The sequence below is a fragment of the Hirundo rustica genome, chromosome 11, assembly GCF_015227805.2.
Source record: "Hirundo rustica isolate bHirRus1 chromosome 11, bHirRus1.pri.v3, whole genome shotgun sequence".
Taxonomy (NCBI): domain Eukaryota; kingdom Metazoa; phylum Chordata; class Aves; order Passeriformes; family Hirundinidae; genus Hirundo; species Hirundo rustica.
Genome location: NC_053460.1, coordinates 20896144 through 21005134, shown reverse-complemented (window position 1 = coordinate 21005134; position 108991 = coordinate 20896144). Strand labels below are relative to the sequence as shown.

Below are 108991 nucleotides of genomic sequence, written 5' to 3'. Positions count from 1 at the left end.
CAGCCTGGGATAGGCCTGCGTGACATCCGCACCCCGACAGCCGCGCAGCGGGTGCTGTCCTGTGAACCAGAACAATGCCCGTGTCCCTGTGTGCCAGAGCCCTGCCTGTGTCCCTATGTGCCAGACCAATGCCCGTGTCCCTATGTGCCAGAGCCCTGCCCCTGTCCCTGTGTGCCAGACCAATGCCCGTGTCCCTATGTGCCAGAGCCCTGCCCCTGTCCCTGTGTGCCAGAACAATGCCCGTGTCCCTGTGTGCCAGAGCTCTGCCTGTGTCCCAGGGTGCCAGAGCCCTCCCCGTGTCCCTGTGTGCCACAGCCCTGCCTGTGTCCCTGTGTGCCAGACCAATGCCCATGTCCCTGTGTGCCACAGCCCTGCCTGTGTCCCTGTGTGCCAGGGCCCTGCCCATGTCCCAGGGTGCCAGAGCCCTGCCCGTGTCCCTGTGTGCCAGGGCCCTGCCTGTGTCCCAGGGTGCCAGACCAATGCCCATGTCCCTGTGTGCCAGAGCCCTGCCCGTGTCCCTATGTGCCAGAGCTCTGCCTGTGTCCCTGTGTGCCACAGCCCTGCCCGTGTCCCTGTGTGCCAGGGCCCTGCCCGTGTCCCCGTGTGCCTCAGCCCTGCCCGTGCCCCTGTGTGCCAGACCAATGCCCATGTCCCTGTGTGCCAGACCAATGCCCGTGTCCCTATGTGCCAGGGCCCTGCCCGTGTCCCCGTGTGCCTCAGCCCTGCCTGTGTCCCTGTCTGCCAGACCAATGCCCGTGTCCCTGTGTGCCAGAGCCCTGCCCCTGTCCCTGTGTGCCACAGCCCTGCCCGTGCCCCTGTGTGCCAGACCAATGCCCATGTCCCTGTGTGCCAGACCAATGCCCGTGTCCCTATGTGCCAGAGCCCTGCCCATGTCCCTGTGTGCCAGACCAATGCCCGTGTCCCTATGTACCAGAGCCCTGCCCGTGTCCCTATGTGCCAGAGCCCTGCCCGTGTCCCTGTGTGCCAGACCAATGCCCGTGTCCCTATGTACCAGAGCCCTGCCCGTGCCCCTGTGTGCCAGGGCCCTGCCTGTGTCCCTGTGTGCCAGACCAATGCCCGTGTCCCTGTGTGCCACAGCCCTGCCTGTGTCCCTGTGTGCCACAGCCCTGCCCATGTCCCTATGTGCCAGAGCCCTGCCCCTGTCCCTGTGTGCCAGGGCCCTGCCTGTGTCCCTGTGTGCCAGACCAATGCCCGTGTCCCTGTGTGCCACAGCCCTGCCCATGTCCCTATGTGCCAGAGCCCTGCCCCTGTCCCTGTGTGCCAGAGCCCTGCCACTGTCCCTGTGTGCCAGAGCCCTGCCCGTGCCTCTGTGTGCCAGGGCCCTGCCGCTGTCCCTGTGTGCCAGACCAATGCCCATGTCCCTCTTGCCTTCATCCCTGCCTGCCACCCATCTGGCTGAGCTCTGGGCAGGCCAGGGCAGGCCGAGCAGCAGCTGTGCCATCCTTGGGGGCAAAAGCTTTTCTGAGCATAAAGCAGGATGTTGTTTAAACATGGGTGTATAAAGGAGTTTGTCAAATTCCAGAGATTGCATTCTGCAGCTTAGGGGAGCAAATCCCAGTGAAATCGTGGTTTAAGTAACTAAGCCCCTTTATGGAACTGGGCCCAAATCAGAGTCACAGAGCATGAACTTGACTCAAAGCACTAAAATCGCAGCCCAAGTCTTAAGCTGCAGAATCAGCATCTTGCCCTTGCTGCAAAACAAAAAGCATTCACAATTGATCTTTAACAAAAGTCCTTCCATACCTTACTCTTGCTTGTTTCTAAGGTTTGCTTTTTCAGCCTTAAAATAACTGTTTAATAGACCAAAACACTTTTCTTCAGCAAAATGAATCCTAATCAATTGATATATTCTCAGGTTTTTTTACTTTTTTGGAGGTCACTCTCAGCCTTGCCAGTCATAGGTTTGGACAATTTCACCAAGACAAAGCTGCTTCTTTCATGCCACCCAAATCTACCTGACCATTTTTCACTGCATTTGGTTCCCTGCATGCCTCCATGTAAGGCAGAAAAATAAAATGGCAAAAATTAACTTTGGAGTTGATTCCATTGAGGAGAACACAAGTGCCTAATAAGTCTTTCAGAAGATGTACTATGCACATTGCCATGTCACCTTTACGTATTTTCCTTCCTGTCCACGACCTTTAAGATAAAACCCTGAATAATCACAGACTCCTGTTCAGTCAGAAACAGTAACCCAGTTGTAACCTGCATTGTAAAGTTCTTTGGCTTAATAAATATTTCCTATTAGTCACAGGGAGAGAGCAAACACCCTTTTTAATAATGTTAATCTTACTGACAGCATATGATATTCAGCCATGAAACACTCCTGACTCACCTGTCAGATTTTTCTCAAATCAGGGGAAGCAGGGTTCGTTAAAGTGTTCTTACCACATCCCTATCAAATCCAGGGATCTCACACAAACATTTTCCCAAGCTTCTCTGCTGTTATTAGCAGTAAGGCATTGTAATCAGGGCACCCTCACCTCTTTCTAGAGATCAGCCAAACACCTGCCATGGTTATGCACTAACTCACTTCTCCTGCAGGTCCTCCCAGCTACCCTGTTGTTTTTAAAATTATGATAATGTCTCAATTTTGCACCAACCTTTCCACCTTTATTATTTCAACACTGGCAATTCCCATCCTTCCTTTCACTGTAAAATTTGGATGGTGTCTGAGCTGTTACTCTCTTCATGTTCACGATTTCACCATCAGGTTACAAGACCTGCTGAAAGTCTTTTGACAACTCTTAAATCCCCATTCATTACTATACTTCTCTTTTCTGGCCACTTCACTTTTCCACTTTCTTTCCAAACTACAGAGCCACAATAGCTTCTTACTGCTCTGATCACAAGAATTGATATTACTGAAGTAGTTCTTTCCCTTTTCACACTAAATATGAATCCCATGGCCTTGTGCAGCATCGCTGCTCAACTGTATCTCAGGCCAAGTCTGAATTTCAATTCATTCATTTTTGACTGAGACACAGGTCTTAATTCTGTTTCCCCTTCCCTGTCTTATTTTATCATAGTCCTTGCACTATTTGAATTATCTCAAAATCCTCTATATCTTGAATCTCAAAGATCTTCAAGTTTATCTGACCCAATCCCAAAGTAAGCAGGATTTTGTTAACTTTATATCCCAAGTCTACAGGCATTCTTATGCTTAATTTTATCTGTACAAGCATTTATAGGTTCAGGTAATCAATAAGGTAATTTATAATCTATTGATTCTAGTTCACAGGAGGGACAAACTGCGACATCACAGCCTGGCTACCAATTCTGCCTTCTAGGACACTTATTTGGTTACCCATGTACCTGCTGCTCACATAATGGATATTCCGTTGTCTTTCTTTTTAACATTTTATTCCGAGATTTTGAGATATTCTTTCTCATTTCATTAACCTTAAATGGTATCAATTGTCTGCCATTCATGTTTTCTTTCCTTAGACTGCCTCCTTTGGTTCCAGCAGTTTTCTACTTCCTCTCTTTTTTCCCTAGAATGCAGAGGGTTCTAGAGTTCAAAGTATTCCTGCAGCAGACTCTGCACATTTTATGACATATGAGGAAGATAACCAGGCCAAGGTCCCAATTCTAATTCTGAAAGGGCACAGGACAAGATTTGTAGCAGTTCCAGGAGCTGCTTGTCTCTCCATAAGCTGTGCAACAGCTGAGCACCACAGGGACAGCGAGGCCTTGTCCCCAGTGAAAGCACCAGTTGATTTCATTGTGGAGGTACAGGGAGGGTTTGGACTGGGTGTTCAGCAGTTGAACCAGCTGTTCCTTTGACAGCTGAGAGCTGTCATACCGATTTCCTTCAGGATTAATTTTAAAGCAGCTCCAATGTAGATGGAAGGGATACTATAAAGTCAAGGCAAGCCCTTATGTCACGGAAGGCAGAGAGTGTGAGCACCGTGGTGCTTCAGCTCCTGCAGGATAACCCACTGAAACAGATTCCCATTCCAGAAAAAGCCAAAGGCTACCACAGTGAGGGATGACACCCTCTGGGGCCGAGAAAGGGCATTTCAGTAAAGGATATTCTGTAATTGATGGGGATCAGTTTTGAGGCTGATAGGGTACAATGGTGGATTTACCATTCCACAAATGCCACCCTCTATTAACAACAGCTGCACAATGACCTACCTATAAAAAAGACAAGTGAAAATTCCATTTTGGAAGACAGCTGCCTAGAAATTAATATTTCCGTATTAATGTGGAGACCCTAAATACTATTGCCTCAGGGACTTATGCCAGAAAGGTTAAGTAGCATGTTTAATAGATAATCTCCACGATTAATTTATCAGAAAGAATGAAGTGGCTAATTTCCCCTAATTGAAATTTTCTGGCATGATAAAGAATTTTCATATATAATTCCACTTCCATTTAAATCCATTGTACTAACTTATTATAAGAAAGCAAACAAAACCACAGTCTTGAATCCTGCTTTTTTCTTCGAGTAATGAAACAAAATATTTGTATGGCCACATAGAAAGTAGTAGAATGGATTCTCCTGAGGACTGACAATAAAAAAAGGGATCAAATATTCAAACCTGGCTGAGAGCACTTTGGAGGGATTGGAGCAGCTGTGGGGCAAAAGCACAGAGCAGCCTGAGGTCAGGGGGCTGTATCACTGCACTAACTCAGAAATACTTGAGCTGCTGGTCTATACCTACAATTTTAAGTATTTCGGATAAAGGAAGTGTCCTGTGTTTTCAAGGATGGGATGTCTTGCAAGGAGAGGTATTCCTTTTTTTCAGATTGTGATGTTCAGGTACTAACTCCTCTTCAGATATGGCACACAGGGGGCAAACTTTATGCTAAGCACAGACAGGAATAAATTGCTCTGAATTTAACTTTATTAGGTAAATCAGTTAGACGACGTGAGGGGGAAAAGAAAAGGGTACCTGGCACATGCAACATGTGGAGGGAACTTGTAAGGGGAAAAGTCATACAGGTCTTATACAGAACAGAGACCAGCAGTTACCTGTTTCCTTTGGACCACGAGGTGATTTTGTGTGGAAAATGTCACGTACTGTAAGATCAATGTCTCCATTATATCCGTGTTGTCATTTTTGTTCCTGGGCTTGTCTTTGCAGAACACTTTTTAAGTCTTCCTTGGTGGTCAGGAGAGCAATCACTGGTGGTGCTTACTTTGGTTAAGGCTCTCACTGCATTCTATCTGTGTTGTATTACTTGTCTGTTGGAATTAATTTCTGTATGGAATAATTGTCTGGTTCTAGTAACTGTGTGGTTCATATAGTCCTCATAAAGACTTTTGATGCATTAGATTAAGGAAAATTTTGGCACGTCCAGGTTTAGGAAACATGGATTTTGGTGGATCTTGTGCATATTTCAGGGCCTCCAGGACTTTGAATTTGCTGTACAGATGCTTGGCACTCCTGACACTCGCTGCAGAGCAGTTCCATTTGGCAGGGCTGAGAAAGTGAACCTCTGCACGGTTCTCTGACAGGTTCCTGGTGAGTCACTGGAAATGGGACTCCACACGCCCAATCCCAGGTCTTGCACCACATTTTTTGTACTTAAAAGTACAACTGTAGATTTGTGATAGGTAAGAGTGTCTTGGCTAGAAAGCAGAACTGCGTTTTTAATACGCTTTTTATCTGTCACAGGTTTTAAAACTCGTGCAGGGAAGTTCTGCAGATTACACTCTCTACTTTCTGCTTCGAAGGGGCGGGGGATTCTTAAATATTCCTGTTACAGCCCTGCCGGGTGCCCGCAGACTTTGCCCCGGGAAGCGCTCCCGGTGCGGAGAGGGTGTGAGCAGTGCGGAACCCCGGGCCCGCTGTCCCGCACAGCCGTGCCCGGCACTGCGGGCAATTCCTGCCGGGAAACGCCGCCCGGGAGCGGCCGACGGCAATCACCTCCAGCGAGGCGGGGGAGCTCGGGAGCGCCGGGAGCGGGACTGGGGAGCGCGGGGCGCGGGGGTGCGGAGCGTAGGGGGCAGGAATGTCGAGAGCGGAATGCGGACTGCGGGACTGTGGAGGTGCAGTGTAGAGTGAGGGGTGCAGAATGAGGGATGCGGGATGCGGTGTGCGGGATGCGGAGTGTGGTGTGCGGGATGCGGAGTGCGAGGTGCGGAGTGCGGTGTACAAGATGCGGTGCGCGGATGCGCTGTGCGGGATGCGGTGTGCCGGATGCAGAGTGCGGGTTGCGGAGTGCGGGATGCGGAGTGCGGTGTGCAGGATGCGGAGTGCGGGATGCGGAGCGTGGTGTGCGGGATGCGGAGTGCGATGTGTGGTGTGCGGGATGGGGTGCGTGGATGCGGTGTGCGGGATGCGGAGTGTAGGATGCAGTGTGCAGGATGCGGAGTGCGGGATGCGGTGTGCAGGATGCGGAGTGCGGGATGCGGTGCGCTGGATGCGGTGCGCTGGATGCGGTGTGCGGGATGCGGAGTGCAGGATGCGGTGCGCTGGATGCGGTGTGCTGGATGCGGAGTGCGGGATGCGGAGTGCGGGATGCGGTGCGCTGGATGCGGTGTGCGGGATGCGGAGTGCGGGATGCGGTGCGCTGGATGCGGTGTGCAGGATGCGGAGTGCGGGATGCGGTGTGCGGGATGCGGTGTGCGGGATGCGGTGCGCTGGATGCGGTGTGCAGGATGCGGAGTGCGGGATGCAGTGCGCGGGATGCGGTGCGCGGATGCGGAGCCGCTGCGCTGCTGTGCGGAGCGGGACCGAGAGATGGCGGTACCGCACCGAGAATTCGCCACCGGCGTGCGGAGGCCGCCAGCTCCTTCCCTGCCCGGGAGCTGCCGAAGGGTCCTGAAAAGGAATTCTGAACTTCCCTGCTGTCGCTGTTTCTACACGCGGAGGTGCTTTGGGATGCCACCAGGGCGGTCCGCGTCGTCACCCACAGCGGGTAACGGGAGAGTCGGTGGTTTCACCGGGGCTTCTCTTAACAATAAACATTTTTGAAAGACGTCACCCTTAAAATACTAGAGATTTGTCCGAAGCATGAAATTATTTTTAATATATATAACACTCAGTTTCCAAAGTGTAAACTACATACTTTTTAGTAAGGCATTGTGCTGGTTTCAGCTGGGGTAGGGTTAATTTTATTCACAGTAAGGGGCTGTGTTTTCAATTTGTGCTGAACACAGAGTGGAAATGTTTTTGGTTTTGTTATTGCTGAGGTAATACAGAGCCAAGACTTTTTCTACTTTTTGTCCTGCCATGCTGGTAAGAAGCTGGGGTGCCTGGGAGGTTGGAGGTTACACAGCCAGGACAGCTGACCCCACCTGACCACAGGGGTGTCAGACACCTTATGGTATCAGTACGGGAAGGGGGGAAGAAGGAGGAAGGGGGCACGTTTGGGGTGATGGTGTTTGTCTTCTCAAGCCACCCTTCCAGGGGATGTGGCCCTGCTCTCCTGGAGGTGCTGAACACCTGCCTGCCCAGGGGAATTAATTCCTTGTTTTGCTTTGCTTGTGTGCACTGCTTTTGCTTTCCCTATTAAAATGTCTTCATCTCAACACAGGAGTTTTCTCACTTTTCCCCTCCCCATTCTGTGCCCGATCCCACTGGTGGGAGGAGAACGAGCCCTGCGAGGGGCTTGGGGGCTGCTGAGGCATCTGTCTTGGTTTGAAAAGACAGGTGTCTGCTATGGAGAGGCAGGCCTCTCTAGGAAATGAGGAATTCAAATCCTTCCCTCCATGTTATTATAATTTGGAAGATTAAAAAAACACTTTTCAGTCAGAGCTATGGGGAAAAGGAATAACAGTCCTTTACTAGTAAATATAACAGGACAGACATAAACCAACAGCAATTATAACAATAGTAGAACAGAACCAAGAACCCCGAGGGCAAACGGTGGAAGCTCCGGCGCTGATGGCTGGAAGCCGGGCGCAGTGGACTGTCCTCCGCAGGCATGGGGTGTCCTGGCAGGCAGAGGTGGCAGTGCCGGAGAAGCCGCAGCGGCGGGACCCGGGCTCACCCAAAATCCAGCAGGACAGCGAAGAAAACTCCGAATCCCTGGATACTCCAACAGATGGTAGAATTCCCAGGACCAGACTCCTCCGTTAACCGTGGACTCCAGGCAGCCAGCAGTCGCCCGATCCGTGCTCCCCGGAAAACAGAGAGCAACGAGCCCCCCCACCCTCAGCTCTCCCCGGAGCTTTCTCCCTCCCCCAAAACTAAGTGATCAACTTCCTTTGTCCAGGTTAAGCATTCTCTAACTATCAGTATTTAGTCTCCTAGCAACTTGTGGGGGGGGGGGGGGGGGGGTGGAATTCTACAGGAAACTTAACCCTCAACATTATCTTATCATAGAACCATGGAATCAGAGACTGTGCTGAGTTGGGAGAGACCCATCAGAACCATCCAGTCCAACTCCTGGCCCTGCACAGACACCCCAACAATCCCATCCTGCGCATCCCTGGCAGCACAGTCCAAACACTCCTGGAGCTCTGGCAGCCTCGGGGCTGAGCCCATTCCCTGGGGAGCCTGGGCAGTGCCCAGCATCCTCTCAGGGAAGAACTTTTTCCTGAGATGCAGCCTAAACCTCCCCCGGCCCAGCTCCAGCCGTTCCCTGGGCTCCTGTCCCTGGTCAGGAGAGTGAAGAGATCAGAGCTGCCCCTTTGTGATGATGTTGAAGAGCTCAGTGAGGTCTGACCTCAGTCTCCTCTCCTCCAGGCTGAACACACCTCATTGAGAGCTTCCCCTCCAGACCCTTCCCCATCCTCGTGGCCTCCTCTGGGCACTCTCCAATGGCTTCGTGTCTTTTTTATGCTGCGGTGCCCCAAACTGCCCCCAGCACTCGAGGTGAGGCCGCCCCAGCCCGGAGCAGAGCAGAACAATCCCTTCCTGGGCTGGCAGCGCTGGGCCCGGTGCCCCAGGACAGGGATGTCCCTCCTGGCCGCCAGGGCACTGCTGGCTCAGCTCCAAGTGGCCACTGAGCAGGACCCCCGGGCCCCTTCCTGCAGCTGCTCTCCAGCCTCTCCTTCCCCAGCCCATGCACACAGCCAGGGGTGCCCTGGGCCAGGGGCAGAGCCCAGCACCTGCTGCGTTAAACTTCACGTGCCTGGGGATGGTCCATCTCTCACTGGGCTGGGTCTCTCTGCAGGGCCTCTGCCCTCAAAGGAGCCACAGCTCCTAATTCAGAGTCAGCAGCAAACCTCCTCAGTGCTCCTTTGAGCCCTGGCCCAAATCCCTCATGAAGGTGTTGGAAGCACAGGGCTGAGGATGGAGCCCTGCAGAGCCCCACTGGTGCCAGGCCCCAGTCTGATGTCACCCCGGTCACTGTCACCCTTTGTGCTGACCCTGAGCCAGCTGCTCACCCGTCCCACGATGTGTTTATCCGGCTGAACGCCGGGTGTTTTGTCCGGAAGGATCCTGGGAGGGACGGTATCAAAACCTTGCTGAAGTCCAAGAGGATTCCGTCAGCTCCCTCCCTTGCTCAGCCGGGGCGGTGACCCTGCTGCAGGAGATCGGGGGCACGAGCAGGACTTTCCCTCCTGAAGCCCTGCTGGCTGTGGCTGATGGCTGTGTGGTCCTGGAGACCCTCAACACCTCCCAGAATAATCTTCTCCGTGATTTTACCAGGCACCAAAGGGACACTGACATGCCTATGTCAGACTAGGGTCCTTCTTAGCCTACTTGAAAACTGGGACAAACTTCACCAGCTGCCAGTCAGCTGGGACCTCTTCAGATTCCCAAGACTGTTCAAAAATCTTTCTCCTTTAAAGAAATAATTACGTGGGCCAAATCCCCTATAATACAGGCAGGCTATGAACATAAATTCTACTATTGTGGGAAAAATATCCAGTTTTGTGTAACAGAGGCATTTTCTATCCGTTTCTCTTTATTACAGATAGCTTTCATCTCTGGAAAAGGGAGCCAGAGTTGAAGTGAGCTTTAAACCACCATGTTTTAAATACTTGCTATTCGAAAAAAGGTAGTGGCTACTAAAGTTTAAAACACAGGCAGAAAACAGGCTAACTTTCAGAGAGACACAAAATTGTCAAACTAGAGCTTTTTAATGTTGGAATTATACTAGCAATTGCACTAAATAAAATAATGGTTCTCTGTGATTTAGTATATTTATCACTGATCTGGAAAAAAAAAATTTGACAAGAGAGCGGCAAAATCAGTAGATTACAGGTTATTTATGTGAGGGTTAGAGAGGCCTAGAAAGAATTTCAGAAGACTCAGTTGGGCAGCATCCCCTGGGCAGGCTGATGGCACACAAAACTCAAATTTGATAAGTACAAAGTGTTGAGCTATGGAAGAAAAGAGGAGTTACTTGTATGATTCATTCTTAGAAAGGGTCCCAACTCAGAGAGTAGACAGAGGTCCTGTTCAGCTGTGGAAAAACAAGCAAAAAAATGTTGGTGTGCATAAAAATGATAATTAAGAAGTTGAAAAATGTTAGCTAAATCAGTATTTTCATATGGAAGGAAGTGTAATGACATGAGTTGCAAAGTTCTCAAAAAAGGATACCTCGGGGTTAGGTGAAATTAATAAAAGGATGAGAAAAATGACCCTGTGCAAGGGAAAAGGTGAACTGAAAGATGTTTGGTTTTTACTCTACAAATGAATAAGGCATGAAAGGCCTTAAAAAAAAAAATTGCAGTGTATTACAGAAAAGGTAGATCTTGAACCTCAGTTCTTGCTTTCTTGTAACAGGAAACAAGGGAAAATATGTTGTGAAATGCAAAAATAACAATAGTAATATAAACGTGGAATTATATTACAAAACGTAATTCTTAAGAAAATCATTTAAACCAAGAGTTCACAAGATTCAAAAGAGTGGCTAAATTGTTAGCAGTGGGACTGGAAAGCAATGATTTCTTTGACTAAAATCTTGTGGGAAGTATATGGAAATGTCATGCTTCATGTTTTTACCATACAAATAGATTTAAGACTGAGATCTAATGCATACAGCAGATTTTTCATTACCTGTGGGTCTTCTCATCTTCCCCCAAATCATCTGCTGGTGGCTTCCATTGGAAACAAATCATGAGGCTCTGTGTGCACAAGGTGAACTATTCTGTACCCACACTGCACAACTTCTCTGTGGTGAGTTGTATTTTGCAGTCATCATATTCTTTCTTTATACTGAACCAAAAAGAGATTGCAGCAAGCCTGAGATGCAATTCAGTGGATCAAACAGTGGCTTCCTAATTCCCACATTATTTACCCTAAGTTACAAGAGCAGGAAGCTTCCTGGAAAAAAAAATTAAAGTGATGCAAACCTTTACAGTTCTGTAGAACAGCCAAAAGTGACTCTGTTCTTTCCTAGAGTATGTAACTTCTTCAAAGCCTTATGAACACTGCCTAGCTCCTTAACTATTAAATCTGGCCTCCCAAATACCCAACACAAAGCTTCAGGCTGCAGAAACATCCTGCTTTGGGTACTGCTGAAGTTGTTCAGTCTCTCCCAAAACTGTTGTTGTTCCTTTTGGGCTAACCTGATTGAAGATCCATGGAGTTCACTACTGCATGATCTCTGTACACAGAGGAGAACCCCAACCTCATTCTTTCTGAAAAACATAATAATTCTATGCTTTGGTTATCAGCCCACAAAATGAATGTAATAGTAACATTCATAGGAATGATAGTGAGTTAATTAAGATTTCTCAAAGTCCTAGAACCTCAGATTAATAGTGCTCTGGAGTATAAAGACATAATATTATTTCATTGAACATTTGTCATTTAAAAAGCTCTACGCCTAAAGCTTTAATCAAGCTCTGTAAGACGAGAGCAATTTCCTTTTTGCCACATTTAGGTCTCGTCTCTGCTAAGATGCATGTGTAGTTAAACCCTGTATTTCCTTGGAGAGGAGCTCAGGTACCACTGTTCATATGACCACGGAAGCCAAACCCAGCACTCAAATCCTACACTTGAGAAAGTTGGAAGAGTTATTTTAGGAGATGCTTTTCCTGAGTTTACAAGTTATGTCAATAAATCCCTTCTATCAGCACAGAAAAAAATCTCTTAAGTTAACTATTTTGCTAAGGCTATCAAGTAATAGAGTTTCTAAAATGTCTTTTTTTTTTTTCTAACAAAGACTGCTATTTTTTCTTATATGAAACAATTACGGGCTTCCAGATATAAATCTGGTTTGGTAGCCCAGGAATACCTTCATTTTGGGTACAATTCCTCTTTACGCAATGCATTTTCACCATTGTGTAGGAAATGAATTTATAATTTACCATTATATCAGAAAGTAAGGGTATCCTTTTGAACAATAAGCACACAACCTCGAATTTTCGGTAACACCGCTACAGCAGGAGGAGTTTTTAATGGTGGTCAAGAGCACTTCTTGGGGTAGCCAAAATCCCTTCAGATATGTGTATATGGCTGGAGGCTGAAATTTCAGGGTCAATCAGCAGCTGTGGCACAGACCTTAGTGGAGGAACCCGGCTGCAGACCCCGATGGCCGGTGTCACCGAGCCAGACTGCTCCATGCTTTCCCTTTTCCCCAAACCCCTGGCAAAATGAGCCCCCGTTGTTACCCAGGTGGCATCGCCGCGCAGAGGGCACGGTGCCAGGGCAGTGCCCAGGCTGGCAGCGTGCTGGGAATGCCCTTCCCAAGGCTTTGTGAGAGCCCAGCCCGTGCCAGGGCAGCTCCTGGCAGCTCCGGGCACCGTGCGCTGGCCCTGCGTGCTGTAACCCGTGCTGACAGGTGAACTCCTTCTGAGTGTTTTAGACACGACACTGAAACTTCATCTCCTCCAACACAGTGTTGCCTCCCCTTTACAAGCAATGAAGCTGAAATGAGATTTTTTTACGCTTATTTCAAGTGTTTGGAAGAAAAGCAATGGCGACTCTTCTGATTTTTGTATCACATTTTGTTTACAGTTTCAATTTACTAGTCATCAGCCTGGTGCATTTAATATTAAAAGATACTATTGCTGACTTCAATATGAAAACGAAGATAAATTCAGGAAGTACAAGCAATAATTCTGCCCCTGATGCCACAGCCAGGGAGCTTATTCAGTCCTAACTGTTGACACAAGAATGAGACAAGCCAGCATAAGGACTTGTCCGAAAAGAAAGCAAGCAGACCCTTTTTTCACGTAGAAGGATAGCAAAGTTTTTAAAATGCATGTACTTTTAGCCTACATTCACAGTAAAAGCACAAGTTCACCTTGCCCAAGCCTGGTTTGCAGGTCTGTGATCCAGCTGTCCTGGTCTTGTTCTCATAAGGTGACTCCATCAGCAGGGGAAATGGCGTTCTGCTCAAAACAATGGGGAATTCATTCTGTTGTTAAGTGAATTACGTCAGTTCCTATAACTATTACTTTTTTCAAAAAGTAATAGTTATAGGAACTGACGTATATTTCAAAAAAATATTATTTGCTGCATTCACATTAATTAAATATTAATCATTATAATTTTGCATAGTTATATACATATTACATTGTACTGATTTTGCATATATACTATACAATAGAGTGTAAAGGCCTTATAACATGCTATTGAGATTAAATGCTACATCTTTCCAGAGTAGAGGTATTTTTCACAATGGAAATGCTTTAATACAGACACATGAGTTACTTTGGTTTCTAGAAAAATACTTTTTTGCAGTCATTAGGGCCCGATCTGCCCAGTTAAATATAACACAAAGATGGCTGCACACTTAAAAAGCAGCACAACTAAACTCTAGGAATATATTCCTTATTCTACACTCACTTCTCTACACATCTCTCACTGCTGCAGTGAATAGAATACACATCTGAGCATGAAGAATTCACAGCACCAAACAGGAGGTGACTTTAACTGTTTTGGTCACGTGCATATTAATTCAAAGCTCTGGCAAATTCCCCATGTGTGATATTTCAATTGCAAGTCGAGTCCCTGAAGGGAAGCACAGACAGCTTTAAAGCACTACTCACTGCAGTTCTTGGCAGCTGACCCACTAAAGCTGAGCTCTGAGGCTTGGGCTTTGCATCACTCCCATTTCTGCAAGTGGTTTCCTTCCTCCTCTCTTGGTGGGGCTCCTGCTGGGAATGTGACCCACATCACTGGAGTAGACAGGGATGTGCCGGCCTGCATCTGCTACAAAGCAGACTAAAAATACCCCCAACTGGACAGTGTCATTTGGTGCACAGCAGCACAAAGCTTGGGAATGAAAACCGGGCTGTCAGCAAAGATAAATGATGGTTCAGCTGCATGCCAAACAAATCTCAGGGTCTTAGAAAACCCAGAAACAACCATCTGATATTCTGTTGCAAACTTAATCTCTCAAGATTTATTATCATTGCAATTTAATGAATTTGCATCAGTGAAAGCGTAACAAGAATGTCTCACCCAAGTTTACTATTAATATTTTAAGAAGTGAGCCCATCTTGCAGCTTGTTTCAGTTCAAGGATGTTCTCTGGAAATGCAGATTTTGTTCTAGAATATGCTACCCTCAGGTTGACTTTTTTTCTTCGGCATATCAGATGAGCTTGATTCTGTTGCCAGTCTCTCTCTTTAAAATCCCAGTTCTATAGATTGAATCTTTTCAAAAAGATCTACATGTTACTGCTGTCCTTTCTACAGATTCTGTTTGAACTATCTGCCTGTTTGATTTTGCTTGTCTGTATTATAAGGCACTTGAATTTAAAAGGTATGGTCATACAGGGGGCAAGAATTACTACGCTGCAAATAACTGCAGGTTCTTAAATTACAGATACAACTTCACACCTCATCGTTCATGATACCATCCAATTTTTAACGGGACAAACTCTCCAGATCTTTGCATTTTTGAGGTCTACAAATTCCTATTGAATTGTATTTTGAGGATATTTACAAATATTATTATTAATAAATAAATTGCTGACCTTAGTGCAACCTCCCACCTTCATTTTATATAAAATGGGAGTGTGATTAGATACAGAATGGAATCGTATTAACTGCAGGTCCTGGGCCTTCAAGGAGATCTGTGTGCAAATGGATCTCACTGTAAGACCAGTACCATGATTTTTAAAATCATTAAGAAAAAACATGACTGAAGCTAAAGGGCTTCTGCTAGTGCTACTATAGTTATGGCTGAAAATCCCCAGATTACATGTATACCATTGTACAGCCGGAGAAAAGAGCTTTACAAGGATTTTTGTTCATATGTTTTCAGAAAAAATTATTGCAGACTCTTGAAAACATAGGGTGTAAAACCACTACAGGTTGAACTTCATTCTTATTATGTTCGGTGCTGGTTTGCCAGTTCTGCATGCACAGAAACCATGAGAGAGTTCCAAAGTCTTGTGAGTTTTTCTCAGGAAACCACCATTCCTAGAATTATAAGAGGAAGCAAAACATGAAGTTGCCTGGAACTTGCAATCAGAAAGGCCTAAATTAGCAACTGAAGACTGTCAGTGGGTTTTTAAACCAGATGAGGAGAAAACCACAACTCCCGTTGGGGACACATATCTAATACCCAAATCCAACTTTTCTGTCCCTGGGATCACCCTCCATACACAGGCAAGAGTTCACTAGTTTAACACAGGGGTCAAGCTCATGTTTGTGGGCAACTATTCCAGGAAATAGCCAATCATGTTAACCCAACAATTCTGCAGATTAATTATTCTCTAGAAACTATATTGAGCAGATTGGGGGATACATGTGCATGTTCTACATTTTAATTTAAGAACACTATAGGAGTTTTTCACTGCTTTTGTGACTACTTATCGATTAGGTTCTTTATTTCCTATACGACTATGCAATCTCTTCTTATTTTTCTTTTATGCTGAACCAAATGTTTGTCAACTACATCACCATGGCTGAAATATTTTCCCATTAGAAAGGAAGAAGAGATTACCCCATATCTTATTCCATATCACCCTCTCACCTTCCAGCCCCTGGAATTACAACGGTCCTTGAGATGTGAATACAGTGTGTGGGTGCTCAATGCCACTATCAAAGCTTAACTTTGCAAGAATTATATCATATAATTTCCTTACTTTTGGAATTCCAAAAGGAAAACTAACATGTGCAAAACTCAACAACAGAAAACAACTGATGTATAGAATTTGTATGGCCTATGATCACTTTGTCTTATCTCCCTTATCTTTTAGTAACTGGTGGCTTGATGGGTGAGTAAAATGATCTGAAATAAACACATTTGACTTGGAGTATCTTGACTCATTTCTGTGAAATGAAAAAAAGATGCATCTATAGGTACTGTTTATCTCGTCTTCGAATTATTTAGCAGTGCACACACAAAGGAAGATCCTCCTCCCCTCGGCTGTCAGTTGCTACCACAGAGCTGTTGTCGCATGGTCGCCCGTGCTCACAGACGTGACACCTCACACAAGAGCTGCATAATTCATGTGTGCAGTTCTGGTGGGACTGATGGCTTACTTCCTGCCTCTCACACCAGGCACAACTGTGATCTGATAGTCTGATACAGACTTAGGAGCTTATTCTGCCTCCTTTTACAATACTGCAATTGATTAGATGTCATGCAAAAGAGCTGGGAAACAGAATTATCAATTTCAACAAAGCTACACATAATTGATATTGAGAGATGAATCGTGACCTTTGGAGCCCAACAACAACAGAGAGGTTTGTATGTGGCTCTTGGAACAAGGAGGGCACAGAAATTGAGACAGGGGATGCAGAGAGCACCATAAAGCAGTCACTCAGACATCAAGGGCATCTCTCTGCCTGATGCAGCTGAAGGATCTCAGTTTTGTGAGATGCCAAAAAAATAACTTCTGGTAGCCCTTAATTATCAACTGTGGAATTTCTGGGCTGTGAAAAAGACAATAGCAGAATGAACCATAACCCCTGTGAGATCTGCTTCTGCATCCCTGGCATGTGTCCAGCAGTGCAGGATACCTGCACCTATTAGCACAGCCAGTTGGGTACCATTTCTGCTGAGAAAGCTTAAAGAGCAAGCAAATAAACAAAAAAATTACTGGGTACCGTATCATTGACTTTAGTCTAGTGATGAGGGGAGCAAGTTGCTCAAACCTGGTATCAGATGTGCAGGGGAGAGCCTGGCCCCGCAGGAGGCCGACGACACAAACCACTACACTCTTGGCAGCGGCTGCTCAGAAAGTTTGAAGGCATTGGAAGCTGACTAAACACATCGGGAACCTGAAACCAGCCACTGAGGTCACCTATGCTGCTTTTCCTGTTGGAGCCAGAGGAAAATGGTCCTCAGCCAAATCAAGCTCTGAGGCCTGCACCCTCCTGTGGAAAACAGACCAGCCTGGGTTGCCAAGTTTTAGCAGATAAGTCCCACTCTTCTCTGTCAACATCCTGAATATCCTCTCAAGCACAGGACAGACAGGTGGCCAAAGCTTCGTCACGGCCAGACAAGCTCATGGGCATCTCCCATTTCCTGATGTCACCAGGAGACCTGGCCTGGGGCGCACAGGACAGCCCAAAGAGGCTCTGCATGGCGGGCGCACCGGGGTGCTTAGGGAGCGGAGCGCTGTCGGTCTCACAGGCTGCTCCTGTGAGGGGATTCCTGCCCTCCGGTAAGGAGGTTACTTACATCCCAATCTCAGGCCTGGATGGATCTATGATCCACAGCGAAACACTGAGCGTTTCAGTAATTAATGAAGAATCTGCTACCCTTTTCTCTGTGTTATCAAGTAATTCAGCAAAGTTTCACCCGTGAAATATTAACTTATATGTTTCCCTGTTATCTTTCTGTTCAAGCTACTTTCATAATTCCATGTTCTCAGTTACAAAATTACGCCTTATTTGGCAGTATTCCACAATAAAAATCTGTATAGGCAAAAGGTAATAACAGTACCACTAAGGCAGCTGAAATTTAGTTGCCTTTGTTACAGTGCCCTGACAAAAACTAAATCAACGCAATAGCATTTGGGCCCCTATCCAGTCCCTCTGCAACAATCCCATGTTGCAGGAATTACCACATGGAAGTGATTTAAAACTACCATTTAGGATTCTTTCTAGACCACTTTAAATATTTATATGTATTTATAAACATGTATTATTTTTGTGTATTTATATTAACATAAGTTAGATAAAATTTACCATTCATATGGTAAAATGTTTAGTATAGACTGTTAAAATAACAATTTTATATCCAATATAAGACACTTACTAAAATAGTCAAATTTAGTTATCTGAAACACACGCAACACTTTAATGGAATCAGTTGAACAAGGTCAAACAAACACAACATCATTTGGTAGGTAGCCTCTAATTTCTAACATTTAGTAGAATGGACACTATTTATACCTGTTTATAAATGTTATAAATATAAATATAGAATTAATTCTAAATTTTGTTTCACTTCTTCATAAATAGTATTTAGACTCTATAGTATTAAAGTCCTTAATACCTATTAATAAGTGGGGTCAGTTACATGGATTTACATTTTACTTTTTGTCAAATCTTACCATGCTATATATTTTAATGCCAAATTAGGTAGAAAAAAAATCAGTCTAGTTCTGCTTCCCACATTTGCAGCATATCTGTTTTAAAATGATATTCTAAGTTCTAGTATGAATGAATGTCAACAGCCCTTTTGTCTCACAGATATTCTCTCAACCCTTCTGTGTTTGCAGCATACTTTGAATGGTACTGAGGCAACTGCTAATGCCTTATTAATAATGAATGCATGTTCATTTGTTACTTATTAGAGTGATTTCTTTTAAATATAAAGATTTCTCCAGTATCAAGATGGCCATGCAAACTATTTTACCACAGCTGGCTGAGAAGTACATTCTTGTGGTTTTGCAAGCTGATTCCTTTTTGTGAGTTTTCAAAAAAAACCAAGCAAAATGAGATCCCAGACATCTGAATCACCAGACAATCAAAAAGAATTATGCATATGTTTAAGTATTTGACTTCCTAAAGCAAAAATATAGCATGCCAGTGACCCTTTGTGTGTGCAAAGGGAGCAGCTCATTCCAGGCTGCAACAGGCAAAGGATTTACATCAGAACCTTTTCTTTCATTTAAGCCCAACTGGAAGTCAATTTTTTAAGCAGAACAACAATTTTAAACAAAACACATCTTCTTCTTCTCTGGACTAGGGACACTGACCTTATAAATATCTGAAATTCTTCCACTGCCTGTAAACAAAAATGGACTGCAGGCAGACATGATCATATGTTACTCTGTCAAAACACTCTTACTCCTTGGCTACTTTTTGGAAAAGTTGTTTGCTATCAATCAAGTGACAAGTTCTGCTTATAATAATGGTGCTGACATCAGACCTGTAGAAGAGAAGATTAGTATGGAGAGTCTAAATATATAAACCAGAAGGTCATGGGACACATCCAGTGTCAGTTGAAGTCAGTGGCCTCCGTCCAGTTTGATCAAAACTGGACTACTCCATGCAGGTTTATAAGATCCATGCAGGTTTTTAAGAGGTTTATATATTTTGCACATTTATTTATTTTCCCTACAACCAGTATGGCTCGCAGCCTAGCATTTTTTAAGGTGACTTGGATCTTTGATTTGTCTGACAAGAAAAAGGTGTTTGTCTCTATTTTTATTTTTAGGTGGCCATTTATAGCCAGCTGTGTTTAGTCTTTCCAGAGTGGGACTGGCACTGAGGAGGAACCAGGCAGAAACTGCTCCAGAGGGCACCGGGGCTCTGCCCACGCCTGCTTTTGCCACTTGGTGCTGTTTACAGAGCCTCGGGGCAAGAGGCCAGCTCGTGTGCTAAGCCTCAGGTTGGGCACAATGGTGGGCATAAAGCACAGGTCAGCAGCTTTCCTGGCGGGCAGCAAAGAACTAATTTCATTTGTCTGAAATGGGATTTTCGTTGTCCAGGGCTGCAGGACAAAAGGACTGCTCTCACCCTGACAGCTGGAATGGATGATTTGTGAAATGTATTTTTAGAAGCCCGATTTGCCCACATGTATGGCTGCATTGTGAAACATCCAGGCAGCAGGAGTGGGTCAGGCTGTGGCCACGAGGGCTGTGACACATCATACAGATTGTACAACACAGCCCCAGCCAGAGCTGCGAGCTCACTGCTGCTCAGCTCCACCTGCACACACAGCCCAAACACCAGGGCAACACTGCTGCTGTTCATCCTGCACCTCAGCACGCTCTCACTGCAGCATCCACAGTAATTACTAACCACAAAGGGAAAATCACTGCTGATACAATAGGACATTAGCGGTCAAGTCTGTTTTCCAAAATCACCGTGGTTTTCCCCACATTTCCTTTTCCTAAACGTATCTCCATCTGGTTAACAGAAACAACCTCTTGTGAGTTAGGTTTTTCCTTTAACACCCTCTTTAAGGATTATATTACTAACGTTCATCCCCCTAATCTTATCCCACACCTTGCTGATAGGCATATCCTTATGAACATCTGCACATGGCTATTGTGCCAGGGCTGCTTTTTCCCCAAGATAATGATTCCTTCCTCCTACAGCCCACGACATTGAGTCGCACTCATAATACATTTCAAAGCTGCTTTCCTCCTCTTTTAAACAACATTGTTACATTTTTTTGTTTAAACTGCGCACCGATTTCCTTCCCTTCCTATTCAAGGGAGGTCTTGGAAAGCACTTTTCGCATATATGTAACATCAATGGAGAAAACATCAACATAACTGAATAAATCTATTCTATGCTGATCTACATAGGACTTTACTAAATAGTTAAGCATACTGCCATCTTTCAAAACAGAATCCACAAAGTCAAAAAAATAGACTACTCAGTATAAATATTGCATTGTAAGACCTCAGAAAAATAATTTTAATGTACAATGTCATAATAGATACCCGCACCACATATTTTCTAGCCCTTGAGAGTTTCCTCTTTATTCTGCATTGGTTATTATACACTCTGTTGAGTTGCATGTTTTCATGCCTTGTTTATATCAGGAAGTGTGAACTTCCCATTTATTTCACAGTCTGTCTAAATTCCTGCCATCTGCTAAGACATATTAACTTTAAGGCTACGATTCTTACAAGTTCTTTGTACCTTTATTCTCTCAATCTATAAAATTAATTTCCTGTAAATTTCAAATGAAATTTCTGATTATTAGAAATAGCCGTGCACTAGAAGTTGTTATACAGCCCTGTAAAAACAAACAAACAAACAAAACCCCTCTAACAATATGTAAACAAATCCAGGGGGTCAAAATAAAAAAATGTGACTATTGTGCGTAACTCCGCTGTTAGTGTTGACAGAACCAATTTCTGCACACTCCACTGAATACAATTAAATCAGCAGGATGACAAAATAGGAGCATATTTGCATACCTCCAGATAGCGTGAAAGAACACGTTGGTGTATTGAACTGTAAGACTCAGTCTGTAGAACAGATTTCTGCTGTGAATACAGCGCACTTTAGTCAACATAGCTCGCCTAGTTTTGGGATGTCCTGGTAAAACCGCATGTGGGTAAAACAGGGTAGGGCTAAAAGAGTTGTGCTGGTGGCCGTCAGCTCCTGCAGCAGCCCTTGCCAGCTGCTGCCAGGACAGGAGGGGCTGTGTCCTGGAAGCAGCACCACGCTCCTCAGATGGCCAGGCACTGCAGGGGCCTGGAGAGCAGAACAGGCAACAAGAGCTCAGCAGAGCCCAGGCTGGTTCAGGGCCAGGCCTGGGAGGACAGCAGCACACCCAAGTGAGAGCGCAGAGTTTGCCTCGGCAGCTCCTGGGGTTTGTGTCCTGCAGCCCGGCGCTGCTCAGACTGACACAGCCGCAGCACCGCACCAACGCTCGAGCTGCACGAGAGCTGCTGCTCATGGGCCACCCTGCTCCCCACCGCCAGGATAGCACCCCTAAAAATACATGGCTCTTTGTGTATGTTAATACCTCCCTCTTCATTCCTGGGCAAAACCCGAAAACAAAACAACACTAAATCAAAAAAACAGGAGGCGTTTGCGGGGTTTTTTTAGATTACTTTTAGGTCTTGCCTCAATAGCTGTCCTGGAAGGAAGGAAAATTCATCCCAGTATTTTTTTTCCCCCTTTCCCTTTCTCTTCAGCGTCTTTTGACTTCCTTTACACTCCATGTATTTGGTTCAGTTTTTCCATTTCATAGCTATACCTTCCTCCAAACAAAACCTTGTTGAAACCTCATCAGCCTTTTTATCTTTTTTTTAAATCAATGTTTCACCAACCATTTAGTTAAAAGCAGCAAAAAAAAGGTAAAAAATTACCATCTCCAGCCCTCTATTGTACTCCTCCACTACAAAGAATACCCCACACCTCTCTCTCTCTTGAAGGAGCCAACGATATGACAGCCTTCTGTTCCCTTGTGTCTTTCCAAGTATTTCCCAGGTATCTCTTAATTTGAGGACTAAATTTACTAGGAAGAGACATGCTTAGTAGACATGCAAGAATCAGAAGAGTTCAGAGGGAAGGCACTGATGAGAAGCCCGGTCTGCCAGCAACCATCTGTTCTGGAGAAGGAAACAAAGCCACAGATTGCTCCTAGGCAGCTCCCCGCAGACGCTACTTGTGGACTATTTCTAGCTTGTGGCTAGAAGGTGTCCAATAAATTGACAATTTCACTTCTTCCCACAGAGTTTTCTGATTAGCAGCACTGAAATTACTGTTATTTTCACTTAATGAGTATCATATCCAAGTGTGTGGGTTTGGGGTTTTTTTGGGGGGGGAATTAGAGCCAGATGATTGGATGCTGAGCTCTGTAGGCAAAATTTTTGCTTACATGTATTTCAACAACTTTTAACTACTCTCATACAACTACACATTACCTTATTTTCTAACTTTACTAGACATTTCTGTACATTATTAAGTGCTTGTTCCATTTAGAAAGTAAGATTCTAAATAAGTCACAGAAATAAAAAGCAATCACTTTTTACTAAGGAAGACAGGATTAACAGAGACTCTTTCTGAGGAAATAGGATTTGAAAGTATATAATTTTGTAAAGCAAACTTTTCTGTAAAAACCGGCATTAAGCCTGAGAAATAATACGAAACCCGTTTAAACTCATATCCTAGACCAGGCCTGAAGAATTTCTAGACCATTTCTGAAGAATTTCTAAAGCCGGTAGCATCGTGATAAATATGTCAAAGGGATCAGTTTGAGATGATGTTTGTGCGTTTTACTTAATTCCCAAATAAATGCATTGAACGCCAGTGTTGAATCCCGCGGTTTGTTCAGCGAGTGACTTTGGACAGAAAAGGAATACAGAACTTTGCAGGTGCCGCCGGCGATCTCCATCTCGAACAGCTCTCCTGAATCGGGACATGCATCTGACCCCAAAACAACGGAGTGAGAACCCTCGCAATTTAAAATATTCACTGATTAATTCACCCCCTTCTCCCTTTTTGTGCCGCCAGGCCTCCCCTCAGGCTCTCTGCCGGCACCCGGGGCCGGTCCGGGCGCTCCGTTCCCCCTGCTGCGGCCGCTCCGTGCCCCCGGTCCCGCCCTGTCCCCCCCGGTCCCTCCGGGTCCCCCCCGCTCCCCGGCTCCGCGGCCCGCGGCGGCGCCGCCCGCCGCTCCCACCGCCCCTTCCCGCTGTCACTCGCGGCTCCGCCCGCCCCTCGCCGGCCCCTCCCCGGCCCCGGCGGAGCCGCCGCCGTTTCCGGAGCGCTCGGCGCGGGGCCCGCGGCTGTCGCGGGCAGGTGAGTGAGCGCCGCGCCGACCCCGCCGAGCCCCGCGGCCCGGCCCGGCCCGGCCCCGTCCGCGCCCCGCGGGCCCGGCCGTGCGGGCGCCGGGCTGGCAGCGCCCGCGGCACCGGGGGGACGCGGCGCGGAGGGCGGCGGCGCCCGGGGCAGCCCCCGGGCCGTTCGGGAGGCGCCGGCGGCGGCCGGGGCCGGCGGGGGGAGCCGGGGCCGGGGGGAGGCGAGGCGGCGGCGGCCGGGACCGCGGCCGCGGTTGCCCCGGCGGGGCAAGGCCGGGCCGGCCGCGGCGGCGGGGGCAGCCCGGGGCGGTGTCGGGGGCAGCCCGGGGCGGTGTCGCGGCCGCGGCCGCCCCCCCCCCCCGTGACCCGTGTGCGGGCAGCCCGGGCAGCGCGGCGGGGCCGGGACTGCGCCTGCGGGAATTCCTGCGCACCTTCCTGCTCCGCGGTGACCCGGGGCGCCCGCCCGGCCCGGCCCCGCCGGCCCCCGGCGCTGGGGCGGCCCCGCCGCGCGGCCTCTCCCGGGCGGCGCCGGCCGGAGCTCCCCGGGCAGCGCGGCAACGGCGCCGCCCAAAGCCCGGCCGGGCTCGGGGCCCCCGGGCCCCCCCCCGCGCCCCCCGGGCCGGGGCCTGCGGGCAGCAGCGTCCCCGGCCGCTGCGGGGACTGCGTGCGGATTGTTCACCTGATGCGAGCTGCGAGTGCCGCTTGTTGTTGCCGTGCCTTACGTTGTGTGCATATGGTAGCTGCCAGCAGAAGAGGGTAAGGCGTTTTGGGCTGTAGCTTGAAACTTTACTAATGTTCCCTTGCTTTTCCCTGCTTGAGGGGTTTTATTCGTTTGAGTGGAGAGGAAAAGGTAGAGGTATGTATTTGTCGGGTGAATGTCGGCTTAGGGGAACTTGAAAGCAGTCAGAAGGTCTTATTTGTTTGTTTTACGTGAGATTATAAAGCCTGTTACAGGTATGAATTGGCCGTTACTATTGTCATTACTGTTTTTATAGAGGCACAGATGTCTGGGTGTTGTGAAGAGCGGCCGTACCTCGGTGCAATAAAGTTGGTGTTACAGAGTGGCTCATCCGCTGGCTTCGGGGGCACCCGCAGCTGGCACAAGGCTGAGGCTTGGCTCCGAAAATGGCCCTGCATCTGTAACGGCCGGCGCGGCTGTTGGACAATCTCAGATCTACAGCTTGTGCATTTGGAGGCTATTGTTGCTGGATATTTGTTTCCTCAGCCCGGTGCTGTCGGCAGAGAGGTAGTGGTGCTCTTGAGGAACTGTTTTTGTTTTCTGTGGGCGCAGGGGGCTGAAGCTCCCCCTCCCTCACCTCTCTGAGGTATGTGTTGTGTGGCTCCTGGCCACATGAAGGTTTTGGTATGCAGCTCATGCGATCAGCAGTGTTGGCCCATTTTGGTATGTGCACAGGTGCTGTTTGTGGATCATGGGTACCAATGTGATTTTGCACTTGCCTCGAGTCTTCAACCAGGCAATGTTTCTATAGAAGATAAAGCTGGACCCTTCTGTAAAGAATGGCAAGTTTTCTGAGGTCAAGACTTGTAGAAGGCTTTTCTTTCTTCCTGTATTTTCTGTTCTTTCCTTCCCAGCAGAACTTTCTAAGTATTTAAGTTATGGTTGTGGTGGAGGTGTGTTTCAGGTCAGTGTACGTGTTCCTGGTGCTTGGGGGAAGCAGGCGGGAAGCAGCTCAGAGCCTCTGCTTTCCATGCATCTTGTGGTGCTGCTTCCTCAGTCGGTGTAAGGCAGGAATGCTTCTGCTGGCCTTTCTCATTCTGCATCAGGAGTTACTCAGGGTGGTTAAGAAACTAGAAATGTATATGGGGACTATTTTTATAGGTGAAAGTCTGTTCTGAGACTGAAATTTGGCTAACAGGTAAATAATCCCTCATCAAATGTAATAAGGGAAATATATGCTACTGATATTTAAAAGTGAAGTCCAGGTTTCTTCTGCTCCTTGGGCATCAGCTTGGATTTGGTCACTGGCATCTTATTTTTCTGAGGGTTTGCTGTCTCCAGCTTGAGATCTTTATTCCCCTCTTCTTCCCACTACTTATTATTTTTCAACATTCCTTCTCCCCCAGCATACAAATGACGAGCGGTTTTTCTTTGCAGCAAAACAATTGGATTTTTCTGTCCTAAGTGAGCTTTTCTTAAAACCTGACACTGACAGTCACTTTTAAGTGCTGCCACTTGCCTTAATCAAAACAGGGTTATGTCAAGAGAAATTGTCCTGCTGCTTTTGTTTATGTGGTGGTACTGTAATAGGAAAAGACTTGTTCTTGGTACAATGAATGCTGGTACACCAGAAATCCTGCTAATGATAGTAGTGATTAATGGGTGCTGCTCAAAATAGCTATCACTGCTGATATGACTAACTGCTGTATGAAAGGAGCTCCTTTATTCCCAGTGATCTCAAGGTGTTTCTAGAGCTAGAGAAGTGTCTGATGGGTGCAGACAGATAACTGCACAGAACTTTCTGCAGTGGGGCGACTCTCAGGAGCTTGCTGCTGTGCTGCAGAACCAGTCAAGGCTGAGAATGAGTATTTTCTTGTGATTGTAGGTAGATAGAATATTATTACTGGAATTGGGTGTTAGCCAGTGCCCCGCCCTACGTGTTACAAACAATACCAGGGTATTGTTAGTAGCTACAGAAAGGGTTTATGTCATACATGAAAGATGGCATTTCCAGCACCGTGGGTAACCTCATCGCAGGGCCTTGTGCTGGGGCTGGCTCCGAGGGCAACTGGCGCTGCTGCGCTTGACAAAAATCTGTGTTGCAGTTGCTCTGCTCCTCCTGGAGCTCGGTGATGTGTCTGGATGACCTTCCCGGGCCTTTGGGCAGCCAGTGGTAGGGACGTGCTGCAGGCAGTCCCATGCTCCTGGCCCATGGTGCGTTCCACATTCTGTTTGCATTTTGTGTGTGCTTAAATGGGGAAACTTAATGGGGACTGTGGATCTAAACCATAGAAGGTCCTGTGTCTCGATACCTGTAAAATCTGAAATTCTGGTCTGTAGGATGAAAAAATATTTTGAAAATTAAGGAGAATATGTTAAAGATGGGTTCCAAACTCACTGAGAAGAAGCCTGAAGTTGTGTTTGTAGCACCTTTGGCTTTGTGTTTTTTCTCTTCTGCTGTTTATGTACCTCAAGACTAAGTTGTTTAGACATTTGTCCTTTCAGCCGTCAAAGAAGCCCTTGAGGTGTGTGTGGGGGATAGGACACATTCCATTCACAAATTCTGCTTTGCCGGTTAATTGCCAATTTGGTCTGATAGGATTCCAGTCTTGTAGTGTTCTGTGGATAAACTGGTTTAGTCCAGTCCTTGAATTTTGTCAAAACAGTGATTAAAACAAGGAGAAAAAAAAAAAAAGATTTTTAAAATGAAACTTCAGAATTATAATTTTGGTGGTAAAGAGGTGTGTTTCACTTTGAAGAGCTCTTATGTGATAAGACAAATTGTTTTGAGAACTGTGGTCTTGGAATATCAATCTTATCTTACCCTGATGTAGTTAATGAAGTAGTGTGTTGGTTACTTAAGATAAATTTTGGGGATTGATCTGTGTGATTCTGTTAAGGTCACAAGCTTTGCATGAGGCAAACCAACTTCCAGGGATTCGGGCTGGAGTGCTTTGGAGTAAGAGGAAAAGGAGTGAGTGTGTGTGAGAAAAAGCAGACTAGAAGGTTTAGAAATGCTGGTTAAGCTTTGAAGAATGACAGAAAAGGGCTGGAAAGGGGAGTGCAAAGGGCTCCAGGTATGGCTGGGGGACTCCTGGGATGTCTCTGAGTGTCTGGGTGGATCTGAGGTGGGAGTAGCTGAGGCTTTGTGAGGCTTTCAGGCATCTTTGAGAGGCTATGCAGCACGCCAGGCATTTTCCCAGCTGTGATACTGCATTCCATCGATGGCAAATTGGCTTCAGTCTGGTGATAACATACGGCAGCTTATCCAACTCAAGTTGGAAGTGTGATATTCTAGGACTTGGCTTTGAAGAACTATTTTCACTAAGGAAATAAATATTCTTCCTTCTAAGGAAAGCCTGCATAGGAGAACACGATAGCATTGGTAGATAGAATTTTTGCTGTATTAGCTGAAAAGCAAACCAAAAACTTAAAAAAAAAATTGCTGTAGAGTAACTGCCCATGTTCTACTGTCAGGGTCACATCAGACAAAATAATGCCTTAGGAAACATCTTTACAATACCTCCCTAAACTGTGACCAGTTCCTGCTTACATTTTGAGTTACATTTTCTCCCTGAAATATCTGATGAGTATTTTCTGGTTTAGGCTAGCTACATTTTCATTGCTCCTTCTTTGTGCTCTTTTGTTGCTGGCTGGCTTTCCTAACAGTTTTTTGCTTTTTCAAGTGGTTGGGGGTTTGGGGTCAACAGGACTCTGTTTTGGTTTATCGAGTCATACAGTGGGGTACTTGTCAGGCATTAACATTTTCTGATAAGCATTTCTGTACAACAGCATTGCAAAAGACAGATTCTTTGGAAAATTTCAACAGGAAAATTCTTTTACCATGCTGTCAGTCACTCGTCATGTTGAGATATTCTATTTTTATTCTTTCCTGATATTACCTATGTGCTGGTTAGAATGCTGTAAGGGAACATGTCACCTGGCTGTTTAATAACGGTATTTTAGGTGTGACTCTTGTTTAGTTGTGCACTCAAAGTTGACATTTAAATGGTACTGTCCAATTATAGAAAATTCCTCGGACTCTGTGTTGTGTACTCGGCAGTCTGGGAACAGAAGAAATCTTCTCAACCTAAACAGCTTCTGAATGTAAGAGAAAGTTTGTTTCCCTTGATAGAAATAATAATATTGAACTTTGGTTTTTTAATGCTTTAACACATTTTCAGAACTCTAAAGCAATGTATAGAGTGAGTTGTGGAGGAGAGGGTAGGAGAAGAGCAGGAAGAAGGGACCGTGGTAGAACTTTTTTCCGTTTCTCTCCATGCATCTCTAGTGTGATTCATTCATATAAGGGTTGTCTACCAATGAAATTTATCTCCAATCCTGTCAGTAACTGAGTGTTTTTAGTTTCCCAAGTGGATTATCGGACTGTCATAAATGTTTGTGAGTTTCTGGGTGGTTTTGTGAAGTCCTCTGGATTTCTTGGGGTAAAATTAGATCCTTTGAAGTGTGTCCACATGATTTGTCTCATACCAGGATATTCAGGGCAATGTTCCTAGGTATTTTTTAATGAAAGTTGAACTTCCTGCTCTTCTGTACATATTACAGAAGTTGGCTGTGTACCTGGGAACACTTTGAGTCTAAGCACAAGAACTTCCCTGGAGAAAGATAAAGCACCTGAATGTCTGTAGCTCATATTCCAGGAAAATCTGGAGATCTTTTCCTAAGACTCTCAGTACAAGGTCATATTTTTAAAAGTTCCTTAAAAATATTTGAAGCTGGCAATCTCATCCTGAAGAAGCCAGATACTCTTTTTATATGATCGTGTAACAAAAATGCTGAAAAGCAGAAAGAGCTGTAGTGCCTGGGAAGGACACACAGAGAAACGCTCCTCTTCTTGAAGGACTCCTCTCGTGTCTGCATCCTCACAGGTGCAGTAAAAGACTGGGGAATCCCAGGGGAAGGATCACAGTGGTAAATGTAGTTCTGTGCCAGACTCCAGAAGATTTGAGGAACGTAACCTCTTTCTGGTGAGTATTTCAAAATGTTTCTCAGAGTGCTATTTGCAAGTCTTGCACCAGATGGTATTGTATTATGTGGAAGGAGGAAGAATACAAGGAGAAAGAGGGTACATAAAAATGCTATTTTTCCAGTTCTGTATGTTCTCCTTTGGGGGAACTTCAGTGTAGGATGAATTTGTCATTTGCAAACGCTCAGAAGAAACCATGTTTGTGTGCAGGTAAAATGGATGCAGGCATTCATCATTTGTTAGAGTGTTTTGTAAAAGATGGAAAGATCCTGAGGAGAGAAGATACTTGGTGGGAGGGGAGAGTCACAATACTGCTTGTGTTGAGTGGTTTGCACTTCTTGGTCCAAGCTGGAGTTAAGGCCAGGCAGTGCAAAGTGGTGTTAACTAAAGCTGCAAGGACATTGTTACAGAATCCTGCTTCATTGGTGCATGTTTCTGGGCTGCAGAATAAACTTTATTTAGCCTCTTACCAAAGACATAGTTAGGTATTTGTGGTTTTTTGGCAGCTTGCAAATATGTAAATAATAAGGTGATAAGATCAATCCTTTTTGCTATATGAGATGAGTACTTGCACGCAAGTGATGCAATCAAAAACTTTAATATGATGATGAAAATTAGGTCTGCTAAATATGCACGTATTCTTTAGGAAAAACTAAAACCTTTAATTTATTAAATAAACAAAATAGAATGAAGAAACTTGGTAATGATGAGAATTTTGTTTTACTGAGTTCAGTTGTGAGTGGTGCAGATGAAATCAAGACTGCTGTTGTTGGCAGGAGAGCAGAGGTGTGAGTGGGTACTTGGACATTCTTTACATTCAGAGAGCAAACTGGGCGTGCTTTCGTAACTCATAGTGCAGTACAAATAAATTGTCCTTCCACCAGTGTCAATAGATGCACATCTTTTGATACAAACAAGATTAAGGCTTTGGTAGTGTTAGACTTGTTTTGGCTGTTTTGGAAGAGAAGCTGATGAAGTTTATGTGTAGAAGAGCTGGGTCGGTCAGCCAAAAATAAAGTTTCCTAAAAGAATGCAAGTGTATGTGAAGTTCTAATTCTGTGGCTTATTTTTTGTTTCATGCTGATGAAAATTGTATGGAGTCCTGGAAAGAAATGCCAGTTATTAGAACCAAACCCTGAAAAACAGAGCATGTTGTAGCAACATTCTGCTTTTGGGAATATCCTTGGTTTTGTATTAAAATGTTGAAAAAGTCCTTCCTCAGAAGAGTCTATCTGTCTGTCTTGTATTGCTTTCAGAAGGAGAAGGAAAACATTTTTTTGAGCAATCGTATCAGAGCTCATAATAAACTTCTTTGTGTAAACATTGCAATAATTTCCAGGGCAACAGATTGTGATGTAGAATTCAGCACTTTGACCTCATTCCAGGCTCAAAGAGGAGGAAACACTGTAAACTTTTAGGCAGGTATTACAGAATAACTTTGATAACTAGCGAATTTTATATAAAATTTGGCCGTGAATTTAACACAGGCTAGTTCACACCTTTCTCTTGGCAATTATATTCTACAGATCCAGGTTATCAACCCTAATTTAAATGTTAAATTTAGGTTTGGCAGTCTCTGGTCAAGTGCACTTAGAGCTTTTTCCTTGTGGGAAAGCGGTTCATCTGACCTGCGCTATTTTGAAGCAAATCTGTTGCTTGGTTTAGTGGTTAGAAAAGTTCCTTGACTGGTGAAGTGAATCCGTTGCTCTGCAGATGTTTCTGGATATGAAATCTGTTGAAAACCACTAATGATACATTTTTTTGTTTTTGTATAGGAATGTTACATTTCTGCGGTGATGAATTGGTACGATAGATTAAATCTGTAGTCGGCACACAAGATTTAGGGAAATGTTTTTTGGGTAAAGTGCAATTTCTGCCTTTGAAGATGCAGCAGGAAAAGAGCTTGTTAGGGGTTTTTTTTCCAATCTTAGTTTCTGGAACGGTTAGGTTGTAGGAGGTTTGACTGGGATTGTCTGATACAGTCAGACAAATGAATAACAGACCATGGTTGGCTCTGTGCTTCTGCTGAAAATGGGGTAGAAGATGAGAGAGCTGTTCTGAGTGTGCCCTCCTTTTCCATGTTCCAGTGCTCATCAGGTCACTGTCAGATCGCAGGGACTCGGTCAGGGGCCAGGTGGTTGCTGTGCGTTTGGGCACATTTCTGAGGGGTCTTCTGCTCAAGTCACCTTCTGAGGACACGTCTGTAGGTTGGCATGTTACTGTTCCTCTGGCCTTACCCTCTTATTCATTATTCCTTTGCACTTCAGGGGATTATTGATGGAAATGTCTGTCTAGACTGCTTTCTCTTGTGTTTCAGCATCTTCTGCTGTGTTTCACTTGAAAGGCCTTCATGGCCCTTAACTGTGCAGTGTGAGAGATGAGGAAATCTACTGCTGGTTTTATATGAATGACAACATTTCACTTAATGTCGTAGTTTGTTCTTTTTCCTAAGAAATTCACTTTTTAATGGGCTTTTTTTTTCAGCTTTACATTGCAGCCAGTGGGTGCTTTTCTCTGATGTAATGTGTTGTTACTGGTTTTTTAAGTCGTGTTCTGAAACAGGAGAAAACGACGTATTTCAGTCAGTTGCTTTCTGCTAAAAAGTTGTATCTGTGTTTTGTTCTGAAATTGTTGTAGGACAGATGAGGCAGCTTCTTTCCAAACATTCTTATGGTTTCAGGAAGGCAATATATTACGTCTTCCTTGCATATGCTATTTGATATATTCTGATCTGGAGCATGAGTTCTCCTCTCTACTGCATCGATTGTATTTTGCTGCACACAAAATGAAAGACCTAGAAAAACAAGGGTAAGAATAGTTTATGAAATTTTCTACACTACATAATAATGCTCCTTTTTCTTGTAACTTAAAGCTTTGTAAATGATCCAGTCTTCATAATCAGGAGCGTTCCTAAGAAGGTGTGCTGTGTTTTGATTCGGATCTTCAGTGTGTTGAAGAATAAATTATAATATGAATGCAGGGCATCTTGCGTGCTGTGTCTATGCAAAATATTTTTCTCTAAAATGAATTCTAATGTGAGCAAAGTTAAACTGGTATAATTTGGAACAGTAGACTTGAGGCAAAAATGCAAGTAGCTGTGTGTGAATATTGATTATTGTGCTCGGTAGCATGTGAAAAACCTCATCATGCCTCAAAGCACTGTTGCCTTAGTGGACTTAAAATCCCTTATTTAGCTGTCGCTGAGGATTTGTGTTGAGGGTTGTTTTAAATTTCTTCTTTTACATCACACCGTTGACCCAAGTGCTATGGTTCATTGGCTTTCCCTGACTTTACACTGTCACAGGCAGGCACAGGGAGTGTTTTGGCCAAAGGATGGTGGGTTTGTGTCTGAAACAGTCCGAACCAGGTGATCTCAGAGGACCCACTTAATATATTCTGGAAAAAAGCAGGGAATGGTAATTGCAGCTGTAGAATAACCCTCAGAGGAGGGAAACCCTTGACAAACTGACTTACATATGTCAGTGTGTGTCCTCAGGTGTGAGATGCCTTTGTCTTTGGATATTCCGGCACAGCAGGTCAGATGTTGTGTACCTCTTTGGTAAGAACCAGCATTTGAAGGACTAATACTTCAAAAGTGATGCTTTGTAGTCGATGTGAAGGGAAGAGCTGGTTTTTGTTTTCACTGGTGAAATGACTTTTTCCCTAAAACTGCTGCTTCGTGTTCTTCCTTATGGAAGATACTGCCTCTTGCTGGACTGGTGGAAAGCTGAAGGTTGTGTGGCAGGTACTTGTGCCTTACTTGTTTTGGTTTTTTTTTGTTTTCTTTTCTTGGTTCAAAATGTTGGGTTTTGTTAAATACGAGAGTCTGTAGTAAGAAACATAGCAAAGCAACTGCTCATAGTCATGAACTCAATACATAATCGAGACTATTCAATGTAATCTTTTAGAATTACAAATATTAGGTAAAAACCCCCTTTCTTTTATGAATCACAAGCTTAAATCGGTCACTTTTCACAAGAGCATGTAATGATACGACAAGGGAGAATGGCCTTTGCTGAGGGAGAGTAGATTTAGATGAAATATTAGTAGGAAATGATCCCCTGTGAGCATGCTGAGGCTCTGGCACAGGGTGCTGCCCCATCCCTGGAAATGTCCAGGGCCAGGTTAGAGGGGCCCTTGGAATAACCAAGAATGACTGGGATAGTGGAAGGTGTTCTTACCCATGGCAGGGGTGGGATGAGATGGACTTTAAGGTTCTTCCTACCCAAACCATTCTGTGAATTTGAGTTAAGATAGGTCAGGTATATACAACATTGATGTGTGGTAAAAACCTCAATGCCACGAGATTTTTTTTCATTGATGCTTTTTCTTGAGTAGTTATCTTCTGGGTGCTTGCTAGTAGAGATTGCTTAATGTAACATTGAAATCGTTTTTATTAGTAGTAAATAAGTGTCAGTTCTGACTAATAAAAATCCATTGTTTTGACCAAAGTGTGGACAAAGAAATGACTCCTAAACAGAGTGTATGTTTCAACTTCAGAGCCAAGGAAATGCCAACATAATTACCTGAAAAATATGAAAAGCAGTCCATGGAATGATTTTCTGTTTCAGAGAATAAAACATTAGCTGTAAGAAGAGCTAAGGTTCCATTCTACAAGTGACTCTACTGTTTAAAGTAGTTTTGCTGATAGGCATGCAGCAACTCAGAAAGCAGCAGGATGCCTCACTAACAGCATTTGAGAGCCCTAAAATGTAGTTTAATCTTAATTTTGAATATTGTTGTATTGATATGCTGTAAAAAATCCCATCAGTTTCATTGCCAGGCACAGAATCTCATTTTTTTTATGCTGCTGAATCCAGTCACTCTCCTTTTCCCCTGTAATTATTTTTGTTCTTTCTTTTAGTGGTTTTTTTTTTTTCCCCCCACTTTAGACTTTAGTTTCCATATAAAACTCTCCTGACTGTATGTGTTACACAGTGAGGATTGGAATGTTAGCTGAAAGATGGGGAGAGGAATCTGCGGTGCCGAAAATGCAAAAGATTTCCTGTTGTTGTTACTCACTTTAGTGAGAGTTAGTGTCCCTGAGGCAGCTTAAGCACTGCTTCAGCTCTCCTTGCTTCATGTAAATGCACAAGTGGTAGCAGAGGATAAGACCCCTTGATGTATCCGATAATACTCTGACTGTGGTTAGTCCCAGTTCTGTCTTTAGAACACATTGTTCCTAATAAAATAAATCCACAAAGTGGTATGGCCTGCTCCAGCTGCAGAGCGTTACTGGATGCTTTGAGGGAAGGTAATTATTTTATTTATTTCTAGACTTGAAATTTTGAGAAAATGTCTCATTGAAATTCGACTCCCCTCAGTAGGGAGAACCTGCACTGTGTAGTGTGCACATAATGGGCATTGTTAGGTACATGCAGGAAATCCATATTTTCTATTGCTGTGAATAAACCCAAATCTATAAATACCTCAGTGTGTAGTAGAGATGCTTGTGTAATACTGTGGGGTTTAAGCTGGCTGGAGTTAATCTAGAAGTAAGGAAAAGAAATTGAAAATAGACCAGTGTTGCTGAATTGGAAGCAAGAAAGCAGGATATATTCTTAGTGTTCAAAATTTGCAGGAAACTACAAACTTCATGTTATAATAGAAATGCAGAAAAGAAATGTGGCATCCCTGTGTTTATGCATTACAGTGTTCCCTGAGAGGTTTCTACAGATACTTATTGTGGACTTAAGCAGAATATAGATATTGTAATTGCCTAATGGAATAATTCTACAAGAAGAGCAAAATCCTTACAGAGCTGTAGAAGGAAGGAGTATTGGAGGAGCAGGAACACAGTTCCCTATTTTTTTCCATCTAGTGCTGTGGGGAGCAGGAGCGGATGGAAATTCTCCTGCAGAAGCATTTACTGTTCTGTTTGGTTGTGCTGTAGCCACTGGCACTTTCTGCTGCCATCAGTAATTCAGGGGCACAGGACACAAGTTCAGGTTTTTTTGTCAGAGCCTGCCTAATGGGGAAAAAATGTGGAAGAAGGAGCATTATCATTAAATGGAGAACATAATGAAGAACTGCAGTGGAAGTTCAAGCCTTAGATGTCAAGGTCTAGCAGCAAAGTTCTTTCCAAACCACTTCATTGTTCCCTGGGCTCTGTTACTGTGCTGCTTATCTTAAAGCAGATGCAGGGAGAATTTTTTTTCCCAAATATACTGATTTTGCTTATGTTCACCAGAACCATTGTAGAAGTTGTTTTTTCCATAATAATTGATTATGGAAGAGCGTGGGCACTGAGTTTTGCCCAAAATCAGCCTGGCTGAGCCATAACTGCTGCGTGATGGTTCCAGTGGGGCTGGAGGGACTGGGAAGCAGTGAGTGTGTGGGAATGCCTTATCTGAGATGTGTGTTCAGATGGATGATTCCTGCTGTGTTTATTGGGGGGGTGGATCTGCAGTGTCCTCCAGGCTGTCCTGGCAGGGAAGCTGTGCAAGCTCAGCCAGGTGTGCCAGGGGAGTTCGGGGCAGGTAGCAGAGTCACAAGGCACAGTGGCTGCTAGTGTTTACTAGATCACATTGGTGTCCTTGTAGATCATATTCATGTGCTTGCTAGTTTAAATTGAATTGTTAAATGAGTTTTTAAGCATTAGTTTAATGACTGTGTTGCCAAATATCAAGGAGAAGTATCAGGCACTCTGGTGCTCAGTGTCCATTTCACCCCGCTCCGGGATGGACAGCCGCGATAACAGCACTTACTGACTGACCTGCTGATGCTGGAGTGAGTGCTCCGAGAGAAAGGCTTGTTTTTCAAAAAGTAGTTCTGAGGTTTTCTTTCAGAAACTTAAAAAAAAAATTGCCAAATTTTCAGTGAGCTTCAAGGCTTTTCATGTGCTCATTAGTAATTTGAATGTTTCCTATAAACAACCGTGTGTTGAAAGGGTTGTTTTGACTTAGTTGAATGTGCATTGCATGCTTTATTGGAAATGAAGGCGCAGATCAGCATGCAGCTTCAGCCTGCATCAATGACTGTGCTCCAGGAGCCCTTTCCCTAGGAAGTAATGATTTTAAAATGGTGTCATGGATTTGCTCTGGTACAATTTGGGTTTCATACTTTGACTAATGAAGAATATTCTTAGCATAACTAAAACCACCTATGCTGCGTTCCCACAAGTTTATGAAAGATGGGAGTGGAAGCCGTGCTGCAAAATTAAAGACTTTAACACTGTCCTTGATTAGGACTTAGAATTGCTTCACCTTTCATAGTAAAGGCAGAGACGGTGGGAAAATTAACATCTGTTTACATTGATAAGCAATATTATATTAGTTCTTTAAGTTATGCATTTTATTACTCCGGTGTCTGTAAAATGCTTAATTAATTCAGTATTTGGAAATAGCTGGGTTATTGGACAGTGCTGTTGTGATACTCTTTTTCCGTTTGACTAACAGTATCCTTTTGAAAACACATTTTCACATATTTTCCTAGTGGCATGATAAATTTTTGTGGCTGTCATTCATTGACATGAGAATCTCAGTGAGGTTTTTTCAGATGCTTCGAGTCCTCATTTTGACGTGGGGTAGGGAAGTTTTCAAATGTTGACTCTTAATGCTCACTGAAGTTACCATTCAAAATATGGGTTTATAACATCTATAACATCATGCTTTTGCTGAGGGATGAGGCAGTTCTGACTTGTATTTCTTTATGTTGGCAGTGTAATTTTATCTATTGAAAAAAAAAGGAAAGAAAGGATTGTTATACCCCAGGAGTCACCTGAGAATGAATCTCATGGGCTGCTTCTGGCTGTGCTGCTCCTGTCATTGATAACTTTTGTTTCATGATACTCAGTGGTGGATAAATATGTTAATGAGGTGACTCTTGACTTCACCATTTCTCTGTTTTTCAGTCCGTTCCAAAATCCAGCTCTGCTTCCTTGGAACGTTCTTACACTTGGTTTTCTTGAGTCTGGTATGTGTTCACTTATCTACTTTTATTCTTAATTTCTGGAGGCTGTCCTCCCACTTACACTATTCAATTTGTGTGGAACTGGTAAGAAATTCAAATGATGCCCTGCTGAGAATAGGGTGGAAGCTGAAGGAGTGGGAGAGAGAAGCAGAACAAACCGATGGTATTTACTAGAACTGCCTGTGCAGACTGGTGTGAAACAACCCATATTGATTGGCAAGCATATTGATAAGGCATATATATCAAAAAAAATTAACATACTGTGTCACAACACCTAATGTGATGGTTCACAAATTATTCCTCTTTCTTAATTTTGCTTCTGTGGTCGAGTTGTCCTGTAACTGATTATGTCTGAAATACAATTTGGAAAGTAATTTTGTGAAGTACTTGTGGCAATTTCTTTGCTGCTAGCATTCTAGGCTGGTTAATTCTCTGATTAATCCAGTATACCAGTATAGTTGGCCTTGTTTTGAAAGACTTGCTTCTGGTTATAACTGGTGGGTTATAACTATTTTGGGATGTGGGTCCATGGGAATTCCCTTTGTCCCCTGAGTGTCAGTGAGGCTGTTCCCTCTGTGCAGGGTGAGCACAGAGCCAGCTCAGCAGTGCCCAGCGCTCCCTCCTGCTCCTGGGGTGATTTCTGGGACTGAAATCCCTCTTTTTGGGAGAGGCAGAGGTGTGCTCAGAGTGGTTGGTGAAAACCCAGACGTGCTTGTACCTCTTGGCAGCTCCAAGAGGGCCTGGCCGTGTCAGGCTGCAACCTCCAGCCTTGGGATGCATCCTGGAAACTTCTTGTTTTTCAGCTCTTTGGAGACAGAAGAACCTTGTTTCATTCCTCTGGGAGCTGTTCTGTATCAAAGTGCCTTTGTGGGAGAACTTGTTAATGGAAAAACATTTGCCCCGGCAACTGTACAGATGAGGTATAATTGGTAAAAATATGAAAGAGGGTTATGGATTGTGGTCATTAATTAAAAGTGGAGATCTTGACCATTGCCATTGTGGCCTGGATGGGTGTCTGGTCCAGTAGGCCACTTTTAATTGGCTTTGTTAACAAATGTTACAGAATCAGTGGCAAATAAACAGCATATTTTGTCATTGCAAAACCCCAACCAAGTTTAAGCAAAGTTCTCAGAAGCAGATGGTGTCAGATGAGATTTGCTTTGTAACAAACCCCTGGTATTCGTAAGACTTTAACTTAATGTCCATGGATAGTCTCTTGAGTATGAATAATTGCTGGAAGTTAATGCTCTGCATTGCAAACTGCCCTGAAGTGCAGATCTATTTTAAGGTCTATAGATAAACCTTCCAACAAATTAAGCTGTTACATTGCAGTGGAATACTGACAGTAGTATTTAATATCTTTTTCATAGAAAGCTTTAAACCTATATTGTATAAATACATTGTTTCTAATGCTCTTAAAAGCAATGTTAAATTGTCCTCAACAAGAAACATATGGCTATAAATTCTGAGATACTCCATGTGCCGTCCTGACTGTCGGAAGCAGAGTGTGCAATGTGGATATTTAATTAAAAAAATTGGGATAAGGGTCGTGAATTGTACGCTAGAAATAGAAAATAAGATTAGAGGTTATGTTTCAGGCATGGAGCTGTCTCTGGGGGGGGAACAGAACAAGGTTACTTCAAGGTTTGGAGCCTGGCTGGGGGATGGGAGAAGGGAGGAAATCCAGCAGTGGCTAAAAATGGTGCCTGGGAGAGTTTGTGGTAGTACACACAAGAGGAATTGCCAGGCTGAGGAGCTGCCCTGATGCTGAGTGTTGTGCATTGTAGCCTTCTCCTTGCTGGTGCCAGCTTAGTCATGGGCAGTGCTTGGTACCAGAAGGGGGGTCCTGGAGCCAGCACAAACAGTCCCGGTGCTGAAAAGGTCACTTTCTCTAAATCTCGCTCTGAGGAAGTGGGTTTGGAAGAGGCCAAATCCATGGTAGATGCACCAGCTGGGATTGAGACGTTGCTGAAATGTGTTTGGTGTCTTTGCAATGTCTCATGGCTGGCAGAACTGGACTGTGTCACTGTTAGTGCAGCAGAAAAACCCTTTGTCAATAAAAGCTGCTGGGAAGGAGGGTCAGCATGGCTCAGGTCACCTAAATATCATTTAACCGAGGCTTAGTCTTTCATGTTGCTAATAAATTTTATGTATAATTAACACATCAGAAGATGCCTCTTAAAATTTTGAATGTTTCCCTCCTGTCTTAGTTTGTGAACAAAATCCCGCTCTTGAAAGGTGTACGGAGAGATGCCATAGCATATACTCAGTTAGGTGTGGGCTTGGGATCTTCCACCTGTGTGTGCGCGCCACTGTTGGGACTTGGTGCTTTAGGGGGAGGACACCTGAAGTTTCAGAAAGATCTAACAAATAATGGAAGTTTAAGTCTCTGGGTTTGCCTCTGGATGTTGTATTTCTACTGAACAGGCCAATCCCATTGTGTTAATTTGTTTTATGGATTAAAACATTACATGTGTTGCTCTTTCAAAATGCATAATACCAGGATAAATATCCCATTGTGTCCTATGCTGCACAAAAGAGTTCTTGCACAACTCAGTGCAGAAATATTTGGCACATAACCTGGTGACAAATCATGCCCATGATTGAAGGCCTAGTTGTTTATATAAAACTATCAGTACTTTTAATGTTAGTACATGGTAAAGTGGTGTGACTGTGTTTTATGTGTTGTAGATTAGGACTGATAATTATTTAACCGCTGATGATTTTATTGGGAAGTATTTGAGAGTTGTTTGGTGAATAATTTTCAACCTGAGAACAAGGCAATTTTTTGGAAGGGAAGAAATGCCATTCCATCAGCCATAGCCCATCAGTATTTCTGTGCACATCAGCCTGACTGCTGTGTGCCTTTCCCTGCTGCATAGTTAATGCAGCAGCTTAGAGCCAGGAGGGAGGAGAGCGCCGGCAGAATTCCGTGTATGCGTTTGTTAGCAAAGAGCTCTTGGGGGAAGTTATTTATACTCCTTCGTAGTATCTACAGCAGATTTATTTTCCAAAAGTGTAAATTCATTAGTATTGAAAGAAAAGAAACTTCATTTTGAAGAATGTTAACTCTGTTTTGAAAGAAGCAGCAAAACAATCGTTAAAGTACTAAAATACTTGCTTTTATTCGTAAAAAGAAAATAGCTTTAATCAAGCTAGGCTTTGTAGGAAAAGTATATAAAATGTAAACCCCAGGTAACTAATTGCTTTTGAAGACAGAAATTTCTTACAGCTTTCTCTGGGTAAGGAGTGGCTGGAGGAGACCCAAGGGTGCTGCAGAGTTCCTCAGTCTGCAGACTTTTTGATGTTGACCTGTGGCTTATTTTGGCATTTACGTTGTGTGGATGAAAGGCAACAAATTACTGTGTGGACTGAAATAGCAGGTGGGATTAGTGGAGCAGCTAATGGAGGGCACTGGAATCTGGAGCCTGGGCGATGGGCGCTGCTGCCGTTGTGGCCTTGGCTGGGACACTGTGGGCGAGGAAGGAGAATCCCTTTGTCCCCGGTGCTGCTGTCTGAGCCAGTTGTTAACAGCATTGGCAGAAGATTGAGCATCTTGGGGAAGGATTTTTTCAGTTGTCTGCTGTGTAAAGCAGGCAGAACAACTAGAAAAGCACTAAGCTTTGGGTGGTCTTGGAGGGGGAATGTTACAGGTGGCAAGTTTGGGCTCTGTCTTTTCCTTTGAATTTGTATTTGAGATATATAAACTGGAAGGGTGCTATATTTGATCTTCTAACTAATCCTATTTTGGCCCCAGCTATGCAAGATGAGTTAGGGCTATTTTAAAAATCTCATCTATATTTAATTAAGCTTTAAAAATTCTGGCCTCAATGAGGAGGTGAATTCTGTGCCCAGGACACACAAGCAGCTTTTTTGATCAGAAAAAATGAGGCAGGGTTATGAAGTATGCATGCTACTGCTTCTACTTTGCTAATCTTTATGATCTCAAATTATTTGTCACCACTGTTCCTTCATCACCTACAGAGATTTGTTCTACATAAGATAATATATTGCAAACCATAGATTTGTTGAAAATAAAGCATTTTGACAGTTCCAAAAGTCTCCTGTTACAGAGGTCTAGTTCAATAATAATTTCTAGAGTTAAAGTGAAAACTACTCAGCTACGTCTATTTATGGAATTGCTATTTACGGTAGTATCATGCTTTCATAGTATTGTGTACACACTAGTGTTTGGTTTTGTTATGGGAGGGAGACTGTAATTCACACTGGCTTGCTCTGGTTTATTCATATCCTGTGACAGTGAATCAGATACTGCTGTCTGTATACAGACTGAATTGCCAGCCAGCTTTGGGCCCAAATATGGTAAACATAATTATGTTCATTTGCTGTAAAAATACATTCTCCTTAGTTTAACATTTTCATGATTACAGTTTTCTGGTAATTCCATAATTTTCAACATGAGAGGGATATGAAAGGCGTAATCATCGTGTCCCTCTCTTCAGTGTAGAATATAGTTTGTTTTCCTGGGCAAAACTCCAGCTGTTCAGTGATGAATCTACTGCTGCTCAAATGCAGTGAGCCCATAAAGCATTTGGAAAGGGTGTTCCTGGGACAGGAGCTGTGCTGTGGAGACAGAATCTCTGTGTGCACAGACAGCAAAAGCCCCGTGGCTGCAAATGTCCTGTGGCACTGCGGGGATGTGCTGATGTCAGTTTTTCTGATATGAGCTCCTGTTTTCTATTTTTGGAAATGAAATTAATATCGTTTGAGAATACTTAATACTCCTCAAGTGGGAGACTTTCAATGAATGAGTTGGGAGAGCATTAAGATAAAGCTTCTACTTTGTACTGAAGAGAATAAATATTAGTAAGTATTGGATTAGGTTTTAATTTCGGTCACAAAGGAGAGTTTATGGTAATAGTTATTAAATGAAAAAGAGGATCGTTTCCATGTGGAAATACATGCTCGTAGTCGCCACTTCATTTATACGGGGGGGTTAGGATTAGTACATTGAATGCAGCTAAGAGAGTGCATTTGCAGGGTTTTTTCATTGTTTTGATGTAGTCTGGTATCAAGAATGTTGTAGATGAATTTTGTGGCAAGTGTTGAGAATTCAGAAGCAGCACAGTAATTTGGGTAAGGAAAGATTGTTGGTATTGAGTTTCTCCAAATGTTTTGAAAGCTTTCATCATCCTTGCTGCAAACAGGCAAAAAAAAAAAATCACATACAGGCTTTACAGGATTTGCTGTACATAATCTGTCTCATGTTTTCTTGTAGTCAGAATTTCCCTCTTCATAGAAGAGCTTTAAATGTATAGATGATCTATAATTTTCTCTGCCTTGAAATACTGCTTTTATCTAACACTACTAAAATAATCAAAATGCCTACTGAAGTTACTCTGAGTTTGGGTTTTTTAAAGTTGTATAGCATCACACGTTCTTAAAACAGTTTGGCTTAGGGATATTTGTTTCAGTGGGAAAATTCAAATGTGTATGCACTGGGAAGTGCAAGTCCTGGGGCGTTTATGAAACGTGGTATCTGTGTTTGCGGGAGCAGCAGAACGGCTGCAGGTCTGGAAGGGAACAGCTGAGCTGGGATGAGGAAATGTTTCTGTTTGCAGAGGAGCTGTAAACAGTGTGTCCTGGTGGCACTTCTGTGGTTGTGACTGTTCCACTGCTTTCAGTGGTTGCTGCGGTGGAGAGAGAGCGACAAAGTAAACGTGGCTGATTTGGGCTTCCAAACTGACCCACCTCAACCTCCTTTATCCCTTGGAGGTTAAAATGGTTATCTAGGGAAAGGCAAGAGCAGGGTGAATTTGTGGGCAATACTAATTTAAAACTGTCCTTAACAACTTGCTGCATCTGGGATTTCCTGAGCCTGTGGTCAGACTGTTGAGTAACACAAGAGAGCCCCTCTGTAGGGGAGGGTGATAAGAGACCAGAACTGCACACTAAATTTGAAGTGTGGGTAAACCATGGATTTATGCAGTGGCATAAGAAGGTGTCTGGCTTTTCCAAGATGGCTGTTGCCTTCCAGATCTATTCTTCTGGCTCTGCCATTCAGCTTCAGGCTGATGTTTAGCAAAACCAGTAGCACTGAGATCACCTTCCTCAATGGTAATGATCAGACTAGAGCTCATCATTCTATGTGTGAGGTTAGGATTCTTTTTCTATCTATGAGTTGATAAATTTATCCCTAATTAATCTACTGTCTTTAGTCCATATCCATAATGTGTTAGTGCATGCAGTGTGTCATGCCTGAATGGTCTAGTATTGACCTGGGCTCTTACTCCCACTTGTCTTTCCAAGTCTTGTTTAAGTTGTGGTTTGTTCAGGACAATGAAAGCTTCCTCACAAACCTCACTGTTGAAAGGAGGTGGTGTTGAAGAATGTCTTTCATTTATTTCTCTATGTACTTTGTCAAAGACTGGAAATTATTCCTATTTTTCTGGGTGTGGAATCTTTTTCTGCAGTGTTTGAGTCCATGGACGAATAATTTTGAGCTGATGAGAATAAATCTCTGCATGGAGCCTTCTGCCTGGTTTCTTGATCTGCACTGACTCAGCAGTAACTAAGCTCTTCAAAGTGATTTCCTAAACCTCTTTAACAAATTGTAGTAGAAATTTTTAGTGTGGATCTTGAAATGTGTATTGAAAACATCGCTTCCCAGTTAAGTAGGACATTTACTTATGCTGGAAAGCTGCAATTGATGGTGTAAAAAGGAGTTTAACTCTTAGCTGACAGTGTGGGAGACACCACTGACCGGACCTGGAGCTAAACATGTGCCTAAGTTCATTACTGAAGTGAGCCCAGGGGTTTAAGGTGTCTACTGTAATCTCATGGGGTTGTGGGATGGTTTAGTGTTGGGCTTTTTAGTTGTTCATCCCCCTGGTTTATCCCCCGGTTTTCTGCAGAAACTTGGGAAATTGTGATTTTTTGAGTTTTTAGTACACGACTGAGAAACAATTAAATTTGTTTTCTTAATGCTTGTTTTTTCAGTTAAGTTTTAAAGAGAAAACACCATCCTAGACTCTTGTGTTTACATTTTTACTTTTGAATGCAGTAATCAGGAGTGACAGGGTAAAGAAGAATTACTACGTGGGTGGTTTCTGCTTAGAAGGACTTCAAGTGTGGATGTGATGTGCTAGGTGGGGGTGCAAAGACAGACTGGGGAATTGTCTCAGGTGGCCACAACTGGACCATGGTGCATAAGCCTGACCGAGTAATATTCCTGTTCCACATACGCTTAATTGAATATTTCTCTGTCTCAGCCTTTCCCTCCTGACTTCCCTTCTGCAGGAAGTGAAATCTGTGACCTAAAAAGATCATTTACAGAAACATGTTAACTTAATCTCAGGATTTTCTAGAATTTTCAGCTCGCTGGCCCTGGGTTGAAACCCTGGCCTGGAGTTTTTTCCCTCTGTTTGGAAGGGCAGTGTGTTTTTCCCACGGATGGCTGTCTGTGCACACAGGTGTCTCTTCCTCAGCAGTCCTGTAGGACCAAAGAATTCTGTAGGTGAGCTGTCCTGGGAGGCAAGAGCTGCGCCTTTTCTACAGAAATTTGTGCTGCCTATGCTTGCTCTCAGTCTGGTCCCACGAGCTTTTCCCTCACCCTAGAACATTTTCCAGCTCTGGTGGGGGAGTGTGCCTGTGGCTGGTGGTGAGGGCACCCTTTTGGAAGATGAGGGACGGAGCCTTGAGTCTCCCCTGGCTGACAGTCGTGTGTGGGAATTTCTCTTGCTGTGTGCAGGGGCTTTGTTAGGCTGCTCTCTCAAAAGAATGGGCATTATTTTCTTTCTCTTTTCAAAGGGGAACTGGTCCTGCTTTGGAAATAGATAACGTAAGCACCTATTGCCAAGGGAGGATTGAAACAGTGATCCTGGTCTGACACAGGCATCTATTTTTGACATTGGTGGAGGCACACAAGGCTGAAAGAAGCTCTGGTTTAAAACATTCCTTTCACCAGCTTTTCCTTTTGCTGTCATATCTTCTTGCTGAGACTTAAGTTAGTGCCATTTGGAGTGTTACATGTTTAACTTCAAACAAAATGCAAGGAGCCTCCTGACGGGCTGTCGGGTCTGCCTTGGAAAAATCCAGTTCACTATGCTGACACGTCTGAATCTGACTGAGGGACACCTACATTCCATATTTGTCTTTTAGGGAGTTTAGTCACATGGATTTATAGCTGTTTTTTTTCTGAAGGGTTAAGAGTTGCAAGTGGTGTAATGCTGAGCAGGCAGGACCCTCAGTACTTACCTAATTCCCCGAATTTGATGTTCTTCAGCCTTTTCCAGTTCCCTCTGTTTCTGAGTGGTTTTCATGACAGAGTCTTTGGTTATTTGGGATTTTTGGGCAGGGCATGGACGTATTTTTGTATTTGCTTGTCATTTCAGGTGCCTAACATGTCCCTCTACAGGGTCTTTCAGTCCAATTGGAAAAGACACAAATCAGCACAAATAATCTTCTGTCATTGCTTTAAGGAGTGTCATTTTGAAGGGAAGAAAACTCCAGACAAAAGCATAATAAATTAGTTCAGAGACGGTCTATAAATACGAGGTAGATATATCCTCAGTGAAATTGGTCTTTTGAGTTAATTAAACCAGGTTGCTGGTTTAGCAGATCTCAGTGCTTTGGTTGGTAATTGCTTCACTGGTAACTGAGAGCAGGTTCCAAATTAATACCTTACTCTGTTGAAATTTGAAGTGCTGAATTGGATTCTAGTTGGACTGTGCTAACTGCACAGTTCCTGTGGAGCGTGTTCTGGGAGCTCTGGTCCCCAGCTGGGGCAGGGAGGACACAGGGGCAGTTCAGTGTGGCTGCTGGCACCCATCTGTCCCCAGAGAGCCCCCAGGGTGGGTGTGACACCCTGGGAGAAGGATGTATCCAACAGGAGCTTCATGGATTCACTAAGGATTCCCTTGACTACCGTTTTGGTTTGGATTTTTTTTTTTTTTTTTTTCTCTCCAACTGTTCTGGGCAAGTAGCCAAAAAGGAATCCCAATGAGCAATTCATGAGCTAACAAAAACTAAAATGTTTTCGGTATAATGGTCTGTTCCTGACTTTCCTCCATCCTCCTTTAATAGATTTTTACAGCTTGGGTGATAAAAAAACCCCAGACTAAAAAACTCATCCAGAAGGTGCCTGTGTCTCCTGCAGGCTGCAGCCCACTCCATTAGGCGGCCTTGGAAAGCAACGCTGGTTTTCCTTACTGGATCTGTAGCTCCAGACCAGAAGCCGTCAGGGTTTGGTGAGGAGAGTCCTCTCCCTGCTGGCGTTCCCAGGCTGCTGGGGCTGTGCCTCCATCCTGCCAGCTGTGGGAGTGACTCTGGAAAAACCCTGAGCCTCGTTTGCCCTGCTAATGAAGATAATCAATACTTGTCAACCTCTGTAAAAGCATTTGCATGCTTTAAGTATTTACGATGTGTTGGTAAGAAATTCCAGGTGCTAATAACTTGGTTGGTGTCAGAGGTGGACGCGTATTTTCTGCCAGTCAGCGTTACTTGAAGGTGGCTCTTCTTGTTGACTGAGAAGTTTAATTTTCGAAACATAGTTTCAGCACTTGTATTATTCTGAAAAGTTTTGTTTGAAACGGTGTTTGAAAATGAAAACAAATTTTAAAAGCCCACACACATTTCATGGGTGAATTGAATATATTAGAAAGGTGCCATTCCTGTCTAATTTTAATATTAATAGATGTGGTGTATTGATGAGAGTAGTGGAGAAGCTGTAGTAGAAGTCAGAATTTAATTTATCAGGTTGCGATTTGTTGCTGAAATTAGAACTGTTCTTTATATGGAATCCCTGGTCTGTGGATTTCAGTTTCTAGTATTTTTGAACAGATATGTTTTGTAGACGTAATCCATCTTCAGTTTGGGAGAGTGTAAAATGAATCAACTCCCAGTTAGACATGATATCTGTCTTAAAATCCCTCCCCAAAAGTAGTTGGGAATACCTGACTGGTTTTATTAACGTGTTTATTTACGAGGATCCTGTCATTTTGCTCGGAGGAGTTCGCACCGTCTGTGTCAGTGCCGTTGTGTGCTCCCCTGCGCTCGGTGCCGCGTGTGAGGGGAGGAGCAGGAGGGGCCCTGTGGCTCCCACACAAGCCCCGGCTGTTCCCGGCGCCGCGGGCCGCCTGTGGCTCCCCGTGCCAGGCTGCACTTCCCTTTCTCCCGCTTCAGTAATGCCCGTGCTTTCAAACCGCGCTGTCGGGCTGAAACTTCCCGGCTCAGGGCTGTCTGTGCCGCCTTGTGAAGCGCTGGCCGTGGTCGCTGCTGCCCTGGCAGGCGCGGTGCCCGGGTGAGCTGCCCTGGCCTGCTCCACCTGCTCCGTGCCGCACGGGTTTGCAGCTGGATGCCCGCACGCAAATCCTTGTTGTCTGGCCGCTCTTCTAGTGCACAGAGCTCTCTCGCCCTCCTGCTCCCAGTTTGCTGTGCAGGGCTTGAGGACCGTTTCGAATATTTTTGGTTCAAGGCATTCACATTTGGACGTCGGGTGGCCTGGCCAGGTGATGGATGGGATGTACACGTTAATGGCAGGAAGCTGTGAGGGTGGAATGACGCCTTTCCTTGCGGGGTAACTTTCAGATTTGCACCACGTTTGTATCACTACATGCCAGAGGGATTCTGTGTGTTTTTGACAGGAGGCCCTTGGCTCTGGCAGCTTCCTGGCCTTTTGGCCTCACAGTGGGTTTGTTTGTTCAGGCTTTTCCCGGGTAAGCAATCTGGCTGCTCTGGGTTGTGTCTTTTGGAGTTAGCTTTTTTTTTTGAACATTAATTGAATTTAGTTTGTTTTACATAAATGGTGGGTGTGGTGTTGAGTTCATCCTGAGATTTGGAATCTGTGTCTCATAAAATTAGAACCAGCATGACGTAGCAGGGCGTGTTACATTCAAAAAAAATAAGCTCAGGTGTTTTGGACTATCTTACTCTTCAGTGTTTTATTGCATGTTCGCTGGAAGGACAACAGAATCCATAAAGAACACCATTTGAAGACAGACTTTTGCTAGTTTTTAAAGCTGAGGTCAGAACCTTTTTAAAGCACTGTTTCCTCTGCTCAGTTTCCTGTGTTGATTCAGGGAAAAAGTTGCCTTCTCTTCTAGCAGGGTAATCCCAAACAAGACAGATGGGGCATTAGGCCATTCAAACTGGTCCAAAACGTACTGGGTTACTAAATTCCACTTGTCTGAGAGTCTTCCCTGTTTATTCCTATCTCTTGCGACTGTTGAAGCTGGAAAAAAAAAAACCATTTTTCTGGGAAATATCTTGGCAAAAAATTTGGATGCTACATTTAAAAAAAGTAGCGAACTCAATTTGCATTTGCACTCATTTTCCTGTAATTTCTGTTTCCTCTATGCAAATGCGGCCGTTTTTAGAGCAGTTTGTGCAGCTGGCTGATTCTCTGGAAGTTCAAACAGTCCAAACTAGTAGCAGTTCCTTAACTTCAGCATTAATCCTTGAAGTGAGTATGTAAACTGTGTGCTGAGCTTTTCCAATAGTGTTTTGCCATTTTGAGCAGGGTAGTATTCAGTGTGGAGCTGGGTAGTATTCAGTGTGGAACTAATATATAGCTTATACTATATATTAGTTCTATTGCAGTCTTCAGTAGCACCTGAACAGCAGTATTTTGGTTTTGATTCATAAAGGAAGGACTAAAATACCTTTCCTTGTGGTATGGTAACTTGTTTTGATAATTTCTTCACTTGGTTTTTGTGAGTGTTTCTGTTTTCCACAAAGTGAAGTATAAGCTTAAGGTTTGTATTTTGGGTGATAACATGCTCTTCTTGAATCACTAGAAGGAAGCACATTGGTTACCTTTTTTCGCCTAAGGTGGCAAGGGGTAGATTGGCCTGAAGTGGGTCCAGTCCAGTTCAGTGTGGAGCTCTCACATTTAGTCCGTGCACCAAAAGCAGTGGGGAAGGGAAGGGAGAGCGTGGGAACCTTCTGTGCTTCGCTTTTTCAGGAAAAGATGCAGAAGGAGGAATGTTTATTTTGTATGTAGCATGTCAGAGAGCTCATTATGGAGTTTCAGACATAGTATTCAGGCACATGGCTGCTGTTGAGGCATGCAGCTTTCCTCTCTTGGAATAAATATCAGCTGAAGATACAAGCTGTCCTCTTTAAGCTTCTGTGTAGGTTTTATTACAAGGGAATTTTGAAGCTGAAGAATAGAATAAGTACCTGCCAGTTTGACTACAAAATTGTCTGGAAGTAAACCACAATGATTTGTCATTTATGTGTATAAGTGTAGAAAATATAAAGCCACCTTTTTTTTTTTTTTTTTTTTTTTTTTTTTTTTTTTTTTTTTCCTCCTCCCCTAATCCTTGCTTTATGTTCTTTTAGGATGCAGCAGGTTTATGTATTGGCAAAATACCTGATAATTCCAAACAATGAGTTCAGTGTGTTTGGTCCTGAAAGACTCTGTGGGTAATCACAAACCTGAGCTGAGGTGCATTTCTGATAATCTTGTCTAATTCAGTGCCCTAGGGCTTGGAAACGCCTCCTCAGTTTTTTCTTTCATGATCATTTCTGAAGTTCCTCTGCAATGGGAAATTTCATGTCTACTTAGGAAAAACAATCACTAATTTACTTATATGTTATATTTAAATTAACCAACTGTCTTGTTCCATCTACATTTATATGCAGTCAAGGAAACCAATTTAATCATGCTCTCCACTGTAAGGCACCATAGCTTGTAAAACAAGGAGAAAATTGCTTTCAGCTATGCATGTGACATCAAGACTTCCTGGAAAATTATGGTTTTAATGAGTTTCTTGCATTTTGACACATTCATTGTGAATACTGAGAGAAGTATAAAGTCGTCAGGGAGGTAAGTAGTCAGCTTGGAGTACTTTAAGGATGCTGAAATGCATATGGGAGTTTCTTTGAGCTTTAGGTTTTAAAAAGTGCAGATACGAAAGAATATGTGCTCTGGATCTCCCAAGCAGAACCATCTGCAGCAACGACTTCCTGAAAAACTTGTGTCCTGTTGTTTTAGTGGGAGTGAGACTACACAGCTCTGGGTGTTTTGTCCTGCTGTGTCTCGCCTTCTTCTTTATCTGTGGGATGCTTATATCCTACACATGTGCCAGAATGGGAATGAATGAATATTGTGTGTGTTCAGACAGATGGAAATAAGAAATTTTGACTGAAAATAAAATCTTTGTTCCCCAGCCATTTTGACAATAGTACTACAGATTTCATTGCTCAAATATAATAGCTAAAGGAACATTTTGTTGTTAAGTGAAAGGGTTCCCAGATTGTTCTTCTAAGTGCCTGGGATATTGCAGTTGCTGCAGTAGGGAAAAGGATGGCCTTGTTTGATAGAATCAAGTGGGGTGTGTGTAGGAGAGGGAGAGAGTGGCCTGAAGTGTGACTGGAGCTAGGACTGGGCAAACTGATGGAATTGTATCCTTCTGATATTGTCTTGACAGTGTTTGAACAGTGTCTGGTATTGAACACCTTGTGCTCCATTTTGGCCCTTCCCCACTGCTCTGGTCATCCTCCTGCAGATGCCTTCAAGGAGCCCTTGGCTCTCCAGCTGCACCAGGGTTTGTCAGGAGGATCAGGGCAGTACAGAAGTTGTATTTCCCTCCTACTTTGATGTGTGCTGAGAGTGTTATTTAGTCCAATCAGAATCTTAGGCAGCTGTGCCTCGTGTACTACTTTGTGCACGTGAGATGGTGCCTGCCCATCACACTGGAATGGGACACGAATGTTGTATTTCTCAGCTAATCTCAGGTAGGATTAGGCAGATTTGTCTGTGGTTGTACTGAAAAAAAAAATTAAGGACCTGTATCTGTTGACTTAGTAAACTATTAAAATGAGTGGGAGAGTTCTGCAATAAATTAGGGTGTGTGACAAAAAGTTTTAATTGATTTCATTCTTTAATTAATTTTAAAGGATGAGATTAGAAAATGTGATTAACTCTCCTTAAGCTCTGCAGTAATAACCTTTTGCTGTTCTTAACTGTGCAAGACTTGCACTGGGGATTAACCACACTCTTGACAGTCTAGAATGAAAGAATTAACAAGAAAATATTTAACAGTGTTGAGTTTAGCAACAGGATGACACTGGCTTCTAACAGCCTTTTAAAGTATCAGTGCAGCTCTCTCTCCCTTTGGATCTTGGGTGTTGTTGACAGTGTGTGCCCAGAAATGTGAACCAGGACACTGCAGGAGTTAAATTTTTAAACCTTCTCATTGTTCTCTAATGTCTAAACTTTTTTTTTTCCCCCCCTTCACAGGAAATGACCTAGAGGCCTTACAAATACATTTGTGCATTTTTGTTCTGAGTCTGCAATTGAGGGCAAAAGCAGTCTGGAAGCACCACTTCTTAATGTTACAACGGAAACAACTACCTCAACAAACAGGGAAAGGGGAAGAAGGCTTGCAATAACAAACACTCTAGTTTTTAATAGCTTATACTTGCGAAGTCTTCTGTAAACAGTCCAGATTTTATTTTCCCCCTCCAATATTAAGAAGAGACACTACAAGTGAACCGAGTTGGCAGACTGGATCTGTCAAGACGTCTGAAGATATTTGATCTGCTGACATAAGGATTTGCTTTTTCAAGGAAAGAGCCTCTGCACTGCTTTTCTAATCGCTGTTGATCGGTGCTTTGCTCCACTTTTCCTCATACTACTAATGGGAGAATTGTATTAAGGTATTGCTTCTAAAACTATTATTTGCATTGAGGAAGCTAACTTTTGTAGATGTAACAGCCAGTGACAATGTTATGCTCATGAAGAACTTGTAAGCGATCGCTTCTCCGCTCCAGTTGGTTTTTCTGTGTGCGGAGGGGATACCACACAAGAGACAGAGCATAATTAAGATACTTGGGCTTGCTTTTTGAGTACAGTTTCTGACTGCAGCAGGGCTGCACCCAACACTGAAAACACGGAGTCAGCAAATCTGCTGCCGTTCCCACTGCTGATACAGATTATACAGACACTTGCCTTTCTGAAATGCCTTTTTTGAAACCTATGTACACGGTCCTGCACTGTTACTGTACATAGACACTCGAGGAAGGAATTGAACGAGCGATTGTTAATTCAAGAACTCTCTGGACAAGCACTCACTTATGTATTGCTGCAGTGCACAAGAAAGCAAAATGGACTATAAGCGGCGCTTTTTGCTTGGCGGGTCCAAGCAGAAAGTGCAGCAACACCAGCAGTATCAAATGCCCGAGCTGGGCAGGACCCTGAGCGCCCCGCTGGCATCGGCCACCCCCAGCACCCCCCTGGTGTCCCCGGCTGCTGCGGGCGGCTGCTCCCACCCCGCCTCCCACACGACTCCGATCGCAGACATCCAGCAGGGAATCTCCAAATACCTGGATGCACTCAACGTGTTTTGCCGAACGAGCACTTTCCTTACAGACCTTTTCAGCAGCGTGTTTAGGAACTCGCACTACTCTAAGGCAGCTATGCAACTGAAAGACGTGCAGGAACATGTCATGGAAGCAGCGAGTCGACTCACAGCAGCAATAAAACCAGAAATAGCAAAAATGCTGATGGAACTGAGTGCGGGAGCTGCAAACTTCAAAGATCAAAAAGAGTTCAGCCTACAGGACATTGAGGTAAGTTACCTTGGAGGATACTGTTTTGCACGGGAATTTGTGTCATTCCTTCTTAACTGGATTTCTCTTCAAAATCCCTTCTATGCTGGAAGTTTTCTCCACCTTGCTGTGTGTTTGTGGGTAATGCTGGTGGAAAAAGAGCTCTTCATTTCTTATGTACTAAGAAAACACTCAGTCATTTCTGGGATCTGACCTCCATCTGTGTTAAATTAGGTATTTAGTAGGTATTTCTGTAGAAGAACCAACTAGACAAAAGTTTTAAAGAATTTTCTGTATTATGTTAGCTAATGTTTTTAACATTATGTTACGCTGTCAAATTCTAAATCAGCCTGCACTTTCCTTGGTATTACCCATTCCGAGGGGAAACCTGAGCATGTGGGAGTAACAGATTGTCATCAGTGTTTCAGTAAAACTACATATTAGTTGACTAATAGTATTTTATCACTCTTTAGAACATTTTTGTCTTTTTGAGCTGTTGTAAGAGGAAAATAACACACTGTGTGAGAGATTATTACGGCAAGAATTTGTCACAACTTTGCTATAATGTTCATCTGCTGGCAGAGAGTGCCCAAGGATCAGGATTCAGAGAGGATCTCCAGCTTTCCACCATGCCTGCCTGGGAAGGTCTGGGTATTTCTCCTCTAGTAAACGTGTTATGCAGCAGGCAGTGTTAAGTGACAGTCACAGATAAATCCCTGGAGTTTTAAGTAATTCCTGGTGTTTTGACATATTTCTTCACTTTGCAGCAGTCTTTGCAGAGTTATTCCTTCAGAACTACATCCTGAATGGAAAACTTAACTTTTAAGTTCTCTTGGTTTTGATTTAGATGTAGATTTCAGGTAACTCTATAAGAGTGAATGTTTGTGCCTGTCAGGCATTATCTGCTTTCTCTAACTGCACCACTTCCAGATGGAGTTGGTAAGGAGGGTGCAATTTGTCAGTCACAGCTCTCCCTGCAGTTGTGCACTACAGTTCTCAGTGCTGTTTACTCAGTATAGAATGAAGTAAGATGGGCTATACATTTGCTCTAAATGTCTTCTGTAGGCTGATATTTTTAAAGACAATCCAATAACATCACTCGTTAGCTAAAGCTATAGCAATGTATATCAAAAAGTGAGTGTATGTAATTAGTTGATCTTTTTAATAGGTTTGCCAAAAGACTTTCTGAATTAAAAAAAAAGCAAAAAGCACTAGATGTCTTCTAGGGGTTTTTGTGTGCTTGGAACGCCGTCTTTCCAAGTGTAGGAGCCACCTGCAGAGCTGCTTTTGTCCCCTGGGCAGGCAGTGGTGGGTGCTGGTTCTGCCCTGCCCCGGGTGCTGTGCAGAGAGGCTTTGCTCAGCAGGAGCTGAGGAGCGAAGCAGAGCAGCGTTTGCATTGGGTGGGTGCACATCCTGCCAGCTTAAAGGCACAGAAACCAGCTTTGGTCCCAGCTTTACCTGGCCAGGCCCAATCCTCCTTCTGGGCTCCTGCACTGCTCCCTCGCTGCCCGGCAGCTCTGTGGTGGGAGCAGGTGTGTGGAGAATGCCAGCAGAGCAGCTGCTTCTGTGCCTTCCCCCTGCACCCCTTGGGCTGTCCCACCACTTCTCATTGTGCTTTTGCGGTACCTTTTTCTTATTTAAAGCTGCATCTTGCTGTGAAAAATGTCCGTATGCAAGATTTATGGGAGCATCTGTCTAACGAGACAAGCGTTGTGTTCTGCTTTGGCTTAAGCAGCAGCAGAGTGTAGGGATTTGACAGCGACTCACGTGGTTCTGTGGGTCAGTCAGGGCTGTGGTGCAGATGAGTGAATTCTGCAGGCAGAGGGGTTGGGTGGTTGTGCCCAGGGAGCAGCAGCTGCTCACTGTTGAAGTGGACCTTGGCAGAGGCCGGTACAGGAATATATGTTTGTAGGTGACTTGAAAGCACAGGATATAAGTATGCTGGGAGACCTGCTGAACTAAAAATAATCTTGAACAAATGAATTTTCCAGTTGGGATGGAATTCAGAGGGGAAAGCTGAATGTTGCAATATTTAAATAGACCTTTTCAGCCTCAGGAGTGGAGCCCACTGGGCAGCAGTTCTGGAGAGCAGTCCTAGGGCTTGTGGGAGTCGTATGTTGGGTAAGAGTGAGCGTTCTGCAGTTGGAAATAATAAACCAGTGCCGTTGCTGTTGTGCAGAGAGGCAGTTACCATGTATTTAACACAACCCTAACCTGCAAGAACCATGAACTAAGCACTGAACTCGTCAGTGGTTATTATGGCCTTAAGCACAGCAGTGCACATGCACAGCGCTGCTGGTGCACTTGGAGAAGGAGGGAGCCACTGGAGAAGCAGCAGAGGAGGGTAACAGGAGTAGTCAGGCATCCAGGGACAAATTGAAAAGATGGACTCTACAGAAGAGGAGGCTGAGAAGGAAAATCAAAATTGCTCAGGTAAGTGAGAAGACGCCAGAACATGTCAGTGTCTGTTCTTCGTGTCCATGAAAGTTGGAGCAAGGAACTTAAATTTCAGAAGGAAAGATTCACATTAGATGCTGTGGAAATCCTTTGTAATGTTAGTGGAGCACTGATGTGGCTTCCTACAAAGGGTAGGGAGCAGAGCTTACAGAACAGGTTAAACCTGCATCTGGCAAAACTGACCCAGGTGAAGCTGCTCCTTGCTAGGGACAGAAGGGTGACCTGGTGAGATCCTCTCCCATTGTGCTTTTCTGGGATTTGAAGACTGAGCTGTTGATGCTGAAATTTCAAGTTAAAAAGTGGTTTGCTTTTTTCCCCCGGTGAATAGAGAAGTTAACATTTCATAGAACTGCCAGCAGGATTAAAAAACTCACAATGTAAGCAGAAACACATAAAGGGCTTGCCTGACTTCATCAGAGTTTACTGAACAGGGAAGTGATGGGGGAAGAGTGTGAGGCAGCATAATTGTTCCCCAGGAAAATACCAGGAGGGGAGTACAGGTATATCTGAAGTTGCTTTGTCAGCTTCTCTAGTGGATGGCTGAAAGAGCTCATAGCTCTGAGAGAGGCCTGAGAGATGGTGGAACACCCAATTGGCAGCTCAGGTACTCTGAGAACGGCTCTGCAGAGGCTGTTATTTGAGGGATGGAGGCTGATGTTACAGGAGCAGTGGGAGGTGAGCTGTAATTCAGGGTGCAGTGGGCAGAACTCCAGATGCACAAGAAGGACACGAGAATGAGACTTCGTATGTGTGAGCCCAGCTAAGGAAAATGCAGTTTTCCTAAACCTTGCTTCACACAGGCAAGTGTTTGGAAGGAATGAGAAGTCCAAGCAGAGCAGGTTTGGCTTTAGGAATCAAGCAGAGAGCTGTGGCTTTTCTGAGGTGCCACACATCTTTATCTTCTGTACAGTGGGCTCTGCCCCCCAGGGAAGGCAATGTCGAGAAAACTCAAATTTTGGTGAACATACCTGACTTGAATTTGGACTGAAAACTATTGTGCAACCTGGGCTATAGCACCACGGGAGGTTTTTAATTTATTTATTGTTATTTAGAACAAAGCTTGCTCATTCAGAACTGTCTGCCAGGCTGTGTAAGAAGGTGACTTCTCTTGATCAAAGTATGGTGACAGATGGAGTTTCCCAAGGTTTCTTAGTTTCAGAAATGCAAATGTTGATTTTTAGTTTCTTCTTTTTCTTTTCCCCTTTCAAACACCTTTGAATTCTTGAGTATTCTGTGCCTGTATGGGTGAGGAACAGCTTGGAAATCAGGGTAAATGAGAGGGTGTTTTCCATATCTCTTTGTCAGCTGGGGGAATGCAGTAACTCTGTACTTTTGTTAATAAAATCATTAAAGCAAATCCGGAGGGAGGAGTAAAACTGGTAAAAGTATGTTTCCCCATCTCTTGTGAAGCTTTGCAGAAACCTCAGTACTGCAAAAATATAAAGAATGACTTTTAGTTACACAGGGCTTGTGTATTGTCTTAGAAGTAGTAATGAGAGGAATGTCCATGCTGCCTTCCTGTACAAAAGGGAAGCATGGATGGGCACCAGATCTATTCTTGGCTGCTCTGTTTTATATTAAATGGAGATATTTTTTAGCTTTTATGCATATAAAATAGCCTAAGATATTTTGGACGAGAATCTTGTGAGACAAAAATGTTTGAGCAAATACTGAATACAGGCTTTCCTTAGCAAACATTGTGAAGACCAGTTTACTGTTTTTTAAATTATTCTGTACTGGGATTTTCAGGGATTGGCTCAACTCTTCTGAGTTGAGGAACTGTTAGTAGCAAAAAAGTATTTTGTCTTACATTTTAATTGCTGCCTTTTATTTTTAAAATGCTTCACACTAAATTGGTTTTTTTGCAAAATGATAGTGACCACTTCTGTAGCTGTCAAGATCAGATTATCATGAACAACTTTCAGGGTCACTGCTGGAAGAAATGAGTCTGTTGGGGTTCCCAAGTCTCACAGCTTCTGCTGGAATCTAATTTAAATTCAGCCTGCAGGTGATTCCAGCCCATGGTCAGGACTGAGTCTTCCCTTGGAGGTGTTCTGGTCATGAGATCACTCTTCGGAACTGCAGGGAGATGCTTCATAGTAAAAATGAATAATATTCTGCCCACTTCAGGTAATGCACAGGCAGGTTGTTGGCTCATAGTGGGGCACAGCAGTTCAGTGGCACCAAGGATGCTGTTAAAGGAAACCACCAAATGATTCTGTTGTGGTGTTTGGCTTTTTGAGCATTCTGCTTCTTTAAGGAAATAGCCAAAAAAAAAAAGGGAAAGAAAGAAGAAAGTTCTGCTACATAAAATGATACTTGGAGAACTGCAAGTCAGTGTTTGCATCAAGTGTGGAAGACTGACATTATTACTGGTAGTGTTCTGTTTTAAGGAGCCTGTTGTACAAGATTTTCTTGCCAGGGAATTTGTATGGCATCCCTGTTTAGCAGTGAAAACTGGCAATTTTGTATACACTTTGTCCAGTGGAATATTCCAAAGCCGATTGTGTGATTAGGAGGATAAAGTGGGACAGAGGAACCTAACACTACATCTCACCTGGTGCTCCCCTTGGTAGGGAACCAGAAGTCCCATTGCTTCCAATTGCCTCAGCAGGAAAAGAGAGATTCCTTCAGGTATGGCTGTGCTGAGACAAACAGCTACCCTGCCTGATAAAGGTCAGGGAAGTCAAGGTGGTGGAGCTGTGTTCTGTGGGACAAAAAGTTTGGAAGCTGAAGACCTCATTGTTTATGCAACAGAAATGAATCTAAGAAATTGAGAAGACATCACCACTCCCAAGGAAATCTCACTGGTTGACACCTGAGGTGATTCCAGTTCAACTTTGATTCCTGCGTAGTTTGTAGGGTTTGTGTTTATTCTGGTCTGAAGGAGGAGAGTCACATGCTTCTGCATGGGAAAGTAGGGAAAATAATCTTGAAGAAGACGTGGTGGTGTCTCTAACTGTAGAACTGCATCCATGTGCTGATGCTGTTGCAGGGATGTGCTGCTCGGCACAGGGGTCAGTGCCCAGCCCCGGCTGGGGGACGTCACTGCCTTCCCCGTGGATAAGGGAAGGTTTGGGTTCTTTGGCAGAAAATCTGACCAACTGATCTCTTTAAAGCTCTTTAAAGCTTTAGAGTGAGTTTGGCATCTGCCATCAGTCCAAAGGAAGTGTTTAACAGTGCAAAAATCCTCTACCATTTTGATAGTGGAGCAGCTCAAATCATCCTTACCCATTTTGGAGGAAGGCTGAAATAGATTTTTTTCAAACAAAATAAAAGTTCAGTAAAGCAGATGTTACTATTTATCTTCACTGTTTAACGTTGTAAGTTATAGTAGAAATGTTGTGTGCTGCCACTTAAAACCTAAATCATTTGTTTATTTTGAGCGTTATTCCCAGGCTGGGGAAACTTCAACCTTTGTACCTTAAATATTCTTTGAAATTTAATCAGCTTGAGATTGCTAATGAGCACTGGTTTCATCTTCCCCTGAGAACTGCATTCTTCCTACACAGGAATAATTCAGATCACCAGTTGCCTCTTCCTGCAGTTTTCTTATAAATCTTTCTAATCTCATACCCAGGAAGGTCGGAGTTTTCTTCATTCTATCATTTGCTGACTGTTTTTTTTAATAAGGCAAGCTCCACTTTCAGAGGTCAGTCAAAGTACCAAAAATGTTTAATTTTATGCCTTGTACAAAGAAGGGAAGTGATTGAACCAGAACGGAATGTCAAAAGAAGTCTGGATGCAGTGGAAAAAAGCACTGCCACCACTGGTTCTTCTGAAGTGGAGAGTAAATGCATATAACGGTTCCTGTGACTGGAGAGTTCTGCCAGGAAGATACATTGTGTCTGAATAGTTTTATTCCAGAAGAATGTAGCTGAAAATAAGGCGGATGATTTAATGGCTCCAAGGCATGATGGCTTTTTACATTATCTGTGTATTTTATGAATTATTCCTCAAATGGAATTCAAGTTGAGTCTTTTTTAATAAATCAAAGTCAAACACAGATTTTAAAGTGCTTTGTGTGATAAACTCCGTAAAAGAAACACCTTGAATAGCTTTTAAACACTTTCTGCAGTGATTTGGACAATCCTCCTTTCTCTGCAGCTCTCTGGTTTTACACTCTCGGCTTTGTCCTGCCCGGGCAGTGCAGCCCCGGAGGCAGGTGGAGCATTCCCTCTGGAGCCCTTGGCTCTGCAGGGTGTCCCTGGGTGGTGGCACTGCTCTGCTTGCCCCAAAGTCCCCTGGCACAGCAGCCTGGCTGTGCCCATGGTACTGGGGCGTGAGTGTGTGGGCACAGGGACAGGCGCGTGCAGAGGTGGCATCTCCTGCCCTCAGCCCGGGGAGCCCTTTGCTGCCCTGCCCTTCCTGAGGGAGCGTGGCAGGACCCACTGCAGTGCAATATTCCTCATATTCCACGTCTGTGCCAGCGCTGGCATGTCTGTTACGGTGCCAGGCTCAGCTTTGGGCTCTGTGCCTGGGATTATGGAGCCAAGGGCTGCTGATGCCCACTGCCTGCCCACTACCACTCTGCCTGGAGGGTGAACTGCTGGGCCAACTCCTACATTTTATCTTCATGTTTTAAAATGATTCATGTTTTGTTGTTGCTGCTTTGGGTTTTTATCAGAAATTCAGCCAGGTCGTTGTGCAGGTGGGTTTTGGTGTTGACTTGGTCCTTGTGATAATATGCTACTCCTATTTTTGTTCTTGATTTTGCCAAGTAACTGAGCAAGCTTTTCATTCATCAAGTGGTCAGAACTTGAGTACAGAACTAAAAATTACTCAGAATTAATCTCGTGTCCCCTTCATTCATAGAAATGAATGCTCATTTACTGTTACTTTAAGTAAATGGTTGAATATCATATCTTAGTCAAATCTGAAGCATATTTTAATAAAAAAAGATCAGCGTTTAATATAGTTCCTTACCCCAAACACCAAACAGAAGGGGAGAAGAGAGATTTCCATGAACTCTTGTATGTGCTTGAAACTGGTTTGTTTGTTTCCCACAGGTACTTGGGCGATGTTTCTTGACAGTGATGCAGGTCCACTTCCAATTCCTGTCACAAGCTTTGCAGAAAGTCCAGCCAGTGGCACACTCCTGCTTTGCTGAAGCTGTAGCTCAGGAGAGGAAGAATGTTAGTGGGACTGGAGCCTCAAATATAAGCCCCACAAATGAGCTGGAAGATGCAATAAGATCATGGAGAGGAGCAGCAGAGGTATGGAGGTCTTGCTGTAAGCGCAGTAGATGTAGCAAAACCTAGTCAGCCTGGGTGTCCTAACAAAGGAAGAAAATACCTGATGTTAAAAACATGCTGCATTTGAAAGGGGGAACGTGGCACAGTTGTTTTCAGACACTAAAACTCATTTTACTCATGTGGTGATTGCACTGTCTTTGCCCTGTGTGAAGTTTCCTTTGTGATAGGGTTGTACATAAGGAGCACACAAGCAGTGCAAACAGGTTTTTGTTATTAGCAATAAACTACCAGTGTTCAAATAGGGCAGACAGAGGGAATTGAAAATAAAAACCTCGACGAGTCTTTGTGAGAACAGCAAAATCTTGATGAAAAATAATCTAGATAATGGCTATTTCTCTCAGATTTGGAGCACAAATTCTGTTTTATACTTTTAAATCTTTGTGGTAATGTTTAACACTTTTTTCTTCATGCTGTTAAGCCTGATGATGCTTGATCCATCCATTGTTGGAATGTGACCCATGTTACTTAAATGTGCCACTCTCTGGACTTGTACTTTCCCAAACACCTGTCACCTGTGGAATCCTTACTTTGCCAGCCAAAACGTTCAGTTTTATGAGGTTTTCTGCTTTCCCTGGCATCACTGAAATCTGGAGACTGATGGATCAGAATGGATTCACACACAGAGTGGGTGTTTTCCCTAAATGCAGATGACTTGGAGCATGTGCTTTTGCAGTCTCATTTGGCCCACATGGCTTGTTAGCCATCCTGACTGGAAATTTTGTCAAGGTCCCCATTTATGACTAACATCTGCAATGTACAGGAAAGCAAATGAGCTACATGCATGCAGAGGGATTATGTGTGATTTTTACTGCAGCATAATTTTATTTCATTGGCTAAAATAGGGATTTGGGAGTGCTTTAGGTGTATTACAGATAATTGTAACAGGTCTAATCCTGGTATAGCTGTACTTCTTTGGCATAAAAGTAGTTAATTTTATGTGTAATATACTTAGCTTCTTAAAACTACTACAATTTCTGGAAATGCCCTGCAATTGCTATCCAATTTGTTTAAACTGTGGTTAAAACTAAACTTGGCTTCACAGAAGGACCTTAACTTTATTTTTTACTTTTTGAGCAACCCACTTCACCTGTTTCTGTTTTTCAGAAATACAAACCCCATATTTCAAAATAGTTTTGTACATGTATGATACTAATCAAATCCTGTATTAAACATGCATGGAGAGGAGAGAGATAAAATACAGATTCTCCATACTTCCAAAATAAACTCCTCAATTTTTATGGTTAACTGAAATAACTGATTTGGAGTATTTGTGTGGGGTATTAGGATAGCATAAAAAAAATACATTGTTTCTAAATAAATAAAATGCCTCATAATTGTAGATAGATTAATATAAATAATTTTGATAGAAGGAGGACTTGAAATACTGAAATCTTTGCCAATTTTTACTTTGGATTGGAAGGCAATCCATTGTTTTCCTGTAGAATCAGCCTCTCTGGCAGGAGAACACTGCTGCTTCAGATTGAAGTTTAGGGTGATACTTTGTCAGTAGCTCAAAACTGGTTTTGCTCTTTAAGATTTACTTTGGGAAATGCAGTAATTCTGTACGTGAGGTGAGCCCATGTCTGTCCATTGGCTGTAGTACCAAAACCCCCCAGTCTGGACATCCTGCTTTACAGCAAGACTCCTTCCTGGACTGGAAAATAACCCACACCTATTTGCTTTACCCTGCTCGGTGATATAGGACTTTACAGCTAAAAGTAGATACTTGGCTTATTTCTTGTTTTTCAGAATCATATTACACGAAGCTATTTTCTTGCTGTGCTGAGTTGATCTTAGCATTGTGTGGCTCTTCTCAAATTGCACCACGATAATCACCCGTAACTTTAGGAAATGTGTCATCCTACGAACACAGGGGTGCTCGTCCACATGATGTAACACGTCTTCTGTTTATGTTGGAGTTATGAGTCTGTCCTCAGGTAACCACAGCCATGGTGTGGTCTGTGCAACAGGCCTGAGAGGGAGCTGAAATAGTAACAGCAAACAATGCCGAACCCAAGTGCTGCCAACACCCGTGTGCTGTACAGGTTAGGTCAGAGTTCTGCTTCCAGAGTAGCAGTAGAAGTTGAGTAAGTTATAATAAAGTCTCCTCCAGGTGCTTTCCCCGGGGTACTGCTTCTCATCTCCTGTAGAAGGTTTTAAAGTCTGTGGGATTTCTTCCTCTGTTTTGAAATTTAATTAAGCCTGACCTGGTTTAATGCTGACCCTCCTCACCCTGGATTTTTATTTTACGTTACAGGCCACATCTCGACTGCGAGAAAGAGGCTGTGATGGATGTTTGGCAGGAATTGAAGTTCAGCAACTTTTCTGCTCACAGAGTGTGGCCATCCCTGAACATCAGCTCAAAGAGCTAAACATGAAAATTGACAGTGCTTTGCAGGTGGTTTTTCAAGTCTGCTGCTTTCATGTACATGTAGTACAGTCAGTGGGTCAAGGAGTGAAATAGGGAAGGAGTGTGTTCTGCAGAATTATGTACCACAGAGAGCTCAGAGGTATTTGGGAATTACAGCTTTGGAGTTGTACATGATAAATGTGTGTATGCCATAGAACTGAATGGGATAAATCCTTGTACCAATCCCTGTCTGTACACAGACACGGTGACTGTGTGCTTGCTTCCTTGCTGATACGCCTGTGCTATCTCAACTTTTTGTTTCACGTCAGGCTTACAGAGTGGCTCTGGAGAGCTTGGGTCATTGTGAATATGCAATGAAGGCTGGCTTCCACTTGAACCCAAAAGCAATTGAAGCAAGTCTTCAGGTAAGATCTGCTAAACCTGATCTCTTTCATCCCTCCTCACCTTGAAAATGGGTGCTTGAAATACACAAACATTTGGACCCGTATTAGGATTTTCTGGTGCCTTCATTTCTTCTGTTTGATCTGTTCTCCTGTCCTTCAGGGCTGTTGCAGTGAAGCTGAAGCCCAGCAAACAGGAAGGAGACAGACTCCACCTCAGCCCATTCAGTGTGAGCTGCCCACTGTCCCTGTCCAGATTGGATCCCATTTTCTGAAAGGAATCTCCTTCAATGAGTCTGCAGCAGAAAACCTGAAGCTGAAAACGGTAGTCTCCTAATTAACCACAGAAGTAAAGATGGGGGGAGAAAGAGATGAATTAGTTAAAATGTAGAGAACAATAGTAATAGAAGTTCTGTGCTTAACCTGTGTTTAAATATGTTTTTTTTTCAGCCTGGCTTCCTGTGGAAACACGATGTTGATAACATTGTGTAGGGCCTGTTTCTGATAAACTTTTGACTACCTGAACAATTTTGGTCCAATCTGAGAGAGGCACATGCATAGAGATCTAGGAGGCAATGAAGCATTTGTGAACCTTTTGAAAATAGATATGTTAGGTATGAAGAAGTACAGAGGAAAGTGAGCCCTTAAAGATTCCCCAGCCAGGTGATGCATGTCAGAGCCTCCATCTTCTTATGTGCCCAAATAAGTCAGCCCAGCCTGGTGCTAAGGGAGGTGCTTGAAAAAAATGCTTTGTAACAGAGCTCCTTTTGATCTCATCTTACAAACTTGAATAATTGTTTTAGAAAGACCTTTTATTATGGAGAAGTTAATTGTAGTTTCAGTATAAACAAATGGAAAATATGTCCATTCTGAAGTGATTTGGGTGATTTTAATCAGCACTTCCACTTTTTTTTTTAGATAAACCCAGGTCCTTGCTCCTGAAAGGCTTGAAGTAATAAGTTGCTCAAAATGCTGCTTTTCTGTTGTCTTTGCAGTGCTTTTTGTAGTTTTGATTTTGACTGGTTTGCAAGAATATAAGTAGAAATATTGCCTATGAGTTTGGAGCAGAGACGATCTTCCATATTTCTGTTCTGCAGTGGAACTCTCCTAGTTATAGAAGACTGTTCAGAGGTTGCAGACATTATAGCTGTTTGGAAAGCATGTAGAACAATGGCAAATCCATCTGGAAGCATTGGGGGTAGCATTTGTGAATCATGTGTTGGGTAGGACAGAGTGTTTATTCTTTTTCCAGCACACAATGCTGCAGTTGATCAAGGAAGCCGGATGCCATAATGGACTCACCCCCCGGGACGACTCTCCCGTGACTGAAGTACTGAACCAGGTCTGCCCTTCCACGTGGAGAGGAGCCTGCAAAACTGCTGTGCAGCTGTTGTTTGGCCAGGCTGGACTGGTAGGTGACTACCAATAGTCTTAGGAAAACAAAGGTTATGTAAACAGCCCGAAGAGAAACAAGATGTTTTGGAGTTTAGAAATGAATTTGCAGTGTCTTATTCTGTGTTGCTCTATTTTTAGTGCTGCAGTTAACTTGATTTCTGAGCAAAATGTGTCCTTGTAAAATGGGAGCCTCTAGGTGGTGTCTGTAGTTGACAGGAATTGAAGAATGCCCCAAGTGCTTCCTGGTCTCTGTTTCAAGAGAGGACATGAGAAATGAAACTTCTACTTCATAGAGAAATAGAAATATTTTCAAATCTATAGATGACCATGTTAAAAAAAACGTAAACAGACCCAGACACACATCTATCCCCCCTCTCAAATTAGCTTGAAAACCTGCCATTTTTTCATTTCCTCTCTGCTTTGACTGGAAGCTGAATTTTGTGCCCAGCATAAACCAGCAAATCTCTGTGCCAGGTAATGCTACCTGGCATCTCCAACAGAGGACAGAACAATTAAATGCCTAGCTGTAGACATAGGTGTTCTTGAGAGGAAGAAAACCAGTGGAATTTACAGTATCTAAGCAGCTGATAAAAACAGATGCTTGGAGCATACTCTGATAAGAAAATGCATTTGTGCTCCCATGACTAAATACTGTGATCTCTGCACTTAGTGAAGTGTTCGTGCATGACACGTAGGTTTTTCAAACTACTGTGAGTAGGGGAAAAGGCTTCACCTTCAACCCAGGAATGAAATGCAAGGATAAAGATACACTGTAGCCTGTGATAGTTTTGTGAAGTATTCTTTGAATTGTCTTTTGAGCTACAGTGAGTTAAATGCTTCGTGCCTGTTCATTGCTGATTCCTTGTTCAAAGTGATGGAAAACATGAGGGCTTCATCATTTATCATCGTAATTAAAGGACCCAAATAGCTGCATATTTTGTAAATCTGTTTTTCAGACAAATCAAACAGCTGGTTAGGTGACCTAGACCTTCCATCCTAGCAAATTAAACCGTGTGCTTTTGGTACTGTTAGAAGGTTCTCCAGAAATGTTGAGTGATAAATTGGAAATGATGAATTTGCCAGATATTTCTGCTTTAGCATCCCTTTGATACTAGATATCAGATCTTAGATATTCCCGTAATATTAAATACCTGTTAGAGAAGTAGGTTGCAGTTATACTGAAATTCAACTGACTATTCATATAATGGCAGCCTCAAATGAAAGGTGCAGACCATCACTGTCCTAAGAGCAGTGCACCTGCTGTCAGCCCTTCCTTCACTGAGATCCAGGGATCGAAAGGTCGGACTTGGTAGTGCTTTGTCTGAGAAGTTTTACAGGGAGGCATAAGAAGGTGGTGTCTTTGCAAGGACACAGAAACTGTGGAATAGTAGGATTTATCAAATTTCTACTTAGGTGTTTTGAAGGAAAACATGTATTAAATATTAATAAATACGAGGAGGACTGGATAAGGATGTGGTTAAACGGGATTGTGTCTTCAGCTGCCGCAGTTTGTGGTAGGATGCTGGGAGTCAGCAGCGAGGCACGGGAAATGAGACCATGGAGGAAGGAGTTTCTCAGCAGCCCTGTGGGAGTGTGCTGTAATCCAGGAGCAGTTTGTGGCTCCTGAGTGTCTGGATGGGGAGTGCCTGGGAGGATGCTGCACCTTCCACCATTTCCTTTCCAGGGGGTTTCAGTGTTGTGCACACCCAAGTCCTGCCCCGAGGAGGTTTGAGGAGTGGCCCGAGGCACATTTGGACTCAGGAATCTGGAAATCTGGTGTCCCCCAGTCTAGACATAACGAGTTAAACCTGCTGGTAATTGAAGCACTGACATTTTTCAGGTTTGTCATCACTTTTGGAGAGTGTCAGCATAAAACTTACACATTGACAGTGCTGAGCTATGGAGTTTTACTTGTGTTGAATCCTGAATGTCTCCAAAGATTTTTGCATGAACCTCGGGTTCTGAAAGTAGCAGGCTTCACTCTTCAAAGACACATAATGAGCTGTGCACGTGACAGAAGACCTGCAAGCCTGCTCTCCTTCATTCTTACTTTGACTTGTTACAGTTTAGAGGGGTATGAGGGTTGGGGTTTTTCTTTATAAACTATGTGCCATTGTTTTTTACAACATCCAATTATGCTTCTATGTAGCTTCATGCAGCGACAAGAAATTGTAATTTGGGTCTTTAAAGAGTTCTTTGGGTAGAAGGGAGAGAGGAAGCACCTGTAAAACAAGAACAATGGAAGTCTGAGGTACAGGAAGCTGTTCTCTAAGCACCACCAGGCGGGAAGGGAGGATGTGTTTATTTTAAGTTTATTTTTTGAAGAAGGCAGATAAATGAATCATGGCTCAGTATTATGTAGGCCTGTGTGTACTGTTTTTAGATACTGGCTGTCTGCATTCATGCATTCATTCAGAATTGTGCGTGGCTCTGTATCTCAAATGCCCAATTTGAGAAGCCATTACTCAACAGTCTCAGTGTTTTTAACCCATCTTGCCTTTTAAGAAGCGACTCGTTAAGGGTGGAAAGCACAGTGAGCTGTGACGTAGTTTGCTTGGTTATTTTGGGCTGTAGTTTTTTAACATAACAAATAGTTTGAAGTGCAGATTTTCAGTTCTTGCCGTAGCATGAGAATTGCTTTTTGAGGTTTGGGTCAGCTGATGAAATCTGCATGTTTGAATAAAAATAATGTACATTCAGATAGCTGAATTCAGAGGATGAATGGAAATAAAGCTTCCAATTGGCCTCATGCAAAGCAGTTAACGGATAAAACTCTTTCTTTTTTTGTGCTAGTGGATCTTTCCATAGCAAACACAAACATGCATTGCAGGAACACTGAATCCCCTAGTAAAGTTTAAATCCCAGGCATCCTCCCTCTGACAGATGTTGAGAAATGTTAAGCTTTTTGCAAAGGGAAGAAGGGAGGGTTTGTCCTGGGGGAGGAACACCCCAATAAAGCCTGGACCATGGGCACCAACCATGCACCACAACCAGAACCTGACACAGGTCTGCACAAGTCAGTTTTACTTCTGACTTCAAGTCTGAGGTGCAGACTATATTTTTCTTGGGAGTTGAGAACAATCACTCCTGAATTCATTTCTCCATACCACAGTTAAAACTGCAAGAGGGCTGAATTGCAGGTTACCAAACTAAATAAAATGAAAATTTACAAACACCAAGAAAAGAGTACTGGAATTGCCCTGTTACAAAATGAGAGGTATTTTCATGGGTGGATGATAGTGTGGCCTTTTGTCACTGTGCTTAAACGTGTTTAAAATTGAATAAACCTGGGCAAATACTTGGAGTCAACTGAAGGAAAAAGAAAGGCCTTACGCTAAAATATTTGAAAGGTGGGAAATAATTATGTTCAAGTATTATTTGATAGTTTTGTTAAAGGGAGAGAGAGAGGAGAAACTCAGCATTATGTTTGTCTTGGTTTTGAAAAGACAGGTGTCTGCTAAGGAGAGGCAGGCCTCTCTAGGAAATGAGGAATTCAAATCCTTCCCTCCGTGTTATTATAATTTGGAAAATCAAAAATAAAACTTTTCAGTCAGAGCTATGGGTAAAAGGAATAACAGTCCTTTACTAGTAAATACAACAGGACAGACAAAAAACAACAGCAATTATAACAATAGTAGAACAGAACCAAGAACCCCGAGGGCACACGGTGGAAGCTCTGGCGCTGATGGCTGGAAGCCGGGCGCGGTGGACTGTCCTCGGCAGGCACGGGGTGTCCTGGCAGGCAGAGGTGGCAGTGCCGGAGAAGCCGCAGCGGCGGGACCCGGTCTCACCCAAAATCCAGCAGGATAGCGAAGAAACTCTGAATTCCTGGATACTCCAACAGATGGTAGAATTCCCAGGACCAGACTCCTTCGTTACCCGTGGACTGCAGCAGCCAGCCGTGGCCCGGTCCGTGCTCCCCCCCGGAAGAAGAAAAAGAAAAAACCGCGAGATCCCCCCACCCTCCGCTCTCTCCGGGAGCTTTTTTCCCTCCCCCAAAACTAAGTTATCAGTTCTTTTGTCCAGGTTAAGCACTCAGCACTTAGTCTCCTAGCAACTTGGGAGGGGGAAAAAATTCTCCAGGAGACTTAAACCCCAACATTATCCACCCCGAATTTTTTTCCCACACCAACATATTATATTGAATTTAAATCTTTAAATAATATACATATATATACATGTGAATATAAATACAGACACAGTCACAGTGTTCACCGAAAAACAAGGTCCCCTTGAGGTATGCAGCGGGTCCCTCCATCCTTTTGCATCACCCACCATGTGCAGCCAGGTCCCTGAGCAAAAACAACCCCAGGAGCGGGATTGTCTTTGGTGGAGGCAGAATTAATCCAAATAGTTTTTCCCAGCATTCCTCTCATATGTACTACAGGAACTTTATCTCCATCTCTTGTTCCCAGGGGCTCAGATTGGGCGGGGCCTGCTCGGTTGGTGGAACCTCGAGTGTTCACTAACCAGGTGGCCTTTGCTAAGTTATTCTCCCAGTTCTTAAAAGTCCCCCCACCCAGTGCCTTCAAAGTGGTTTTAAGCAGGCCATTGCATCGTTCAACCTTCCCGGCTGCTGGCGCATGATAAGGAATATGGTACACCCACTCAATGCCATGTTCTCTAGCCCAGGTGTTTATAAGGCTGTTCTTGAAATGAGTCCCGTTGTCAGACTCAATCCTCTCAGGGGTACCATGTCTCCACAGGATTTGCTTTTCAAGGCCCAGGATGGTGTTCCGGGCAGTAGCGTGGGGCACAGGGTAGGTCTCCAGCCATCCAGTGGAGGCTTCCACCATGGTCAGCACGTAGCGCTTGCCTTGGCGGGTTTGGGGAAGGGTGATGTAGTCAATCTGCCAGGCTTCCCCGTACTTATACTTGGACCATCGCCCGCCATACCACAGGGGCTTCACCCGCTTGGCCTGCTTGATGGCAGCACACGTCTCACAGTCATGGATAACCTGAGAAATACTGTCCATGGTTAGATCCACCCCTCGGTCTTGTGCCCACTTATAGGTGGCATCTCTACCCTGGTGACCTGAGGCATCATGGGCCCATCGAGCTAGAAACAACTCTCCCTTGTGTTGCCAGTCTAAGTCTATCTTTGACACCTCTATCTTTGCAGCCTGATCTACCTGCTCGTTGTTTCGGTGCTCCTCATTAGCCCGACTCTTGGGGATGTGGGCATCCACATGGCGGACTCTCACAGGTAGCTTCTCTACCCGAGTGGCAATGTCCTTCCACTCATCTGCAGCCCAGATTGGCTTTCCCCTACGCTGCCAGTTGGCCTTTTTCCACCTGTCCAGCCAGCCCCACAGAGCATTGGCCACCATCCACGAATCAGTGTAGAGGTAGAGCTTTGGCCACTTCTCTCTTTCAGCAATGTCCAGGGCCAGTTGAACAGCTTTGAGTTCAGCAAGTTGGCTTGACCCACCTTCTCCTTCAGTGGCTTGTGCAACCTGTCGTGTGGGGCTCCATACAGCTGCTTTCCACTTCCGGTTCATCCCTACGACACGGCAGGAACCGTCAGTGAAAAGAGCATAGCGTGTTTCTTCTGCTGGCAGTTGGTTGTATGGTGGAGCTTCTTCAGCACGTGTCACTTGTTCCTGCTCCTCTTCATCCATGAGACCAAAGTTTTCACCTTCCGGCCAGTTTGTAATTATCTCCAATACTGCCACTTCTCTCAGCTGTTGGATCCCTTCCTCAAGGGTCTTCCAGCACATTCTATGATGGTGCTCCTGCATTCTGTCTCTGTGGACAAACCTCTCCCGTACACTCATTAAAAGCCGCTCCCAAAGGGAAAGGGGCCCTGGCTCCCTTACGAATACCTGATTCACACCTGAGTCCTGGGTCAAGGGTCCCAAATTCCTTGCCTCACTACTATCTAGCTGCACGCCTGTACCTATAAGGTCCCAGACCCGAAGTAACCAGGCTGTGTAAGCCTCACGTCCCCGCCGTGCAAGATCTTTTTGCAGATTACGGAGACTTTCATATGTCAGGGACTCAGTGATGATCTCAACCTCTGACTCCTCCCCGGGTTGTGAGGGCCCTCCTTTCTTATCCTTGTTGCCTGGGTGCTCTGATTTCACCTTATACTTCTTTGTTTCCACAGGGGCCACTGCTGCTGGCTGTGGCTGCCCCTGTGGTTCAGCTGGAACCTGGACGGTTGTAACGTCTGTGGGTTCTGCTGCTGCACCATCAGGCTCTCTTTTGTCGGGGCAGGGGGAGGGTTTCCCAAGGTACTCCCTGAGCATCTGGCCCATCTCACGGATCTCCTTCACCCAATCTGGGTGGTTTATTCCTGAGGCAGGCTGTGGGACAGTGTCAGGCTGTGGGATGGGCTCAGGCTGTGGGGCAGGGTCAGGCTGTGGGACAGTGTCAGGTTGTGGGGCAGGGTCAGGCTGTGGGACAGGCTCAGGCTGTGGGACAGGGTCAGGCTGTGGGGCAGGGTCAGGCTGCGGGGCAGTGTCAGGCTGTGGGATGGGCTCAGGCTGTGGGGCAGTACCCCTATTCTCTAGGGTAGGTATCAGGGTGGTTATCCAGGTCAGTCTCCCCTTATCTCTAAATGCTAAACAGAACAGGCATACCAGCAACACCAGCCACTGTATGATGTCATTAACATTCAGAGATTTGAACCCTTCAAAGACTGGTGGGGTAGGCCCAAAGAGCTGGGTGAAGGGTTGTGAAAAAATTTCCCCTGGTGTCATTTCTTCACAGTAGGTACCGTTGTTAAAGTAACTCCAGAAACACACAGTTAGTGTATGATAGCCCTGAATCCATGTGCCTGCCTTCCAGAGGAAATTAAAAATCCACGATTTCCTCACTTCGTTAACCCATATAGCAAAATGGATGACAGCCACAGTAACCTTAGTTACAGGGCCAATGTTTAGAAAAGGGCCTGCAAATGGGAGAAATACGGCCACACCCACATGCCAACCAAACCAGGTTAAGCCAGACCACATGATATCCAGTGCACAGCAATGTAGGCACTTAAGAACTGTTATTCCTTTTTCTCTCAATGCCCCACGATCTGGGCGCCAAATTCTGTCTTGGTTTTGAAAAGACAGGTGTCTGCTGTGGAGAGGCAGGCCTCTCTAGGAAATGAGGAATTCAAATCCTTCCCTCCGTGTTATTATAATTTGGAAAATCAAAAATAAAACTTTTCAGTCAGAGCTACGGGTAAAAGGAATAACAGTCCTTTACTAGTAAATACAACAGGACAGACAAAAACCAACAGCAATTATAACAATAGTAGAACAGAACCAAGAACCCCGAGGGCACACGGTGGAAGCTCCGGCGCTGATGGCTGGAAGCCGGGCGCGGTGGACTGTCCTCCGCAGGCAGGGGGTGTCCTGGCAGGCAGAGGTGGCAGTGCCGGAGAAGCCGCAGCGGCTGGACCCGGGCTCACCCAAAATCCAGCAGGACAGCAAAGAAACTCCGAATTCCTGGATACTCCAACAGATGGTAGAATTCCCAGGACCAGACTCCTTCGTTAACTGTGGACTCCAACAACCGTGGCCCGCTCGGTGCTCCCCCCCGGAAGAAGAAAAAGAAAAAACCGCGAGATCCCCCCACCCTCCGCTCTCTCCGGGAGCTTTTTTCCCTCCCCCAAAACTAAGTTATCAGTTCTTTTGTCCACGTTAAGCACTCAGCACTTAGTCTCCTAGCAACTTGGGAGGGGGAAAAAATTCTCCAGGAGACTTAAACCCCAACAATGTTTTACATTTTTTCATACCCAGTAATAGGCAACAGTTAGAAACAGGACCGGTGTAGGTTAGGTGATGGCAACAAAGTCAGTAATGTCCCTTGAGGCTTATTTATACCAGAGGACTTTTGCCATTTCAAGGATAAATGATACAGCTAATCTGCTAGTCACTGAAGCCAGAACTGCTGACTGCTGCCAAAAAGCTGCTGTTTCAGCATGACCAAAATAGGAAATTATGGAAATGATCAAAAAGCCAACCCACGCAGACCGGACAACAACAGAAAGCACAAACTAAATATGGAACTTACTATCACTAAATTAAAGGTTAAATGAAGCTGAAAGTGAATCCATTCCTTTTCCATTGTCTAAAAAGAAAGGTTCATGACACAGGGTTGATTTTTCAAGACTTTCCTCTTCCGTATGTCTTTATGACATCTCAAAATCTAACAAACTGAGCAGTCACTTCTCTTCTCTTCATTTGATCAGGAATTAATGATAGTACAGTTTCATTAGGTAGAATAGCAAAATGTTGGTGTGGAATTTTATAACCTTAAAAGTGGGGGGTGTATGTCAGGAATTGTGAAGGGTTTCTGGCTGAATATTGCTTATCTATATCATACCATGCACTACAGTTAAATTACTTAAAACTTTTTGCTGAGTAGGTATTTGGGAGCTCTAAAAGTAGTAACTGTGCTAAACTTGTTCAAAAATGAGGGCTGTTGTGTGGAGCCACTGAGAACTACCATCAGGGAGCTAGAGCAGCTGGTAATGACATAGTGATGCCTTAATACAGGACATAAGTGAGAAGAATTAAAATACAGGTTTCTGTACTAAACTAATTTTATATTAAAATAAAAGTAAATTTACAATGATTTAGTGAGTTGGTTTGGTTTTATTTGGGTTTTTTTTTTGTACCTCTAGCGTGATTGGGAGGTGAGATTATTAATTTAACTATAGGGGTGATAAAATAACTAATGCTTAAAATATTTTCCCTTTTATTTGTTAGGTGGTTGTGGACACGGCACAGATTGAAAATAAAGAAGCCTATGCTCCTCAGATAAGTTTAGAAGGATCAAGAATTGTGGTGCAAGTTCCATCAACCTGGTAAATAAAAATACTGTATTGCAGATTGTGACTGAAATATAGGGGGAAAATTGTTGTAGTACAAAGGAAAGAGAGAACGTGCACAGTTACAGCACAGTTTCTTTAAGTTCCTGTCTGGTTGAACACCTCCATTCCTGACAGGCTGTACTTCAGCTGCCTCTGTAGGAGGAAAGGCAAGAGAGGCAGTGCTGGGGCACTGAGACTTGAAGAAAATGTAAAAGCTCCATGATAAAAGAGAAAGTTTCAAAAATAATAATTTGCCAGTACTCCTGTTATGCTCCACCTGGGCAGGTCCCAGCTGTAGCTCAGGAAGGCCAGGAAAGGGCTGAGTTAATGCGAGAGCTTTACTCTTCCTTCACTGGGCTGTTCTTTAAGTGCTGTCGTGAGCCATGGACACTGGGCTCCAAGAGATGCTGTTCCTACCAGTGACTGCTTAGTAAAGAATGGTGGATCTGCAGTTTGGGAGGATCCCTTCCCGTTCAAAGCAGTGAGAACAGGAAGCAATGGCAGCACTTGTCTCTTAACTCAGAAGGAGTCAGTGTTGGGCATTTTGGTACAGTCCATTTAATTCACTTGACTCCTTACGGAGGCAGCATGTTCCTAGCGGTGCCGCTGGCACACCCAGGAGTGAGCCAGTGCTTTTTCCCGGGAGGGGGGAAGGAGGGGGGGGTGTGTGTGTCTGTGTGTGTGTGTGTGTATCCTGGTGCTGTTTGCTGGGGGAAGGCAGGAAGGTGCTATCGTGTATGTCATATTACATACATATTGTGTATGTAAGGTGCTGTTTCAGGAGAGAGGGAAGGATGCGGTGTCCCGGTGCTGTTTCGGGAAGGAAGGATGCGGTGTCCCGGTGCTGTTTCGGAGGGAAGGAAGGATGCGGTGTCGCGGTGCTGTTTCAGGAGGGAGGGAAGGATGCGGTGTCCCGGTGCTGTTTCGGAGGGAAGGAAGGATGCGGTGTCCCGGTGCTGTTTCAGAGGGAAGGAAGGATGCGGTGTCCCGGTGCTGTTTCAGAGGGAAGGAAGGATGCGGTGTCCCGGTGCTGTTTCAGAGGGAAGGAAGGATGCGGTGTCCCGGTGCTGTTTCAGAGGGAAGGAAGGATGCGGTGTCCCGGTGCTGTTTCAGAGGGAAGGAAGGATGCGGTGTCCCGGTGCTGTTTCTGGAGGGAAGGATGCGGTGTCGCGGTGCTGTTTCAGAGGGAAGGAAGGATGCGGTGTCCCGGTGCTGTTTCAGAGGGAAGGAAGGATGCGGTGTCCCGGTGCTGTTTCAGAGGGAAGGAAGGATGCGGTGTCCCGGTGCTGTTTCAGGAAGGAAGGATGCGGTGTCCCGGTGCTGTTTCAGAGGGAAGGAAGGATGCAGTGTCGCGGTGCTGTTTCAGAGGGAAGGAAGGATGCGGTGTCCCGGTGCTGTTTCAGAGGGAAGGAAGGATGCAGTGTCGCGGTGCTGTTTCAGGAGATAGGGAAGGATGCGGTGTCCCGGTGCTGTTTCAGGAAGGAAGGATGCAGTGTCCCGGTGCTGTTTCAGAGGGAAGGAAGGATGCAGTGTCCTGGTGCTGTTTCAGGAAGGAAGGATGCGGTGTCCCGGTGCTGTTTCAGGAGGGAAGGAAGGATGCGGTGTCGCGGTGCTGTTTCAGAGGGAAGGAAGGATGCAGTGTCGCGGTGCTGTTTCAGGAGATAGGGAAGGATGCGGTGTCGCGGTGCTGTTTCAGAGGGAAGGAAGGATGCGGTGTCGCGGTGCTGCGGGATCGTCCCCGCTGCCCGTGGATCGCTGCCGGGGGCAGCGCCGCCTGCTGGCGCCGGGCGGTACCGCGAGCTCCCGGTTCCAAACGTGCCGAGCCCGCAGGGTCCCGGCTCGGGGACAGCTGCCCCACGCTGGTGCGTGTGCGGAATCATCTCCGCACGGACCCTGCCGGGCTCAGGCTCTCGGCATGTGCTGGGCTGTGTCAGGCTCTCGCCGTATTCCAGAAGTGGGTGTTGTGTGTTTGCTGCTGGTTGCTGCCGTGCCTGAACTGTGCCTGTTAAAGAGCTCCTGTGGGTGATGGTTTCAGTAGACCTGAACCTCACAGTTACATTAGCTCCGTGTTCCACAGCACGCAGAGCCTGCTCAGGCTGCAGCCCCACAACCCCTCGGCATTCCCATGTTGTTCTACAGGAATGCAGCAATTGGCCTTCCGTATTCTGACTGAGAGTTGTTTAATGTAAAAAATCAGCATTTTGATTTCTGATTTAAACTTAATGATGACAGGTGTCTGAAAGAAGATCCAGCAACGATGTCTTTGCTACAGAGGAGTCTGGATCCAGAGAAGACTTTGGGGCTGGTAGATGTGCTCTATACTGCTGTGTTCGATATACACAGGTGGAAGGAAGGAAGGTACATCTCTTTTCTAGTTCAAATTAAGCTGTTGTTGTTGAATAATCTGTGCTGAGGGATTTGATAGCACCAGCTCATTAGAAAGGGAAAACGGGAGTCAAACTGAGAGTGAGACATTGTTAATCCCTACAGATACCTTCTGGGTACATCCCAAGATATAGGAGACTGCTTAAAACCAAACCAGCAGCATCCAAGGGTTAAAAACTATTTGCTTCTCTCTTACAAAAATACTTGATTTATATTAAACTGGTCTATATTTAAGTCTTGAAGCACAACTAAAATTTAAGGAATGGAAAGTATTGCAAATATGAGGAATAATTTGCTTTGTTACCCTAAGAAGTCGCTGGTGGACTTGGCAGTCTTTGGTGTTGTTTCTTTCTTGAGCTGTTATCGAAATACACATTTCCCCCCAAACTCGGTTATGTATTAGGTGGTCTGATATACATATTTTTTGTTGATGCAGGGAGCAAGCTTTGCCTTGTATTCAGATCCAGTTACAGCGTGAAATCTCCGACTTTGGGAGCCAAGTTGACATGCCGTCGGGGAATGGAAGCAAATCTTCAGGGGGTCTGCAAAAGACATTCTCAAAACTGACTTCACGGTTTACAAAAAAAACTTCCTGCACCAGTGCAAGTAACACAGGAAGTTACTCAATCCCCAATACACCTTCCAAAAATGTGTTCATAAGTTCCAGCTCAGAGGAGAAAGCTAAAATGCCCGCCAACGTGGACGCACGGTTGCAGAACATCCTGAACATTGGTAACTTCCCTCGGACCACAGATGCTCTGCAGCCAGTTCAGAGCACAAATAACCAGCTCGTCAATGGGTTTCTAGTGGAAAGACGGGACAGCTTCTTCAAACCAGATGATGGCAAGGATGACAAAGGTATGAATTTACCAACTGACCAAGAAATGCAGGATGTTATAGATTTCTTGTCTGGTTTTAACATGGGCAAATCCCAGCAGACTTCTCCGATGGTGAAAAGAAGGAACTCTGTTGCATCCTCTACAGCAACAGAACAAAAGTCAGGAGCAGTTCAACAGCAGCCGCAGTCTGTGTCTCACACCCCACTGCATCCTCCTCAGCAAGGCTTGTCCCAGCAGCAGTCCCAAAAGCAGCAGCAGCAGATGCAGTATTACCAACACTTGCTTCAACCTATCGGACCACAGCAACGTGCACCTGCCAAATGGCTCAGTAACTCTTCACAGCAGCAAGCCCCGGCTGTTGGAGCTGGATTGTCTCATATAAATCAGTGGAACAATCCTGGGTTTTCAGATTTAAGCTCTGATTTGTACAGCTTAGGTCTTGTGAGCAGCTATATGGACAATATGATGGCAGAGATGTTAGGACAGAAACCACAAGGACCTAGAAACAACACATGGCCAAATCGTGACCAAACTGATGGAGTGTTTGGGATGTTGGGAGAAATCCTGCCTTTTGACCCTGCAGGTGTGTGTCTTTTCCTTTATTATGGTTTGTGTAAGCATCCTTTGTAAAAGAATACTGTGAAATATTGCTGGCAATATTTCCCCATGCTCACTGGATGTAGGGGTGTTGGCCAATGCAAGCAGGGATTTGTGTGTGTGCTTTTTTGCTTTTTTAACAGAAGATGATCTTAAAACTCTCATTAATAAGCAAGCATGGGAACTAATTCCTTGTTTCTTGTCCCGGTTGTAGTAGTCTGACCTTTCCTATATGGAGCACAGCAGAGTACTGAAAAGATACTAACAGATGATGCTCCTCCTGTTCTTTGTTTGTAAAATTGTTTAAAATCAAACTCTTGAGCTCAGGTATGTTCCCTCTCCTCAAAATTTTTCCTCCTGCTCTTTACTAATCTTGTAACCTGGAGATACAGCCAGGTTGCATCTTTCTCATATCCCCATATTTTCCCTCCATTGCTCCCCAGTTCCCTGGGAATCATACTGGTTCCTGTTCCACAGCTGGTTCCGCAATGAAAAGTTTGGATGTCAAAGGATTAGGGACTAAAGAGCAAGTGCCATGAGGTTTGCCACATGTGTTTGGACCACCAATAAATTGTAAATATAGCTGAATTATTCATTCTCAAAGATGAAGTAAGATAAAATTTGAGTCATAAACAAATAGCTACAGACCAAGAGATTGACCGTGGAATCTAAGAGGAGATGAATGTTTGAGCCCGATGTGGGCCACTGGCTTGAGAGCTGGACATGGTGATCCTTGTGGGTCTCGTCTAACTCAGAGTATTCCATGATTGTGTGATTCTGATGGTAGTATTAAGAACAATTTACACAGCTGCTACCTTGTAAATGTAACTTCTGTTGGCATGGAACACAGCTGCAGGAATGTTGTAGTGTGCATTTATGGCAACTGCCAGGAGGGAGGAGCACGAGAACAGCGAAGCCTTTTATCAAAGTCGAGCTCAGTTTCCCGTGCTCATTTGCACTTGTCTGTGTCTGGAATGTGTAGGCGTCTCAAACCACCTCCTCTGACTCATAATTATGATAGTTATTTTGTCAACTTAGTTGATAAATTCGTGGAGTTTCTATGGCAAAAATAGCCACCATAGTTATGTTGTGCTTAATAACTCTAAGTCTGAATTAGCATTGTCTTACTTAAACATACTTAGGATATAGACTTAAGGATTATCACAGCCTCTAAGGAAGGACAAAATTATTTTCAGCAAGCGCTAAATCCATGTGTGTGTAGGGAAAAGAAAGCAGGTATGCAAAGGACTGACATTCTCAGGATTTTGAATCCATTATATTCCTGTACTATTTTCGTTTTGCTCTACATAAAACTATTTGTTTTGTTCCATTTGATGAATGTCAAGGATGTAGAAAGTGGTACTTGGAAAAGGTGACTTACTCAAGTTCCATAAATGGTGCTCAGTTGATTAAGATACACACTTCTGCAGTTGTAGTAATAAGTAAACAGTATTTTTCACAGATCTGGCATTTAAAAAACCAAAACCAAACAAAAATCCTTCCAACTGAATACTTTTCCACTAGAAAGGACTTTTCTTCATAGAACTTGCTTGGTTGGGCTGTGGTGTAGGAATTTTCATTTTAAGCTTTAGTGTAGTACAAAAAGCTGTAAAACAGAAAACTGTTCTTCATTTCCAGGCTTTCCTAGGACTGTACATTTGTCATTTGAAAGAAAACACATTACTTTTTTGATAAATACTTTTAGAGTCTGAAAATAATGTCTCTCCTCAGATGCAAAGCTGCTGATTAAGAATTTATAAAATTGAAATTGATGGCTTTTCATGTTGAAGGCCTAACTAGTCCCAACAATGTATCTTGTAGTACTTTAATCATCACTAAGAATTTGATGAAGGAATGTTGCAATAAGAACTAGCAGAAGGAATGTTGGCAACTCCAATCTTTTGGAGTAAAAAACTGATAAAAACCTGTTCATCTGATGTTTTCAGTTAGGTAGAAATTAACACAAGCTTCTATTTTGAATATACCAGCACTTTAGAACTTAATGCTGTCCACAGGTTAAAAAAGCCTGGATGTCCTTCAGAATCCATCTACACTCTATTCTTAGATCTGAGGAACTGTCTGGCTTCCAGCCTCATCTTAAATAGACATAAAGATATTTCAGAGGGAGAACAAGCACTACTGGGGATGTTTTGTTCCTAGATGGCTCTCAGATACCCCTTGCTTAATAAAGGAGGCAGAGAAATAAAGTTTTCTTCACTGTCTTTTTAATTTGCATCCAACAAAACATTGTGGAGGTCTTTTTTGCATTTGTCAGATGAGAACAAGGAAACATAACTTCTAAGTACAGTATTGAATGTAGGGAGCCATCAGATGAAAGAGAGTTCTGCTTTGCCAAGCTGTGCATGATTGTTGGATGTTCTTCAGTCTTCACTCAATCTCAACCTGAGACTGGCAAGCCAGCAGCTCAGTACCTCCCACTGCAATTACTGTGCATGTAGTCTAGACATTTTCCATAAATCCAGCCAGATCGCCAAGTTTTTTCTCAGGGAAGAAAAAGAGGTAGAAGAAAGAGAAGCTGTGGAAACTCAGTTACAGTGACTCACTATCAGTCTTTTGAATACAGCAACTGCTTGCCTCTGATCAGTGGAGCATTTGAAACACTTTTGGATTAAGGCTTTTGCTGTGTCTGCTCAAGACTGTGCTTATTCTTTATTGGATGCTTGGGATGCAAAAAGCATGCTGAGAATGGAAGAATTTTTAAATTACTGCTTTTTTTTCTGTAAATATAATTCTTATTCTGAAATATTTTGTAGGTCAGGATCAGAACGTTTTCAAATTGTCTCATCCTTGTAGGAAGGAGGCAGTTTTGATGCTCTGTGTTCTGACCCATATGAGATTCTGATTTCCCAAGTAAGCAGGATCACAACATAGCTGGAAATCATGTTGCACTCTGGTATCAACCACAGTAACCGTTCTGCTCTTTTTCACATGTGTGGATCAATGTCCAGATGGTGTCCCTTTAATCAGCGTCTGCTGATGGATACTGGACCTTTCAGCCTAGACATGATCATAGTACAAACATGATTTCCCTGAAGGAATGCAAGGGGCAGGTGTACTTCCATGTAATAATTATTATCCACCATGGATGCTGCGTATCTCATCTTTGTAAAACACTTCCCGTTCGGTGTTATTCACCGCTGGCTGACATTTATCATCAGGGAGGGAATGACTTTGTTGTGGGGTATGGTCAAATGGAAAGGGTTGAAGGTGCAGCAGAAGTAGCTGAGTGTCAGCAATGGACTTGTTGGTTTCTCTCATTCAGTTGGCTCTGATCCAGAGTTTGCCCGCTATGTTGCTGGGGTGAACCAGGCTATGCAACAGAAGAGGCAAGCACAGCACGTCCGTCGTCCGAGCACCACGCGTGGCAACTGGCCTCTTCCTGATGATCCTCATAAAACCTGGCCCTTTCCCGAGTATTTCACAGAGGGGTAAGAGACTGGACAGGCTCTAAGTTTTTTATTGTGTAAGTTTATTTTGCACCCAGACCCAGTTTGCAGAATGTGGGAATACTGGGTGTTTTCTCAGTTGCTGCTGCACCTGTGAAAGCTGCACTTCACTGTTAAGAGTGAGCAATGTGAGCTCTGCCTGCTTTGCTGATCCCCAAGGCACTGACATGCTAGATGTCGTCTTTAGAGTGGCATGGGTACTGACTGTGATTTCAACAGAGGAAATAAGGAATCCATAGCACGGATATATTCAGGACAGTTTTCTCTGAGTATTTTGAAAACAGCTTTTAGACCTAGTTTTCATGAAAAGTGATGCTGTCAAAGTTGTGGTGCCTGACTGAATTCAGTTTTCCAGATTTTAGCCACTTAATCTTGCTGCTAAAAGGCAGGTACATTCATAGTTTTTAATCCCTTGCAAATCATAACTATTTACTACAAAGGAAGTGTTCCAAGACTCTCTGTCCCTTTGTCCATAATGTAAGAGCTCTGAATCTCTAGGGTAAAACCAGTAAGATGAATATGTGTTCTAGCTCAGTTTTGCAGTGAAAAAATCGAGTACCAAACCCAAGCATCACTTGTTTCTCCTTTCTGAAGAGGAGAGGTGCTTCTAATTGATATAATTATTTTATTAAAATATATGTAAAGAGGCTGTGACTGACCAGAGCAGTTAATGTGACCGCTTAGAAATAGTGAAAGTATTTGTATTACTGGTACATTTTACTAAGTACTGAAATTTTGTGCTCTGAGTTACCACCTGTAACAAAGATTCAGCACAACTGTGGCACACAGTCTGAACCAGGCACTGGAAATACAAGCGCTAATACAACTTTCTGTCTTGCAGTGATGTGACAAACAGCTGGTCTGGTACACAGGGAGACTCTGCCAGCTCAAGTGATGAGACCTCCTCAGCTAACGGAGACAGTTTGTTCTCCATGTTCTCAGGGCCAGACCTTGTTGCTGCTGTAAAGCAGAGAAGGTGAGCAAAATGAACAGAAATAGACCACTTTGTAAAATTCCTTTTGTTTATGTATAATTTCATTTGAGTAGCCAGAGGAAGTAGGTTCCAGCCAATGAGACAAGTCTCCACAAACAGGAGTGTGTGTACTCTACTGGTGATGTGGACCAGGGGATTCCCGAAATGAGTTGTATTAGCAGCTTTCTCCTTGTACAAACCGGCACCTGTGCAAACAGCCAGCCATTCGCTGTGGGTCAGTGTGGCTAGAAAAGATCTGATGCTTTCCCCCTTCCACGAGAGTCTCCTTTGGATGCCACTTCCAGGGGCTTTAGGAGATGCTCCCAGGTTTTGCCGAGCGCTGGCTGCAGCTGGGCTGTCCCTGCTGTGGTGTGTCTGGGTGCCAGCGTGTGCCCTTCCTGGCCTCAGCTGCAGCCCCTTGGCACTGGTGAGAAGCTGCCACTGACTTGGGCTGGACTTGTCTCACCTCGGCTGCTGCTGCCCTTCTGGGAGTGGGAAATACAGGGACCTGCTTAGTCCTCTGTTTCTCACAGTAGGAAGAGGAGGCCAAATTACCTTTGTAAATAATTTCAGTATGGAAAAACTAAGCCAGGATTTTCAGCTACGAACAGTCCACTTCTGTGAGTAGTGTGAATGACAGCAATTCTGCTTTTCTAAAGGGCTGGAGACTTGGTGTCTTTGAAGCCTCTGATTCCACAGAAGAGGGTAGTTGAACAGTAACAAAAGGCACAACCCCATTCCAATCTGGGACTGTTCTCTCAAACTACTTTTCAGGTTTTTCTAAAAATGAAGTAAGTCGCCAAATATTCTGGCTTTGTTTACAGTCACTGAGTAATTGGGAGTCAATGCATAGGTGCAGAATTTTCTGTCTGCTTTTTGCTGAATGAAAAAAAAAGTCAGTGCCAGTTTCTCACAGATCCTACCTGGATAGCTATATTTGAATGCATTATCAGAAAGGGATCAAGAGTAGCTATTTTCTGAATCTTCACACTTAGCCAAAACTTTATAGGGACGGAAGAAAAATTGAGCTTCAATGAATGTTAAATTGAAATTAATGGGAAAGAACCATCCCATAAACAGTCACAGAAAAAGTAGTAGTTACCTGTGTTTAAAAAAAAAAAACAGCAGGGAAGGAAAACAAACACATATGGGTGACTTAACATGCCCAAGCCAGTAGATAGCTGGAGACTGATCATGGGGCAAGAAGAAGAGCCTGTGGTTTATGCAGTGCTCTAAAGAGCAGAAGAAAGTTTCCAAAGGGAGTGCTTCATTGACCAAAAACCTCAGCTGAAGTAACAGTACTACTGTCTCCTGTTATTTGTAGGAAGAACAGTGTTCTATAGGTTCTAGAGGGCCTGACCACACCAGAGCTAAAGCTGGGCAGTAAGAGGAGGCAGAAGGGTTGAGTGTGCTAAAGCTGACCTGCAAAGAGCTGCTTACCCATGGGAGCCTGATTGGAGCATGCTGATTGAGGTTTTTACAAAAAGGATGAAATAAAAGATTCTGCTTTAATCTAAACCCATGTCCTTAATTGCTCCTCCTAAAAAAACCCTCACATAAACAAACAACAACAAAAAACCCAAACACCCCAACCAAATAAAAAACCAAAACAAAACCCAAAACAAGACCAAAAAACCCAAGGAAAAAATCTTCCAGAATGCACATGTGGTCAAGGACTTCTATTTGATAACTAGGTGTTAGGTCACAAATTTAAACTGAAGGTAGAACATTTTTCTTCAGTAAAATTACTGTGCTTCAGCAGATGTTTCACTTGCTCAGCTGTTCTTTTTGTGCTATCTGTAAGGTTATTTCACAAAATATACTTTAAAAAAACCGAAAGAAACCCAGCCACAAGAGCAGGTACCAGAAGAAAAACCACAATTTCTGGCAGAATTCTTGAAAGTGGGCAAAAGTCTATCCCAGCTTCCTTTAACCTTTGCAAATTTTTGAAGCTGTAGCTCCAAGAACTACGGCATTGTCAAGTCCCTGACAGTTTCTGTATCATTGTTTTTACCTGTAATGAACCAAAAGTACATGAAATCAGATGTTTCTGAAAACAGTACTGTAGGCTGCCTGGTCTGTGCCAGTGGCAGATTAACGAGGGTAACATTTAAAACCAAAAGGTAAATGTGTCTCTGTTTCTGGGCAGAAAACACAGCAGTGGTGAACAGGAACCCAGCACGCTGCCATCGCCTCCCCTTCTCTCTGCAGCAGATGACCGCAGTCAGGTGAGCTCAGCATGGCTTTGCTTAGTCCTTGCTGCTGCTGCCATTTGGGGGTGGGTCTACGTGAGGCAGTCAGCTGGAGACTGCTCACTTCAGTGAAAACCTAAACCATCTGCACCTAAGTATCATGAGTTGCTTTTGCCAAAGTCACCGAGCTTAATGTATTAAAATTGGAAGTCGCTTACTTTTTCCCTTTTAGCGGCGCCACCGTGTTAAGCTGAAGTCAATGGTCTTTAACAGGCAGATATTTTAAGAATTGAGAGCGCTATATGTATGCATCAGTTTGGCTTTCAAATATAGACTAATCTTGTGAAGATATCTTAACGAGGTGACACGTTAAGTATTCTCTCAACAAAGCAGCGTTCTTTTGTTAAACCAGGCCCCCCCGCCAACCGATTTTGTTTTCTCAGGATAACAAGACCAAAACGTGGCCTCCCAAGGCCCCGTGGCAGCACACGTCCTCCGTGCCGAGCACGCTGCCCAGCCAGAGCGCGTCCCTGTACCCCATGAGCAGCCCCGTGAGCCAGTGGAGCGACACCATGCAGATGCTGCAGGCGCCCATGTGGGCCAGCGACTGCAGCCCGGCAGCGGGCATCTCCTCCAGCTTCGCCTACGCGCAGCAGCAATCCCAACAGGCTTCCCAGCACAAACAGATCAACAAGGGCTTTAAATCTTTTCCAGTAAAGCACGAACGCAGACCGTCTTACCTGCACCAGTACTAACTGCTTTTCATACTGGGAAATGCGGCACAGGGCCAAATGAAAATTACCTTATTTTGATTCACAGTGCTGCGTTGGCTATCTCCTGTTTCTCTCTGGATGTGGGACTGAGGGGGTTTGGGTGAGATAGACGAACTCTCGGATTCTGAGTTACAGTGCTGAGCAAATATGGCCAATATGTTCGGTGTACATGAAACAGCCCGAAACTGTGATGTAGAAATGCTTTTAAAAATGCATAATTGCCTTTACTTTCGAGACTTTTTTTTTTTTCTAAAAAGAACTGCTGAAGGACTACCATACAAGAAACACTGTATTTTATAGCTATTTTTCATATAGATTTATAGTTAAAACATCTTACTGAAACACATTGAATATGTTGAAGCAAATACATAGTGGTCCCTTTGCTCAACACTGTTTGTGTTTAAATTTATAAAGAACAAGCTGTAGAGCCTTTGTATTCTCCATTACAGCCTGTGGGCAGCTTTTTTAAAATGAAGTGCAACAGCAGCTTTTCCTGTGCCACACAAGCGTATTCATTTCGGAATTGCTGCAGAAACAGTTGCAAAAACTGAGTTTTGTGGCAGTTTCCTTACTCTAGGTGAGGATCCACTGAGCCTTGAGTCACCAATGTTACCTGAGCTGCTTGAAATAGATGGCACCTGTGTGGGCAGTGTGACCCTGGAATAGATGGCACCTGTGTGGGCAGTGTGCCCCTGGTTCTCACACACCTGTGTGGGCAGTGTGCCCCTGGTTCTCTCACACCTGTGTGGGCAGTGTGCCCCTGGTTCTCACACACCTGTGTGGGCAGTGTGCCCCTGGTTCTCACACACCGGTGTGGGCAGTGGGACCCTGGTTCTCACACACCTGTGTGGGCAGTGTGACCCTGGTTCTCACACACCTGTGTGGGCAGTGGCACCCTGGTTCTCACACCTGTGTGGGCAGTGGGACCCTGGTTCTCACACCTTTGTGGGCAGTGGCACCCTGGTTCTCACACCTGTGTGGGCAGTAGGACCCTGGTTCTCACACCTTTGTGGGCAGTGGCACCCTGGTTCTCACACCTGTGTGGGCAGTGTGACCCTGGTTCTCTCACACCTGTGTGGGCAGTGTGCCCCTGGTTCTCACACACCTGTGTGGGCAGTGGCACCCTGGTTCTCACACACCTGTGTGGGCAGTGGCACCCTGGTTCTCACACACCTGTGTGGGCAGTGTGACCCTGGTTCTCACACCTTTGTGGGCAGTGGCACCCTGGTTCTCACACACCTGTGTGGGCAGTGGGACCCTGGTTCTCACACAAACTGTGTCCTATGGCTGTGTTTGGCCAAAAGCATTATCCACACAGTGCTCCCGCAGTGTGTGAAAGCAAAGCCTAAGAGACTACTTGCATTTATTTAAAGTCTTATTTCAGATGCTACAGTTGAGTAAAAATTGTGAGCTGGCTCAGAAGATACAAAAACTGAAATGTGGGGGGGAGCAGTTAGTTAAAAGAACATTATTTTTTTTAAAAGGATAAAGTAATTATTTGCAGTCAATATGTGCCATTAAGTGAACCTGTGGAATTAGGAATAATCTTCCAACCAAAGTGGATCGGGGCGAGTGACTGGTGCTTACAAATTGAAGAACAATGGTAAATATATGTATACCTATCCCACTGTATATGAATTGAGATTACAGAAGATTCTTTATATAGTTAGAGCTTATTTAAATTTTCATATTTCATCTTTGAAAGAGTCTAAAAACCACAATATTTTCTGGTATAAGAGTTTTGACAGTATTAATCTTATTTTTGTATTTTTCTTAAGTCATATCATTCTAATATGTTAACTACTAGTAAAATGGGTTATTAGTTCTAACTACATAATTTTTCAATGAAGATAAAGCACATTTTTTGGTTTTGGTTTTACAAACTAAGTACATCTATATCTAAAGATACCAAAAAATAAATACATTATATATATATATATATATATATATATAAAAAAGTAAAAAGTATACACAACACTAAAACTATTAAACATTTGGGTATTTAAAACCCATCCACCTCTTCTGTTTGTATGGTGACGGGCTCTATTTGCAGGCCCAGATTGTTACCTTTTGTGCTGTTCGAGGATGCCAATGTTGCCTGTATTTATGATATTGTCACCATGTTTTCTGAAACTTCATACTTACCATGTTTACAAAGATTTGTTTGCTGTACATAGAGTTTTTACAGTAATGTGCTTTGCACAATCAGTGTGGCTTCTGTCTGTAAATTGTTAATGGTCTGTACTACTATAATTTTGAAAACCCTCCACTGAAAATGTTAGTGGTTATTTAGCTTCAAGACTGGTTTCAAGTTTCCTAAATCTTGTTGTTTAGATCTAATATTAAATCCTAAATTTGGTTGTACTTACTTGGTTATTCATACTAAGACCAAAATGGAAGTTAATGGAAACAACTTAATTTTGAACTTTTTTTCTAACAAGTGCCAAAATGATTGCTATAGTTTTTGCAGTTTATTCATAATTACAAATGCTGGCAAGTTTCTGGACCTACATAAGTGAATTGTGAAAACAAAGAAAGTTTGTCTGCATTTTGACCATGTGGGTGCTACTCTGTCCTTTGCTTCCGATTGTTCTGAACACTGGTAATTTTAAGAATTGTTGCACTTGGCAAATGAGTCTTGCCCTTAAACTTCACTTACACTGCCAAGTGCAAGGGTTTGGTGCTTAGTTAACTTACCCTTATTGCAGTGCTTCTTGTGAATAGCTAACGCTTCTGAACTGGAACTGTACAGTTTGTATTTTAAAGCTTCTGTAAAAGTAAACTATTTGCTTTATTAAAGATATACATTTAATAGGTCATACCTGTTTAAAATATGCACCTTGCTGAAAATGAGCAGCACCTTAAACTGTAACTTTGGTTTGTAAACAAAGATCTTATTTCATTAACATGGGATTATTTAACAGTTTGAAAATTGTCAACTGCCTACTTACTGACTCTTATCATATAAAAATGAACTTTATGCACAGTCCAGTCTTTAAAGCAGCTTCCTCGAGCAATGGCACAGAATATGGTACAGACAATGCCTCAGCAGGGTCTTTGAATCAGTGCAGGTGAACACTGCCATAATCACGTTACTTGAATTTTTAGGAATCACAGAGTAAATACCTTTGATGGTAGTAAGCAAAATGTAAACTGTGTCCCCGTCCCTGCTGTGATCAAGGCTATTAGGTTAGTGTGTGTTAACTGTGGCACTGGAATGCTTCTTTCCTCCTTCCGGAACAGGCGCACACAGCCAGCAGTGCTGACATGAACCCATTCTGATTCTGCAAGCATTGACTTGTTTACAGAGCATTTCAAGCATGGAGAAAAAGCCTTAATACACTTGGGCAAAAGCTTGCTAAAATAATGGCTTGGTTTCTCCCTTGCACATAACTGCTGAGTGGTGCGGCAATTCCACCACTCCTAGGAAAGTTAACATTTCTGTTTGTCTAAATCACGTAACAGCTCCTTTGTTAATGGATTATACTAATTCAGAATATACTACAATTTACAAAGAACATCTTTAGTTTATTTAGCACAATTGTTCTGCTACAGGATACAAAAGAGTTTACTGCTTTTATATATGGAACACAGGCCTGACTTTGTCAGGCTAGAGGTAGGAGTCACCTAGCATAGCATTTACCATGTTACCACAGAACCTTACTCATGAAAGGGGCTCTGCTTCCCACAGCGCTGTCCTGACAACTGTGCTGTTCCCAGAAGTACACTCAATAATTTTTTCAGAGGCAAAAGGGAATGTGATAATTACCATTCTTAAGCTGTGTTAGTAACAGGAAAAGCTGGCCTAAAACTGCACTAAAAACTACATTCACATTTTAAACACAGAAGTACAGATCACTTTTTACCTGCTTTTTTCAAACCCACCCTTGGCTCTCAAAGTGGGACTCTAAACTATTTCTACCGCCTCTGAAAGCGGCACTGCTCCCGTCCAGGTGTTGCAGTCAGTCTACAGGCTTCTGCGTGCTGGGTGGAGTGGCATCAGCAATTGTAGCTAAATAAATGAGGTTTCTGTGCAGGATATGCTGGTACCTGTGAGAGGAGGAAACACAGGATCTGGCAGACGTTCTTTCCTAGACAATTACCCATACTTGCCATTGTGTACTCTGATAAAGATTTACAGTTAGGGAAAAAAAAGTAGCAAACTAGAATAATAAATCAAGGGAAACTTAACGTGTTCTTCTTATTCTGAATCCCAGTACAACTCACTGAACTGCACTCAGCAGCCGAGCACATTCTACTGCCCAGCTTCGATGGGAAGTAGGACATTCAGCTGGCACCCCTGAAAGCCGCAGAAGGGCAGCGGAGCGGGAGAGGCCAGAGGTGCCTGTGGGGCTGGTCTGAGCAGCTGCAGCGGCTCCCCGGCAGGCTGTGGAGCGGCAGACTGGCTGCCCTGCTGTGACACCGCTCGCTGTGCCACGCACAGGCAGGGAAAGCAGCGCGGGCGTCACAGGAACACTGAGCAAACACCCTGACCGAGGCGGCAGGGTCACTCCGTGCTTTATACGTCTCTGAAAATGATTTTGGGGAAACTCCTTTATAAGCCCAGACGCACTTCCTTCTAAACGGCAGGAAAGCCGCGCTACACTCCCATACCGACACCCGGGCCCCCAGCGCTCCGCCCTGCCCGCCCACGTCGATCACTTACTCCACGCAGTCGGTGGCGCGGCCCTTGCTCTGGTACTCCACGATGCACCGGATCAGCTGGTCGTTCTCCTCCAGCAGCTGCGGCACAGAGCGCCGTCACCGCCCGCCCCGGCCTCCGCCCCGCCCCGGCCGGCTCTGCCCCAAGCGGGCCGGAAGGGCCCGCGTCACCCTCCGGCTCAGCCCCGGCCCCGTCCCGGCTCAGCCCCGGCCCCGCGTCGCTCACCCGCTGCAGCGTGTCCTGGTTCACCTCCGCCTTGCCGCGCAGCCGCTCGGGCACGAACGCCACGGACATGGCGGCTCCGCGCTGAGGGGCGCGGCGCTCCCGCCCCTGGGCCGCGCGCAGGCGCACTGGGGGCAGCGGGCCCGCGCGGGCGGCGCCGCCGCAGGGAACGGCCCGAGCCCAGCCCGCCCCGCAACAAACAACCGCCGCAGTGCCGCTTGTACTCAACAGTTTATTCTGGTTTAAAATAATAATTAAAAAAAAAAAAAAACCCAAAAACCAGAAAGCCTGGGCGGGCGGGGCGCAAGGGTTTGCCGCCGCCCGCGGCTCCCGGCCCGGGTATTTACAGCTGGAACACCTCAGACAGTAAAGAGTTATTGCAACAGGACAGCACTTGCCTCTACGGTCAAAAATCTCAACAGGTGTTCAGAATCGCGACTTGTGGATCCCAAAAGGCAGTTGTTAAACATGCAAAAACATTACTAAACAATATTATCTAACTTCTACAGCTGTCAAATACTTGACCTTAATAAGGAAACCAATTACAAAATACTTCCTTGTAGTGCTATACAAAAGTTATAAAATTAAGATTCTATCAACCACTTTTAAATATTCCAATTTTTCAACAGTGCAGTTTTTCACGTCTTCATCACCACTGAACATTCTGAAGTTTAAAAAAAAAAAATAAAATTCAGCAAATTAGATCAAAGTGATGTAATCTTTGGATCCCTTTATTCCTGTGGCCTTCATATACATACACAGACACAAATGACCAGGTTTCTATTTCAGCATATCAGAAAGTTGCACCTAGTTATCCAGAATTGGCAAAAAGTCCGTACTGTCATCTGTGACTTTGTGGTCTTAGAACCAGAGTCTCAATGTCTCCAAGCTACGGTCTATCAAAATGCAAACAACTTCAAACACTAAGAATTCTTTAAATTGCTCATGTCTACAGGTATTACAACAAAGTTAACGTTTCAAGAATTGACAAATGGAGACAGACTTCTATCCCAGGCATTCCAGGAGAATGGCCAACTTGGGTGCCTGGTCCATTATTAAAAAAAGTTAATATTTCTCACTAAGTAAAATTAATTGCAAATCTTAACATATGAAAATTCCTTTTCTCCTTTTTTTGAAAATATCTCCTTAACTTGGTCAAATCCTGTGATGCCAGAAAACTACAAATTCTTGCAAGAGTAGTGAAGCGTGTATCCAGTTTCGTGTAATGGAAGAACATTTTCAAAACTTCACTATAGTCCAAATATAAAATCAAACATTTAAGCTTGAAAAGCTGCTAAAGAAAAAAAACCCCAACTAATTCAGTGTTCTTCAGCATATCAACTTTCTGCAATAACAGTATGTTTACCGACTTAAAAATGTTTATTCTTTAAAAAATTAGTTGCTTTTTATACAGCTATACAAAGTTTGTAATGTTTCTTTGGCAATGGGATATAATGGAATTTTACAACTATATAAAAACTTTCCTTTGCCTAAGAAACAGTATTTACTGTGTGTACATATCTGACTGACAAAGCAAGTTTTCTACTGTCCAGCACCCCAGTTGATACAAGAACAACTACCTCAAAAGGGATTTTACAGGATTTCCAAAAAACAACCTTCGGTGGGTCAAAACACTCACAGTATCGACGGCCTTCTGCATACCATTGTCCTTACAACTTGAAGCAATTATCAAATACAGTTTAGTAATAAGAAAAATCCTTTCAGTGATGAAAAAATACTTAAACTCCATCGAAGTACTGCTTATAATTAACTATACATAAGAAATTACTTATCCTTCTGTCTCAAATATATTTAATGCTTAATGTTTTCAAAGATGGCCATTTCTCAAAAGTAACTGCATTACACCCCTTTGAAATTAAATAGTTAAATCCCAGTGCTGGTGACAAGTATACAGCAAATTAACTTCATCCTTTGCAGAGATCAAAACTAATTCTCTGATTCAAGAAGATCTAGACGTTCACCTGGATTCAGCTTTCTTGTAGACTACGCAGCAACTTTGTTGTCTTTCTAGAGGGAACAAAAGTAGCGTTAAAATTCATTTTGCGAAACAAATCCTACAAACTAATCTGGGCAACAGCCCTGGGAGCAGTTGCGCTGTGCTGGCTATTTCCCATGTCCTGAAGCAGAAAGGAGACCTCTGGAGATCAGGGTGGCATCTGGCCAAACTCCCTCAGTCTGGCACTGAGCAGAGCATCTCATCACTCCAAACACGAGCACAGCACAAATCCTCAGCCCTTACACCATCTCCTACTCAACTGGAAGGCAGCAAAACTCTTGCTCAGAAATTTAAATTGCTAATCTTCAATCCCTCATTTCCATTAACGTTCAGCTACCCAAAGTCCCTTTAAGTCATAACACTAACTGTTGCAAACTAATCAACTAACAGCTGAGGGATGTCACAACAGAGAGAAATGTGCTGTGATGAAACCTCCCCTTATTTAATTCAAAAAATGTAACATTTCTATCAAAAATCAGAGATTCTTGTCCGCAAAATCTAACTGCCCATGCAGTAAACTAGCAGTTGTTGTTATTCTGTCCCAGTCAGAACTCTAAAAGCCTAGTTTATCTGAACCAATCTGGATCGTTGTCTAATTCTAACCAGTACACCCATCTATAAGATTTATGCCAACTCATTCACAAAGAATTCAAAAGGTTTTTGCACACTGGAAGCAAGTTAAATTATTCCCTCTCATCCTTTATATTTTTCAATATTGCTTGGAGCAATGCTCGCAATTTACATTTCTAACACCTGCATTCAATCTGTAGAACTTTTTTTCCCCTTCTTTTTCTTCTCCTCCCAGATATCAGCTACTCAGGCATGTGATGAAAAGCTACCTTTATTTTTGGTTATCGTCAACAGTAAAACGATGCTACGTTACTTGCAAAAAAGCAGCTCAGAGCCCTTGCAAAATACCACTCAAGAAGTTCTAGCTCAACATCAAGTCTAGAAGCAGATGTTGCCGTCTCCTTTCCCGGAGCAGTGGACGGGGTCAGAGTAACACGAAGCGCGCTTTACCCTATATTCGAAGTCGGCGAACTCCCTGCCTCCGCGGCCTCCTCGGAATCCGCCGCGGAAGCCGCGGGGGCTGGTGAAGCCGCCCCTGCCGCCGCCTCGGCCTCTGCCCCCTCGGAAGCCGATGACGCCCCTGCCCCGGAAGCCGCCGCGGCCGCGGTTGGGGCGCAGGGGGATGCCGAAGGTCTCGGCGTTCAGCCGCCGCTCCTCGGCCCAGGTGGGTCGCCGCTCCCTGCAGCACAGAACCAACACCGATTGCTGTGAAACACTTGGGAAGGGAGGGAGAGGGGTCAGAAAGCCCCGGAGATGAAAAATGACATATTAATCGCATGGTAAATCTCCACAATATCCTTTTCACAAGAACCCGGGCGTCTGCCACGGTTCACCAGACTCATCGAGAAGGAACATGTTACAGAGCCATTAATTAGATATTAATAACGCTCTAAGAGTTTGCCATATTGAAGAGCACACTGTATCCTCTGCACGCAGTATCATTTAAAACAAGAAACAGTTTACAGTCACAGATGTTATTTTATACAACCAACAACTCCCCCTCCCCCTCCTGTAAGTCAAAATAGGTCAGCAATCCACATCATCATGCCTAATAAAAAGGCAGCAGCAAAAGATAAGATTTAATTCTCCTGAAATGTTATCTGCCCATTTGAACAACACTACTCGCCGAGACAGTTATGTAATCTGGTTAGAAACCATTAACAAAGCAGGGTCATAATTGATTTAACTAAAGTGTTAATTTAGGAGAAACGCAAAACAAACACCCCCCCTTCCCCCCATCTTAGTAAATCTGGAAAGGAGATTCTAGAGCCTGTGCATTAAGTTCTAAAAGCATGGCTCTAAAACATCTTAAAATACATTCCTATGAACATATTGCACTTGCTCACAAAGAAATTTTGTGCTATTCCCATTTTACTACTGCCAGCTGCATGTGGAAATAAGCTCTAATCACCCTTGAATCAGAGTTGATTGTAATGAGCAGCACTTACAGTACCTTAAGATGTAAACATGCATTAAGCAGACTAACAAGCCTCTCCCTGCAGGCCGTACCTATTGTCATCGCAGGAAATGTTATCAAAGAAGGATTTGGTTTTGTCATAGTAGCAATTGGGTCCAAGTGGATCTTCCTCATCGGCATTCCCTTCGCTGTTTTGGGTATCGACACCTGAGTCACCTTTGTCTTCTCCATTTACAGGCTTCTCTGGTTTCTCGAGTTTATCTTCTGGAAAATAAAAGTAAACAGAAGCCTAAAAAACCCAGCACTGTAAACTTATTCCCAGTCAGAGCGGAACTATATTGAAGAACTATATTGAAAAATAATTTCATGTGGAAGTCAAATAATTTGACGTGTAAATTAGGATGTATTGCTGCTACTGTCTGGAGGTTTCTATGCTTCCTGAGGGTTAAATTAAAAAAAAATAAAAAAAAAAAAAAAAAAAAAAACCGACAACAAAAAACCAACACCACAGAAACAAAAACAAACAAACAAACAAAACCCCCCCACAACAACAACCCCCCCCCCAAAAAAACCCAACCACACACACAAAAAAACCCACCAAAAAACAAACCAAAAAAACCCCCACCACCCCCCACACCAAACCCTGTGGCAGAACGGATTTGATAGCCATCTATTTTATCCCCTCTTCAGCCACCTTCTTCCTCGACTTAAGATTCAGTGAATCCTCCCAAGGTTTTGTTCATCCCTGCTGTCCTTCTTCTTTGTCTTCTGGTTCTGCTGTTATCTCCTTTGAGACACAGGGCCAGCATTCCGACTTTAGCATATACTTATTTCCTAATAATGCCTCGAGTTCAACTTACTGTTTTGACTGGTACTGAAAACAAAGCTGACAGTTCAACACCAGCAGTTACTACTGCCTTCAAATTCATTCCTAAATGTCTACAGCTTAAATCTCACAATGCTGTGCATATACTTCAGATAACCAGCTCAACATTTCCATACCACACACGAGAATTACCACGTTCACAAACATTTCTATAGCTATTTATGGTTAGCTTTCCCTTTTATCTTTATTATTCTGAAAATACCCCAGTATCAACAGCAAACCATCAACTCACTGAAAAATGATCTAGAAAAATAGGCAAGCACCACAGGACAGATCTTATGGGACTCAATGGGTGTTTTTACTCTACACTGAGATCTGATCATTTATTCCCACCTTGTGTTTCCCATATTTTAGCCAATCATTCACTGAAATAGGGAACTCACTATATTAACCTGCAACAATTTTGTCCAAAAATAGTAGCAGCAGTGTAACAAGCAGGTGGCTGGTCACAAGAGAATGAGGTAATCAAAAGAGAAGCCTGCTAGAAAAGAAGTGCTGGCAGCATGATTTCTAACCACTCCTGTGTTCTTCTGGAAAAGGATAAAAGCAAGGAAATGCTAGAAACCTTCAATTAAACTCTCCTGCACACTACAGCGAAGTGCTGATTCCAAACTCCTTTGCTTTTGTCTACAATTGACATTATAATTCAGGTCTAATAATTGAAAACCTAAAACATGGATTTTCTTTTATTGTATCCTTTCCAGAACTTTAAAGTAACAAATATTATTGGGACTTCTGGTTAACTAATCTGCATTTTTAACAGAGACTTGTTAGAACTTCACAGATTATATCTGCTAGTTAAAATTCATTAAAAACTCAAACACAGACCCAAGTATTTAATTAACATACGATTCCAGTTTACTTATTAATTGTTTTTTTAAATTTATTTTTTAATGACTGCAAACAAGACTTAGTACTATGTGCCTTTTAAGAGTTGTTCTCCCAGGTAGGATCAAAACAGCAAGAGACAGTTTTTCCGTGATCAAATCTAAAGCAAAAATTGGTTTACCTTTTAATTTAAGTTTATTATGAAATTCTCTATCAATTTCCTCCTTATTGAATTGTGCATTTGCACTTTCAAAGTCGAAGTCCTTCTCAAACTTCATTGGACCATCCCTCCTAATACCAAATCTTCCTCGGCCTCCTCTGTGCCCTCCACGGCCTCTCCGTGCTGCAGGTGCACCTGGAACTGAAAAGAGGGAAATTCTGTTTGGTTTTGCTTTGCGGATGGGCTTTTCTCTGAGGGTGGTGGAGGGTGTTCTGTTTTTTGGTTTGCTTTTTAATTCCTGGGGTAACAGGTTGGGACTTCTGAAGTGCAGGAAGAGAATGCCTGCTGTTTAAAGTCCCATCAGAGCAGCTTGTAATTTGCAAATTCACCTACAGTAACGAGGGCAGTGACACCGAAAGCATAATAAGTACTAAATTTTTGTGTTAAAAGACTCTCTAGTAGTCATTAAAAGCTTTTGGAAGAAGAGTTAAAATATTAGTGGCTTTTCAGTCAAGTGTTTTTCTAGAAAGGCTTTTATTTCATGCTATTATTTTTATAAATCCCTGAAGAGTTGATTTATATTTTTATTTAAATTGATTGCTCAGTATAAAGCAACAAGAAGATATTTTTCTCCTTAATGCTGATTCATTTGCTTGTATTCTTCTGGCTCAATGCAAAGTTGCTACATTCTCACAGCAAAATGTGAAAGAATTTATGTATTTTAGCAGATTTTAAAAAAACTTATTGGCCTGAAAGCAACAATAGCTAGTTTCTCGAAACATGATTTACCAATTTGTCGTTTGTTTTCATTTCTGAGTTCATTTTCTGATCTTGAAACCTTGTGTGCTTCAGCTAAAGTTGGAAATAAAAACATGATTTGTTTATCCAATTAGGTATTTTTGATCACACTTTTGTATATGTAGTTCAGATTTTAAAAAATTCCAAACCTATAAATGTAAACCACGTTTAAATCATAAAAGAAAAAAAAGTAATTTAGAATATATGCTGAAATTTAAAAATAAATATGTATCTAACCCAGGTCTCTGCTGGCCAGCCTACCAGTAAAAGACAGCAGGAAAATTCCTATGTATTACCCTTTAAAAGAGCACTCTGTGCATGTATGGAAGGAATTAAGCTGTATGAAAACTATCCAAAGCTACCTCGTCTGTGCTCTTGGTTCTCTAGGGATTTCTGGCTTGCAGACACCAAAGATCTGGCTTGTACAGGACTCCTCCTCCCAACTGGTGCTGGAGTGGGCAGGTGAGCTGAAGCTGTTTGTACAGCTTGTTCCATGGTGGGGCTCCTTCTCAAATGGTCCATCTGAGGGCTTGAACGACCTGGGGGAAAAATAGAACAAGACCAAACCCCAGAGGGTTATTTCTCATCTACAAAAGGTGACTTACTGGAGTTATTGGTCTCAACCAATCTAGGCTGACAAGTTTATCTGCCCAAGCAGCCAAGACAGCTGAGTCAAAAAAAAAAAAAAAAAAAAAAAAAAAAAAAAAAGAGTCTGCACCATCAGATCAGATCCACTAATTAAAAAAAAAGGATATTTAAGAAATAATGGGTAGGACACCCAATGCCTACTGACCCATTAATGATGTGCATTTAGCTGTGGAATGAAACTTTGGCATCGAGTGGAGGAAAAAATGCTCCTTCCGCCTCCCTGGGATGCCAAGTGGGATGAGGCTGCTCCCAAAGGCAGCTGTGACACTGCCCAGGCACCGCTGCAGGATCCCTGCCCACGCAAGGCCAGGGCCGGGCTGCGTGCAGGGAAGGAGCTGTGGGAGCTGCCCCGCACAGCCCTGCTCACACAGGGCCACATGCAGCACCAGTGGCTGGAGGCACGAGCACCTTCAGAACGGAGCCACTGACCGAGCCAACAGCATCAAATACGTAAATCCACTAAGGAATGAGAGCAAGACTCAAGTCCCAGTAAGAAGAACAAGGTTCTATCTCGTTACAAAACTAACAAAAGGAAAACAAAAAATAAACCAAACCCACAAAAACCCAGGAACAATCCCACACTTGCAATCTATGAAGACAAAAAATATTTCTAAAAGCAAATGCATTCAGAAAAAAACCTGTTGGTGCCCCATAGGAAATGTTGTGGCAGAGTGTATGTTGTCACATATATCCACATGTGTCCACGAATCACACAGGCTTTAACTACAGAAAACCAAACTATTTCAACAGAGAAATGCTCAGCATACTTTTGCCCCTTGAATTAATCCAACAAAGTAGAACCTATTTTTGGCAACCCACTCAACTAGTCCTAGAAACACTCCTAATGGGTATACAAATCTCAGCTGGAATTTAAGAAAAAAACTCGTTTGCTATAAGTGTTTTGCCTTTTAACAGGACTGCATAATTTAAAAACAGCACTAGGAATGTATCTCGGCACACACTTTGACAGCAAAGAAGAGTGGAAGGGCAGGAAAAAATGGGGTTTGGGTTTTAAAGGAGCAATGTTAACAACATTTGCATGAAGGATGAGGGTGAAGGTGCTCAATGTTTTGTTTATTTTTTCTTTGCCACTTAAATATCATCCAGAATCTCATTTTTTCCAATATTACATAAATTATCCATACAGATCCTGTTACTGTTAAGCTGACTTAAAAGTCATGTCACCATCTCTCTGGGAAATCAGGTCTGCTGTTGATATCATCTATGTAACTATATACAAACAGAAGAACTAGGGTTAAGAATAAAGATTTTTTAATTTTACACTGAAGGACTCCTTATTTCAATCAGTATGAAGTATCTGCAGTTCTGTCATGTTATCAATAAAACTAAATATTGAATTTCCACATGTACCTGTTTGCTAACATTATTTCACTTAATTAAGTCCTACTTCTCAGTACAGATGCCTTAAGGGTAACAACAAATGTGTTACTACCTGCAGCACTCCAAGATGTAGAAAAAACACATTTGAAGAGCAAACACAAAGCTTCTCAGTATTTCCTGGGATTAATACCAAGTGTTTTCAAGAGACAATTCAGCTGTTTGGTTGGCATTTCTGGCAACCACCAAAATCACATGGACACAACTGGTCAAGAAAAGATTGAAGGCACTAAAAAAGATTTTACCTTGAGACATCTGTGTTTTTAGTGATCTTGCATCTGTTGTAAATGCAGAACCAACTGCAGTGCTTTGGGACATGCTAGCACTGCCTGAAGAGTCTGTTCCAAAAGATGTTAAAGAACCTCCTGCTTTGAAAGAAATAATATAGTTGTAAAATCTACTTTAGATTTTTTTTTAATTAGCATTAAATGATTAGTAAAGCTTTATTAGGCAGTTATTCTAGAGTACACGTAAGTCCACCCTTCCCATACACTTTTAGTCTAATCTAACAGATGCACACACATAAGTTGGTAAGATTTGATCAAATACCTTGATTTTTTTAATCTAAAATTAAAAATAAAAGAGCAGTTCTAACTTCACCATCACAAATATTAATGAAACACAGTCATCTTATGAACCCATACATGTTATTGGCATATACATCCACTTAAGATTCTTTCAGAAAAAATACGACTGCCACATCTTATTATTGATATCAAATTATGGCCAATTCTACAGTCTCTCTTTTGCATGGCTAATATTTTCAGTCCCAGGAGTAACTCTGCTGCCGTAACAGTTACGAGCCTGTAAGTTCCTACAAGAATAGCTTAACTGTGAAATAAACTCTCAGGGAGGAAAGAAAGTTGGTTGGTGAGTCTCAGAGAGAATGTGCAGGATAAAGGAGCAAATCACAGCTCACAAATACGTCCAGCATCTGTCTCCCACCCAGCCAACACCTCGCGAACAGCTGGATTGTGCCGGCTGGCACATGGTTGCTGAATAATCCAAATCCTTAGTAAAGGCACACAGCACCTGGTCAACCCAACAGCACAGCTACGGGGCTTCTCCGGAGGGGCTGGCTCTACCACTAGTGAAATATAATAAATTTTTGTCCCTCTGAGATAGGTGTTTAGTTCTCAATCATAATTATTTCGATTTAAGATGCAAAGACTACGAAGAACTCTCTACTTTCAAGCTAAACTGCAGAACTAACAGAGATGGCAGACTTTGAATCTGCCTTAGGAGAAGGCACTGATGTTCTAAGCAGCGATTACTGTCTGTGCACACACAGAGCTTCACTCCCAGGGAAACACCTACCAACTCCCACAGCGCCGAACTGCTGCCCCACCAGCGGGCTTGGGCTGAACTGACTGTACGCAGGCATCCTGCCAAAAGGACCATAGGACCCCACAGACTGGAATGAAGATGTAGTCGAAGATCCTAGTGAGGACTAAAGACAAAACACACAACACACTAACAAAAATCCTTGTTTACACAAAAATTAGGAAATAGTTCTGTGAGGCAAGAAATGTAGAAACTCAAAAATAAACATTTTCACAAGGATGTACAGCTTAGAAAGCGCTTTTACCTTCCACCATCACAGACCTGTGGAAACAGTACCACAAAATTTTGCAATCTTTTCCCTATAACCTCAGATACCAGACTCTCTTGTCCAACACACACATATAAGCTTTGTTGGCAAATTTAGAAAGTGTCTTATCTTTTTCCTTGAAGTTTCAAACCCCACAGGTATAATAAGACACCCAAGCACACCAGAGGAGACTGGGGTTATCACTGTTACTGGGGTTCATAGTAATGCAACTTCACTGCTCGTGACTACAACTGATAGAGGGACTCGCACCAAATTCAAAAGAAGTCCTTGAAGAAATGCAAGGGCACCTCGTAAGGAAGTTCAAGAATTTTATCCTACAGAACAGATAAAGCAGTAGAATCGTATTACATGGTATTATCAATCTCCATTTAAAGCAAGAAATTTTCTCTTGCTCTCAGGGATGATTTTAAGATACCCCAAAAATACAATCAAAAAGCCAACAATTCTGAGAGAACTATTTATCCATCTGTTTACTACAAAATGACAGACTAATTAAATCCGAAGGCATCAAGTTGTAAATTGCTTTCCCCTCAGAAACCAAGTATACACTATTCAAATAACTGCCTTATAGTATGAAGCCTGTTTAAAAACACATAGCTACATGAAACACTTCGAAGTCACAGTTAGCAAAAAGTGTTGAACATTAAAAAGAAAATAAAACAAACAAGCAAACAAAACCACTAATGATCTAGAGATATTTCAGTATCTACTCTGATTTATACTAAGTCTGATCTTCCCAAGAACTACGTGTCCTCCTAAGCCAAGTCCCTTTCAAAAAAGGCATCAAGACGTACAAAACATCCTAAGTTGGTTTTGAAAAGACAGCAGCTTTGGTACGTAGTTAGATTTGAACCTTCGTTTTCACAGTTAATGACTGTGAAAGGAGAAAATCCTTCCAGAGCTCTTTACATTGGGTTGTGAACCTTACAGTTATAAACACTTTAATTTTTAAACACTCAGCTAGAGAGCACTTGAGCTAGCAAGTTACCTCCTCAGCAACAATTATTTAAAACTCTGTTTAGACCTACCTGAACAATAGCAGGGTCCTGTGGCAAGGAGCACTGAGGTTTTGGTGGCTCACAGACAGTCAGGTCTTTAATGTCGCTGCCACGGAATATAATGTACTCGAACACCTCATCGCGAGGTGGGATGGGTCTGTCCGTTGGTCTGTCTTCTGTACCAAAGGAGCGAACTGCAAAGTTGGGAAGGGAGAAAGAGAATGAAACGTCCCAAGTTCAACAAAAGGGTTTCAAACATACTGCAGAGACCAACAGCTTGAAATAAAAAGAATAAAATGTCATTGAGAAAAAGAGCCCTTATTGAATAGGCATCATATTCTTTATCATTATCAACTCTCCTCACACAAACAAGTAATTTCAGCAAAAAAAATCTGAGTTAATACCCAAGCTGAAAGACTGAGACATCGCTTATGCTATCAATTACAAGTTGATTATTTCAACTGTTTTCTGAGGGTAAGGGGAAGTAGCAGGGCAGGTACTTTGGCCGGTAAGTCAATCCTGCGAATCAAGGAATACGTAAGTTTACATACTTCATATTCTGCGTTTGCAAGACAGGAAAAAATATGCTAATACTGCTAGGATCTGGAATATTAAAAATTATCAAACATTAATTTCTCAGGAGATTCAATACTTAATAAAACAACTAGAGTTCTGTGGTATGTATATACAGTTTTCACTAAGCAAAATGCATTCTTCTTGCTAGTGTAAGGTTCATATGATATCATATGATCTCTGTCAAATTAAGCAAACTTACTGGGGCATAACTATCTTCCTGGTGTGCACCATACCAAGATATTAAATTCCTTATACGAATTCCAACAGCCTTCTGACTGCACAGCAATGAAGCAATCAAGCTCTTCCTTTTGCACTACTGTACATGGATACCACTGCTTTGTTGCCACTGCCCTCTCAGAAACTTTTCCCACCCTTAGACTGCCAGCGCTGGGTGAGTATCAAATGAAACACATAACTGAAGAAGAGATTTGTCTCCAAGGCCTAGTTTTGTAAGGAAAAACTAAACAATGGATTGAAACCAGAGAGGGGGGAAAAAAACCAAACCCTCAAAATCATCAGTCACATTCAATCACAATCTCATCAGTTTGTAGCAGCTTTAACAATCCCTCATGACTGTTTCTGCTCCAGCCTTTTAGAAAGCATTTGTTTGCTTTGCAAGGTACAGGTTTTGCAGAGAAAAAAAAAAATCTGTATTTTGCTTCAATTTACCAGAATTAGATTTCCCTCCATTTTCAGATGCATCAACATTTTGGAGACATCATTTGGCACTTATTTGCAGCCATAGAATCATTAATCAAGAAAAGCAGAGTCTCCCGTAGAGATGTATTAAGTGATACTGAGTAATTTCTCAGGCTGCACCAGCCATCTTCCATCACTGTTGCTTCTTGTGATACTGCATAAACAGAGCTTTTTAAGAAGCATAATTTACAATCTTTTTAAGCAGCATAATTCAGGGGGAAAGAGATCATATCCATACTACAAAGAAAAATAACACTAAGTGGTTACAATTATTTTGTTCATGTATCATCTAGTGAGCTCACTTTCATTATCTTTTCTGTTTCTATGCATCTCAAAGTCTGCTCTGAACAGTACTACAAAGTGTGAGCAATGCAAAAAGGCACACACTGTTTAGTTAACGTCAGTCCTTGTTAGAAGAGGAATCTATCTTCTTTTCCTCTACAGAAAAGCTTCTGGAGCTTAAGAATTTGCAGAAATTAACTCAAATGCACAGTAGCTCAATAACATTATCAAGGGGTCACATGCATTCCTGTAATTCATTCCATTGCTTTGTATTCACCAGGCTTTTCTATTTCACTATCTTGACCATGGATACACCCTCACTTTCTGGCCATCTTTGCTCTATTTCTCATATAACTAATAAATTATCTTGGACTTTCATTCCATCATTTGACCTGCTGCCTTGGTAAGTAAGACCAAAGTTGATTTTGCACTGCTTCTACCTGTCCCACACTGAAATGGTTTCTCTAGTAGCCATTTTGTCTACAAAGGGGAACAAAAATGGCCAGAGTATGATTAGTAAGTTACCAAAGGATTTTACTTTCCAGCTAAAGTGAAGAAACTACTCTATAGCAACACCACTGAGAAAGGGTAGTAAGTTAAAGGGTTGTATCTTCCATTTACATGGAAATAAAAATCTGATGAACAGGGGAAGAAATATGTTTTAAAAGTATTTCTCTTCAGTCAGAGCTACACTGCACAGGTAAGTATTTTAATACAACTGTGTGTCCCCTAACGCATATAGGAACAGTTCTAACACCTGGCAATCACCTTTCTCCATCCTAAACCAATCAAAAAGAAAAAAAAAGGGGGAACCATCAGTCTTTAATCTCCTGATGTGCTGAAAGAAGTAAAGGGATTTCAGTGTATGTTAAAAAACAGTGTCTTTCTCCACAACATGAAATTACCATAACATCAAAAGAAGCTTTTCAATGCCAAAATTTAGAATTCATCTCTAAGAGATTCAACTGTCTATGCAGCTCAAGACTGCAAGACACTGATATGGTTGCCAATGGTTTAGCACTAAAACACATTAAGACTTGCTACTAAAAGTTTTGACTCTTCCTTTACTTCCTCCCTGCCCCAAATCAAACTGGTTTTATCACAGTCCTCTGCAAAATAGAAACACAGTTTCATCCAATGAAGATTTGCTCTGCTGGAGAGGGGTAAGCAAACTCCCCTGATTTGCAGCTCAGACTTGCCCTCTCAGCACAAGTAACTGAGTCAATTTCCCTTTAAAGCAGGAACCAGAACTGCAAGTGCAGGGATCTTAGGAAGGGCTACTTAATGAGTCAACCCCAGTCAGGTCCTTTAGAGTACTGTTAAGAGCAGTGAAAGTTACTTCTAGTACTCTGCAAAGGCATACCTATCTTAACAGTTTTTGTTTTCCTCACTTAGATTAGGATTTAACACAATCTGAGCTCCTGACTGTAAGAAGTCTAATATTAGAAGCGGCCAGCAGAGCAGGTTTTTAGAAAGAAATAGCTTTTACCATGTTTTCTCACACTCAGAAATACTAAGTTGCCAGAGAATCAAAAGCACAAGGTATTGGAGCAGCAGCAGCCTTAGACCTCTATCCAGATCAGTCTCTTAGGGAATTTCCTCAGACCACCTCCTTGCTCCAGAACAAGGTGCAGTGGTTCGTATATAGCAAAATACTGAAGAGTAGAGGAGATGAAAATAAGCACATCAAAGACAATCCTCCAACTGCTGTACATCTAATTAATCTTGTCTTGTTGATTTCAGGATTTTTTTCTTTTTGAAAGAGCTAAACTGGCTTAAGAACTTGCAAACAAAAGGACAAGCAGCACATGTTAAAAGCAAACTTATTTTTGTCAGCGTGAATACACACAATTAAGTAGCTAGCTAAAATAACTCTCTTGAGCCTATTCATATATATATACTTGTGCCCAAGAAGTTCCACCAACTTCATATTAAAGTGCTGTGAGCTCAGTTGTGTACAGATTTTGACTGTGATATTACTACTATACGATATTGTAACATATATTATTACCATATTAAACTACTGCAGCATTCAGTGGCAACATTGCAACTTTCCCTGTCAGTTAATAGATATGACTACCTGTTGATTAGCACAGGGAATCCCAGCAGAATGTTAATCAGAAGTGAAGCTACTGACTCTGCTAGCAAGAGGACTCCATTCCCTTAACGAGTGAATTACTGCAAACAGGTAGCTCAGTCTGTGCACAGCACTGACTCTCTCCTCACTCCCTGAGGAGCAAACGCACACAGAAACCAGCTCCTCCCTGCTCCTAAGGCACCCAGGAGGAGCATGACGGCTAAAATGAGACCACCACAAGTGAACAAGTCATTTCAGCTGCCACCTCTCTCCAAACTTCACAAGCCTTTCACTGCAAACACGCTTTGACGCCCGCACACCACGCCGGGCTCGTTCCTCCAGAACAACTAACTCAGCCTGCATTCCCGTACTTGCAGGGAGACGGATGAGGGCAGCAGCAGGAGGGGGCTTTCACAAGAGGAATTTTTCTGCTGTGACATACTGTGCACAAGTTTGGTTTGGCACACATGCCCTAACCTTCAAGACATGCAAGGAGCATGTTACTTAACTGACTAAAAAATACATTCATAAAAAATTGATAGAAATTTAACCTTTCCCTTTTCTGCTCCCACCCCTGAATGAGCTCAAGCCTTCACATAATTTTAACTTTCCTCTGTCTGCATTTCTGAGTCTTTCACCTGCAATTAATGTTCTGCAGACATCTAAAAGGGAAGTTCTCCTTTTGATGTGTTATTATACCATGGACAACACTATCACAGATGGTTGAAAATGCAAGAAGTTTAACTACTTCTTAAAATTATCAAAAGCTGTTTCATTAATATCTATCCATTATAATGGTTCCAAATGCAACTCTCAATGGTCCAAGAGTTGCTAAGTGAGAACTGATGCACAACAGCTGTGACAAGACATAATTTCATTTCTTATACTCATATAACTAAGGATTCCCTGTTGTTGAAGGAACAAACCTTTTTCTGACCCAACATGGTTGTTCTTACAAAGCTTACCTGCATTAAAACAATTCTCTCTAAATCTGTGCCTTGAAATAGAAAAGCATTGTGTACAACTAATATGAAAGATCACATCTCCTTTTTAATGTCACAACATTTAAGATCAAGCATTGTGATCATCCTGTAAATGTCCCAGGTAGGGCTGCAATAATTTTCTAGCAAGAAAACTAACCATGGCTTGCAAACTCCTCGTAAATTGCTTGGGCTTAATGATGTTTTAAAAATTAATAATGTATTTTTTAAAAACTAAGTGTTAACTAGAACCATGAACTAGAAGAACATTTCAAGTTATTTTAACTTGAGGCTTGACAATAGGAGTGGGTTTTGGTTCCAGACACTGTCCCTGAAAAGCTGTCGATCCAAGGAAAACCCATGCACCAGTAACATTCAAGAACCTCAAATGTCTGCACAGCTAGCTTAGTGTTTGGAATCCACTATGGATGGCTGTTTCCCCTGTTATTTAAATAACTATGTCTTACACACTTTGTGAAAGGATGCATCACTTCACCTTTTCAGACTCCAGCTTAGGTTAAAAATGTTATGTTCAATATTTAACAGTTTCTATCTTTCTCCAGTTGTGAGATAGAGGCCACAACTTTTGCTCAGTGAAAAGATCACAACATTGTAAACAAAATGCTGATTAGAGAATTAGAGCAGATTGCCCACAGTAAGGGAGGACTACAGTCTGTGCTGGCAACCCAAAAAACTTATTTCTGTCTGAAATCCTAGACAACTTAACACAAATGAAGGCATTCCACAAATACGACTTCATGAGATTAATCCCTGGTTTAGTGCACACAAATCACCGTTTCAGTAACCTCAGTTAGAATATGAATAACGATAAGGTGCCCTGCATTCAATACAGGGCACAGTCCTGTCACACAAGCTACACAGCTGAGCAACTGGAAGCATCAAGTCTCTTTTTTTTTAATGTTTGTTTTGGGTTTTTGGTTTTTGTCTCTCTCTGGCAAAAAAATTGACATTTGTGGTCAAGATTCACACTAAACAGTTCTGGTTTGACTTCTGGACTCAGCACAAGAGGAGGAGGTAACTATTATCTGATCAACATATTTACAGCTAGAGTACAATTTCTGCTTCTTTCACAAATAGACCTGGCCAATAATTAAGCACCCTTGCCACCCTACACATTCACTGTCATATACCTTCAATGGCCTAAGCCTTCAGAAACTTGAATACTCTGGAGTGGTGCACTCTGTTCATGAGCACAGAGAACTGCCCTACAGTCTAGTATGGTTGTTACCAGCTCCAGATTAATCTCAAGATTTTTGGTTCCATGTGGCCTAGAAATATTGGTTTATTCTCTTCTGAATCATAACACTGTATCACAAAACACTATTATTCAGCTAACTCAGCCAAGTTTTATTAAACTAAATTCAGTGGTTTAGATGTACATTTCTGATGAGAGCTATGAGAAGAGAGTATATTAGACTTGTAACTGTAGTTTGATCTATCTTAAATATGTACACTTTGGCAGATACACCACAACATGACTTAACCACTACCGAGAAGTCAGGCAGAATTGGCTTGGTCAGCACTAAATCAGTCTAATTTTGGACGAAACTACCACAAGGTCCTTAAGGATAAGATTGTCTTTCTATGTGCTTTCGCACAAGCCTTAATAATCACAGCATGCAACTGGAATTTCTGAACATTTATTTTTGATCATAGTATCCAGCTTTTACTTGAATAAACCAAAACCAGCTGTCCTTTCAAAGTAGATAACGCAACTCCAGCCAGGCAATTTAACCTAAAGGCAACTTTAGAAATAAGTAAAAATCGTGAAAGCTAACTGCTACAGAAACGAACTGTGTAAGCTGGGACCAAACCCACCGTAAGGTGTTTGAAAGCCCACGTATCACAACTTACAAAACAGAGTAACCTATTTCTTAAACAATATCGGGGAAGGGGGGTTGTTTGCGAGGAGAGAAGGCCTTAAAGTGACAGAGCGCACAAACAAGAATCAACACAAAGGCCAGTGAAAGCACCCATGGCAGCTGTGCGGAACGGAACAGATCGCCGTGCAGCCTTTCCTATCAGTCAGGAACTGAGCTCGGGAATCCTCTCTGGCCCCAATATTTCATTTACGCAAGCAGCAATTTTCCCTCTAACCTAAAGGCTGGATAGACTCTCTGCTTTTACATATGAACTCAGATGACTTAGCAAGACTTCACAGATGCAAGAAGTGTAAAGGAAAAAAATGCTGAGTTTTGCAAAATCTATTATAAAGAGGTTATTAAAAGTTCTGACTTAATGTTTTACGTTGAGAATGAATTATCATGCATGAGAAACACTGAAGTCCTTCGGATGCCCAGTTTCAAAAATTCTTTCTTTCTCTCAACTCTCTTCTCAGTAAACCTGTTTCTAACTTTCTTATACATTCACGCAGATCCCTTCTCTCTCTCGATACATAAATGAGTATATATATCTATATAGATACATATATCTTCTGACTGATAACGTTCTCATACTATTTCGAACTACTACTGTGCCATATACCTCCAAAATTAACACCTTACGTTCAGCTTTTGTCGGTAATCCAGCGCTCAGGATTCCCGAGCTGTCGGCCGTCCTGAGATGCAGAGCAATCCAGTCATACACGGCCCTATATCCTGTAGGTCCGGAATTCTTAACGATGCAAAGAAAACCTTCTTCTAGCCTCCCCCCTACTCCCTTCCACGCATTAGCTCTGCACCGCTTCCACCGCCACGGGTTTCATACTCGCACTCCAGCAGCAACACCTCTGAGCAGCCCCCGGTACCGCCGCCGGCTCCTCTCCGCGAGGGTCCCTCCCCGGAGCGGTGGGAACAGGGGGGCGCCGCCGCTCTCATAGCCAGACCCTCTCCCGCTTCCACCTCCCCCGCAGCCGTCCCGCCGGAAGGACGGCGGGACCAGGCGGGCTCCGATCGAGCTCCGCCGGGCCCCCGCAGGTTGCAGGCCGCCCGCCGGGCCTCCTCAGCGCCCGGACAACGCGGCGGCTCCAGGTCCTCGCTCGATCCCGGTCCCGCGGCCTCGATCCCGTCCCGCGGCCGTGCTCCCCTCCCGCCCGCCGACGGGCCCGCTCCTCCGGCCGGCCGCATCCTTACCCTTGGCAAGCGCCACCGTGGAGTTCTCGGTGTCGATGGTGTACAGGATCCCCTCATAGCGGATCTCAGCCTTGGAGATGAGGCTGATCTTGCTCCCGATGTAGGGCGTCCCCCCGCTCATGGCGCTGCTCCTCGGTCAGGGACACCCCTTCGCCGCTGCCAAGGGCTCCTTAAACCAGGCACAAGGAGCCAAGCAAGCCCGACCCTGAGTTGTAGTAGGCGGTGTTCTCCTGCCGCCCCAAGCCGCCGCTCCCCGCACAGCGGAACCCCCTGCACACCCCTCGGCGGAGCGCTCAACACGGCCCGCGCCCCGCGGCTCCCAACATGGCCGCCGCCTTCATCTTCCCTCACCACGACCCCCCCCCACCCGGCCCGCCAGGTGCATGCCGGGAGCGCGGCTGCTCTCGCGAGAGCTGCGAGGATGGGACGCTAAGTTGGGGGCGGGAACGCTGTAGAGTCGCGTCGGGGTTCCGCGCGCGATGGTCGGAGGCGAACTTCGGCTCCAGTCGGCCCGGCCCCGCTCGGCTCGGCCCGGCCCCGCTCGGCTCAGCCCGGCCCCGCTCGGCTCGGCCCGGCCC

General features: G+C 43.6%; 3 protein-coding genes and 1 long non-coding RNA gene across 11 annotated transcripts; 1 reads left to right on the top strand and 3 right to left on the bottom strand.

Annotated features, from left to right (window-relative positions):
* Positions 1 to 10083: 10083 nt before the first annotated feature.
* LOC120757548 (uncharacterized) lies at positions 10084 to 13191 on the bottom strand. The gene is made up of 3 exons (XR_005702579.2): positions 13126 to 13191; positions 10932 to 10999; positions 10084 to 10335 (listed from the first exon to the last, which is right to left on the bottom strand). It is a non-coding gene; the product is annotated as an uncharacterized LOC120757548 (long non-coding RNA).
* A 10240-nt stretch (positions 13192 to 23431) lies between these two features.
* On the top strand, positions 23432 to 87309 carry GARRE1 (granule associated Rac and RHOG effector 1). Of its 5 annotated transcripts, XM_040074930.2 has the most exons (17): positions 23481 to 23502; positions 28209 to 28287; positions 29070 to 29168; positions 49685 to 49868; positions 51285 to 52615; positions 60061 to 60267; positions 62564 to 62704; positions 62986 to 63081; positions 63221 to 63382; positions 64310 to 64468; positions 73161 to 73258; positions 75497 to 75622; positions 76086 to 77071; positions 80369 to 80534; positions 81394 to 81528; positions 83675 to 83753; positions 84161 to 87309. In XM_040074930.2, the coding sequence occupies exons 5-17, from the start codon at positions 52121 to 52123 to the stop codon at positions 84470 to 84472; spliced, it is 3162 nt and encodes a 1053-aa protein (XP_039930864.1). In that variant the 5' UTR covers positions 23481 to 23502; positions 28209 to 28287; positions 29070 to 29168; positions 49685 to 49868; positions 51285 to 52120; the 3' UTR covers positions 84473 to 87309. The 5 variants fall into 5 exon arrangements, with proteins under 5 accessions (XP_039930866.1, XP_039930864.1, XP_039930865.1 ...); XM_040074931.2 differs by lacking the exon at positions 49685 to 49868; XM_040074932.1 differs by lacking the exons at positions 28209 to 28287; positions 29070 to 29168; positions 49685 to 49868 and having other exon boundaries at positions 23432 to 23502.
* Positions 87310 to 87997: 688 nt separating this feature from the next.
* Positions 87998 to 89482, bottom strand: SS18L2 (SS18 like 2). Its single transcript, XM_040074936.1, has 3 exons — positions 89379 to 89482; positions 89157 to 89233; positions 87998 to 88540 (listed from the first exon to the last, which is right to left on the bottom strand). Exons 1-3 carry the CDS (start codon positions 89445 to 89447, stop codon positions 88453 to 88455), a joined length of 234 nt encoding a protein of 77 aa, XP_039930870.1. The 5' UTR covers positions 89448 to 89482; the 3' UTR covers positions 87998 to 88452.
* Positions 89483 to 89589: 107 nt separating this feature from the next.
* On the bottom strand, positions 89590 to 108763 carry LSM14A (LSM14A mRNA processing body assembly factor). Of its 4 annotated transcripts, none has more exons than XM_040075125.2 (10): positions 108414 to 108763; positions 100738 to 100901; positions 99415 to 99547; positions 98343 to 98465; positions 96414 to 96590; positions 96043 to 96105; positions 95275 to 95454; positions 93472 to 93643; positions 92413 to 92641; positions 89590 to 91403 (listed from the first exon to the last, which is right to left on the bottom strand). In XM_040075125.2, exons 1-10 carry the CDS (start codon positions 108532 to 108534, stop codon positions 91380 to 91382), a joined length of 1386 nt encoding a protein of 461 aa, XP_039931059.1. In that variant the 5' UTR covers positions 108535 to 108763; the 3' UTR covers positions 89590 to 91379. The 4 variants fall into 4 exon arrangements, with proteins under 4 accessions (XP_039931059.1, XP_039931063.1, XP_058278029.1 ...); XM_040075129.2 differs by having other exon boundaries at positions 98343 to 98462; positions 108414 to 108754; XM_058422046.1 differs by lacking the exon at positions 96043 to 96105 and having other exon boundaries at positions 108414 to 108754.
* Positions 108764 to 108991: the final 228 nt, after the last annotated feature.

What these genes read in the sequence shown, in the direction of transcription:
- GARRE1 (XM_040074932.1), top strand. Translation starts at nt 52,121, where the DNA reads ATGTATTGCTGCAGTGCACAAGAAAGCAAAATGGACTATAAGCGGCGC. An exon ending in TCAGCCTACAGGACATTGAG is followed by an intron (nt 52,616 to 60,060) that starts GTAAGTTACCTT and finishes TGTTTCCCACAG; the next exon opens with GTACTTGGGCGATGTTTCTT. An exon ending in CAATTGAAGCAAGTCTTCAG is followed by an intron (nt 63,082 to 63,220) that starts GTAAGATCTGCT and finishes CCTGTCCTTCAG; the next exon opens with GGCTGTTGCAGTGAAGCTGA.
- LSM14A (XM_040075125.2), bottom strand. Translation starts at nt 108,534, where the DNA reads ATGAGCGGGGGGACGCCCTACATCGGGAGCAAGATCAGCCTCATCTCC. An exon ending in TGAAAACAAACGACAAATTG is followed by an intron (nt 95,455 to 96,042) that starts GTAAATCATGTT and finishes CCCTCTTTTCAG; the next exon opens with TTCCAGGTGCACCTGCAGCA. An exon ending in TCGCCGACTTCGAATATAGG is followed by an intron (nt 91,404 to 92,412) that starts GTAAAGCGCGCT and finishes TGTTCCCTCTAG; the next exon opens with AAAGACAACAAAGTTGCTGC.
- SS18L2 (XM_040074936.1), bottom strand. Translation starts at nt 89,447, where the DNA reads ATGTCCGTGGCGTTCGTGCCCGAGCGGCTGCGCGGCAAGGCGGAGGTG. An exon ending in ACCAGGACACGCTGCAGCGG is followed by an intron (nt 89,234 to 89,378) that starts GTGAGCGACGCG and finishes TCTGTGCCGCAG; the next exon opens with CTGCTGGAGGAGAACGACCA. An exon ending in CGCGCCACCGACTGCGTGGA is followed by an intron (nt 88,541 to 89,156) that starts GTAAGTGATCGA and finishes CTCCTCTCACAG; the next exon opens with GTACCAGCATATCCTGCACA.